Source organism: Mya arenaria, chromosome 14 (genome assembly GCF_026914265.1).
Source record: "Mya arenaria isolate MELC-2E11 chromosome 14, ASM2691426v1".
Classification (NCBI taxonomy): Eukaryota; Metazoa; Mollusca; class Bivalvia; order Myida; family Myidae; genus Mya; species Mya arenaria.
The window spans coordinates 42,635,999-42,780,177 of record NC_069135.1 but is presented as its reverse complement, the minus strand read 5'-3'; the positions used below and the strand labels follow the sequence as shown (position 1 = coordinate 42,780,177).

General features: G+C 35.5%; 4 protein-coding genes and 1 pseudogene across 10 annotated transcripts in view; 3 read left to right on the top strand and 2 right to left on the bottom strand.

The window, feature by feature from the left end:
• LOC128216154 (uncharacterized) overlaps positions 1–391 on the top strand; it is a 7,523-nt pseudogene extending 7,132 nt beyond the window's left edge.
• A 35,154-nt stretch (positions 392–35,545) lies between these two features.
• Positions 35,546–57,891, bottom strand: LOC128217740 (leukotriene A-4 hydrolase-like). Of its 2 annotated transcripts, XM_052925094.1 has the most exons (19): positions 57,773–57,807; positions 57,202–57,336; positions 55,756–55,816; positions 47,273–47,457; positions 46,338–46,474; positions 45,035–45,146; positions 43,868–43,936; positions 43,312–43,463; positions 42,434–42,506; positions 41,815–41,955; positions 41,447–41,541; positions 40,935–41,049; positions 40,498–40,642; positions 39,512–39,615; positions 38,519–38,595; positions 37,885–38,035; positions 37,497–37,579; positions 36,772–36,876; positions 35,546–36,113 (listed from the first exon to the last, which is right to left on the bottom strand). In XM_052925094.1, the coding sequence occupies exons 4-19, from the start codon at positions 47,432–47,434 to the stop codon at positions 35,993–35,995; spliced, it is 1,842 nt and encodes a 613-aa protein (XP_052781054.1). In that variant the 5' UTR covers positions 47,435–47,457; positions 55,756–55,816; positions 57,202–57,336; positions 57,773–57,807; the 3' UTR covers positions 35,546–35,992. The 2 variants fall into 2 exon arrangements, with proteins under 2 accessions (XP_052781054.1, XP_052781053.1); XM_052925093.1 differs by lacking the exon at positions 57,202–57,336 and having other exon boundaries at positions 57,773–57,891.
• A 9,471-nt stretch (positions 57,892–67,362) lies between these two features.
• On the top strand, positions 67,363–135,583 carry LOC128217035 (TPR repeat-containing protein DDB_G0287407-like). 3 transcript variants are annotated; one of them, XM_052923850.1, is made up of 19 exons: positions 67,363–67,417; positions 78,416–79,094; positions 79,854–80,075; positions 80,876–81,083; positions 81,942–82,162; positions 82,695–82,846; positions 83,259–83,703; positions 83,948–84,187; positions 85,025–85,229; positions 86,363–86,528; positions 86,994–87,200; positions 87,925–87,994; positions 88,673–88,806; positions 91,592–91,781; positions 121,098–121,248; positions 122,476–122,625; positions 122,910–123,016; positions 123,595–123,687; positions 131,207–135,583. In XM_052923850.1, the coding sequence occupies exons 2-19, from the start codon at positions 78,527–78,529 to the stop codon at positions 132,718–132,720; spliced, it is 5,043 nt and encodes a 1,680-aa protein (XP_052779810.1). In that variant the 5' UTR covers positions 67,363–67,417; positions 78,416–78,526; the 3' UTR covers positions 132,721–135,583. The 3 variants fall into 3 exon arrangements, with proteins under 3 accessions (XP_052779810.1, XP_052779811.1, XP_052779808.1); XM_052923851.1 differs by lacking the exon at positions 67,363–67,417 and adding an exon at positions 68,025–68,041; XM_052923848.1 differs by lacking the exon at positions 67,363–67,417 and adding an exon at positions 77,319–77,409.
• LOC128217036 (uncharacterized) lies at positions 92,296–98,890 on the bottom strand. The gene is made up of 2 exons (XM_052923852.1): positions 98,194–98,890; positions 92,296–96,676 (listed from the first exon to the last, which is right to left on the bottom strand). The coding sequence occupies exons 1-2, from the start codon at positions 98,523–98,525 to the stop codon at positions 95,356–95,358; spliced, it is 1,653 nt and encodes a 550-aa protein (XP_052779812.1). The 5' UTR covers positions 98,526–98,890; the 3' UTR covers positions 92,296–95,355.
• Positions 135,584–142,636: 7,053 nt separating the features above from the next.
• Positions 142,637–144,179, top strand: part of LOC128217851 (protein SSUH2 homolog) — an 11,446-nt gene continuing 9,903 nt past the window's right edge. The window contains exons 1-3 of one of the 4 annotated variants that reach the window (XM_052925268.1): positions 142,637–142,844; positions 142,977–143,019; positions 143,799–144,148. In XM_052925268.1, coding sequence (XP_052781228.1) covers positions 143,806–144,148 — 343 coding nt within the window. In that variant the 5' untranslated portion in view covers positions 142,637–142,844; positions 142,977–143,019; positions 143,799–143,805. Of the gene's footprint in view, positions 142,845–142,868; positions 143,020–143,090; positions 143,386–143,798; positions 144,149–144,179 lie in introns of those variants that run through there. The other 3 variants (XM_052925266.1, XM_052925267.1, XM_052925265.1) reach the window with 3 other exon arrangements.

The window sequence follows — 144,179 nt, the reverse complement described above, 5'->3', positions numbered from 1 at the left end:
AAAATAATGAAACTTGCAGATGTCATGATCTCAATTGTGTTTGGTACAAGGTTTGATCGTCATTATTTTTTCATTATCTGTCGGTGCAATTTCTTTAGATTTGTATGACATGGGATTACATCAACAGGATTATTTTAGAGTTTGATTTATTTTACAGAAAACAATAAAAAAATAAAGCAAAGATTGTTATATCATTTCTACCAATTGTTTTCAGGCAAGAGACCGAAGAAAGGGGAGGCAACTGCCAAGCAACGGCTCGGGAAGAAACTCAAGATTCACAAACTTGGCATGCACTAAACACTTATTGTTGTTCAAAACTTCCCATCGCGTCCTTGTTATGAATACCATAAATGCCATACATTTGTTCCTATCAACTGGAGATTGCCTTAAAAAAACAATGTTCAAGACTAGTCCTGAAATCAGCATTGAAAGCTTTTAACATCGACTATTGTACAGTTGGCAAGATTAGAGATTGGTTTTATTTGCTGCTACCTTTGCATCAATAACAGTACAAAGAACTTCAAAATATTTTAAATTACTTTATAAACAATTTTAAAAGGGTTCTAAACTCATTTACCCTGCTTTGGGAATGAATTTCTTATACTGAAATAGACCCCCAAGGATTGACAGTAAACAACCTGTTGCAACCCCTGAAGTTACTTATTGAGGATTTTATTAGCCTGTTGTTGTTTTTTAAGAAAAAATCAAGGTATTGTCATCGTATTTGGTGTTGTCATCATTGTTGGTGTTGTCATAATTGTAGTGCATACTTTTAACCTTGGTCATAGCTCAAAAACCTTGTAAGATATTCACCTGAAACTTGGTACACATGTTGCATAAGACATTACGCGAGTGTAAAGTGAGGCCTTAAGCTCTGGTTTTAATCATTGTTTTAGTAAGGTCCTTTTTTGACTAATAAATATCAAAATGACGGTCCCGCAATGAAGAGTTATTTGTTTTGATTCCCGTTTGTGTTTTCAACTAACATACAAGCTAAAGTTCTGTTCTTACAAATAAGCACACACAATATCAGAAATATGCCACTGTAGTAACAAGGGCAGTAAAGTCAGGTGCGTCCATGCTTCCCGGTTGATTGTTCTCAGTGGAAAACGTCCTCGATTCGGTGAGTATTACCACTGTTTTCTATATGTTTCAACGATAATTTTTAGAAACGAACTTGTGCACCGAATGAAGAGCAATTGCTCGTTTACGAAGACGCTTGTTTTAGTTCAAAATAATGTCTGTATTAAAATATCTCGTGAAAACAATGCACGTTCTTACTAGGCTTCCCGACTCACTCAATGCCTATTTTGCTTAAAAAAAAAACACTATTTAATACCGCTCTCTTGCGTACAAACCCCACCCGATGCTTTGTTCTGGGCAATAACAGTATTGCTATTGTTTTCCGAATGCAGACAGCCAATTTTGAAGTTAAATCGCCTCATTTACGAAAATGCTTGCTGGTTCATTCTGTACATTTTTAGAACCTAGGTTCATCCCAAATCTAGAAGATCTATGGCACACTGTATTTACCCGAATTACCAGTCGTTTTGTTTTAGTTTTTCACAAAAATTAATTATTTAATTAAATAAGAGGGTGTACAGATATATAATTTATATTTTCAGGTAATAAAAGATGAAACGAAAGAAGAGATCAAATCTGAATCGAAATAGACAAAAAACAAGACGCTTAAAGGTAGTCCATATAAACGACATAATTAATGTACTCTGGATACTTGATGATAAAATCAAAATAGAGGTTCTTTATAAATTAAAGGGACTACACCAGATTGGCACCAAAAAGTTTTTTTTCTGTAAAGAATTCAGGACAATTTTAAACAAATGTTTTACTCTTTCATATTATAATTGTAGAAAAAAATCGAGTTGGAGACCGGGTTGGAACTGGTTTCGCCAAAATTGCAGTCCATTGTCCAAGGCTTACCCTAAACGGTGGTGGTGTTAGTAGTTTGAACTATGTGGTACTTAAGTTAGTAAGCTTCAATGCATTGTACAAATCGATACAAAGTTTATGTCAGGTTTCGACAATTTTCTCTTTTTTTTATGTCGCTATTTCATTGTACGGAGACGAGTACAGTCCCAAATTGCTTTTGTAATAATGTAAGGTAAAATTGTGGATTATTTAGGAAATAGCAATGAAAAGGAACTAAGAGTTTACCTTAAAGAGTGTGCTATATGTTTACTTTGGCAATCCTGCAGGAAACAGTGAACAATTTAAGGTCTCAAATGTTGTAAGTTACACCTAAGTTGATAAAACTGTTTTATGTAAAGACATTTACGTGTAACCGCGTCTCGACTTACTATATAACTTCCAAAAATAATGACAGTTCTACTTTAAGTAGAGTGCCCTGTCAGTGTGTGTATACAACGTGATAAATAACGTCATAAACGCTACGTCCGAAAAAACAAATTTTGCTTCGAATAAAGACTTTAAACAAAGATAACCTTCCTATTTCTTCACCATTTTAAATGAAATAAAGCGCAGTCTACGCCGCTAACGGAGACCCGCCTTCGGTCGTTTACCAGTATTTGGTTGAGAGTTTATTCTTTTTAAACACGTCGACAAAACTTTTCACAATACGGCCGTCTGACGGAGCACTGTCAAAGCATTATTTTGGAAACAGGTTTGTCGGAGCGTTTGTTGAATATAATCACCTTAGCAAACTCCGGTTATACAAGGAAGGCGGAACTCCTTAGGTGGCATAGACTGCCCTGTGTTTCATTTAAAATGGTGTAGTGATTGCAAGGTCATCTTCGATTTACGTCTTCATTTAAAGCAAAATGTTGCCTTCCGACGTAGCATATATGACGTAATTTATCACGTGGTATACATACACTACCTGTACAAAATTACCCTTCTTAGACGTTGTATGGTACATACTACATATACATGACTTTTTAAAAAAATCGACGCATTTTATTAGTTATTTTAATGTTCCATAGATCTTCCAGATTTGGGATGAACCTAGGTTCTAAAAATGTACAGAATGAACCAGCAAGCATTTTCGTAAATGAGGCGATTTAACTCCAAAATTGGCTGTCTGCATTCGGAAAACAATAACAATACTGTTATTGCCCAGAACAAAGCATCGGATGGGGTTTGTACGCAAGAGAACGGTATTAAATAGTTGTTTTGAAGCAAAAAAATCCACTGAGTGAGTCGGGAAGCCTAGTAAGAACGAGCATTGTTTTCACGAGATATTTTAATACAGACATTATTTTGATCTAAAACAAGCGTCTTCGTAAACGAGCAATTGCTCTTCATTCGGTGCACAAGTTCGTGTCTAAAAATTATCGTTGAAACATACAGAAAACAGTGATAATACTCACCGAATCGAGGACGTTTTCCACTGAGAACAATCAACCGGGAAGCATGGACGCACCTGACATTACTGCCCTTGAATAATCTCACTTAACAACTCAGGTCTTTAATGAAATTGGGCACTATGATAGGCTGATGAAAAATAGAAATGAATTATTTTGTCTGCTTGTTGTACTTGTATATGTTTTGCAGTTTTTCTCCACAATATCTCTAGCAATATTCTGCCATGACAGTTATCGAAATTAGACTTTTGGATGAACAAGATCGATTTTTACATATAAAGTGCTTGGCATCCAAGTTTTTAACTATTCTTGCTATATAGAATCCAGAATTTGAGCAAGCCCCAAAAGCACTTGACCAGTGCAGGGCTTGCGGGCTTGTGCTAATTTCGACCACTGCCTTGATTGTTTGGGTAACACTTATTATTGTGACATCATCATTAAGTTAACATAGTTGCACATTTTTTTCCCAATCACAATCATAGAGTAATATAATCATGTAGGAAAATAAATATATTGATCTCAGAGACATTTGTATTTAAGCAGTAATCACTTATCTGTCAGCCGCTGAAATTTTTGGCCAGTAAAATCATTAAAAATAGTTTTTTTGACGCAAATATGTTGTATTTTGGTCTGACAGTCATAGACCATTATCAAAATACATTAAAACAAAATATATTAACATATTCACACAGAAATCACTTATATTAGTCGATATCACGCCTCAAACATAAATGAGGCAACGCCATTTGCTCCAGAACTATTGGGACACCAAATCTATATCATACCAAAATGGTGTCTATATTCTGATTCCTATGAATATTCCGATGAATAAATGAAACATTTAAACATGTAAACAGGTTGTCAACATGATATATATATATATATATATATATATATATATATATATATATATATATGTTTCGGGGCTAGTCGGAATTGACCCTAATTGGATATATGGGGCGCATGAAACCATTTTATATGGTGTCCTTTGCCCCGTAAATCCCATTTTGGGTCACCTACTAACCTCATAACTTATAATATTCCACAGAATATATTATGTTCAGGAAAATGTCATATTTTTACTGTCGAAAGAAAATCATGTTGCGAAATGGAATACACAATACATATTTCAGACTGAGGAGAAAAATTGTTGTTTCGAGGATTTGAAATAGGTATTGTCATTATTGGACTCTTTTTACATTACTGCACGTGAAGTAGTAAAATATGAATGAGTCTGTTTAATTAATATTTGTATAGTTTAACAAAAAAGAGTCTATGTTATAAACATGTAATAAAATGAGATCGTTTACCTGTATGCTACATAAATATACATATCAAGTTGTTAAGTGCTATTACAATAACAAGCCAATTAAAACTGCCAAAATTATAGTTATATATCCCTACTTACATATTATTCCTTTTTAAAATGAAAAAAATGTGTGTCTATAAAGATGAAAATTGTATATATATTTTTTGCTGAATGTTTCACTGTGATGTAATTACCATCCTGACATTTAATTGATATAGAGAAAAAAATGATCATCACCACCCTCAAAAATGACAGACTTTGTTGAACAAAAGAATGTATAGAATCAAAGTCCATGTGCATTCGTATGAGAAAGGTTATCATGTGACTTGAGTAGATCTCTCCATTGGTTTATTACTGATGTATATAAATATCCGGGTGGTTCAGCACCATGTCCATGATAGGAATGAAAGTAGTACAATGAAGCGAATATGTAAGCATTTAGAAAATGAAATATATTTTACAATTCCTGCTGTTGATGTAAAGAAGTAATGATATTATCTGTATTTCTGAAATGGTAAATGTTGTTCTTTTTGGAGAGGAACGAAAGTAGACAAAGTGTTTTGTAACATTGCAATCTACTGTTCGAATGTGTTTGAAGTCGATTAATGGGTTTAATTGATGCAATTTTTAAAACACTCTTTCAAAACACTCTTTAAATTTACATAATGAAGGGCCCATTTCATCAACACATACGATCACCTTTTTTTTCAAATTAATATTCACGAGTACAGTCAAAACCCGTTGGCTCGATATCCCATGGACCGGCCAAAATACTTCAAGGCTTGCAAATATTTAGTAGAACAAAATCGGTCCAATACATACAGTTTGTGCCAACGAGGAAATCAAAACCAAGGGATATTGAGCCAACGAATTTCGACTGTAGTTATGTTTTTATTTTGAAACAAATGGCTTCATGGGTCAGTGTTGGCAAATTATAGGCAGGTAAAACCCTTACTTTGAATAGGATGTTCTGAAAATAATTATTCTATGATATTTAGTTATGGATGAGATTTGCCCCAACAGTTACTTTGTGAGTAGTGTTCATTTAGTGTTATTTACATAATTTCGTTTCTGGATTGTTAAGGGTTTATTTAGTATTTCAATTTGATCTGTATGACATTTTTGTTTTACAACATTAAGTGTTTGTTTGTTTGTTTAAGGATGTTTCATGTATATACACCATGGTGCATACATGTATTTTTAATCATGTATTGTTTAATCTTAAAGTAATAATTGTACAAATTTCCATTGTTTTGTGTTTGTATATTTATGTATTTATTCTCATGCAAATTATTACATTAACATGTATGTAAATAGGCATGGATTCATGTTAGCTCATCTGATCATCAAGAAAAAATTATGAGGTATATATATATATGGTCATAGCCTTGGCGTCATGCAAAACCTTCAGCCCTAAAATGTTTAAAATATTCAAATGAAACTTGGTACACACGTTGTAGGAGACAATGCAAAGCCTATAGTTCTGGCTTAAATATTTGTTGTGTTATGCCCCTATTTTGACTGAAAATTAACAGATGAGTGTTAGAGATTTTTCTGCAGAGCTCTCTATTTGTATAAATATGTAAATAAGATCAGTATTTTAATCTTGACAAGAGCAAGTTTTAGTTTGATTCATTGTGCTGTTATTCATAAAGCAACCGAGTGATTTTGTTCAAAACTTTCAATCTCATTTGCCTAAACAATCCTAATTGTTCTATAAAAATTGATTTAATAAGGCTTTGTTTCATGCATCGTTTGTTTGTTTTTTTTCTTTCATTCAACAAAAAATTGCAATAGAGAATGAGATGAAGACAGCCTTTGGTCAGTCAGTCCATGTTCGCTTGTTTATCAAGGAATTCAATAACCAACTTGTGTTAGATTTAAGATTAGAATATGCTTTTGTTTTTATTTGACTACAGAGTTAATTGGCCAGTAGATTGAATGGAATCACTGTGGTCAGTGTAAGAGTAACATTTATATTGAATACTGGCCAGAGGTTCTAAACATACAATGTATTTTCATTGGTTTACAAATAAGAGGGGATTGGCATAATGCCATTTTTTTTTAAATAACTTGTGTTGCTTTATGAATACAGCGCCAGGTCTGATATGTGTCATAAATGTTCCTTCTAGTCTGTTAAGCATTATTGATTTGGCTGCTCGTTTTTAAAGTCAAATTTTACATCTATTTTTGGGCAAAATCGTCTCTTTTCTGTTCTAAGCTTGACTTTCAAGTATACAACAATGGAAAATGGCACTTTAAAGATGCTTTGTGAAACAAAAAAGTTTAAAGCTAATTCGCAAATATTTATTCGCCGTTGATTGCTGTTTATTTTTGTCAAATTCTCTCACATGTATTTTATTCTATAAACATTTTTTCCCACATGTCATGGCAGCTAAATGCATAAGTAAGTTATATGAATGTGTACTTAAGCATAATTGAGGCATATAAAAGACATAACCATTTTCATTGATGTATCTTTAACTGTTTTAGTCCCCACAATCTTTGTATATGAATTCATACATTTAGAATCATAACTTTGTACCTGAAAACGAATAAAACTACACAAAATCTGTTATTTTGTTTTTCAGTGTATTTTTTTCATATTTTCTTTGTAATAAATCCCAGATGTAAACTTTATTACATATAAATTGTAGGCATATGCGACATACATGTAATTCGAACCTGTTAAAATTACTTGTAGATTTCAATTATCTGCCAAGGATTAAAAATGGTGTGTGTCCGCACCCTGTTTTACTTTTGGCTTGGGTGTTGTGTGCAAACAATTAGTTTATTATCCAATCATGATGTAACTTGGTGACAGTGTTTGTGGGCATACTGTAAAGTAGGGCTGCCACGATACGCCAAGACCGTATCGCGGTATATCGCGATACAAAAGCAGCTTATCGCGATACGTACCGCGATATTTTTGTGTATTAATAATATTGTTTCGAATTGGAACATTTTTATTCAAAACAGCAAACTGCTTAAACAATTCATAGATATGATGATATCATATGTTGACTAGAACATATCTTACTAAAAACAAATGAACTAAACACAACAATAAAACCATTACGGAGTTCAAAACTTTTATATCATTTCAGTCTTTAACTTTGGACTAGAAACATATGTAAACAATTAACACTTAGACCACACAAAGTAATTAGACTGTCTCAAGTCCTTTGTTACTTAGTCACATTTCTGACAGTTTTTCTTACAAAAGAGTAACTTGTCTACAAGATCTGAAGCTAGGCAAGATCTCTGGGCGGTAACTATATCTCCCGCTGTGCTGAACACGCGTTCGGATGGTACTGATGTCGATGGGGTGCAAAGCCGAGCTTTAACTAGATTGGCAAGTAAAGGATAGTAGAAGCAATGCTCCTTCTACCAAACAAGAGGATCCATTTCAATGTTTATTGGTTGGACCATTTTGTATTCATCTTTATTATTATTTTTATTAGTCATGACGAAGTTGTTTATATTTCGCTCCTTGTCAGTGAATGTTTTAAAATTCAATCTCCAACGCATTGATCTCCCTTGATAAAAATCCAAAACCCGGGCTACTGTACAGTTTTTGGAAAAAAGCGGAACGCCATATCCAACAGAAAATGTTAAGTTTTATTTTGTAAACTGAATATTTTTTTTACTGTACTGCGGTTTTAAAAGTGAAACAGTGTCATTTCATTTATATTAAAATATGTGGTAAATTCACTGTGAAAGAAATGAAACATCTGTTATTATCTACATTCGGCTTATTGTTTATCATTACGTAACTATAATGAAACAAAATTATTAACTGTTACGTTAAATAACAATACAATAAACTGTAAGAAAACGCAAAATTGATCGGTAACAAATTTATCGGTACGGCGAACGGCGATCCGGAGACCCGGGTTTTAGTAATATTGCAAGCGCCTACATGACTGGAACAGGAAGTACTCGATTATTGAATCTGCACACGTCATTTTTTTAATAATCCAATATATGAAAAGACCGATAAGTTTTGAAAATTGAATTTTAATGGAAAAAAACCGGTACGCTAATGTTATACCGCGGTACGATTTTTTTTGCTTCGCACCGCGGTATACCGGTATATCGTGGCAGCCCTACTGTAAAGGTCACGTTTGATTGTGGGGTGAATATACCCAGAGTTATGCTCCTTTTACATCAAACAAGAGCCATCACAGAGATGGCGTGCCTGACTTTTCAGCCGCTTTTGTTTTTAAGGATTGTCAAGTTTTAGCAAAACATGCATTGATCACTGCAAAATTAGATTAAATGCAGAACCTTAATCAGAATTTCAAGTCAAAATAAGAAGAGGCAAAATTTGCATTATATGCAAGATAGTTACCATTCTTTATTGTTTTAAAAATTCAAGGCAATACATCATGTAGTTGCTGATCCAGAACAGCTTAGTCCAATAATAAAGGGCCATTATTTGCAAAATACAGTTATCTTACTTGGTTACTCAGAATGTCTTATAAATGACAATAAATGACATTTTTTGCATTATATGCATGATAGAGTTATTTAACTTGATTAATTAGGCTGGATAGTTGGGAACACCTGTCCAAAGTTTCAATGCAATACATGTTGTATTTGCTGAGATAGTGGCTTTAATGTGGTTACATTCAAAACCTTATCCAGAATTTCTATGCCAAATAATAAAGGGCCATTATTTGCATTTCATGCAAAATAGGGTTATCTCACTTGGTCATTTAGGTAGGTTGGATAGTTGAGGAGCATTGTATAAAGTCTTAATTGCAATTCATCAAGTAGTTGCCGAGAAATTAAACTTATTTTGCTTTCATGCAAAACCTTTACCAGTGAGTCAAAAGAATAAAGGCCCATAATTTACTTTATTTTCAAATTAGTGTTTTCTTACTTCATTAATTAATATTAAAGTTTGGATAGTTAGGAATACATATCTAAAGTTTCAATGCAATACCTTATGCACTTGCTGAGATAATGATTTAAAGGGGCTTACATGCAAAACCTTTACCAAGGTGTGACGCCGGCTCTAGGGTGAGTAGTATAGCTCTCTTTATTCTGCTCATAGTCAAAGCTAAAATTAGGTTTATGTCTTGTGCAGACTGTAAATTTCTTGACCCATGCATGCCTCTTCCTTTAGGCATCAAGTTGAATATTGTAGTTCATTTGGATTGAAGTTAAAAGAGACACAGTTATAAAGGCTCCTTTGAATTTTATTAATACATCTTACTTCCGACAGATCTATGTAATTCTATAAAATTTTCAAAGCCAATGTCTATCTACGTGAGAATAAAAAAAACCCAATTAGTATAAAAATGCTGAGTTTATGCTGAACACACATGCCAAGTTAAAGATTGATAAATTTAAAAATCTAAATGTACAATTAAAACAATACCTGAATAAACATGCATGAAACAATAGTCTCTCTGATTACAAACAGAACAAACCCGTTTAAAAATTCTTAACCTCATCACAGCGTTATTTGGGCAAATGCGAGCAAAAACGGAATTGTTTTTTTCTGCATACATGTATAATTCATCATGTAGTTAGTGCATTAGGTAGCTCTTCACAGTAAATATATTAAAACACATTGTAAAGAGTGCAATAGGTAGCTCTTCACAGTAAATATATTAAAACACATTGTAAAAAGTGCAATAGGTAGCTCTTCACAGTAAATATATTAAAACACATTGTAAACAATGCAAATGGATTAAAATGAACTACAGCTATCACTGGATGTGATAAATACCCCCACCATACCATATTTTTGTAATCATTTCATAGCCCCCACCACCAAGAGTAAGGGTATAAAAAAATAAACAAATATTGCTATAAGAATACAATTCGACAGTTGTTAACATACATGAGGAGATGACCATGTGATGGTTTGCTTTCATGCAAAAACAAGCACAAACAACTTCCATGAAGGACAGTTCTTCCACAGATTAGAACATACTAAATTAATAAGCACTGATTGCCATTTATATCCTGAGAATAACAATGTTTGAAAGAGACTGGCAAATTTCAATATATATATATATATATATATATATATATATATATATATATATATATATATATAAATAAATATATATGGATTATTAAGACTTGTTTTGGCGTGGTCAATACTAATTGTGGTGGGTGGAGACGTGGAACTCAATCCGGGTCCTACACCAGGGCCTGCCCCAGGGTCACAGCGGGCTACTCGACAGAGCACACTCTCGTTCGCATCCGAAGCCGGTAGCCAGGGTTATGACCTCTCGCCACCGAGGGGTCGGGGTAAGGAGCCAGCGCGCAAGGCCCGTCAGGCCAAGGCGGGAAGTGATAATGAGGATGTTATGTCTTTCCTACGTACCATGAAAACAGAGGTGAGAAGTGATTTGATGTCTATAAACAGTAAAATTGACGATATAAATAGCACAACCAGTAATTTACAGAAGGAAAATGAATTCTTGAAAACTTAAAATTTAGAAATGAAATCAATTCTAAAGAACTTGACAATAAAAGTGGATAATGTTGAAGGGGCCTCACGCAGGAATAATCTTCGTTTTATTGGTATCGACGGCGACATGAATGAAAATTGGGAAACGAGCGAAAGCAAAGTCAGAAACTTTATCAAAAATGATTTATCTTTGCCTGAACTTGAAAATGCTGAGACTGAAAGGGCTCATAGGGTGAAAGGGAAGGATAGAAATAAGTGCAATATTATTGTGAAGTTCGGCAAGTACAAGGACAAAGATACCATTTTGAACAAGGCCAGAACTTTACTCAACCGAGGCTCAGGATACGCTGTGCACGAGGACTTCACAGAACGTGTAATGCGCCATAGGCGAGAACTTTCAAAACGTTTGGTGGCAGAGCGTAATGATGGGAGGTTCGCAAGGCTTAGCTTCGATACACTGATCGTTGATGACAGCGTATATAAATATGACGAGGGAAGTAAACAAACAGTGCGCATCGGCGCTGCTCGTGGGCGGCCGGTAAACCGGGCTCCGGATACACGACCGATTACTATTACAGGCGACGAGCCACGATACCGGGATGGGAGGATGACGATGACTCATCGGATGAAACCCTTCTTGGTGCCGTCGGGGGTGGAGGAATCGACTAGGGACGCGGCCGAAGCCCAGAGACAACAAATGACGATAAAAGATTATCTATTTGTACATGGAATATATGTGGATTACATAAATACACCAATGACCATGAAATCCATAAATATTTACAAAGCTTCGACATTATTGGATTAGTTGAAACATGGAGTAATTTTAAAAGTGAATTTGATAATTTTTTGCACAATTATTGATGTACATCAATTATTGCCACTTTGACCATATCAGAACAAATCAATCTAATTGTTTTCGAAATAATGGGGGCGTTAATGTTTTTGTTAAATCGGGCTTAGTTGAAACGGGTCTTATTCATGTGAGTGAAGTTAGCAGCACAGCAGCATAGCAGCAAGCTGCTAGCAGCAACAGCAGCTAGCTGCTGTGCTGCTGGCAGCTAGCTGCTGCGTTTTTACTATGAAAATAATAATATATATTTACTATAATACAATAGTATATAATTGTTTTTTTATTTCAGCTGTTTATAGGAATACAAATAGGAGTAAGAAAAAAAAGATTTTACTGATTTAGCTTATTTGGTAAAATTTTGATTACGGCAGGTTTTTTTTTCATGAGCGGCCCACCAATGCAAACATTTGGTTGAGAAAGGCCATAAATAATAACAATGTTAATGAGGATATCATTGATTCGGCGTTACTTTTGGCTTTGTGAACTAGTGCATGTTAAGAAAGTATGCTCATATATTGACATGTATAGTTAACTAGCACATTCAAAAGGCAATGCCTGTTTTGCATTTAAAATAACCAAAACCAAACCAACTAGACATCTCTTATTTCTAATCAGGGATATGCATTGGTCTCCGAGTCACAACAATGATTCCATATTTCATTTTAATTTTAGCAGGGACCGACTACTCCCAAATTTGACATATACAGGAAAAGACCATTTGTAATGGAAACACTTAGAGAATTAACTAGGATCTTTGTATTTCTTCTATTAAATAATATTGGTACATTATATCAATAGCCGGACGTGACAATTAAACGTAAAAGGGGAATTAATAAAGAACCAACTTTTAACATCTTAATTTGACTTGAGTCATTTGAACGATAAAACTTTGTCTGCACTTAAAAAGCGACTCGCAGTTATGTCAGCTAATACCACAAGCTGGTCAAATGCACGTGCCGCTAAGACAGTGTGGCTCGGGCTCGGTGAAGCTGCACTACTCAACCGGAGGTACGGATAATATCCCCCCGGATGATTGCCCCCCAGACATTAGGCCCTAGGACCATAGCCCTCCCGGAAGATAGCCCCCCCCCCCCGTCTTAGTGAAAAACGGACGATATCCCCCCCCACCCAATATTAAAATGCATATTATAAACAGTTTATTTAAGCAAATTTGTATGATAATCTCAAAGCTCAATGACTCGAAATTGTGAGGACTATTTTTACAAGTCAAAATCGAACTTGTAACACTAATTCCCACAACATTGGTCACCCTTCATTGTACCCTTCAACACTACAATTCGGTTAGATGGTAATAGGGACATTTGCAAATGCACTGTTTGAACTGTAACTATAGGTTTTTTTCGCTGAACACTTGATTCACAAGTCTGTATAGAGAACCAGAAAAGGACCACTAAATGGCATTTTTGTTTTGTTTTATGAGTTTTATGAATATGCAAATTTAAAAGAGTGTATATATGTAAAGTCAGTTATATATATGCAGGGGGGGGGGGCTATTGTCTGGGGGGGCTATTGTCTGTGAGGGCTATCATCCGGGGGGATATGGTCCTAGGGGCTAATGTCTGGGGGGCAATCATCCGGGGGGATATCATCCTACACTCACTAAACCGAGGTGCGCGGTCGCATACGAGGATGAATCTTGCACCGTGTGACTTTGTATCTGCAAATGTCCTTCTTGAAAAAAGATCCTTTCTTGTTTTATTAAATAAGTACCCTACTGATTTAATTTATTCTTGTATAACCCTATTATAATTTTTAAACTTTTTCACGAAAACATATTAACTATATAATTGATAGGCAAAAATGATTAAATGCTTGAGACACAGTAATATTTCTTATCATCACAGTACAAAGTAAAATAATACCAACCATATTTACGAATAGCAATTCAAAAAGTCACACTATACAGAACCGATGAATAAACGCAAACACACTTACATGCACGCACGCACGCGCGCGCACAAGCACACACCCATAAGCATATACACGAACATATTAATACAAAGTCATAACGAAAGTTATCTTAACGGCCTTGTGCTGCTTAGCAGTTCTCCGATCTGGGAATCCAGCCGTGCGGTTATAAAGGTTTTATTATAGAATTGGACTTTTCATCTTTTGTTGTTGTTGCTTTCAAACGATAATAACCGTATTAATACAATGCCTTTGAATAAGAACAAGAGTGATGCTATATATAGTAGCCCACCAATATATTTTAACAAAGGATGCTTCACAATTTGGATATAACAATGGTGATCATGCATTTAAAATGGGTTTAAATATAAATGCTATATCACAGTTTAAAAGCTTATCAGTCATATTAATTTGGTTTATTCAATTAATTCATTTATAGCTGTGTATATTGTTTATATGTATTAGTAGGATAATCTACCCGAAAAGTGTCAACCTAAAAGGCCCGGAGCCAATTAACAAATACACAGGAAATGGCCCCTACTGTGACACCAGTGTAATATTGAGAAGATGCACGGCAGTGGATTATCATGGCAAATATTCCTTAAACTAGGCAGAAGTCAATACAATGAACACTCAAGGTCAATATAATTGTATTTTTTTCGGAACTATACGGGACAATATTGTGCGGGTGTTCTTTAAATTGACTTTGACACAATTAACTGTTTAACTTCTCTGACGGAGTTATTAAAAATAAATATTTAAAATATCAAAATCAAGTTCCATTTCTAGAAATACATATTTGATATTAAAAAGTAATTACGAGATAATCGCCAAATTATAACCAATCAAGCTTAGTTACTTATGAAAATCCCTTAAACAATAAAGGTGTTAATCATAAGTATTTCCCTCTCATTGTCCTCTCGAATGTCTTAAACGATTGAGCAGAATAACGTATATTTTTTTCGATAAAATGGCCGAGGAGCTCCGAATGTCTCTTGGCTATATTGGACTAACTTTAACGGATTGAAGATGTTACACTGCGGAAAATGGTTTAATATACGGGAATATACTGAAACCCGTACATCCAATTTGTACGGTAAGTGTACGGGATGCTGAGTATACGGGTGTGTTCGGATTCGTATATTCATAAAACTCGCACATCTTGAGTATACGGGATTCTATGTATGGGCGTGCACTAACCAGTACATCCGTGTTGTAACAAAAAACAATGAATTCTGTAGCCAATTTAGGTCTTTGGGGGTTTAATTTGATAGCACATATAATATGAAAGTCATTTATACCATTGACTTAAACATATCAAAGTTTCTTAAAAAAACAGGATGGTGTCAGTAAAAAATACCTTTTTAGAAAATTTAATGCTTTAATGGGTTTCGATAGCTTTTGATGAAATTTAAAAGAGGTCTAAATTATAAAAATAAATAATTCGGACAATACTGAGTTGATTGACTAACGACTAGTACTTATACTATTTTGATGGATGTACGGTACATCTCCGTATATCTTGAGTGTACGGGCATGAACGGTCTCCATACATGTTGAAAATACGGGAATTTATGCTATTCCGTACACTTTGAGAGTATGAGATTACACTATTCCCGTACACGATGAATATACGGGCTTGTACAAATCCCGCATTATATGAATGTTCGGAAATAAACCAGTTCCCGTGCACACTGAGTGTACGGAATAGTAACAATTCCTGTACATTACGGGTATACGGTAATGTACCCTTTCCCGTACACACATGTTATAAAGGTTTTGAATTTTGTTATAAAGTCAGGTAATTTGGTGTTATATTTGACAGCATACATGATATGAACAACATTTAAATCATACACTGGTATACATTGTTCCGTGTTACGCAGGGAAACCGCAATGTGTTAGTAAGGGTCCCGTTGTGTAAGAAATGTTATGCTTTTGGTGGGTTTTAACAACCTTTGATGAAATTAAGGCGACATGTTTATAATAATAAATAATAAAAATCGACAATGCTGGTAGGGTTGATGTACGACTGGTACTAACAAAATTTTGATGAATGTACGGTACCATACATCTCCGTTTATCTTGAGCGGATGGACATGTATGGTCTCCGTACATGTTGAGTGTACGGGAATTTATGCTCTTCCGTACACGTTGAGCGTACGGGTTTATACCATTCCTGTATACGAAAAATATACGGGCGTGTACATTTCCCGTATATTACAGATGTACGGACATATACAAGTTCCAAAAGTTACAGTTCCCGTACCCTATGGATATACGGAAATGCACTCTTTCCCGTACGCCCATGTTATAAAAAAGTTTTGAATTTTGTAATCAAGTAAGGTGGGTGGGTGGGTGTGTGTTTATCTGATTGGCTGGGTGGGTGGGTTGAGTGAGTGATTGAGTGAGTGATTGAGTGAGTGAGTGATTGAGTGAGTGAGTGAGTGAGTGAGTGAGTGAGTGAGTGAGTGAGTGAGTGAGTGAGTGAGTGAGTGAGTGAGTGAGTGAGTGAGTGAGTGAGTGAGTGAGTGAGTGAGTGAGTGAGTGAGTGAGTGAGTGAGTGAGTGAGTGAGTGAGTGAGTGAGTGAGTGAGTGAGTGAGTGAGTGAGTGAGTGAGTGAGTGAGTGAGTGAGTGAGTGAGTGAGTGAGTGAGTGAGTGAGTGAGTGAGTGAGTGAGTGAGTGAGTGAGTGAGTGAGTGAGTGAGTGAGTGAGTGAGTGAGTGAGTGAGTGAGTGAGTGAGTGAGTGAGTGAGTGAGTGAGTGAGTGAGTGAGTGAGTGAGTGAGTGAGTGAGTGAGTGAGTGAGTGAGTGAGTGAGTGAGTGAGTGAGTGAGTGAGTGAGTGAGTGAGTGAGTGAGTGAGTGAGTGAGTGAGTGAGTGAGTGAGTGAGTGAGTGAGTGAGTGAGTGAGTGAGTGAGTGAGTGAGTGAGTGAGTGAGTGAGTGAGTGAGTGAGTGAGTGAGTGAGTGAGTGAGTGAGTGAGTGAGTGAGTGAGTGAGTGAGTGAGTGAGTGAGTGAGTGAGTGAGTGAGTGAGTGAGTGAGTGAGTGAGTGAGTGAGTGAGTGAGTGAGTGAGTGAGTGAGTGAGTGAGTGAGTGAGTGAGTGAGTGAGTGAGTGAGTGAGTGAGTGAGTGAGTGAGTGAGTGAGTGAGTGAGTGAGTGAGTGAGTGAGTGAGTGAGTGAGTGAGTGAGTGAGTGAGTGAGTGAGTGAGTGAGTGAGAAAGAATTGATGTATGAATGAAGTAATGTATGAATGAAGTAATGTATGAATGAACAAATAATATATTCAAACAATATTATATAAATTGTAACACCTGCTTTGATGAATGCTGATAAAATAAAATCATATCTAAGATTAGAGACCGATTGCTATTTAAAAACAGATTATTGAAATCGAAATTAATTTCAAGTTTTCTAATTGGATGTTATTATTTTTAAGAAGCCAGATTTGTTTTTATCTTATATTTATCTTTATATTATATTTTTACCAACGCTCTATCGATTGAGCTCACTCAATACTGAAGGTGGTGGTGGTGTTAGTAGTTTATACTCCGGGTCCCGGCGTGAGCACATTTAAGGGACCCAGAGTGACAGTTCAACCACCGCACAACACTCCTGGGCAGAACCAGTACTAGGTGCCTTCACCTCTGCAAGGAACTTCTGTACATGCCAGGGGCAGTGGTACACTGCGAATGGTCGTAGAAAGGATTTCATAACAAATCACAACAGTAGTGACCTGGTCCGCCCGGGAATCGAACCAGGGTTGTCCGATTCAGAGTTTTACACTCTACCGATTGAGCTAACAGGGCGGACATACTCATTACTGTGTGGGTGTGTAAGCTTATTTATATTCGCACTCGAGCCTTGCCCATTCGGCGAGTGCTCCATTAAGATTGTTAGTCATTTTAGGTGTTTGGATCATTGTGCAAAGACAGAATGTAACCCTGAATGTTAGAGCTACACTGGTTCTTTAACGTGCACCAGTGTATAGCACTGTCACACGGGACCCCCATTTAACGTCCCTTCCGGAAGACGATTAGTTTTTGTTAGTGATGCGACGGGGGATCGAACCTGTGACGCCTGGATTGATAGTCAAGTGTGTTATTTCAAGACCACGGATCCGCCACACTCACTAGTGCAGATAGTCGGAGCACTGTGTGGGAATGGACACCGGATATAGCTCAAAAAGTGATAAGTAAACATACCAATATGCTGTTGTTTTTCTAGACCAGAGGTAAGATCTTGCTGTGTTAACGATTATCTACCGTATCCACAAATGAAACAAGTGTTTGAACTAATAGCTGAATGCTAAATTTGGCCTATGATGTGCTTTATAATGCTTAAAAATTAGCAGACCATGAAAAATGTTACTTTAAATCTGTGATGATCACCTCAAAACTCACAGAATTTCGACAAGTATTGTAATCTTAGGAAATATATCGAATAAATAAAGAAATCTGAATCGAATGATTTTACAAGCATAAGCTAAACTATGTTTATTGTAAAAACTGGCAATGTAACTTATAAACTGTTAAAGATATGCCCTTACAAATGTTCACGATACTGTACCGGGGATAGCCGTTTTGTGTGCTGGGGATAGTTTCAAAGTTGAGCAATGTGTACTGGGGATAGCATGTAAAAATGGACCAAGATGATCGTAACACAATAACAGTATATATACAATACACATAATATTTAATGGCTTCGATATTGCATTCGCCTTTTCTTTAGATTTTGGAGTGCTGGTCCTTGGTATGTCTCTTTGTACATTCATATGCCTTTTCAGGTTGCTTTTGTAGTCAGTTGAATAGGCACATATGCTGCACACAAACTTTTTTCCATTATCCTCAGTCACAGTTACCGCTGACAAATCCATGGATGCATCCGTCAAATCCATTTTTCAAATTATCTGCAAAAGTGAGAGTACAATGTAATGACAAATTATTGAATAAACTTAAGTTATCAATGAGTTTGGTACATGTCCTCCTAAATGAACGTATACATGTGTATGCATGCTGCTTATGTTTCAAGGTTGGTCACAATACTTGATGAAGTGAACGAGCTGAGACCATTTCCTGTTCTAAGTAATAGCAACATCGATCCAAGCTTAGAAACAGCTTCAAGTGAACAAAATTTGATCACAATATATTATTTATTATTGACGACTTTGTGTGCAAAAACGTTGCAAAAATAGCCGGGACTTTGACTTTCGGTCCAGCCAACCCCGGGTAAAATCCCCGCCCTGCGGGAACAAACTGATGGTTAAACCCTGGCCAAATGCCCCCGCACCCAGAGACTCTACATAATGCCCAATCTCCGCTATATTTGGCGCTATGACAAAACCACCGCGGTCACTCGGGGGCACATGGAAAGTAAAAACACGGCCCCTTTCCCCGGCTATCCCCGGTATACCCCAGGACCTGGGGACCGTGGTTACAATTGACTGGTGCCCGAAGTGTAATGTAAATATTTTTTTATAGTATACCGAACCTTTTATATTACCATTAAATACTTTTAAAGCGCTGTAGGTGTGTTTTATTAAACAAAGCTAATGAAGTTTCTTGCGACTTTTCTACGTCGTTGTGAAAATAGCAAGCCGCACTTACTAGTTGTATGACGTCACCGGTCAATATTATATTTATTATATGGACAGCTGATGATATAAAACTGAATTTTCATTAGAATGCAAAGACATACGGACCGATCATCTTTATTTATATATACAAACAAGGGACACATTTATGTAAGGTATACTATACATATAACAGTAACATTGTTGCTCTAATTTCTCGATATGGACAACATTGGACAATTTTCCCTGAGCTTGCATAGAGTTAAGAAGACGTAACCATCATCACAGTCTCGTTAATATAAATACATCGCAACTATCCTCAGTACAGTTAATAGCTATCCCCTGTGCAGTTATTTATTTGCTTCAGCTATCCCCGGTACATCTTCAGGTCATCAAAAAGGATGAATATCTCCATAACAACAAAACATATCGTATTGATATCATACACAATATTAGATGGTGTAATTATAATGAAATCGCTCGATTCAGTTTTCATTCTTATTTTCTATTTGTTGTTTTATGTTTGAAATCGTACCACATAACTGAACATTTGTGAGCGATCATGCAACATTCGGCGAGAATTTTGCTATTATACAAAAGAGGAGACACATTTCCATTATAGTCGTGTATTGCACAGGATTGATCTTCGAATTTGAAAAATATCACTACAAAATAAAATAATAATAACAGAAAACTTACCATGTGTCAGAATCAAATGCTTATTGATTGATCATTTTTCGAGCTATATCCGGTGTCCATTCCCACACAGTGCGGAGGTCGTTTGTTTATTTGAGTTTATCAAGGTCTGCCCGCACCCATTGGCTTGACCCCGCCGTGACGCCATCATGAGTTAAATTGTGTTTAAATGCCATAAGTGATATGAGATAGAATGACAGCAATTCGCAGTCAAATCCAGACTTTGGAAGACTTGAAGAAACAGAGTGAGATACAAGAGATCCAGGTGTGTTACCCTAGCTCTTTGCGAAGAGACCTCTTGGTTCTTTAACGTGCTCGGTGTAAAGCACCGATACACGGGATACAACTTTCCTGGGTAGAACCAGTACTGAGTACACCACTTTCCCAAGCACTACCTTTTAAATGCCAAGCGCCAGGCAAGGGAGCTACTTGTACCAGCTTTTAACGTCTTTCGGTATGACGCGGCCCGGGATCGAACCCACGACCTCCCGCTCCGTAGGCGGACCCTTAACCATGGCGGATAACAAAGGGCAACTGATAAGCCACGCCTTATTTGGACGCTGATTGGTCAGTCCGGTATTGGCCGGCTAATTTGACTGACAGCCCGCGTTATGTCAATTAGTGACATGATCATTTGCTTATAAAAACACATGGCCAGTGGGTCATAAAACTATGACCCACTGGCCATGTGTTTTCATAAGCAAATGGGTCATAAAACTACAGTCCGCCCGGTTAGCTCAGTCGGTAGAGCGTTGGACTGTTAATCGGACAACCCAGGTTCGATTCCCGGGCGGACCAGGTCACTTCTGTTGTGATTGGTTATGAAATCCTTTCTACGACCATTCGCACTGTACCACTGCTCCTGGCATGTACAGAAGTTGTCAGTTCCTTGCATAAGTGAAGGCACCTAGTACTGGTTCACCGCCCAGGATAGGTGTGCGGTGGTCGAACTGTCACTCTGGGACCCTTCAATGTGCTCACGCCGGGACCCGGAGTATAAACTACTAACACCACCACAGTCATAAAACTATACGAAATACAACTAAAACACACACATTCTAAATTTTATCAATTAATTCGACAGACTGTGGAAATTTTAATGACCGAATTATAAATCAATTGAAATAATGACATAAATAAATCTATAAAAAGGCAGCTTCCTTATCTCACTTATTCTTGTATTTAAACTACCTAATTTAAACAATTGTGACAACTGTTTTGAAGAATGATGATAAAATCCGCTCCGAGATCATATCTAAAATAAAAGGCTACTGTTTTAAAAGAAAAGAGACTGATTATTTATTTAAATCAAGAACAAAATTATTAATTCCAAGTTTGCATGTTATTGAAAGTTCTGAATTTAAACATATTGATCATCTCATAAACTGCATATTGAAACCGGCCGATATGGCCGAAATAGAATAGATAGAGCCCAACGTTATTGTACTATTTGTAACTCTAATGATTTAGAAGATGAATATCATTTAATCATAACATGTCCTGTATATAATGACTTCAGAAAAAATGATAAAAATATATTACATTAGAGACCCAGGTATGTACAAGTTTATCGAAACTATTGTTATTAAAAAACGTAAGCATACTAAGTAGCTTAAGTAAATTAATAAATCAAGCATTTATGTTAAGAAATTCCTTACTAAATAACATCGTTTAGATCTTTCAAGTATTATGTCATTTGTAAATAGCCTCCCATAATACTTCATTAGTTAATATAATATATATCTCAGTTTGCATTTGAAATGAATCTTTTTTCCATTTATTGAAACTTTTTTTGTTCTTTAATTTAACTTACTTATACTATTGTCTTTTATTTGTATATAGGCCATGAATCGTTGTGACCATATTGAATATTTATATGTGTGTTTATATTTTTTTATTTTTTTGGCAAGAAACCGTTAAATAACATGTTTACGACAAAAACATGTCTGGTCGTCCGTCCATCCTTAAGACCGCCCGCCCGCCCGTCCGACCGGACGCATGCCCGCCCGCCCGTCATTCAGTCCGTGCGTCCGTCCGTCCGTCCAATTTAAGAAGCAGCAAACCAGATTGTTTTTATTCCTAAATGTATTTAATACGGCTCTAATTGTAAGCTTACTTTTCTCATAATTTATTACCCATTACTAACTTTATTTTCATTGATAGCGGTTGACTCTAACCCACCCATTGGCATGAGGGAGTTGCAATAAAGATGCCCTATCTTTTAAGTTGCACTCTTACATGTTTGACAATTTTAACTTATTTAAGTCAGAATCAGAATCAGCTAAATTTGGCATCAATGTCTTCATTTCTGTCATTAAGATATCTCACAATAATGATCTCAACTATTTGGCAATCTGCCGAAAATTCTATTTTTCTTAAAGCGTTAGTATTATAGAAACGCTTTAAGAAAAATAGAAGAAAATTTATTTAAGGAAATATAACACACAATGTAACTAAATCATTATTATTAATATTATCATGATTATTTATTTTTTGTTATTATTATTATTATTATTATTATTATTATTATTATTATTATTATTATTATTGTTATTATTATTATTATTATTATTATTATTATTATTATTATTATTATTATTATTATTATTTTAACCAGACATAATAAAATATCTATGAAACATAGCAATGCGTATTTTAATTTGGTCGGGAAATTAGGTAAACTTCCGAACGATTTCCGTAACAGTTCGGAGATTTCAGTTGGTCCGCATTTGGTCCGGTCCGGCCACTCTTTTATACCTACCCATGTACGGGACCGTTCTTTCCCGTAAATTCAACCATTTTCCGCAGTGTTAGAACAAAATGCGGTACACATGTTGTGAATCATCATTCATGAAGTATGATAAGCCGTCTCATGCCACGCTTGCTTTCAGGTGTTCTAATTTTATTTGTGTTATGTTAGGCTCTTTTTCATTGGCTATAGGCAATCGCCAAGGTTTACCGACTGCAAGATAATCTATTAATAGAATACAGTGAAACGCCTCTGATTGGCTGAAATTGTCTCTGTCTGCTCTCCGAATCTTGGCGATTGAACCAGAGTATAGTCACATATCATCAACATTCTGGTGATCGAGAAAGGTTAACATGATGGGTTCTAAACTTATAATGTATGGCTTATAGAAAGCACATTTTTATATATAATCTGGTCATTTTATACTGTCAGTGAGTCCAAATTTAATTTTGAAACGAAACTGATCTCTGCATCTTTTAAGGATTTCAGAAAGTTGTTTTTTTGGACACTTAAAAGTTGCAAATATAATTTCGAAATTTGGATTCAAGGCTCTGTCCCCTCCACCCTATAAATAACAAACTAAGCACAACATTTACTTTTTATTATTATTGAAAGCAACTGTTTGCTTTTTTCATATTTTAAATATTGAAGAGAAAGAATGACACAGAAAAAAAACCCTCAATCAAATCTTACAAACCCTACCTACATATAGGCGCGACCCTACCGATTGGTTTAAAAAATATTAAAACAATTGTATTAATACTTGTGGTACATCTTCTTTGGGAATAAGAGTGCATCTTTTTTAATATGTAGTTTAAACATTTTTACGTTTTATACAGGAATTCTTTAACGCTATTCGCCAATGGAAAATAACGTTCTTATATCAATATTCTTAAATCAAGCCTTATAAAAAATGCTTGTTTTAACCCTAACCAAATCTTTGTTTTGCCTTATAGTTCTTAACACAAATAAATTATTATAACAGTACAACAATTTAAATAAAATATTAAATGAGTCGCTTTGCTTTATAAATCTTTAATTTACAGCAGCAAATTTCGATTTTCGAGCTCTATTTTCGCCTACTCAGGACAAAAGCTCCAACTATCGAAATAGCACACATTGTAGGGCTCGTGGCCTAGTTCATCCCTGCACTTTTCGTTATGGTCCCCTTACTCGAATTTTCGGGTCAGTGCGTCCCCAAAATGGCTTTTACAGCAGCAAATTTCGATTTTCGAGCTCTATTTTCGCCTACTCAGGACAAAAGCTCCAACTATCGAAATAGCACACATTGTAGGGCTCGTGGCCTAGTTCATCCCTGCACTTTTCGTTATGGTCCCCTTACTCGAATTTTCGGGTCAGTGCGTCCCCAAAATGGCTTTTACAGCAGCAAATTTCGATTTTCGAGCTCTATTTTCGCCTACTCAGGACAAAAGCTCCAACTATCGAAATAGCACACATTGTAGGGCTCGTGGCCTAGTTCATCCCTGCACTTTTCGTTATGGTCCCCTTACTCGAATTTTCGGGTCAGTGCGTCCCCAAAATGGCTTTTTACAGCAGCAAATTTCGATTTTCGAGCTCTATTTTCGCCTACTCAGGACAAAAGCTCCAACTATCGAAATAGCACACATTGTAGGCTCGTGGCCTAGTTCATCCCTGCACTTTTCGTTATGGTCCCCTTACTCGAATTTTCGGGTCAGTGCGTCCCCAAAATGGCTTTTACAGCAGCAAATTTCGATTTCGAGCTCTATTTTCGCCTACTCAGGACAAAAGCTCCAACTATCGAAATAGCACACATTGTAGGGCTCGTGGCCTAGTTCATCCTGCACTTTTCGTTATGGTCCCCTTACTCGAATTTTCGGGTCAGTGCGTCCCCAAAATGGCTTTTACAGCAGCAAATTTCGATTTTCGAGCTCTATTTTCGCCTACTCAGGACAAAAGCTCCAACTATCGAAATAGCACACATTGTAGGGCTCGTGGCTAGTTCATCCCTGCACTTTTCGTTATGGTCCCCTTACTCGAATTTTCGGGTCAGTGCGTCCCCAAAATGGCTTTACAGCAGCAATTTCGATTTTCGAGCTCTATTTTCGCCTACTCAGGACAAAAGCTCCAACTATCGAAATAGCACACATTGTAGGGCTCGTGGCCTAGTTCATCCCTGCACTTTTCGTTATGGTCCCCTTACTCGAATTTTCGGGTCAGTGCGTCCCCAAAATGGCTTTTACAGCAGCAAATTTTCGATTTTTCGAGCTCTATTTTCGCCTACTCAGGACAAAAGCTCCAACTATCGAAATAGCACACATTGTAGGGCTCGTGGCCTAGTTCATCCCTGCACTTTTCGTTATGGTCCCCTACTCGAATTTTCGGTCAGTGCGTCCCCAAAATGGCTTCTTACAGCAGCAATTTTCGATTCTTCGAAGCTCTATTTTCGCATCACTCGTGACAAAAGCTCCAACTATCGAACATAGCACACATTGTAGGGCTCGTGGCCTAGTTCATCCCTGCACTTTTCGTTATCGGTCCCCCTTACTCGAATTTTCGGGTCAGTGCGTCCCCAAAATGGCTTTTTACAGCAGCAAATTTCGATTTTCGAGCTCTATTTTCGCCTACTCAGGACAAAAGCTCCAACTACTCGAAATCAGCACACATTGTAGGGCTCGTGGCCTAGTTCATCCCTGCACTTTTCGTTATGGTCCCCTTACTCGAATTTTCGGGTCAGTTGCGTCCCCAAAATGGCTTTTACAGAACAGCAAATTTCGATTTTCGAGCTCTATTTTCGCCCTACTCAGGACAAAAGCTCCAACTATCGAAATAGCCACATTGTAGGGCTCGTGGCCTAGTTCATCCCTGCACTTTTCGTTATGGTCCCCTTACTCGAATTTTCGGGTCAGTGCGTCCCCAAAATGGCTTTTACAGCAGCAAATTTCGATTTTCGAGCTCTATTTTCGCCTACTCAGGACAAAAGCTCCAACTATCGAAATAGCACACATTGTAGGGCTCGTGGCCTAGTTCATCCCTGCACTTTTCGTTATGGTCCCCTTACTCGAATTTTCGGGTCAGTGCGTCCCCAAAATGGCTTTTACAGCAGCAAATTTCGATTTTCGAGCTCTATTTTCGCCTACTCAGGACAAAAGCTCCAACTATCGAAATAGCACACATTGTAGGGCTCGTGGCCTAGTTCATCCCTGCACTTTTCGTTATGGTCCCCTTACTCGAATTTTCGGGTCAGTGCGTCCCCAAAATGGCTTTTACAGCAGCAAATTTCGATTTTCGAGCTCTATTTTCGCCTACTCAGGACAAAAGCTCCAACTATCGAAATAGCACACATTGTAGGGCTCGTGGCCTAGTTCATCCCTGCACTTTTCGTTATGGTCCCCTTACTCGAATTTTCGGGTCAGTGCGTCCCCAAAATGGCTTTTACAGCAGCAAATTTCGATTTTCGAGCTCTATTTTCGCCTACTCAGGACAAAAGCTCCAACTATCGAAATAGCACACATTGTAGGGCTCGTGGCCTAGTTCATCCCTGCACTTTTCGTTATGGTCCCCTTACTCGAATTTTCGGGTCAGTGCGTCCCCAAAATGGCTTTTACAGCAGCAAATTTCGATTTTCGAGCTCTATTTTCGCCTACTCAGGACAAAAGCTCCAACTATCGAAATAGCACACATTGTAGGGCTCGTGGCCTAGTTCATCCCTGCACTTTTCGTTATGGTCCCCTTACTCGAATTTTCGGGTCAGTGCGTCCCCAAAATGGCTTTTACAGCAGCAAATTTCGATTTTCGAGCTCTATTTTCGCCTACTCAGGACAAAAGCTCCAACTATCGAAATAGCACACATTGTAGGGCTCGTGGCCTAGTTCATCCCTGCACTTTTCGTTATGGTCCCCTTACTCGAATTTTCGGGTCAGTGCGTCCCCAAAATGGCTTTTACAGCAGCAAATTTCGATTTTCGAGCTCTATTTTCGCCTACTCAGGACAAAAGCTCCAACTATCGAAATAGCACACATTGTAGGGCTCGTGGCCTAGTTCATCCCTGCACTTTTCGTTATGGTCCCCTTACTCGAATTTTCGGGTCAGTGCGTCCCCAAAATGGCTTTTACAGCAGCAAATTTCGATTTTCGAGCTCTATTTTCGCCTACTCAGGACAAAAGCTCCAACTATCGAAATAGCACACATTGTAGGGCTCGTGGCCTAGTTCATCCCTGCACTTTTCGTTATGGTCCCCTTACTCGAATTTTCGGGTCAGTGCGTCCCCAAAATGGCTTTTACAGCAGCAAATTTCGATTTTCGAGCTCTATTTTCGCCTACTCAGGACAAAAGCTCCAACTATCGAAATAGCACACATTGTAGGGCTCGTGGCCTAGTTCATCCCTGCACTTTTCGTTATGGTCCCCTTACTCGAATTTTCGGGTCAGTGCGTCCCCAAAATGGCTTTTACAGCAGCAAATTTCGATTTTCGAGCTCTATTTTCGCCTACTCAGGACAAAAGCTCCAACTATCGAAATAGCACACATTGTAGGGCTCGTGGCCTAGTTCATCCCTGCACTTTTCGTTATGGTCCCCTTACTCGAATTTTCGGGTCAGTGCGTCCCCAAAATGGCTTTTACAGCAGCAAATTTCGATTTTCGAGCTCTATTTTCGCCTACTCAGGACAAAAGCTCCAACTATCGAAATAGCACACATTGTAGGGCTCGTGGCCTAGTTCATCCCTGCACTTTTCGTTATGGTCCCCTTACTCGAATTTTCGGGTCAGTGCGTCCCCAAAATGGCTTTTACAGCAGCAAATTTCGATTTTCGAGCTCTATTTTCGCCTACTCAGGACAAAAGCTCCAACTATCGAAATAGCACACATTGTAGGGCTCGTGGCCTAGTTCATCCCTGCACTTTTCGTTATGGTCCCCTTACTCGAATTTTCGGGTCAGTGCGTCCCCAAAATGGCTTTTACAGCAGCAAATTTCGATTTTCGAGCTCTATTTTCGCCTACTCAGGACAAAAGCTCCAACTATCGAAATAGCACACATTGTAGGGCTCGTGGCCTAGTTCATCCCTGCACTTTTCGTTATGGTCCCCTTACTCGAATTTTCGGGTCAGTGCGTCCCCAAAATGGCTTTTACAGCAGCAAATTTCGATTTTCGAGCTCTATTTTCGCCTACTCAGGACAAAAGCTCCAACTATCGAAATAGCACACATTGTAGGGCTCGTGGCCTAGTTCATCCCTGCACTTTTCGTTATGGTCCCCTTACTCGAATTTTCGGGTCAGTGCGTCCCCAAAATGGCTTTTACAGCAGCAAATTTCGATTTTCGAGCTCTATTTTCGCCTACTCAGGACAAAAGCTCCAACTATCGAAATAGCACACATTGTAGGGCTCGTGGCCTAGTTCATCCCTGCACTTTTCGTTATGGTCCCCTTACTCGAATTTTCGGGTCAGTGCGTCCCCAAAATGGCTTTTACAGCAGCAAATTTCGATTTTCGAGCTCTATTTTCGCCTACTCAGGACAAAAGCTCCAACTATCGAAATAGCACACATTGTAGGGCTCGTGGCCTAGTTCATCCCTGCACTTTTCGTTATGGTCCCCTTACTCGAATTTTCGGGTCAGTGCGTCCCCAAAATGGCTTTTACAGCAGCAAATTTCGATTTTCGAGCTCTATTTTCGCCTACTCAGGACAAAAGCTCCAACTATCGAAATAGCACACATTGTAGGGCTCGTGGCCTAGTTCATCCCTGCACTTTTCGTTATGGTCCCCTTACTCGAATTTTCGGGTCAGTGCGTCCCCAAAATGGCTTTTACAGCAGCAAATTTCGATTTTCGAGCTCTATTTTCGCCTACTCAGGACAAAAGCTCCAACTATCGAAATAGCACACATTGTAGGGCTCGTGGCCTAGTTCATCCCTGCACTTTTCGTTATGGTCCCCTTACTCGAATTTTCGGGTCAGTGCGTCCCCAAAATGGCTTTTACAGCAGCAAATTTCGATTTTCGAGCTCTATTTTCGCCTACTCAGGACAAAAGCTCCAACTATCGAAATAGCACACATTGTAGGGCTCGTGGCCTAGTTCATCCCTGCACTTTTCGTTATGGTCCCCTTACTCGAATTTTCGGGTCAGTGCGTCCCCAAAATGGCTTTTACAGCAGCAAATTTCGATTTTCGAGCTCTATTTTCGCCTACTCAGGACAAAAGCTCCAACTATCGAAATAGCACACATTGTAGGGCTCGTGGCCTAGTTCATCCCTGCACTTTTCGTTATGGTCCCCTTACTCGAATTTTCGGGTCAGTGCGTCCCCAAAATGGCTTTTACAGCAGCAAATTTCGATTTTCGAGCTCTATTTTCGCCTACTCAGGACAAAAGCTCCAACTATCGAAATAGCACACATTGTAGGGCTCGTGGCCTAGTTCATCCCTGCACTTTTCGTTATGGTCCCCTTACTCGAAATTTTCGGGTCAGTGCGTCCCCAAAATGGCTTTTACAGCAGCAAATTTCGATTTTCGAGCTCTATTTTCGCCTACTCAGGACAAAAGCTCCAACTATCGAAATAGCACACATAGTAGGGCTCGTGGCCTAGTTCATCCCTGCACTTTTCGTTATGGTCCCCTTACTCGAATTTTCGGGTCAGTGCGTCCCCAAAATGGCTTTTACAGCAGCAAATTTCGATTTTCGAGCTCTATTTTCGCCTACTCAGGACAAAAGCTCCAACTATCGAAATAGCACACATTGTAGGGCTCGTGGCCTAGTTCATCCCTGCACTTTTCGTTATGGTCCCCTTACTCGAATTTTCGGGTCAGTGCGTCCCCAAAATGGCTTTTACAGCAGCAAATTTCGATTTTCGAGCTCTATTTTCGCCTACTCAGGACAAAAGCTCCAACTATCGAAATAGCACACATTGTAGGGCTCGTGGCCTAGTTCATCCCTGCACTTTTCGTTATGGTCCCCTTACTCGAATTTTCGGGTCAGTGCGTCCCCAAAATGGCTTTTACAGCAGCAAATTTCGATTTTCGAGCTCTATTTTCGCCTACTCAGGACAAAAGCTCCAACTATCGAAATAGCACACATTGTAGGGCTCGTGGCCTAGTTCATCCCTGCACTTTTCGTTATGGTCCCCTTACTCGAATTTTCGGGTCAGTGCGTCCCCAAAATGGCTTTTACAGCAGCAAATTTCGATTTTCGAGCTCTATTTTCGCCTACTCAGGACAAAAGCTCCAACTATCGAAATAGCACACATTGTAGGGCTCGTGGCCTAGTTCATCCCTGCACTTTTCGTTATGGTCCCCTTACTCGAATTTTCGGGTCAGTGCGTCCCCAAAATGGCTTTTACAGCAGCAAATTTCGATTTTCGAGCTCTATTTTCGCCTACTCAGGACAAAAGCTCCAACTATCGAAATAGCACACATTGTAGGGCTCGTGGCCTAGTTCATCCCTGCACTTTTCGTTATGGTCCCCTTACTCGAATTTTCGGGTCAGTGCGTCCCCAAAATGGCTTTTACAGCAGCAAATTTCGATTTTCGAGCTCTATTTTCGCCTACTCAGGACAAAAGCTCCAACTATCGAAATAGCACACATTGTAGGGCTCGTGGCCTAGTTCATCCCTGCACTTTTCGTTATGGTCCCCTTACTCGAATTTTCGGGTCAGTGCGTCCCCAAAATGGCTTTTACAGCAGCAAATTTCGATTTTCGAGCTCTATTTTCGCCTACTCAGGACAAAAGCTCCAACTATCGAAATAGCACACATTGTAGGGCTCGTGGCCTAGTTCATCCCTGCACTTTTCGTTATGGTCCCCTTACTCGAATTTTCGGGTCAGTGCGTCCCCAAAATGGCTTTTACAGCAGCAAATTTCGATTTTCGAGCTCTATTTTCGCCTACTCAGGACAAAAGCTCCAACTATCGAAATAGCACACATTGTAGGGCTCGTGGCCTAGTTCATCCCTGCACTTTTCGTTATGGTCCCCTTACTCGAATTTTCGGGTCAGTGCGTCCCCAAAATGGCTTTTACAGCAGCAAATTTCGATTTTCGAGCTCTATTTTCGCCTACTCAGGACAAAAGCTCCAACTATCGAAATAGCACACATTGTAGGGCTCGTGGCCTAGTTCATCCCTGCACTTTTCGTTATGGTCCCCTTACTCGAATTTTCGGGTCAGTGCGTCCCCAAAATGGCTTTTACAGCAGCAAATTTCGATTTTCGAGCTCTATTTTCGCCTACTCAGGACAAAAGCTCCAACTATCGAAATAGCACACATTGTAGGGCTCGTGGCCTAGTTCATCCCTGCACTTTTCGTTATGGTCCCCTTACTCGAATTTTCGGGTCAGTGCGTCCCCAAAATGGCTTTTACAGCAGCAAATTTCGATTTTCGAGCTCTATTTTCGCCTACTCAGGACAAAAGCTCCAACTATCGAAATAGCACACATTGTAGGGCTCGTGGCCTAGTTCATCCCTGCACTTTTCGTTATGGTCCCCTTACTCGAATTTTCGGGTCAGTGCGTCCCCAAAATGGCTTTTACAGCAGCAAATTTCGATTTTCGAGCTCTATTTTCGCCTACTCAGGACAAAAGCTCCAACTATCGAAATAGCACACATTGTAGGGCTCGTGGCCTAGTTCATCCCTGCACTTTTCGTTATGGTCCCCTTACTCGAATTTTCGGGTCAGTGCGTCCCCAAAATGGCTTTAACAGCAGCAAATTTCGATTTTCGAGCTCTATTTTCGCCTACTCAGGACAAAAGCTCCAACTATCGAAATAGCACACATTGTAGGGCTCGTGGCCTAGTTCATCCCTGCACTTTTCGTTATGGTCCCCTTACTCGAATTTTCGGGTCAGTGCGTCCCCAAAATGGCTTTTACAGCAGCAAATTTCGATTTTCGAGCTCTATTTTCGCCTACTCAGGACAAAAGCTCCAACTATCGAAATAGCACACATTGTAGGGCTCGTGGCCTAGTTCATCCCTGCACTTTTCGTCCGCATGGTATTTGAACATTTATCATACCTACTCGTAATGGTAGTCAAATCTTAGGCATTGTAGTTTCCTTACTATCAATAAAGATTACGTTTAGTTGGTATGGTGCCGTTGGTCCGAGAAATTGTTCTTTCGCAAGAAAATAACTGTGTTGGTGGACCGCTTATCAAAAAGACCCGAAGTAATCAAAAGTTTACCAAACATTAAGCTAAAACAGTAAAATCTCATTTTTTCTTACCACTATTTATATTCCTACAAACAGCTTGAAAGCATATAATGATTAACTAAAGTAGTATATAGTTCATATAAATCATTATATTCATATTTAAAAAATGTAGCAGCTAGCTGCCAGCAGCATATCAACTTGCTGCTGGCAGCTTGCTGCTATGCTGTTGTGCTGCTAACTTCACGCACATGTCTTATTCGTCAAATATGTAGTGATTTTGAAGACGGTGTAGTTCTTTATATTAAGTCAAGCATGTTTGATTTAATAAAAGACGTCATTCTCTACATTGTATATGTTTCGCCAGAAAGTTCACCTATATATGATAAAAATATCGAGTAAAATGGCATTGTATTGCTAGGAGATAGGTTAGAGTTAATCAAGAATCAATTTAATGATTAATACATTTATTTAGCGGGCGATTTTAACGCAAGAACTTAAGATCTACGGGACTACATTTCTTCAGATAACTTAGATAATGTGTATGGATATCATGTAGATTACGTTGGCGATACGTTTGAACAACCGCGAAATAATAAAGATCTTGGTCGAGTAAATAATTTTGGTAGGTCATTAATTGATTTATGTTGTATTCACAATATACATTTGATAAATGGTAGGTTACATGATGATACTTCAGGGGATATAACATGTTTAGCAAATGAAGGACAGAGTGTTGTAGACTATCAAATTGTTGCCTCAGAACTGTTTCCGTATATTTCATACTTTAGCGTCATGAATCGAGACGAATCGGACCACTTTCCCATCGTCTCTCATATAAGATACCGCGATGCACGAAGCGATGTCCCTTATCGGACTCAGATCAATAATGCCCAACAAACAAATATGATATACGATACTTATAAATGGCGACAAAATGTGTCGACTGAGTTTTTTAACTTATTTGGCATAAATCTTGAATTAAGCCTTGAACGTATTCAAACTGCTATTAACGAAAACGTCAACGAGGCGGTCGCGCTCATATTACATGTATATAAATCGTCTGCATATAATATGCGCTCAAATCAAGGATTTAAGGCTAGTATACAATCACAACCCGTTTGGTGGGATAACGGATGCGATGAATTGAAGCGCAACAAGTATTCACTATTACGTCGCTTTAGGTACACAAATAATGAGCAGGATTTTGCTACATATAAAGCAGTGCGTAACAGGTTTAAATCATTTTGTAGATCTAAACAAATTTCGCATCAAATTAACCGTAAAAATGTACTGTTACGAGCTAGCAACAATCCAAAACAGTTTTGGTCGTTATTGAAGTCTAGCGCACGCCAAACTAATCCAATTCCTTGTAATATTAAGAATGAAGAGTGGTTTAGGTATTTTAAAGACCTATTATTTAAAGATGGTCAGTTTAACTTGTTAAATATAAACACGGATAGTATATATAACCATGACATGGATTCAGTATTGAATTGTCCTATTACTTACGAAGAGGTGTTTCGGAGTATCGGTAAACTTAAAACGGACAAGGCATGTGGCGCTGATGGGATAGGGGCAGAGTTTTATAAGCACACGTGTGACCAAATAGCACCCATATTATTGATACTTTTTTAATAAAATTTTAGATACAGGGTCATTCCCAGATGCTTGGTGCAAAAGCATTTTAGTGCCTTTTTTCAAGTCAGGTTCGAGAAACGATCCATCTAATTATAGAGGCATTTCTCTCATCAATGTCATGTATAAAATATTTTCTGGTATAATAAATGACCGACTTACACGTTGGGCGGAGGAGTTCGACGTAATTGACGAGGCGCAGGCGGGTTTTCGCGCGGGTTATTCTACTATAGATAATATTTTCTGTTTGCAATCAATGATAACGAAATATACATCAAAGCCTGGGGGAGGTTTTACGTATTGTTTGTCGACTTTAAAAAGGCATTTGATTCGTTAGTTCATCAAAAACTGTTTACTAGTTTGATGAGTAAAGGCATTCGTGGAAAAATATTAAATGTTCTTGTATCAATGTATGCAAATTTGACCGCGCGCGTTAGAGTAGAAAAGAGAAATTTATCAGAAGCCTTTACTTGCAACATCGGTACCAGACAAGGAGATTTGAGTTCGCCGATAATTTTTAGTCTATATATAAACGACCTCTGTTCTTATTTAAGGGAAAATTTTAATAGAGGAATTTTCATAACAAATGATATTCCCGACATTATAAGTCTGCTATTCGCTGACGACGTAGCAAATTGCGCAGAAACCGCGATTAACTTACAATTGCAACTTAACCGTATATCGGAATATTGTGATAACGCTGAAATGACTGTTAACTTAAAGAAAACAAATATCATTGTATTTCGAAACGGCGGTTCGTTGAGAAATTATGAAACTTGGTTATACAAAGGTCAACATGTTAAGGCAACCTCTATGTATAAATATATGGGTCTACTTTTTACCCCCCCCCCCCCCCAACTTTCTTGGTCAGATGCAAAACACCAGTTAACATTGCAGGCCAGGAAAGCAGTTTTCGCTATCAAATCTTATGAAAGACCGTTTGGTCGTTTTAATAACAAGGAACTTTTTAAACTGTTGGTCCCCATTCTGACATATGGAACAGAAATCTGAGGTTGTAGTTACGCCCCTGAAATCGAACTAGCTCAAAGTTCGTTCTGTAAAAAAAATCTCGGTCTAAATATAAGTACTAATAATTGTATGGCACTAGGTGAATGTGGTCGTGCTCCACTTTGCGTGATATATTATTCAAAATGTATAAAATACTGGTGTAAAATTCTGCATATGCAAAACCATCGCTACCCTAAACATTGTTACGTGATATTACAACGTCAAGACGATATTGGAAGATTAAATTGGGTAACAAAAGTTAGAGAAATATTATTTCAGTATGGATTTGGCTACGTCTGGCTATGGCAAGACGTAGGCGACATTAATACTTTCAACGCGCAATTTAAACTTCGCTTAATCGACTGTATGACTCAGGAATGGCACGACAACGTTAATTCATCTTCAAGATGCGATCTCTATAAACATGTTAAATTCTTACTAAATCCGGAAAAATATCTTTCCATAAACTTGTCACATAAATTTGTCCGTGCGCTCGCGCGATTTAGGTGTTCAAGTCACCGGTTAAATATTGAAGTTGGCCGACATCTTAACATAGACAGAAACGACAGAATATGTGCGTCCTGCTTAATCAACGAGAACAGGCTTTTATTAGAAGATGAATTTCGTGTGTTTTTCATATGCCCAAGGTTCTCTACTTTAAGAAATCAGTTTTTATTTAGCTGGTACACGGGTCGATCTGACCTACATGCCTTTTACAGACTCCTAAAGTCAGATAATAGTTTTGTTATTCGACAAGTGGCAATATTTATTTTTTACTTGTTAAAAATAGCAGATTGAAGTTTGTAAACAATTTGTATTAAGCAATGACACCACTGTATTGTAATTAATGATGTATATATTATAGTATGTATTTTGGGCCGGAGGCCTTTATGTACTGAATAAAGTTGAGTTGAGTTGAGTATAAATATATGCACAGCTTTCCTCTCATTTATTTGTACAATTCCAAGTCTCTCCCTAGCTTTGAATTTGGCCATTGTGACAGTGTGCATCTCATTTCTATGAACTATGTTGTTATTTTATGTACAAGAATAAGGAATTTCGTCTAAGCAGCTATATCATTTTTTTTATTATTATGCCAAGGAGAGTCTAGCAAAATGTCTTAACACCCATAGTTTCCATTTTCTTTGTTTCTCTGTGATATTCAGCATCTTGTTTCTATGAGCGAGGAAGTTTTAAGTGTAAATGGTCCAGCAGCTTCATTTATATTCATTTATACTATTCCTAAAGGACTGACAAAGAATTCACATTTTCACATCTACCTGTAGTTTTTCATACCTGAATTTCATTGATTGTTCAATTCTAACACTCTGTTTTTTTTCTTAAAACTATTTCCTCCTCTATTTCTTTACATCTAAGATCTTCTCCAATTTAGCCACTGTAATGTTGTGCATCTCGTTTCTATGAGCTAGGAAGTTGTCTTTTGCTCTCTGTCTGCTGGCCGACCATTTATACAGGTCCCTGAAGTTAAAACAAGTCTTAGTGCTTTCACAATGAAGGAGCAAACAATGGGTAATAATACCTTATACCAAAAAACAATCGCATAATTCTTGTATTTTTTTAAATTGTTTTCACAAACTCGAAAATATGAAAAATTAAACAAAATTATATTAAGCGTAGTGGCTTGAGAGAAATTGTCGAAGAATGAAGCAAAAGTATATTGGCAAAATAACACCACAGCCAGAATGAATATTGCACAGTATACAGAGACGATAATTGTTGTTGGTTTCAATTGAAGATCGTAATATATTTTTCCCCGATAGCCACTAGTAAAATATTTACTATTGTGTTCACGAGTTGAAATATTGTGCTATGTTGCGATAAAACAAACAATTTTTCTTTTTACTATATGCCTTAAAAGGATCTTAACTGACAGTCAGTTGATGTTTTTTAGAAATTCAAGCCAAATTGTATGCAAACAACATAACTTCAAAAATGAGGTCTTCAGTCTGAGTCCAAGTCCTGTATGTGCCATTCAATTTGGAATTGAGAGTGGGCTAAAGTTTCAAAACAGTGATAAATATCATAATGTTATTTCATTAATTAAAACAGTGAAAAATCATTTTATTTCACTGATTATAAAATCTCTATAAACCACTGGAAAAGTCCCAAACTTTACCTGTACACTGGCTGGACGAATTTCATCCTTCCCTGATCAGAAACAAACTGGAGAGCCTCATCAATGATTGGTTCATGATGTGCTTGTATACAGAGTCGCAGCCATCTGAAAGCCGAGAGAAGTCTTAATTTTGAAAATACAAAATTGAATAATTATTTGTTCTGATGTCCTCATTAAAGATGGTATCATAATGTGCCTAAGTACACAATCTTAGCCATCAGCAGTCAATTGTGTCAACCTGGTTTATTCTTTGGCTTGGTTAAAGTAAGCCATGTGTTTTTGATTGGTCAATTTTTATCCAAGAATGACTGTTGACCAATCAAATTGCCTGTATGTGCTAACTAGCCAAACTGTGACATGTGGATATCTGACCCAGATGTATATAATATGCTGCAGCAACAAGTATTTTCATAATTGCAATGGACAGACAAATAAAACAAATATATCACATGTCGAGTTGCTGCTTGCTTTGCTTAACTTTCTGTAGATCAATTTTGTTGACAGAAGATACATTTACTTTTGGAAAACAAAGATTGATTCTATTAGCTCAGCCATTTACAGCATTTGTATACATGTAGACCACAAAAATGAATATGCTAGCTAACTACACATTGCTACCCTAGTGCAATAATGCAATTACTGCATATAGAAACATAATACATATATATATATGGGTTTTTGCTTTGACAACTTCAAAGTTTGCTGTTTTGCCTCCACAAATGTACCTGAATTTTATTTCTGCATTTGTGACGGTGTTCAATTTGTAAACCTCTCCCATGTGTTTCACCTTAGCACATGATATGGGATCCTGCAAAACAATTAAAACATCATTGAATCATTGAACTGCATTGTGCTCCAATGATTAGTATTAAAATGTTTTTTTAAAAAGAAATAGCCAATTAATAAGATAATAAAGAAAAGCAGTTCAAAATGTTTTGTTACCTGCACATATGTAGAACATGTATCCGCAAAACATTTTATCAAAACTATGGTTTAAATATAGACTAACTTTGTCACACAATAATCCCATCAAAAAGATAATAAACAAGTGAATTGAAAGGGGAAAAATCTGAGATTTGGGGGGGGGGGTACAAAAGAAGTGTTTGTAAATACATGATCAGCAAATCCCGACAGAAACTGTTCAATCTGCATAGGCTGAAAGTCCTCAATATCAGAGAGAGTGAACTGTGTCAGCTGGTCATCCGACACACCCAGCCAGCGATTGCGTAATTCCTCACAATTCTCAACCAGGCTTGTGTCATACCTGCAAAAATAACAAGTCTATTGCGCGATTTCAGGATACATGTACCCACAAATATCTTAAAAACGTAGTGGCAAACTATAACGCTTTAAATGACCTGACAATTAATACTCTTAAAATTTTTTCTGGTATTTGCATATTGTCTTTTGAACATGAAATGAAACTACAGCACCCTAAGCCGTTGGCAATAAGTGCCTGTTTATTTTTTTTTAAATAAAGGCATAACTAACAATCATCAAGACCAGAGGTATATACCTTGCTACGCATGTGTACTGTACCTGACAACATGAGCACTAACTTTCATTAATATCTTAAACGGTTTTTTAGAATCATGACAAAGGTTTAAAGTGTGTATAAAGCCCTGCCGCCAACATCAACAACACCAGGTTATGACAATACCTCAAGGTGTTCGAAAAACAGACAAGCTAAAATGTATTTTTAAAAGAAATGACCAATTGATAAGATATACCAAGAATATATACATACACAGGTTTTTGTGGAGGTATTCCAGGTTCATACATCCAGCCCTGCCAGTCCACTGTAGCTAGTTTTCCAGCATCTTCCTACAATGAAAGGGTATGTTGATTTCTTGTAATAACAATTTAATTTATGCATGCATATTATATGTGTACAGGTAGATCAGGGGACTGTAGTTATAAGATACTAAGTACTTTAAACCCATCACAGGAAGGCAATTTTAAATTGGACCGTTACCCTTAAGAAGTTTGTTAAAATCTATAGAAGTAAAATATGTACGGGAACCATCTTTATTTTGGCCTCCTAGGGTGCATTGTAAGTTTTAAAGGAATAGCCCTGGAAGAAAATTGCATTACTTTTGACAACGATTATTTCAAATCTGCTTAGTTTTCATCAAATTTATTAATATGCATTTATTATTTAAAGACATTTTTCTTGTGTATTTTCATATGTTTGTTGTACAAACAGAACAGAATCCTTTCATGACACACTGCATGCTTTCTGTTTTGGATGATATCCTAAACTTTTTGAAGGCCTGAATTACAAAATGAATGGTTGCAATGGTTGTCCAGTTAGCACACTTGTTAGCGCGCTCGCTTCTCACCAAGGCGACCTGGGTTTGATACCCGGCCTGAGCGCATGTGAGTTTGGTTAGTGATCACCAAGCTGGACAATCAGGTTTGCTCCAGGTGCTCTGGTTTCCCGCACAACACAAGACCACACTTTCACGTTACTTCATGCCATCGAGAGTGACTAAGTGTAAGTTGGCATAACTTTTTTCACAATCGTTGTAAAATATATTAAACTGCAAAATACCAACACTTGTCAGCTTTTTTCAGTCAATAAGGAGCACAACTTGACAATTACTTAAACCAAAGGTATGTGCCTTGCTTTACATGTGTGAACTGTGAATGTGTACAAAGTTTCATTTGAATATCTTTAAAAAAAAAATACTGAGCTATAATATTTTACCAAAAAAATAATTTTGTTCCTTTTGCATACCTCTGAGTCGAAATATTCAAGAAGGAAGGCCTTCCAGTCTGCAGTGTTGACAGACTTTCCCTTGAACTTGTCAATATATGCCCTCAGGTATTTCTCAAAAACCTCTGAAAAGAAAAATTACATCAGCATTTTATTAATACATGTACACAAATCAATCTCCTACTCAGTGATCTCCCTTGATGTGTCGAGATCTTTGCTACAATGTATACGAAAAACAGCTGAATTTCAGATATTCCCTTCTTAAAGAAATTCATTCTGTTTAGACTTTAAATTTCATATTATAAGTTAAAGCTGCACTCTCACAGATGGCCCATTTTGACAAAATTGGAATGAGCCAATTTTGGAGTAAATGTCTGAGAACCAGTGATATGTTCACATAGAACCAAAATGCAGTTTTTCATATTAACCTTCAAAATTGGTGTTTTATGCCACAAAACTTCAATTTTCGAACATAGATATTAAAAATGCGACCTGTTGTTTCGTCACCAGTCTTAAATCACTGGTTTCCAGATATTCATGCAAAGATTGCTCACATAGAATCAAAATGCAGTTTTTCATATTAACCTTCATAATTGGTGTTTTATGCCGAAAAACTTATCTTACTTAAAGCGTTAAAAACACTTTATGCCACAAAACTTCAATTTTCGAACATAGGTATTAAAAATGCGACCTGTTGTTTTGTCACCAGTCTTAAATCACTGGTTTCCAGATATTCATGCAAAGATTGGTTCATTCGAAGACAAAAAATAAGAAAAAGTTGTCAAAACAGTCAATCTGTGAGAGTGCAGCTTTAAAATGTTATTGAAACAAAAAAGGATTTTCAAGATAATGAACATGGTCACATGATTTTTACCATTACCACATGATATGCTTGATGACAGTATTCATTGTACAGCAAAGGGGGGGGGGGTAAATGCTGTGTGGAGTCATTTGAACTGTTTGTTTTTTTCTTTAAATAACAATACATGTAAGTAGAACATAAATACCAGGGCCTCCAAGCAGCTGTTCCAAATAGAAAAGGAAGGCCTGTCCCTTCTCATACGGAACAGACGAGAACGCTTCATCTGGATCCACTCCTAGCATGTCCGGCACGAGGCACGTGAAGTTGTTCTCCGCACCTAACTGCTTTATCTAGAAAACATAAAATTGTGGGAGGTTTTTGTGTGTTCTAACCGTCTGATTGCACAAGCCATACTACACAGCCTCATCCTGATCTGCTCATAACTGTTACATATATTTAGCTTGTTTACAAAATATTATTAAAATATAACAAAGTTGATATCTCCATAAATAGACTTTTTAATAACTCTTAATAGGAGACTGGCAAGTATCATTCATTTACCAACGGTCTAGTTTTGTTCTTAATCAGGCATAAATATAAATTTGTAACACTAAAATGAATCATTATAGTTAATACACTTACAGTTTCTGTGAGTATTCTCCAGCCCCTACTGGCTAGGAACTGTCTGTAGACCTCACTGTCCTTTAGTCGACTCACAATCTTCCTCTCCACAAATACCGTAAAACCCTCGTTCAACCTTCGAACAGACAGCAAACATTTTTTCAAAAAGAATTTTCTTACCTCTACTAGCTAGGAACTGACTGTAGACTTCACAGGCTTTATTTTTCTATACAAACACAGTGAAACTCTCAATCAACCTTACAACAGAGGGCAAACATAATTTAATACTTAAAATTGGATTAAACAGTTGTGAAATATAAGCCAGTACCTTAATAACCCACTACAAAAAACACACACACACACACAAAAAAAAATATCACAAGCAAATGGCTAAGCTCATAATTTTTTTTATAGTTGTTTGAACTTAAATTAAACTGAATTAATTGAAATTGCTAAACAATGAAGTTCTTGCAGGCTATCAATGAGAAATATTGAACTGCTTCTATAGCTGATAGTAGTGAAAATGAGCTTACCAGAAGTCTGACCATGATGCATTGGTAACGAGATTGCCGGTCCAGCTATGTGCGATCTCGTGAGCCACCACATCAGCTAGCGAACGATCACCAGCCTGAAAAGGCCTTATGTCACCATATTAAGCTTTCATCAACAGCGAGATATGATCAAAGAATGAGGAATGGTTATTTTAATATTCAACTAGATAGATGCTACACAAAAAGATATTCATCCAATTCTTTTTAAAATCTCGAATCAATGTACCAGCTGTATTAGAATTGCAGACAAAAGTTTTCAATCCAACAAGGAATAGGTAGATCAGTATAGACCTATCAAGCCCGAGACCGCCTAAAATATTGTGTGACCAAAACTATTTTTAAATTCTTACCAGCAGTGTTGGCGTTACAAAAGTGAGGCAGGGGTTTTCCATCCCACCATAGGGGAAAGAAGGGGGCAGTAATAGCAGGTCGTAATGACCCCACACATACGGCCCCAACAAGCTCTCCGCTGCTTGTAACATGCTCTCTGTCTGAAATGCAGTACAGTATTTAGCTTTAACCGTTAATAAATTTACTATTGCGTACATTTGTCCATATCCATTTAACATTTCATTACTTCACTCTTATTATGATTTTAATATAACCTGGTTATATTAAAAATCCAAATATCTTGATATCAGATAAACACACACACACACACACAGATTCCAATTTTTTATATAAATTTTGATGATCTAAAAAAATAATTATTGTGTGTGTGTGTGTGTTTTATCTGATATGAAGATATTTGGATTTTTAAGCTGCAAAACATGAACATTTGGAAACCAATGGTTAACTATTATTCATAAATATTTTTAAAAAATATTTGTTGATGATAAATCTATTTTTAGGTGTAAACTTACTCATTTACCATTTTTAACAGCCTGAAGTACACTTACATGAAATTGTTCAATATTTTTCAAAAAAGTGCTGGAGAACCTCAAGTTTAATTTTCTTGGCCTAAAATACCTCTGCAAATTCATAAGCAGCAGCTTCTATAAATTCAGGCTCCGCCCAGACTTTACTGCGAGGACCAATTTCTCTGAAAAACAAACACATTCATTTACATATAAGGGAATAAATAGAGGATGAGAGTGGTCTAATGGTAAAGGTGTCTGTCTCTCACACAATACAACGTCTCCAGGCCTCTAAAAAGTACACCAGTACTGGGTGCCATTTCACTCATCTCTCAGGATTTTGGACGCGACTTCAAAAATCTTAAATTCATAGGAACATCACAGTTTGCAACATGTTAAGTGATTTTGATTCCTCGGGTGTGATTCAACTTAAAAGCTACTTAAAGTTCAGTTGTTGTAACTAAATACAAATATAACATAAATATAACACGGTTTTCACCAAGATTATTTCTCGGTATGACTTCAATTATTATTAATAAATTATTATCTAAAATAAACGGGTACACACTATTGCAGCTAAACCCCTTGATGAAATCTTAAACATCGGTCTTTTTTGGCAATGTTAGTCAAAAACCTTAAATGTCAGTGAAAGTAAAAAAAAATGTATATATATCGTTGTTGCTTCTCCCCAAATGTAAGTATTCTCAATTTTGTGAGAAAACCTGAACACATTTTTATAATGTTAAGTTTATAATTCACACTGTTTGTCACAAAGGTGAATCAATTTCAGCCTTTTCTCTATTAAGTAACCACTTAATCCATAATTTGAGACAATACTTACCGGTATAAAAGAAACAAAACATATTATGTTCAAGTGTTTACAGTGAGAAAGACTTAAATATTTTGACAATGTTATTTTTCACATTAACTCAAGGCAACCTAGAAGATTTACTTTCATTTGTTAATAGTCTATCTATCTTTACTCCCTACTTGGACACAATATCTCCAACCACAATGGCAATGCCGTAGCTCGGCATTGGGTGGTTCTGGCGGAAGCTGTGCACCATCTGTCCATCCTCAGTCTTTTCCGATCCCTCCAACAACGCACTCATCAGGACCTTCACAACCGACGGAGCTTTAATCTGAAAAACAAACATTAAATAGTAAGATATTCTAAAATTGTGTTGGTCTTTCTTTTCTCAGCGATAATCAGAACAGAACATTTAGTTTGACTTAAGCATCAAAAGGTTGTTACAACATCGTACAGAATTGTTTTGTGTCTCCATAGCCTCTTAAAGTTTACTAAATCTTGCAATAAATGTTTAACACTAAAAGTGGATTAAAGTAAAAATTTTACTTAAATATGTTTTAGAACCTTAAACTGTTAAGTACACAAATTAATGATTTCAAACAGTAATTTAATATTTTGTTACTGAATTAACAGATTGTTAAACTTGCATTTGTTGTTTCATTAGGAAACAATTGAGAATGTTGTCTAATATTTAAGCAAGAATACAAGTATGTGCATTTTGCAGGTAGAACTTACCTTAGCCGTGTATGGGGCTTTGACAGAGGGCGTATCTTGGCATGGAACCATACTTCTGCAGTGAATAGCCTGAAAGTAAACGAATGATCAGAGCAACAATTAAACTCAGATCTACTAAAATTAAATCATTTCAATTAAATCTAGATGTGATTCGCCAAAAATAGAGATCTAAAAAAAATGGCTTTTTAGTTGTTTTTGAATGCTTGACTTTGAAAAACTGTATATTTCTTTTCTTCTAATATGACGACTAGTCTTTTGAACATTTAGAGTTCTAATAGGGTTTTAAATGATCCATTTTCTGAGCACAAACTTAAAAGCCTTTTAAACTTTAAACACAAACCCTATTTCACATTATCAAAAGAGATTATAAGCATCTTCTATGGTAGATGCTTTTTCTCCCACCTCAGTTAAACAAAATTAAAAATGATTTTTTTTTCTGGAACTCTTTTGTGCTTAGTGAAAGTAATTTTGTATGAATATGCGATAATTTGTGGTTGTCAAGGATATGTGTGCAGTGATTCAGATTATGTTAATAGTAAAATCGGTCTTAAATAGTTCTAAGGAGAGTGAAGCATTATTTCTTGAAAGACGCGTGAAAACTGTTTTATGGTGACATTTGAAGCGAGAAATAATTAAGTAGCATTCTAATGATTGCCACAAGACAAGGTATCCATGATGCTACAGACGACAGTCTTCAACAAGGAAGGTAATTACAATGTGGTGACCATTAAAAAGGAGTTCCATACAGGCCTTTTATCTTCACCCGTGGGCAAGATAAGAATTTCTAGCATGGTTAAATTATTGGATCTTCTTATCTGAGGTGGGAGGAAAACTTTCCTTTTTCACATCACCAGTTTAGAGATGAGTTACTGGAGCAAAAAGCACTCAAGATATTTTTCAGTAAAAACAACCATTAACAATTAAGCATAACACAATCCTTACCTCACATCCATGTAGTCTTTTTAACTAAAACTCAAAATAGCAGAACTCACACTCATGAAGTCCATCCACTCATGAACTCATGAACTTCATCTCCAACAAAGCTTAAACCCTACCTCACACTCATAAAGTCCATTCACTCATGAACTCATGAACTGCAACTCCAACAAAGCTTAAACCCTACCTCACACTCATAAAGTCAATCAAATTAAACATAACAAATCCTACCTCACATTGGCTAAAGAGAAATGGCTGCCTCTTCCCCGCTGTCTGTTCAGGTCTCAGCCACTGAAGGGCGGAGCATTCCCGAGATGTCTCATAGGTTATCTCTATGGTGTGCCTGCAAAAGAATAGGCACTCAGCCACTGTTAAGGCATAAGATTCAGATTCACCTAGTCCTTTGTAAAAGAAAAACTTGATTCTATATTGTTTAACACGCAAGGAGTTAAAATGTCATTGCTTATTTCAATATTGTGCTCAAATTGGACTAACGCGACATCACTTAATCAAATATATATGACCTACCAAATATCAGCTATTCTTTTTTACAAACGTATGTTGTCGGTTACATTTGTTTTAAGAACAAACACTTTGTTGCAGAGCATACTGCTAATTTTTAATCATAATATGCTTCTGTTATGCTTTATAAACACAGTAGGGCAAGAGAGCAAATTACCAAGAAGCAGTAGCGTGCTTCATAAAACATGCTAGCGTGCCCTACTGCTTTCATAAAGCAAAAACACAAGAAAAAAAGTGTTCAATCCTTAAATAATGATAATGGTCGTAAAGAGAAGATCTGCAGTGTGTTCAGTAAGGTGAGCATCGAGCATTTACAAAATGCTAGCAAACGTTTTGAATTCCTGTTGCAAAGCAGCGCATACACTGCAAGCGGGGAACCAAACAGCAAACATAAACATGTCTACTGAACGCAAGGTTGTTCAAACCTTATGAAAGGTTGACAGTACATGCGTATTTCTTCATCTGTTAGCAACTTATTTGAAGGGATTAATTAATCAGAATATATAACCCTCACACTAATGCCTCTAAAGTAAGAAGTTTTCATTTCCATTGTTAAGTTATAAAATTGTGTTTTCTCAAGTTCTGAATATACAACAGGATATTACTAATGAAATGGACACAAAAATGAAGCAATCTACTGTATAGATTGGCAGGGACGGAGTTAGCAAAATGTTTAGGAGAAATATTTTTGGGGGGGCCAAAACTGGTAGCGTTTATAACAAAAATCAGGAATTTGGAACGAATTCCAGCTGGAAATTGTAAAAAGTCTGCATGATTAAAAAAAAAATACCTTGAAAAAGGGTCAGAAAACAAAATGTCTGACCGGTAGTATACCTAGAAAACTTGTCAATTCTTTGGTTGAGCCAAAGACAGCCAACATGACTAATGATTAGTCAAAACTTAACCATTTATTATCCTTCACCAATCAAATCATTTAAGTGAAAAAACTAGCCTAAAGATAACCTGTGGACAACTCATCAAACTTTTATATGATTGGCTGCTGAAGACCTACTCTGGTTTCCTGTTGGTCAATCTAATGGTCAATTTAGAACCAAAGACGGCTACTTTTTCTGCGAGGGTGTATTGGATCTTTTCTGCACTTTCCAGATCAACCACTGACGTCACTGTTATGCCACGTGTATCTAATACCTGTATGGCAAAAAATAATGCAATGTTAATTTTTAAGAAAAACAAAAAGCTGAGTTTCAATAAAGCAATGTTTTGCAATTGACCATTGTATTGTTAGTTTGTAGTAGTGGAATGCTAAGTCTGAACTAGTTATCACATTTGGCTTTTGGATGAACAATACCAGGTCTTTTAATCTGACACTTGTTCTAGGAATTAAAGTCTTTGACAAGCCCTTCTACATAGTATCAAGAATTTGCGCAAGCCTGGAAAGCATGTTACCAGTATAGGGCTTGTGCTAATTTCGACCACTGTAAAACCCATTTTTGAATTAATAAAATAAGGCCAATACCAAATAATAGCTAGATTTTTTTTTTAAAGAGGGCGGGTGGAAACATTTTATTTCTTATCTTTCTTAGATGACTGTTTTACCATTAACTGTGTTTATGCTCTTTCTTATTGCATTACGGACCATATACATGTGTTTCTAGCCGAAACACAAACATTTGCGTAACATTTTTTTTTAAATGTGATTGTTATATCAACACGGCTGGTATGAATAAACGCCGTTCCCAGACAGTACAGGTCGATACACAAGTATAGACCCAATTCCAACATTTTTATATGAGTCAATAAAATTTAAGGAGCAGAGGAAGGGATGAAAATCTAGCAATAAATTTATAGTCGCCTAACAAATGTGTCTTTAAGAGTTTCAAATTAATAAAATGTAAAAGCGCATCAAATAAGACCATAACACTACAGAAAACTGCCCGTGTAATGCTCTATGCACAAGCTAAAACACAATCTAAAAACCATATTTACCACAAACTCGGCCTCAGGCTTAACCCTCTTCAGCTTGAGCTGGACCGATCCTGACAGAGTGTGCTTCGCAAAACAGACAGTGAGATCTAGATGTATGTGTTCCACTAGCACATCTTCAGGATTGGAAAAAGAGGACGGATCCGTCTGACTTAGGGCAGACATTGTGGGAATGTTACACAGGTTTTCTGAAATATATAAATTTATATATATATATATATATATATAGAGAGAGAGAGAGAAATTTTCGTCTAAAGGTACATTAAAACTTTTAAACATCGAAGGGCCCTGGGACTCTGAGAAAAGAATTTAGCATTATTTTTGCTAAATATGTGAAGTTTTTATGTTGACAAAAGCAAAGCAATACAAAAACTTTTAATGCAAGTTGATTTAATATACATTTTGTACCAAAATAAAGATTACAATATAACTCATACCTCATGAAAATAAGTCTGCAATTTTTTAGTTTTCTACACATTAAAATTAAATAATAAAAAAACACACAGTGAACTGGTGAATTTCTGAAGTAGTTTCATTTGTAGGGTGTCATAATTCGAGTGATTATGGTGTGGTTTTAAACATCACCTCCGATAGCAGGTGGTTATGATCACTGGTAATTGATCATATTTCGTATCTCAATCTGGTTTAGTGAATTGGATGTGGTAAGCATTATATTTTCTATAACTAAGCAAATGTAATTGAACAAGAATTCTTCCCCGTTTAATAATTTTAATATTTTTTCTGTATTTGAAAGACCTTACTGTACTGTATCTAAAGATCTAAGTTAGTTGATAGAAATAATAAAATAATTATTTTAATGACACCTTCAACCTCACCCAAAATTGTTTCGAACATTTTCCTAAATTTTTCGTATGCTGTTCATTGATTATACAGTATATTTCTATAAGAATATGATTAAGATCATTTTCAATCATAGTTCATTTTCATTTTAACTGCCACATTAAAATGTCTTTCGGTTGATGACGGGAGACACTGACATATTGGATAAATTCCATTTGACGAATGAATAAGTACATATTTTCTTTAAAATGTCTTTTTGTTTGTGTGTGTAAATTATATATGAATGTTATCAGGTCCACAGTTACCTTTGTTTGGACTGCAGTTTCAGCCAGTCGAACTATTTGATTCGAGCAATTTGGCCCCTAGGGTAATCTTTTGGTCTGAATGTTAAAAAAGATGTGTTCTTGGAAGTACTCTATACTGAATTTTAATGTAAAAACAATTGTCTATATATAAGGCGTATTTCGGTAACTTTCTTGCGTTTTACGGTAATTATCTTCGGGTCATTATCTTCGTCTTTCGGTAATTTAGCGTAATTCGGTAAGTCCACTATCCGGGTTGACCAGTTCACAGACGTACAGTACCAAATGTGTAGATAAAGGTTTGATCAGCAGCAGCCAAAATAAAATAAACGAAAATTCAGTTGTTCAAATAAAAGCAATACAAATTCATTTAAACTGCCTATAATGTATCTTAATATTTTAGCACTCAATGTTTTTGCAAACCGCGACAAGAGAGGCACTTTGTCAATCGGAACTCCTCGTTGTTTGTTTGTTTATTTGAGTTTATCAAGGTCTGCCCGCGCTCATTGGCTGCATTATGGCTTTATCAAGGTCTGCCCGCGCCCATTGGCTGCATTATGGCTTGACCCCGCCGTGACGCCATCACGACTTAAATTGTGTTTAAATGCCATAAGTGACATGAGATAGAAGTGAGAGCAATTCGCAGTCAAATCCAGACATTGGAAGACTTGAAGAAACAGAGTGAGATACAAGAGATCCGGGTGCGATATCCTATAGCTCTTTGCGAAGAGACCTTTTGGTTCTTTAACGTGCTCGGTGTAAAGCACCGATACACCGGATACAACTTTCCTGGGCTGAACCAGTACTGAGTACACCAATTTTCCAAGCTCTACCCTTTAAATGCCGAGCGCCAGGCAAGGGAGCTACTTGTACCAGCTTTCAAAGTATTTTGGTATGACGCGGTCCGGGATCGAACCCACGACCTACCGCTCCACAGGCGGACGCCTTAACCACAAGGCCACCTCGGCTAGTATCAATATATATCTTTCTCCCACCTCAGATAAATAGATCCAATAATTTAACCATGCTAGATATTCTTATTATATCCAACGCTCGGGTCGGAATGAACCTATCTTACACTCTTGGCCATGGAAGATACTTATATTCCGACCCGAGCGTAGAGCGTTTTGCGGAAACGAGGTTTACCGAGTTTCCGCACAACACCCTGCGCGAGGGTCGGGATGAACCTATCTTATACGAGCGGCTATGGTAGATGCTCTTTCTCCCACCTCAGTTAAACAAAATTAAGTAAAAATGTATTTTTTGCTGGAACTCTTTTTGCTTAGTGAAAATAATTGCGTATGGATATGCGATAGCACGTGGTTGTCATGGATATACGCGCAGTGATCCAGTTAATGTTAATAGTCAAATCGGTCTTTTTAAATAGTTCTAAGGAGAATGAAGCATTATTTCTTGAATGGTGCTACTGTTTTATGGTGACATTTGAAGCGAGAAATAATTAATTAGCGTTCTAAATATTACTATAAGACAAGATTTCCTTGATGCTACTGACGACAGTCTTCAACAAGGGAGGTAATTACAATGTGGTAACAGGAGTTCCATACGGGCATTTTATCTTCGCCCGTAGGCAAGATAAGAATATCTAGCATGGTTAAATTATTGGATCTCACGCATTTTCAATAAGTAAGTGCGCTTCATATATATTAAAAACACATACAAACATGTCTGTAAATTGCTGTTTTATTGGCAAAACATGAATCTATCAACTTTTAACTACACAAATTCAAAACCTTTCGAACATCAAACAAATAAAACTTTTTTATGTGTGATGGAAATATACAACCCCAAAACATTTTCCCATAGGAAATGTCCGTTACATTGAGATAACACTTTAGTTAGCATACATTATTTCAATATGTGCAATACACGACAACTTCTTTCTTATTCGGTTTCATTAACAAGATCTAATTTCTCTTAAAAACACAATGTGAACTATATTTTCTATAACCTTTCAATACTTAATCATATAAAAATGTATAGTTCAGATTATAAACAAATAAAATACTGACACATGTTATCATGTTTCGACACAAGGTAATTGTAACGAACATTTCAAAGCAACTGAAGTATGTACCTAAGACAGATATAGATGTACAAACATGTAACAGATCTTAAACGTGGTATCGTTTGTGTATATAATTGTTATCGATAGATAAACAGAGTCTTTTGAAACATTATCATGCCAACTTGATGAAAAAAACTGCAAAATTTTGATGACAATGAGATTTATGTGACATTCGTGATAAGAATGACACAAGTTCTACCAAGTCCAGCCTCATGTTCACATAACTGTGTAGAAACTTACACACACTGGTCATAGAACTTAAGTGTAAGTTTGTAGCATACATGTTTTAAAAAACTCTAACTCAAATCATATCATAAAAATTATCAAAATATTGAAATGTACGTTACCAACTAGTTTGTATCAAATAAAATGTTCATTGTTATTCTGCTATCACTTATATGATCACTTATTATTGATACTAAGTTTCTAGAGCCACCGAAATATGGCAAATACAGTCATAGTGTGTATTTCTTTTGGAGATAATTAATAACACAACTTGTGCAATTCAGTTGTAACGAACACGTCAAATACAACCATGCCATTTAACGTTGGTTAAACAATTCTTCTACCAGCTTGGTATCGGTTGGGTCTAACACCAGCATGCGTTTCGATTTGCCATATGGCAAAGGGGCTGATACTTTGCAAAGGATATCACTGTTTTCCACCCATATAACGTCTGGTTTTGCTGGCCATTGGTAAGACTTTTTCTTCTTTTCCAGGAAGGATACTTCTACAGTTTTGTCGTCCGCGTCAACATACTTTACTTTACCAATGTACCAATTCTCGAGATAAACAGCAGCTATATAGTCATTTTCTTTTATTTGTGGTACTTTTCTAGCTGTGCTGGAACTAGGAACTGGTACACTGTTATCAGACTCTTGGGTGCTTGATATAGGAATTAAAGAGGCAGTGTTGTCTTCTTTAATCTTGTCGGATGGTGAGGGTTTTGACACTTAAGACACGAGTTTAGGTTTCAGTTCAATGCTTTCATTTCTCCACGTGTTACATGTGGATCTAGCCGAGATGATGCACACGTCGCAATAACAGCTAGTGTTACGTACAGTAACAATATACTGGCTCTTTCCTTTGACTGCGTGAAGCTGCATTGTTCCAGTGATAGGCTTTAGCTGAAGTTTAGCTATCACAATAGCTTTCTCTTGACAACATTCAGTTGATACGAATATAAACTGTACTTTTTTCATGGTGCAATGAGTAGACTGTGTCCACGCGTAAAAGTCCGATGGATCTTGTATGGCAACCTTTCCAGTTTTTACAGCACCATCGGCCCCAAGTCCATCACAGGGACCTTTACCGTGTCCGGCTTCCCAATAATTCCATGTTGCTTCTATCCCATAGATAGTGTTGTGGCTGGCTATACTGTGGAAGATCACTTGGTATCTGTATTGGGAAGTCGGACTGTCCGTCCAGTAGTGGATGCATTTGGTTGCAGGATTAATCAGTTTTACTTCCGGTATCAGTTTATCAATGAAAGTTAACACTGTTCCAGCGTTATGTCCCATTTCATCTGATACAACAACTATACTCTTGTGAAATATTTCATCGGAGCCTGTTGACTTGAAATAAATCACTATAGGATGTAGAGTGACACTGGTTTGATTCCAGTATGCTGACTGGATTTCCTGGACAGACTTGCATGAGTAATTCTCGCTAAAATCCATATGCACAATACAATGATTCTCGGGTAAATTTTCCTTCAATCGTTGCATTTCTTTGTACTGCGTCTTAATTCTCGTGACATGTTCATCAAAGTCATCAGCCTGTGATGTGACGTGCTTGACAAACTCTGCCTTTGTCATCTCGGAGTCTACTTTTTTCATTACGGATTTCTTCTGTCCTTTAACTTCGGTCTGTACACGTTTCCATTGGCCAACAACAATTGTCTCTGATGTTATATTGTTCTCAATATCCTTAACTATTTCAACTTTTCGTTCAAACATCTTTTCCCCATTCACTGGCGTGTCTATATTTTGTCTTTTAGCTGCCTTTAGTGTCATCGACATGTTCTGGTGTCTGGTACACAAGCAGGTGTCCCTTGTGATTAAGGACGTCAGAAGAATGTACTGTGGGCGGATTCTGCAGAAAGATGTGAACGACAATTTGATACCTGGGTTTTCACTGAGAAACTTTTGATACAACGATGAGAGGTAATCAGTGAGAACTCACTTTTGGGTTTTCAATCCATCTTCAGATTTCACGCAGTCTGCTTTGCCGGGCATATTCCGAGAATTATCATCTCGTTGAAGGAACTCTATCACTTTTTTCTTTGGTTTGCTACATCTCTATAACGGCCGATCTTCTCAATTTCAACGCTTTTCGAATTGACCTTCGCCATCGTATTTCTACTCATGCCGGTTTTCGCACCAAATCTACTTAGTACCCTGTACGTTCTCATAACCTTACCAGCTACCAGGTTTTGTAGAATTTTCTTGGTCTTGACTGGTGCTTTTCGGGCTGATAAACTGATCTCATCGCAGATGGCATTCGCAAAAACGAGCTCTTTTTGCACTCTGGTACCTTGTTCAGGGGTAAGTTTCAAATGTTGCACTAGTCTCGCAGCTTTTGATCTTGGAGTACTAGGACTTGAACATGCTTTCCGCTTTGTCCTTTGCATTGTACGCAGTGTGCTGCGATACTTGCGTTTCAAATTTTCATAATTCTCTTTCAATGCCTTCATATCTGTTTTGGCTTTCTTCAGCTTCGACATTCGCATTCTTGGGCCATTTGCTCTTTGTGGAAAGTTCATTCTAACCTGTAACAATCTGTTACGTTCATCTGAAGGGACTCTCATAACCACTAGTGCTTGGAGGCTCTATTTCATTTCCAACTGGATTTTGGGCATTTCTTAACAGTGCTTCTGCTTCTTTTTTGTTGTGGCGATATTGTTTCAAATAATCTCTGTTTTTCTTGTTACGCTGCTCTCTTTTCCCCTTTGAAAGCTCACTATTTGAAACATAGGTTCGTTTCCGCCTCTCTCGTTCTTTTGTCAGATATTGTTCGTTATTCTTTTCCTTTAACCGCTGTCGATACGCCTTTTGAATTTCAGCTCTGGACTTGACCATTTCTGAAAAGATAAATGGGGTCGCACCAATAAAATTACGAAGTTAAAACTCTGAAATGTTCGTTACTCCGGGATGACTTGTTCGTTACTTTTGTTAAGGCATGCTATTCAGGGAATTAATACATCTGCATGTGCGTATATCAGTCAATTTCAAGACATTTAATATATTTCAATAAGACTGTAATACTTTAAGGGACATATTGATCGCTAGTTCAAGAAAAAATCCGTACATAATATATGCACTAAACATATATTGCATTTTATAAACACTGGTGCTCTGAAAACAGTAGCTCGATAATATTGGGTTTTTACATCGAATCAAATAAATTAAATTTAGATACACAATGTATTCTTGAATGTTCATCCGTATAATTAATTTGTTTTATTGTAGTAAAACTACTTCTTATAACTCTAAGAAAAGGCGGTTTTATGGTGAAATGTTCGTTACCGTTTCGTAACGAACATGTCACATCAATATCATCCCCATGCATCATGCACATTTATATAGCAGCAAAAATATTGATATCATATGGTTTATGGAGTTATTATCGATCAGCGATATAACAGTATATCTAACACAAATATTGGATACTATAAGTGACTTACCTCTGTTTCTGTGGAATATGAAAAATTCTTTCAAAACAAGTCAGGCTCATGTTAAATCGCCATTTTGTTACGTCATATCGTCAAACTGAATGACGTAATTTAATTGTTTTGATAGATACTGTACAGTAGCATCCATTTGCGAAAGTTATGAGTACTCGGTAACGGAGTGGTAACGAATCTGTCAGTAACGGAATCTTCCAATTTCATTGTTTTTTGGAGATGTTTCGCATAAAAACATATGTTGCACAAATGTTGTTGTGTCTTTGTAGTTATTAATAAAAATTATATGTATTTTGCATTGATAATGTTATAAAACATGCGTATGTGTTCTTAATATAAATAATGCAGGTAACGAACATGTCGTTTTGAAGTCGTTCGACCATGATAAGTTTTTTCTATTACATTTTCTATTATACATTTACTAAAAACAAATACCATGTTAAGCTTAATTTATTAAGCTTTGATAGTAGTTATATGAAAATGCTTTAATATCAATTATAATCAATAGGTTAGTATCGTGTAGCTATTTCTATGAGCGGTAACGAACATGTTTTTTAAATATTTGAATATTTGTTTTTATGAAAACAGTTTTGTTATGAACAGATATATAGAATAAATTTGGTCAAATCCACGCGTTACGTTTTCTGCTTTACATTGGTACAATTAAAGAGTTAAATGTGTGTACTGGTGGTACCATAGATAAAACAAAACAAAACTGTTATATGTTGAGTATTGTGGTTTGGCGACAGTAACGAACATGTCAAAATTGTAACATTGAGCTGATATTTTTAAATATAGACTAGATATTTAAACTTGGTGGTCTGAATAGACCATGGGCCGTAGTGCATTTTGGCAGTTTAAGTTTGTACGCAGGGTACAAAACGTCTCTGGTAAATTTGAGGCGCCACTAATTGCACTTACTTATTGAAATTGCGTGTCTACTTATATGAGGTGGGAAAAAAGAATATCTAGCATGGTTAAATTATTGGATCTACTTATCTGAGGTGGGAGAATGAACCTATCTTACACTCTCGGCCATGGAAGATACTTATAATCTCGAAGCTTGCCGGAGATGGCCGAGTTGTTACGATTGGCACTTTGTCTTTGACTTGGTCTGGATTATCTACCCATTATACTGGTTACTGGCACGGTCGCTGATAACAATGGAGCCAGAAATATGCGCACCAAACCTCGCGACATAATCATCAAGTTTGTTAGTTACAGGGCCCGCAAAAAGTTGTACACATGCAAATCAAAACTGAAAAATACTGGTTATAATGGTGTTTACCTTAATAACACGATCTATTAATTAGAAATCACTTTTCTCGTAACACATTATTCTTATTCTTATGTGTATAAACATTACATAACTTCATGAAATGTTACATTTGGTTTCATAGTTTATTTGACAACGTTATCATTTTTGCTTCTCATGTGACGTTTTGGGAAAGGGTCGTAACTGATGTTGGAAAAACTTGTGGCCAAATCCCTTGGCATGTCATTTATATGAACGTAAGCTTTGATAATTGCACTGTTTCTGTTTCTTTGTTGTTATTTTCATCATACATTGTGTAAATGTATCGTCATGCAATAAAATATGTTTAAACGTTACCTTAATGAAGATCTCACTAAACCCAGAAGTCAGCTTTACTAACAGTCTCGAGTGTTTATCTCTGAAAAAGAAATCGATAGCACATGGACTTTTGATGGCACTATAATCATCAAAAGACGCTTTAACTATTACCACCGAATCGAATCCGAACGTGACTTAATAGCATTTAAACAAGAAGAGGGTATCCGTAGCTAACTATTGTTCCGCAGTGTAGTGCGAAACTGTTAAACTGGTCTATACTGGTTTATCGACCAGGTCAGGCGTTCCATGATGTTATGATATTAATTGCTTTACTGACTTGTTTTGATTTAGAATACCAGTTAGAGAGCATTTCTAATCTAGTTTTTTGACATGTTATATATTATATTATATATGACTACAACATACATACTTCACCGACATTTCTTGTCATATTTAATTACTTTTTATGTTTAATTACAGAGTGCAAATTTATCTGTTCAAATGTTATAATACAGTAGTTGTGTTATTGTGTCGGGAGTTTAATTACGTTATTTTATTTTTGTGAACACTTTTTTCTGCCTCTCTGTTACATGTGAGTAAGTTAATTGTTATAACACAGTATGACTTAGGCGTTTATTACCTAATTAAATGTATGTGTTTTTGTATGTTAAATCTCTTGTTCATTGTAATTTTATTCATCTCAGATATAAGCATAGTTTGTTTAACATATTTTAAATATATCAAATATCTTCAATACGTTTACTGCATATGACACATTGCCCGTATAATGAAAGTTAAAACCAAGATAATTAAAGTTATCCACTATATTCACCAATTCATTGTTGGTGTAGAATTGTACGTTTCTAGCTCGCTTCCGTTTTTTTTTCCAAAACCACAAATCTTACTTTTATTAACATTTATTTTTAAACACCATTTAACAGAATAATGGCTAAAAGCATCCAGCAGTGCTTGCAAACTTGCTGGAACAAATATAACTCCATTGAAAAACCAGTACAGGCAAACGAGATCGTACATCACCCTTACGAGTCAAAGCATGGCCGTGAACACTCCGGCGATTCAGAACCCAATAGTGATCACGCAGATATGTCGGACCTGGTGGAACTAAGTAACTTCAGAAATGAAGACTTTGTAAAAATTAGGTACCTCATCCAAAAAACATTTTCAGGAACAAATGCCTGTTATGGTTAAAACCATACATACGTAGATGGTGTACTGCAGTGTATTAACGCTAAAGTTAGTGCACTCGCAAATCTCATCGCTCAAATCCAGAGTCTGCGAACTAGAAACCAAACTTCTTAACGCTGATTCAAGGCAGGATCGCCTTGAACAATATAGCCGACGAAACTGCCTACGATTGATTGGGGTTATTGAGGACGACGGCGAAAGTTAAGACAAACTAGTGATAGAAATCTCAAGTGCTAATGAAATTGGTCTGTCCTTGGATAAAATTGATCGCTGCCGTACCTAGGCTTGTCAGACCTCCTTAAAAAGCGGCGGAGTTCAGTGATGTTGTTACTGGCACTGTCGCTGACAACAATGGAGCCAGAAATATGCGCACCAAACCTCACGGCATAATCATCAAGTTTGTTAGTGACAGGGCTGGCAACAAGATGTACACATGCAAATCAAATCTGAAACATTGGTTAAAATGGTGTTTACCTTAATTACACGATCTATTAATTAGAAATCATTTTTCTCATAGTTATAGAACACATTATTCTCATTCCTATGTGTATGAACATTACATAAATCCATGAAATGTTACATTTGGTTTCATAGTTTAGGTGACAACGTAATCAATTTGCTTCTTGTGTGACGTTTTGGGAAAGGGCCGTAACTGATGTTGCCGGAAAAACTCGTGGCCCAATCCATTTACATGTCATTTATATGAACGTAAGCTTAATTTGTTATATTACACTGTTTTTTGTTGTTGTTGTTATCTTCATCATATCTGTTTCTTTGTTGTTATCTTCAGCATATACGTACTGTGTAAATGTATCGTCATGCAATAAAATATGTTTAAACTAAACTTTACCTTAAAGAAGATCTCACTAAACTCAGAAGTCAGCTTTACTACCAGTCTCCAGTCTTATCTCAGAAGAAACAAATCGATAGCACATAGACTTCCGATGGCCCTCTACTCATCAAACGTCGCTCCAATCACTACCACCGAATCGAATCCGAACGTGGCTTAAATAGTATTTAAACAAGAAGATGATATCCTTAGCTAACCTTTGTTCCTCAGTGTAGTGCGAAACTGTTAAACTGGTCTATACTGGTTTATCGATCAGGTCGAGTGTTATCTGTTAGTCTAGCATAGTTTGCTTTACTGCCTTGTAATTATTCATGATACCAGTAAGAGAGCATTTCTAATCTAGTTTTTTTGTCATGTTATATATTATATTATATCATATTATATTATATGCTTACAACATACCTACTACAGACATGTATTCAATTACTTTTTTAATAACAGAGAGCAACTTTATCTGTTTGAATGCTATTATACAGTATTTATGTTATATTGTCGGGGTTTAACCATATAATTTTACTTTTTCCCTTTTTTTCTGCCTCACTGTTACATTATATTAAGTTAATTTTTCTCATACAGTTCAACTTAAAATCCAGACGTTTATAATGCCTATCTAAATGTGTGTGCTTTTATGGTTAAATCTCTTGTTCATTGTAATTCTATACATCTCAGATATAAAGCATAGTTTGTTTTACATTTGTTAAATATATCAAATACCTTCAATATTTATAGGTTACCAATGTTAATACGTATTACTATATATTTACGACTACAGCAATATAAATCACAGACTAACTAACTATATATCAATTACGAGTACATAGTAGAAACGATAAAGCATACTTGTTTTACTTATGGTGAAATATATTATGTACCTACAATATTTACACGCTACCGATGTTAACACATAATATACAGCTTCAGTAATACATTCCATAGACTTAATTACTAACTAGCAAATATATATTAACTATGTTTATCTGTTAGAATGACTTGCATTACATTTTTGGGTCTCAGGTATATACTTATACTCTGTAAACACATTTTTCTGCCTTTCTGTAATAAGTTTATAAGTACATTGTCGTTAGTCAGTGTAACTAAAGTTCAGGCATATGATGAATGTTTAACTTAAAACTGAAGTCATTGAACTATATGCATTTTACTTTTCACATCATAGTTTGTATACACTACTAAAACCTTGTCTTAAGCTACGTACAGATGGTAGTGTTCAATTTCCCTTGTATCGACATACTTCAGATTGTAGTGATAATGTAATAGCTCACATATATATATATATATATATATATAATATTATGTTTAAACATAAACAACGTTTAATGACACAGGGTAAATGCCAAAGACATAAAACACAAAAAAGACATAAGACACATGGAACAACAGCACAAAACTCCACAAACAACACAGTGCATAATTATATACTATATAAAAAACTAGGTAATTTTATCAAGGAATGTAAGGTAATGTAACTGCCATAGAACGGTCAGTAAAATATAAATTTACTGGGGTTTGAAACCAGTTTACGTGCACAAACCTCACTTTTATCCCAACAATCCTGAATAAAGAAAAAAGTAAAAGGTAAATCTTATCTAAGTATGCATTAACTTGTACCTATTTGTAGATCATACTCTATTTTTAGATATATGTTCATCAATTATCATTCTTCATTATGTCTCATTGCATATTCTATGTCCTTGACGGTTTTCATTATAAGCTTATCAGCAATTACTCTCTATTTCTCTATCCCTTTCACGGGCGACATTTCCTTATTGGGCTCCTCCCTCACTCAGGCTTATATAATTGTTATGTTGTCAATTCCATTCGTGTGTATTCTTCTCTCATGTGAAAGACTCGCACCATTGGCCTCCTCCGGGAATCCCCACCTTCCTATTGTCGCAACGAATCTTTTCAATGTGTTTTTCATGGACTAAAGTTTAGAATGAATGTGTAATTAGGTGTGAAAGCTGAAACTAACGTATTTACCATTCATACCATTTAATTTTAAAACATTAACTTCCAAGAATTTGGAACTTTTATCAATGTATATGTTTTATTCGCTGATGATATTGTATTATTTACCATCGATTCATCAAGTTTGGTTTAAACATACGGTCGAACCTGATTGGCTCGAGCTCCCAGAGACAGGCGAAAATACATCGAGCCCCGAAAAATTCAGCCAAGCAGGAATGCTTACCTTTAGTATAAAGAAATCGGTCCTTTACATCCAGATCGAGACATTCGGAGGCATTCGAGACAAGCGAGCCAACGGGGTTCGACTGTATTTTATTTTCATACAACATACGTATGCAATAGCAAACAAAATAATCAATATGAAGATCGTGCTGGAAGAAAATAAACAACTTATGCGAGTCCTTTCGAATGGTTGATGAATTGTGAAATGTGGGCATATCACGGCTTTTCAGATAATACAATTTTACACATGTCAATTTTTATATGTGGTTATGTAAAACTAAAAAAAGTTAAATCATAAAATATGATGTTTCAGAGGAAACATAATTATATAGAAATATAAAAACGAAATCTTTTGACTGTTACGTAAAAGAATGGATAACTGCATGAAGTATAGTGTATGAGAATAGAGTGAATAGTTTGAGAGCAAAAGAAAGCATGAGAGTAGGAGGATTGGGCGACTAGAACCTTTTTGTTTTCCTTATAAATAGTTATAACCAATAGTTATTAGAGCTGCCGACGGTATGTGGTACTAGGTCACAGAGATACTCTGGTGCGAGATGATTTTTCATCTTGAAGAATATAATTAGTTTGTTCTTATTTCTTTCCCCTGGTCGATTGATTCAAAGAACGTATCGCGAGAAGAAAAGTTGGTTAATCGTCGAGTTGCCTCAGGTAAAACCTGATTGTAGGGAACTCAGAATATTATTACGAATGTAGTTATAAGAATGTTTGAAAAAAACTCTTTCAAACACTTTGCTGGCGGTACTTATGAGTGATATATACGATTAAAGTTGTTAACTAAGGATGGGTCACATGATTTGAAGATGTTAAGTGAGCCTCTTTCCAAATCGACGGAAATATACCTTTGATAGGTATAGATTAGATAATGGTTCAGATATTTCATTTGAAAGTTCCCGTAGAATTCGATTGTTTATGCCATCTGGACCACAGGCTTTGCCTATCGGTAAACACTTTAGTATAAAGGAGACTTCGATATGTGAAACAATTAAAGAGCTGAAATCTGCATATTCAGCGGGCATATAACATCATTTACTGGAGAAGAAGATTCATCGATTAGTGTTTGGTCTCGAAAATAGTTGTTTAAAAGATCGGTTTTCGCCTTTGTATCATCTATTACCGATGAGTCTGATTTTAATGGGGGTATTGATAAAACTCTTTAGACAGGACCACCATTTTTTTGAAGAATTATTTTGAGTTTTAATTTTGTCGGCTAAGGAAATACTATATTTGTGCTTTGCAGATTTGATTAGATTGGTCATTTCATTCTTGATTGTTCTGAACATGTTACAAAGGTGTTCTGAGTTTGAACGTTTTGCCTTACGATACGCTCGTTAACGCCTGCGAATTTGAAGTCGAATAATTTATCAAACCAGGGGGATTTCGCGATCCCTAATAAGCATACGTCTGTTAAGTTACTGCATATTTTCGAGTTTGCTATTTTCTCTGATATTATGTTTGCAGTGTAGGTTTCAACGTCGGCGTCTCGAACAGATAACCATGCAGCTTTAATTAGCAGCCGTACGGCGATGTTTCTTAAAATCTCCCTTTTCGAATAGCCATGTACGTGTCGATAGAATGAGGCATGTTTTGTTTTGTTTTTAAATTGAGGGCACCATAAATAGGACATTGATACCTCACATTTTGATCGAGAAATGGCGACTCCACTTGTATGAATCATAGTTTCTTTAGAAGTAAAGGTAAGGTCAATAATAGACTCAGTTCATTCGGTGAAATTAGTAGGGAAATTGATTAATTGTGACAGAGAGAACTATTCGCAAATATTTCGAATTTTTGACGCAGACGACTGAGTGCGAGCATTTAGATCAAAATCGCCTGTGTAAATAGTGAATATTCTACTCCAGTGTCAACTGCCAGGTGAATTGGGTCTAGCATAGATGAGTGTTGAGCTGCTGTTATATGTGTGGGTTTATAAAATGTCCCAAAGAGAAGAGTTTGTTGGCTATTGTGAGTTTAACACATGTACACTCAACCCCAATGATCTCCAGATCGGAACGTCTGTTGTGTAAAATATTGTTACAAATAAAGCAACACGTACTACCATGATTATAAACACCCTGTCTTTCCGTTCTGGTTCCGTGTAGGGTTCCAGAAAAAAAAACTTTATTCAGCCACGTTTCAGAAAATGCAAGGATATTGAAATAGTTTAGTTCTGCGCAAAGAAGATTGACCTTTGTGCGTTATAGTGAACAAAAGATATGCAGCCAGACAAGTTCAGAGAAGAAGATGTCGATATGGTGGAAAATCTTGACGTGAGTCTTGAGTTTGGACCAGTATTTGGGTGTATATCACCTGCAGCCAATAGCAGCATGTCTACGTGATGTATGCTATGATGAGGCTTGGTTTTGTAACATCCATATATGATGACGCACTCCCTTTTAAAATAAAGCAAAAACAACAAAAGCTCATGTGAGCTTTTTAACGGACTATGTTTTAATATACAGTTTATAGTTTAACAATTTAATAAATTTAATTGTAAAAGGTAAAGATGTATCTTCTATATAAATATAAAATAATGTTATATGCACCCCAATCCTGTCACCTGTGCGTCCTCGGGGAATCCCCGTCCTTTTGTTGTAGATATGAATCGTTTTTATAGTTGCAATTTATTGATAATATGGTGACGTAGCCATATAGTACAAAACAACGCAGCCTCCCCCTGTTTTGGGGAGGAGGTATTTGGCATATCACTAGTAGACACCGTTGGTGTGATTTGCGTGTGGCACGGGCAGGCACTGCAATACCATTCTCCTGAGAGAATGCGACAAGAAGGATTATGAGCATTCTGCTTCTGCTTAGGTACGGTGCAGGGCCTGTTACGGCGTAGCGCACCGGGAGGGGGGGGGGGGCGTTTAGTCAAAATGGGGGGGGGGGCGGCCCTAAAGCCATCCACTGTCTGCGTGGACTATACTATTATCCAGACGGTTCCAATCCTGACACGTTTTGACAAAGAATGAATGTTTTAACTGCTCAGTTTTACACTGTTGAATTATAAATCCTCTGTCATGGCTGATCACTTGTTTGTCAATAATATTTGTTGTCATACAGTCTTGAAATTTAGTTGCTTTAACTTGCCTCCTTTGCCTAGCTGGCTGTAGGAACTCTGTAGGTGGTAGTGCTGGCACCAAACCCTCGGCCACCTTATAGAAGAAGATCAGCCTGCTACCCGTTCGTCGATCTTTTAGAGTATGGAGTTTCAAAAATTCTAGCATGTTTGATACACATCCTTCTTCTCTGGACTTGTAGCCCCCAGTTATAAAACGGGCTGCCTGGCGCTGAACTTTTTCTAGTTTTAAAATGTCCTGTTTTAGGTATGGGTCCCAAATAATCGCACCATAATCAAGTATAGACCTAACTAGTGCCAGATATGCTGATTTTCTCAAGTTTCTTCTTAGGAGTGCCATAGTTGAGTTTGCTTTTTTGGTTATCTTAGTAATATGGGTTGACCATGTCAAGTTCTCGGAGATTGTTAAACCAAGGTACGGATTTTCAGTAACTTGTTGTAATACATGTCCACAGATAGTGTAAAAATGTTGGGTTTTGTTGTTGACACTCATAATGTAGCACTTTTTAGCATTAAATTTCATTCCCCATTTATCAGCCCACCTTTCAAGTTCTCGGAGATCATTCTGAAGTGTGTCGTAGTCGTTCTGATTTCTAATTTTCCGATATAGCAGGCAGTCATCTGCAAAGAGGCGTACTTGTGACTTTACTGATAGGGGCAGGTCGTTTATATTGCATAGAAAAAGAAGTGGACCCAGTACAGTTCCTTGGGGTATACCGGAGTCCACTATGGCTTTCTGGGAGCATTCACCCTCTACAACAACCTGCATGTGTCTCTTAGTCAGGAAGAATTTTAACCAATTAAAGATGGGTCCTTTGACACCGAAGCTTTCTAGTTTGCAGAGTAGTTCTTGGTGCGGGACTGTATAGAACGCCTTAGAAAAATCAAGTATGATGACATCTGTCTGGTGACCTTCGTCATTGAAAGTAAGGAGGTCTTTCAGGGTTACTAAGAGTTGCGTTTCGCATGAATATCCTGAGCGGAAACCATGATTCAAGTTTGTTAAATTCTTATTCCTTTCCAAATGGTTCAGCAGGTGTTTGCAGATGATATGTTCAAGTGTCTTACATAATATTGACGTGAGGGACACAGGCCTGCATGCAGTTCTCAGAAAGACGTTTCCCTTCTTGTACACAGGTGATATGTTCGCATTTACCCAGTCGAATGGTAGCACGCCGCTGTTTGCCGACAGTTGAAAGATTGAACATATACCAGGGGCAAGCTGGCTTGCACAATTCTTAAAGTACGACGTTTGAGATTTTATCTGGACCCATATCTTTAGATGTGTTCAGTTTGGAGAGCAGTTCTCGACTCCAGGAGTAGTAATGTATAATGATGGGAGGTCATACTTGTATTGTTTTTCAAACACCGGTAGTGATCTATGTGTGTTTCTGGTGAATACTGAGCTGAATTGTTCTAGTAGGATCTGTGCCTTGCCTGTACCTTCGTTCACTAGAACTCCTTTTTGTTTCAGCGGTGCTGTGTCAATATTGTCCTGGCGTTTAGATTTTATATATCTCCAAAATGGTTTGCTGTTGTTGTTTTTCAGGCCTTCATGAATTGTCTTATTTATGTAATTGATTTCCGGCTTTTTAATTCCTTTTTACACATTTTCCGATAACACTTAAATTCAGTCCATTGCTTGGTCTTCTTTGCATGATTATAGGTCTAGTTTTCCTCCTCGTCATTTTCTTTAGAACCAGGGTACAGTGTTTCGTTTACGGAACATCTTTGATGGAATGTTTGTGTCCATTATAGACTGTATCCCAGCAGGCACAACAACGTTGAAGCAACGTTGAAACAACAGTCATCCTTCAACGTTGAGAAAAGGTTGAAATATGGTTGTATTTGAAAGTTGTATTGACGTTGTGATTTCAACGTTGAAACAACGTTGCGGTTTAAACGTTGAAACAACGTTGAAATGAGGTTGAAACAACGTTGAAATTAGGTTGAACCAGAGTTGCAGTTTCAACATTGAATAGACGTTGCAGTTAAACCGCTGAAGGGTTAAGGTAAGGTGAAAACTATAAAGAACACAGTTTTCTTTGGACTACATTTATACAGTATGTACATGTTAATGGTAAAAACTGCCCAAACTGGTATCAACAATGCGATGCGCCACCTTTTCTTCGTCCATGCTGAAATGTAAAAGATTAAAACAATAAATGTAAATAAACCATCCTTTATAAACATAAATAGATGCAAGAAGAGTATTGTTAATAACAATGCAAGATCACCGCTTGATGTGAACATTTTTTACCATAATTTGAACAATGGAAATCGTATCCGAAATCCCGTCGTATCCGAAATGCATGATTTTCAACAACTAATTTCAAAAACATATTTTTTTGTCATTTTGTAAATAAATACCAAACGTACTTACTCGAATGGAGCCGACTGTCACTTCCTACACGAAGTTAGCTTGAACTAATGGAATTTACGATAATTTTAAAGCTCTGGTGTTATTGGTGATCTGCACAATCGATATTTTTTAAAAACTGACCGGAACTACGCAATACGCTAGGGGCGCACTCGTTTTCGAACTTTCCAATCGGGGTAACTCTGTATTGCGGTAGATGGCCATACAGCCTAAAAAAGGAAGTCTACTCGTCAAGCATGAATGGCTCTCTATAAAAATTGAATGTGGAAATATTAATATAATCGGAACAGGATATCGATCTATGAATGTCATGACAACATCAATATGACAACCATTTTTCAACCATCCTCAATGTTGAGGTATCGACCTTATTTCAACGTCGTTTCAACGTCGAAATGTCGACAATTTTTCAACGTTGAAGCTTCAACGTTGTTTCAACGTTGAAATATTGTTGATCGACGTTGTGACCAATATTCAACTATATTTCAACGTTGAAACAACGTTGTGTGCCTGCTGGGATACCAGTTTTAAGCCTTTCCCACATCTTCTCAACATTTGGTTCGCTCATATTAACCAAGTCATCAGATAGTTTTTCGAGGTTTTTCAATGTTATAGAAAGGTTTGATATCTGAGTCTGTGACTACCATCGCGTGGGCACTAATTCCAGGAATACTTATCGAAGACTTCGTTAAGGATGGGTTGTTTGTGAATACTAAGTCTAATATATTATCTTCTCTTGTAGGTTGAATATGTACCTGCGTGAGATTATGTTCGATAGACATGTCGATGAGTTTCTATTGGACATGGCGATCACTAGCGTTAAGTTTAACTGACATATTTTCCCAATCAATATCCGGGCAGTTGAATGCTAGTACAATGTTTTTACTTTTCTTGTTATCATAGAGTTTTTTCAGTGACATATCAAGATTGTTAAGGTCGTTCAAGTTTCTATTAGCATGTAAAACGAACATAGGAATAGGTCTTTCTCATTCTTCATTTTAATTTTAGTCCACTCAATTTCACAATCAGTTACAAGGTTAGTTTGTTCAACTGCTATCAAGTCTTTTCTCACACCTGTAAACACTCCGCCTCCGCGAGTCAATCTATCGATCCTATGAAAAGTAAAGTTATCAGGGGAGATTTCACTTGACTTGATGGCCCCCTTAGATGGTTCCTTACCAGGTTTGATACCTTTTAACCAAGATTCAGTCCCGCAGATGATATCGGGCTTTACATAGTCCAGGGCAGCTATAAATTCCTGTTTATTTTCTTCCTTGCATTCAACACGTGGATGTATTTTTCATAAAAAAATGGCATACAGATGCTCAATATGGTAGGCATCGCCGTATGTGCTGTATTTACTTTTCGATTTCTGAGATATTCAGACCACGCATTTATGGAAGAAAATTGTCTTTCAAATACTTAATTGTTATCAAATTCTATATATATCTTAATTTCTGGTATCCATACACATAATTACAATCATGTATACATGTACTTGACGTCTTCGAAAGAGGTATATTTTACATATGACACAGCCATAATTGACAAGTCAGTTTGGCATTTATACAGTATGACGTGAATAAGAAACTAGTAAATATCAGGTTTTAAAAAAGTCCAGGCCGTTTCGGAAACAAGATCTTAACTGTGCCCCACAAACTATTAGAACAACAGATTTTGTGACACATTTCCTTGTCATATCATATCCTTTGTAACCAAAACATACAATTATTTAACTATATCCTATAACATTTAAAAACGATTACCTCTTACGCGAACATGTTAACAAAAACATTAAAACAACAAAATTGGAAGGGGAGGTTAGCTGTATTTCGTTTGAATTTGCCCTGTGTGCGATTAAGAATTGTTGTGTGCTACTTTGCTAAAATCACAAGAACAATTTATTACTTTGCACGGAAGTTTACAAGTTTACATGGAGATGAATTTCAGGCAGGTAAGTTCTTAGTAAATTGTCCAATTGATTGTGAAAAACATAATTACATCTTCTTTGCGTTTTTATATGTATATATTGGCTTGTGTTTGTCGAAAATAGTTTCATAACATGCTCATGTTGCCATTATTTGCCTACTGTCAATGTTGACCACATTGTCAATCAACTTTACATAAATAACAAGAGGGGAAAACGTTATGAGTGTATTACAGCTGAGGATAACCCAGGTCCTCATGTTCAGCATGCCGGCACCACAACTGCAGCGCTGCAGAATAATATAATCTTTTACAGCTCATACAAGCGATTGTCTAAAATAATAGACACGTTTTACGGGATTCTTCCAATCCCTAACGTCTAAACAGGTGGCAGATTTCACAAAAAAGGCAATTATTTGGCCCATTTGCTTTCATTTATTGTTATTGCCTGTCAACGTCATATATACAGCAATTGCCTTTCCCAACCCAATAAGAACACCTAATAGAAGTGATTTGTATTAAAATAATGAAAATATTGTGTTAAATAAGGTAAAAAAATGTAAAAATATGCCGATATTTAGGACAAAAAAGACAGAAAATCTTCCCGGTACCAATATACCACTTTTTTGAGGATGCTTTTCAGTAACATCTGGTAAGTATTTTATTCTTGTCTGTTGAATAATGTTTGCAAGAAATGTTAATTAAAACAATAATATATCTAAAATGATTGCATTTCGTTCGTAATATACTTAAATTTTCGGTAATTGGGCATGGTGATAACGTTACGGTAATCTGTCCTCGAATTGTTGTGTAACATTAGCAGACATGATCCACTGCTAACTGTTTTAAGCCTAAACACACATTTATTAAATCACTGAAAACAAAGACTACGTGTCGGATAAAAACAGTATTGCATGTAACAAGAAATTGGTCATTCCCGATCATAAAGTTTTTTAGGTCTAAAAATGTGTTAATGTTACACAAAAAGCGATTCTGTCCCATTTAAGCATGACGTGAATAATTTTCACCGACTGAGGGTTAACATCCGGGTAGCGATTACTTTTATATTGGACTGGTTCACAGTTGACATTGAAATGATAAAAATAGTGGTGAATACCGTTGATAAAGACTTAATCCAAGTTTGGCTCATTCTGTCCTTCGATGTAACATTAACATTATGTCACGCTAGCATTAAGACAAGCGCTTAATAAAGCAAGAAAATCGTTGAAATTTGATGACTTTCCCAGAGTCAATTATTCGAACATAACAATGTCGTCTGTAAACTATCGTTTGTAAGTATTCATTCGTTAGGTACGTAGTTTATATTGAATTCATACCGCTTTTGTGTTTGATATCGTTATTTATTGGACAGAATTAAGAATGCAAACGTTATAAAATGGACAGAAATATAGATGATAACGTGACAAATGGACATAACTGCAAATGTTACATTGGACAGAAACCTTCTTTTTTTATAAAACACATATTTATGTTTTGTTTTTTGTCATCCATTGTATGCTTTTGATACAAGCTTAACTGTTTAATACTTAATCTGAATTTGATTAAGTAAACTGAATGCTTATGTTATAATTGGGACAGAAGTATGTTTGCTAATGTGACAAAAGGACTTTTCCCCTAATGTTACATAGGACAGAAGCAGAGTTTGACATCACCAAGAGAGAATGCTTGAGATGAAAGTCAATATTTGTATGCTCATTTTGTGATTCATTGTGTTTCTTATTTGACAAATCTTATTTTTGACACAAACTTGTGTTATATATTGTATCTTTACCTTATTTTAGTCACCTGAATGCTAGTGTTACATTTTGGACAGAACAATGTGTGCTATTGGACAATAGGACATCTCCCCTGGTGTTACTTTTGGATTCCTGTTTGCCCCCCCCCCCCCCCCCCCCCCCCAGAGTATATAAAAGTTTAAGAACATTGTTTCTGTGCTTCTAAAACTGTTCAATCTAGTGACTGTTTTTATTCAATTTCAAACCGTCCCAGATTAAATTAACTGAATGCCAGTGATAACGATAAATTAGTTAAAGGCCTAGTTTAGGTCCATTTTCATAATAAAACATTGAAAACTGCACAGCAGGTCTTATCAGATTGGAGATCTGATAAGACTTTTTCTATTTTCCCTGAACCCCACCCCTGGACCTAGGGTGTGTGGTTACAATTGACTGGTGCATTATGACCAGTGGTATTGTGGCGCAAGTTGACGAACTAAATGTTGTTCCATGTGGAAGGAGTCTGATGAATAGATTTACAGATAATAAATTGACGTTGTATTCTTGTAGTATTTCAAACAAAACTGTTTTTTGAATGTAGCAAAACAATAAGAAGTGTTAGTAAAAGTAGTATCTAAAATGATCTGTTGCTAAAAATTTAAAATGTTTGAATTTATGGCATTTACGTTCGAGTGTTTTGTTTTAGTTTGTAAGATTGTGAAGACAGCTCTGTGAATTTAATCTCTCAAATCTGCTCCCTTGGTAGAAAACATTACGTATTGTGTTAGTTTTGTGAGGCAATGAGAAAGTACCCCTGGTGGGGATCAAACCAAACCCACGACTTCTTGTGTTAGAGGCAGACATATATAACTTAGAACACTCTCATATCTCAACAGAAAGTATGTAATAATTTTATTATCTCTTTCTGAACCATACCCTTGAAGACAAGAAGATGATGTGTAAATCGTCTGAATTGTTTGACTGTTGTAATTTACTTACATTGAACATTATTTTATAAGAATTGTCCTTTGCTGTGTCGGGTTGGATTATATGCAAGGTTACTGCGGGTGGGGTGGTTCTTGTTACAGTTTTTAAAGTTCTGGATGTTTGTTTGCCTTTTTTATGATAAGATCTTTTGATCAGTGTTCATGTCACTCTGTAGGCATATACAGTTCGGGTTAAAGATTTCTGATCAATCTCTAATGACACTGTGTATATGTACACAACCTCTGTAAATGGATCTTAATCTAATGCACCAGTCAATTGTAACCACGCCCCCCCCCCCCCCCCCCCCCAGGTCCGGGGAATAGCGGGGACTTTGACTTTCGGTTCAGCAAACCCCGGGTAAAATCCCCGCCCTGCGGGAACGAACTGATGGTAAAACCCCGGCCAAATGCCCCCCGCACCCCAGAGACTCTATATAAGTCAATATTTCCGCTATCTTGGCACTAAGACAAGACCACCGCACTCACACGGCCATGTGGGGCCACCTGGAAAGTAAAAACACAGCCCTTTTCCCCGGCTATCCCCAGTATACCCCCGGACCTGGGGGGCCGTGGTTACAATTGATTGGTGCATAATTGCCTAATTGTCTTATCAGATCTCTGATCTGAGTATCCTGCTGCGCAGTATGGGATATTTTAAGATAGAAATGGACCCTTAATGGCCCTGAGCCGATAAACCTACCGGTAAACACAGGAAATTGGCCCCTACTGTCAAACCAGTGTGATAAGAAGGAGATGCACAGCAGGGGATTATCATGCCAAATATTCCTTAAATTAGGCCTTAAAAGGGGGGAGGGTCACTTTTAAAAGGCTTAAACTAGGGCTTTAAGACACACAACAGTCTGATCTTTAGTTCTATTGTTGGTTTTTCGTATTGGAAGTTATTCTTTCCAGATTGGTATATTTATTTACGAGATTGTTTAATCAAACTGCTGCGGGAACAGTGTTTCCAGGTTTCGTCATTCAGTCTGACACCATATAAACTTAGGTCAGCAGTGTATTTATAAATCAGCATGAACAAAACTAGTAGGAACTATATATGAGAAGCAATAGAATTATATTGTAACAACAGGTTATTAAAATCTCAAATGAGTAAAACATTATAACAACATTTAAACTAAATGTAGAGTCAAAGAAACTATTTTCAACTGTAGAAGCTCATAAAATGTATACGTCTGTCACACTGCAACTTCGTCAAATCTTGTATGATTATTATGATTTTTTTGTGATTATCAATTGACTGTGTTTATCAATCATTTATATAGTTTGTTTTATACTGTATCAAGCTCAAACAGTCTGTGATAGGTTTGTATTTTATTTTGTTGTGAAACATTCTGTCCAACTGCTAATGTGACATACTGCTAATGTTACTCATTCTGTCTTGTGGTAACACTAGCACATACTCGCAATTAGCAATTTATAATATATATGTTTAATATCAAAGGTAATGATAATTGCACCATACTAGAGACATTTATATTACCACAACAAAACATTTATGTTTATAGCTTATCTGATCTGATATAAAAAGAAAACCTATGTTTGCAGAAAACATTTTCTGTCTTGTTGTTCAATTAGGGTTTGTTTCAATAAATTTATTTGAGAAAAACGAAACAATCTTTATTTTTTGTCTGTACAATCTGTTTTATAGATAAATAAACCATTTAGTGCAAGACAAAATACTTCTTTGGATCAAAATATTAAAAAAAAACAAGTTTTTACCGGCAATATTGTAACACTAGCACAAATGGTATGGTGATACAAAATTCTTTTTTTTTATAAAAATGCATAAATAAATCATTGCGAATGTTCTAAAATATGATAGATAAGAAATTGCTGTAAAAGATTATGTTGAAATCACAAATCTGCAATAAATTTTAAAAATCAATATTCGCCGGGAACTTTTTGGTCACCAAAACGTGAAATCTGCCAGGTGCAAAATCTTTTTTTTTTTAAAAATATTGAAATTGTGTTTAGTGAAGTATTTAATGTTTGAAATGGATAATAAAGGTTTATATTCATATTTTACCATGTAAGTGCAAAGTTATTTTGCACAAAACAAGCATTAAATGCATTAAAACACATGATTTACCTTTCCAATAAAACGAAATTTGACTGACACAGACAACAATTATACCAAGTGGAACAACTCGACCCTTATCGTAATAACTCAGCCACCTCCGACATGCTTCCAGATAGTCTTCGTAAAAACAGTCGTAACAACTCGGCCATGGCCGAAGTGTTCTGATTGTTGTAAAACTCACAGTGAACTGCAGCCTTGCAGGTGCTCCTCATGTATGTATCGTTATGTTTTGACGGAATGAAATGAAGAAAACCCCATCAAACTCATAATTATTCGGGATAATTATTTTTTGTGTATGGAACTAATATAAAATCAGTCTTACCGAAATTGTAAAAAATCTGCCTGTCCAACAGACAGGCACTTCGTAAGTTTTTGCCTGTCCAAAAAAAATTTGCCCGTCCAAATAGATATGTCATTTCATTGTCTGAAATGGCCGACTTTTGGCGATTTTATGTGACAGCAATATGCGTATGGGATCGACTAACTACCGCAAAGGCAAATAATCAGCAAAAGTTTTTATAGACATTTCGCCTCCAGGTACCTTTTCGCTATTTAGTCGTATCAAAATATGTTGGTCATTCGGACCGTCACTTTCGGAAGACCTGCCGGATCCGTACAAAATTTGCCGGACATGTCCGGTGGACAGGCACATTTCGGGAAGACTGTAAAATAATATCTGGTAATATTTCTTGTTTTTAAGATATTTAATAGACGTAATATACCTGGAATCCCGATTGGAATAACTACCAAACATTTGGTACAAAACAATTTGTACGTGAAGGATTTGCCATATCAAAAATCTTTAAAAAAAAATCTGTCAACGTACAATTATTTGGACTAATACAAGTGATACCCATTGCCTGCTCAAATCTGAACACTTTTGAAATGGTTTATATTATCTTTCCAAGTTTTTGTTGTAGTTAGTTAAAACTGTGTATGAAACATCTTTGGTTAATGTGTCAACATCTGTGAAAGTATTGGTTGACACTTTGGAGTACTAAGATGATTTTCTCTAAATTGATATACCTTACTAAAAATGTCCTAAATTTTGAATCAGATTTAGAAACAGATGAGACAGAAACAGTGCAATGTAATACAGTTTATGTTCATATAAGAAGACACGCAAAGGGATAATTGGGCAGCAAGTTTTTCCAACATCGTGAAAAACATAATATTTGACGGGGTAGTGGTGTGCTCCTTGTTCTCACTGTTGAGTGTTATAGAAACGATTACTGTATTTTATGTAGTGGTGTACTTCCAAAACTGATGAACTTGAGCAAAACATTTGAAACTTTTGAATTAAGATTAATTACAAATGTATATAACACAAAAGGGCACATTGCATCTAAATTCTACCTAAGATGAAGAATTGATGAATAAGTTTTGAATATAACATATACAACAATGATCAGACTATCCATATGGGTGTCTAAATGTGTGTAAATTCAGTCACGGTAGGATTGGTGGGCTTAGTTCCTGAAAAACAGTTTGTATTTTATGGTTGAGACCTCTTGGTAGATAGTCAAGTGAAGAGAAAGAGATATACATATGTACCTGAAGTGAGTGGTAAACAAATATAGAAAAGGGCTCAGCCCTCTCCCCCCCCCCTCTAAAGTGTCTAAAGTGTTTTTTATCCATCTGTGATGTACATGGCAAATACAGTATTTTCTCAAAACAAATTGAGGATTCAAGTGGTAGATTAATTTAGTAAATTTTAGAATCGGAAAACTTCGAAGATACATGTGTCATAAGCTGATAAGATTCAATGCGCTGTACACAAGGATATCAATTTTATGTAACATTTTTCATTTTAATTTGCAGTTGTATCATCTGGTGTTTAGTTCCTTTAAATACCTTATTGTGTAACTGTTGTTTAATCATCTGACAATACTTCAATTGCATTAATAATGATAATGTCTGTCACAGTCATTCAACTTATTTCCTGTTTGCTATTTGTATTTAACTTGTTCATTTCCTCTTTTATTGAAAAATTTACTGTGTAAATAATTCTGATTCAATTGTGTTATTCTGAATAAAACGTGTCAATTACAAAGTTATAATTAAAAACTTATTACTGATTGCAAATAAACTTTCATGATTTTCAAGTCAAGTCAAGCCAAAGCTTTTATTCTCTCATAGACATACCATAGTGTATGGCAAATGAGGTATATACAATATACATAACTTGCATGGCAGCAGATAAACATGATTAGATTAAGAATGTGATACCCACCAGAGTATCAGAGAGTCTAAATTTAAATTTAAATCTAGCTTACTAGTATATATATATATATATATATATATATATAGGCATCCTGTAATTTCTTGTTCTAAATTTGATATTAAAATGAAAATAATTGTTTGACTGGCAGTTCACTGAGATGTTTTTAATGCCATTTTTTTTATTCTTCAGAATATACTTTTACTTGCAATTTCTGTATTCAAGACCCAATCATAAAATATTTTTTTTAGCTTTTGCTTAACAGTGGTTTTTAACTACTTGGGATGTATTACCTCTTGACAAAGTCATAAGTTATTCAGACCACATTTGATAAGGATTGATTTTATAAAGTAGATTCAAGGATATTTTTTCTTAAAAATGATATCATCTAATGGCAATGCTTTAATATTACTCTATATATCAGAGATGAGAGTTTTTCATGTGTGTGATCATTTAGAAAAAGTATCCCCCAAAAGGCATACTTTTTACTTCTATATCAATCAATAAAGTTTCATTCCTGTCATGCTGGATTAAAGCATGTTTAAAGCATTGATTAATTGTGTCTTTAACTCCGCCCCAATTCACCAATTGTATTTCATCTGAAGTGCTACATTTATAGCCTGTTTATTGACTTCACACATCAAAGATACCATTACTGCTGCCATCGGTGATCTGGCGTTAACTTTTACGTATCACGTGAAACTGACTGCAAAAGTCAGGTGGGCTCAAAACCTACAAAGCATTCAAACATATACACAGTACTTTGGTTTTACTTCAACCAACCAATAAGATCATAGCATTAAATTGCAAGAACATTATCACAGGTGCCAACAAAATTATTTGAAGAGTTGAAACAGACTGTTTGAAGCTGCCGTCACATGAGGTGGTACAATTGAGTGATTGTCTCTTTGGTGCAAAATAGCATTGCTATTGTGTTCTATTTTTCCGATTTTGCTTAATGCTAAGTTAATTTTCAAACATTAAGTACGGCATTGTGTCACCAACTGGTTCATCTGATAACATAACATCAGTTACATGAATGATTACCTTTGTATAATCTCTTTAATGGAATCGTATTCAGAACTTAAAAAAGTGAATTCAAAGGGAAATTAAGGTAAGACATTAAAAAATATATAGTTTTCTAACTTTAAGTCTTTATCATTGTTATCAACATTATTTTTACTTTACCTCTAAAAGCTGCACTCTCACTGATCGATTGTTTCCTTAATTTTTTATTTTTTGTCTTGGAATGAGTCAATTTCTGCGTAAATGTCTGGAAACCAGTTTAACTAGACTGCTGACAAAAGAGCAGATTGCAGTTTTCATATTTACGTTTGTAAATTGATGTTTAATGGCTTAAAGTGTTACCAATGCCTGTTATTTCACTGAATTAAAGACACTGATGCCAAATTAGCTGATTCTGAGACGTATTCTTAAAAAAGGTCAAAACTGTCAATTTATGAGAGTGCAGCTTTAATGGTCTGGCAGAATAGATGTTTTAAAAAACAGATAAACCAATAGTGTTAAGTTGTATATGTACAAAGTAACCCAATAATGAGGGTTTGTTACTTTCATCTGTTATATTTCTTTCTATTGAAGTATTCAAGGTTTGTCAATATTAAGGGTTAAGCTAAATATTTCTCCAAGTTGAAGTAAGTTTTCAATGTAATGATTTCAATCCTCTTTGGGCTACAGTGTAAATATATTTAAAGATATTTCATGATTACATTGACCTGCTGTTCAATACATTCTATTCAGCATCTGAAGGGTATTACTTTCAGTCTGAGACAGAATGTAAACGATTTAAATTCTTTGAAAAATAGAAATGAATTGTTACCTATGTGCCACAGTCAAAGATTTTTTTCTGTTTGATCTTAAGCTTTTTTTGTAGTCAATTTACAAATATACAGTCAAAACCCATTGGCTCGATATTCGAGGGACCAGACAAAATACTTTGAAAAAATATTGAGCCAAGCCAAAATGCTTACTAAATGTGTATTTTTCTTCGATTTGTTTAATACATTAAATAAAGTCATCTTTGTTAGTTTCCTAATTCATCTCCGCTTGAGAAGAGTATTTATTGGTTCCTTTATCCGCATTGCACTTTTCGCAGCATTACATTATAAAACAATATCATTTAGATTTTTTCTGATTTATTTACGCAATAAATAGAATTATAAACACATATAATTAAAGATTACTCAATTACTCAAATAGTCTTTTAACCAATTATTTGTGGACTTTTATCATTTTTTCATAGATTTTTTTATTTTGATGTACAACTTTGGGAAAAAAACTTACTTTGGTGTAAATATGCTTTGAAATGTGCCATTTACAATATTTAATCAAACATCTGTTCGTATGAGTATGAATTCAAATTGTTATACTGGGTTTTGATCAAGAGACCATTTCAGCAACAACTATTTTGACAAAATAGAAGATGGCCGCTAAACCAGCGAGAATCACTTTAACTGCTATGCAGTGATCTCCTTTCTAGAGCGTAGTGCTTTATAATGCAAGGGGAAGTTGGTGCTCTTTGGTCTTTAATCGATTAAGTTCTGCTTGTATTATCAAGCCTGTTGTGTATGTAAATTACATGCATGTTTGCATTTTAATGTGCCAGTAGTCTTTAACAATCTCCATTACACTTCATTGAGTGAAACCAAGGTGTACATTACATTTTACAATATTACATAAGGGCGTACAATACACTTTAAATAAAAAAAATATCTGTAGTTCTGAAACAAAGACGAATATCAGCTATAAAAATACCTGAAATAAACCTGACAATATGAAGAAATATTATATTATAAATACAGTACTTTTTTGTCTCATAAATCATAGTGAAGTGGATAAATACAGATTCATGAATACTGCTATATATTATTTAGTGTTTAAGTGTTCTTATGGTGTATTTGAGATGTTGAACATATTGTATTTATTTAAAGAAAAAAATCTACAGTTGCTAAGCATTTTGTATGTATGTGATTAAGATTAGAATCTTCTATCTAATTTCAATTTATAGCGTATCCTTTAGAAATTTCAATGACAAGGTTTTTATCTGATCGATGTTTTATGGAGTTGAGTTAAAAATCTTCAATTGTGATGTTTATAAAATTCGATACAAAAACGGATTGAAAACATTCTTTTCATTTTATTGTTTGGAAACTCTCTACAAAAGTTTTGTTTTTCATTCTGTTTCAAGATTATTTAATCCATGTTTCAATCGTTAAAACGTTATCAAATGTTTGCATCTAAATTTCTAAAAATCAAAATGAAATTAATAAGAATATTTCTTTAATTAATATGAGTTGTTTTTTTTTCCTGGCTTAGGTGTATTTATAAGGGGAATGAAAGTTCATGTGTGAAAATCATTAATGTTGGGAAATTAATTTCATGATTTGAAAGAAATTTTCATAGAAAAAAACATTGATAGACTTAAAGCCTATTACATGTGTATATTATAAGTACAAAAAACAAAGAACATTTGATTGCATTCAATTTTCATTGTAGGTTGCCTTTGTTTCTGGACTTACATTATTGACAAACTCCGTATGTAGATAATTGTCTGACAGATATTTCCTCTTTGAAGTGCTTGTTCTGCACAATCGCCATTGATCTTATTATTTTGCTTCCTTCATTAATTGTGAACTTCTTGCGGATTTTTCTGTTTCCATGTAGGGCTTTTTTTTTTCAGCCATAAAATATGAAGTAATCTGTGTACTTTTTTGTTCTTATTAAGTTAAAGAAGTAATACACTTTGTATGATCAGGAAATATTTTTTAATACTTAAGTAGATCTAGTTTCAGACATCACGAACACTTTAACTCTGAAAGTGAAATTCATTTTTTTTTATCCTCATATAACATTTCCAGCAATTCTATTTGTTTCAAAATATATATAAAAAATGTACGATATGTTTGTTGGTACAATGACCCGACACTTTTTTAATCTTAATCATGTATAGTTTATATCATTTCAGAATCAGGCTATCTAGATAGGAATCTTGCAGTGATAAAGCTGTTCCCATGATGGTGTTGCACACCATCGACTTGTTGCAAGTTTTGACAAGACCGGTTCTCCGTAAATAAAAATGGTCCAGATGGGATACAGTAGCGACGAAGAAGATGCAGTGTTTGAGCCAGTCAAGCAGAAGTATACGCTGCGTAAACCAGTCACTCCATACATCTGTTCCACACCATGTGACTTTGAGGAAGAGAGAACATTTCTTACGGAAAAAATAGTTCCACAACTTGAAGACCTCTGTCATCAACGAGGAACACGATTTAATCCTTACGATATTCAGTGGAAACCAGATAGCTTTCAAACGGAGAGTGGGCACCTACTGCGAGTGAATTTAGACTTCATTGTAAAATGTTCACCATATTTTCTATGCCTACTTGGGGAAACGTATGGACCGCATCGTATTCCAGACATCGGGAAGTTGCCGGAAAGTCTTCACGCAATGACAGAGGATACGCCATGGCTGGATCGGAATTATCTAACAGCTGCTGCGGCTGGTTATAAGTGGATTATGAAAGAGGTTCACCAGAACTGCAGCATTCCAGAGTTGGAGATTATCCAAGCAGTGTTTCTGGGTGACAGTCATCGTTGCCATTTTTACTACAGACAACCTGAACACCTCGATAATAAAATGGATGGTACAAATTTATATGATACAAAATTTACTTAAATTTGAAGTATTTATGCACCAGTCACTTGTAACCACGGTCCAGCCAATCCCGAGTAAAATCCTCTCCCTTCGGGGACAATCTGCTAGTAAAATTCCAGCCAATTGCCCCCGCACCCCGGGATATCTAGGTAAGGCCCATTCCCCCTTATTTGCGCTAAAACTAATCACCGCATTCACTTGATACTGCAGGGGCACCTGGAAGGTTAAAACATGGCCCATTTCCCTGCTTACCCTGGTATACTCCTGGATCGGGGGGGGGGGGGGGGGGGGGGGGGGGCATGGTTACAATTGACTTGTGCATTACTTACATGTAGCCATTTTTATAAAAGTCTAGTATTATATATGTATCATAGAATTAATTACATTACAATATCTGCTTAAATAACATAGTTTTTAAATAAATAATTATGTTGATAGCATAGTGATATAATCGATCATTGCAAGATACAGAGTTATAAAAGCATTGTATAACGGGAAACAATGTATCAAAGGACAAACTCCATTTTAACTTGACCCACACTGTTTTTGTGTTTTCTTAACTGCAGACTGTAATATTTAAACAATGTGTATTTTTCTGCATTTTAGTTATAGAATATAGGCAATGATAAACTATTAAGGATGTGTATTAGTTGTCTTCAAAAGATTGTTTTTTTCCTATGGCCATCATGTTCATTTAATTCTATTTTTTTCTGTAAACCTTAATCTTCTTTTAAACTTGTTCCAACAGGTGCCTCAGAAGAAGAAAAGGCTCGCTTGACTTCCATCCATAAGCCAGACAGTGAGTACGCGGACCTGAATATCCGAGACCTTAAACAGAGGATCGTCAATAAGGGTCTACCAGTGAAGTATTTCCGCACCTGTGCCGAGCTCGGAAATCACGTGCTTGCAGACTGGAGGGAGATCATTGATGAGTTGTATCCTCCGTTGCTTGATGGTCCAAGTCTGTTAGGTATATGGACAAGATTTATTGTAAACACTTTAATTGGACACGGTTAAGTTTTAGGGTCATACATTTTAATTTTAATTCTAATGTGAACATAATGCATGTTACATGCGATTGTCCATCTGGACTGAACTTTGTCCAGGCTGTATCTTGACCATGCATTATAAGATTTTCAAAAAATTGCCATGAAGGTTCACTATGATGAGGTGGCATGTCTCGTACAAGACTCAGGTCTGTACCTCAAATGTCAAGGTCAAAGGTTGAAATGATCCTTGTTTGAGCTGTATCTTAACCATGAATTATGGGATTTTCAAAAAACTTGCCATGACGGTTCATCACGATGTTGTAGCATGTATAAATGATCCTGGAATCGGCCGTATGTTGACCATGCATTATAGGATTTATTGTATATGTTGTATGTTTATTGTGTTGCAATACATGCAAAACATGCAAAAATTAGACCACTTCAAAAATTCATGATTTTACAGCATTTGAAAATATGCAATATATTATTTCCTGCAGTCCAAAAAATTGCATCTCAAAAATTGATGACTTTACAGTGTAAGAAAATTGGTATTATGGAACTATTATACTTATATATTCATACTCACAAACAAGCTAAATTATGTTAGTGATGCAATATGTGTCTTTGTTTATTGACAGTAAAAAAATAACCACTGTATTCCTTAAAAAATCAAGTGTGTTTAAAAAGAGAATGTTTTCTCATGTCATTTATGTTAACCTGTGGCCCTGGTTTTCACAGATTTTGTCACATAGCTTTACCTTCTTTCCAAATTATTTTCCAGACCAGGAAGACTACAGAGAATGGTTGAGTCATGAGGTTTTCTCTGAGAGTCGACGTCACGTTTACCTTAACCACGCGGAGTTACGCAACTTGAAAATGGAGCTCACTACATTCTGTGAGAGTGTTTTGGACGAGTCTGGCTTGGAATTTGAAGACGAACTAAGCCAGCGGTTTACCAGTAACTCTGCTTCAAGTGCTCTCAGAAAACAGTAAGTTTAACGTATCATTAAATGATCAGGTTTTCCTGTGCTGATAGAGCCCAGAAATGTTTTTAAATGAATACCAGGTAAAACAAATAGTTTTTTAATCAAATCTTTTATTTTTTGTCAAATTTCAGCTTAACCACAAAATTGAAGTTCTTATTGTAAGATTAGCATAACTTCATACAACAATAAAAGGAATGAATGTGTTGCGCTGAGCCCTCGATTAATGTATATATCAATATGCATGCTAAATGTTTTACAATATTTTTGGCATTGTTATTGTTCGTGAATATTTGAAAGAAAAATCATACTAAAATCAGAATTCTCGAAAGGTTTTGAATGAACAGTCTCAAATAGTTAGATAACCAACCAGCTTTTGTTTTGTTTTCTTAAAATTGATTCAATTTTCCAAATTCGAACTGGCCGTTTTGTAAATTGAACAATACGTTTGGACTATCTGCTGTTGTTTTTTTTAAAAACAACATTTTTCTGTGTTTGAAGTTTAAGTGCTTCAGCTTAAGCACCCTTGTCATATCATGTCATTTCTAAAAAAACACATTAGGTACAAAAAATGTAATAGCATCTTGGACTAAAATGGAATATCTAGTTATCTACTGTATATGAAATGATATGATAGTCAATTAATGGTATTATATTTAGTACTTTTATCAAATTTATACATTTAGATATATAGATTATGTTTTACTCCTTTTTTATATAGTTTGATGAAAATCAATTATTGGTGATCCATAAATCATATATCTCCTCTGTAAGGTGCCAATTGACAGTAATTTGATTATATTTGATGATCTCGCTATCACTAATGGATAGTTTAATTATACAAATTGATTCTGTCTGTTACAGCCAAGACATTGTCGTAAAGCACAAATCAGTACTGGTTGTGAAGTCAGACCGAGGCATGGGCAAATCATCTCTGGTTGCCAACTGGGTTCGACAGTTTTCGTCAGAGAATCGTGATGTCAAGGTTATCAGCCATTTTATTGGAAGTAGCGGCAAGAGTCGTGATGTGATGACGTTCCTAAGACGATGTGTGTTGGAACTGCGTGAGGAATATATGCCTGATGGTAAGAGTGTGAATTTAATGCCTTTTGTCCAATCATCACCAATTTTCGTCAGAATGTGTATGGGCATTATAGCTTGAACAAGTTCTTGTCTGATCAATTTCTGTAGATACCTTTGTCCAATTATCACCAAATTTGGTCAGACTGTGTATAGGTCGGATATATTGGTGAGGTTCGATAAATAGCCATTTCACCTCAGTTAGTCTAGAGTTATGACATTTGAATTGTCAAGAACTGTCTTTACAAAAATTGTTGTCCTAAAATAAGAACGGGCACATTTTATGACAGTTGGCGCTCTTGTTGAATAATGAGAGTATCGGATGTCATAGATATATTAATTTAATATTTTGTTGAATGCATTTATTTGCTACTTACGATATGCTGAATAATTGTTTGACAGACTTTTCTTCATACATCAAAAAAGCAACGTTTATACATACAAAATAATTTGCAAGGTTTTGAAATTCACAATGTGATGACATCCCAGATATTGACAAAATATCACCCAATACAGAACCTGTTTGTTTTTTCATAGAGTGCAGCAGTGTGTCCAACCTAGAGCTTGTTAGTCAGAATTTCAAGGAGCTGTGTGGGAGTTTCCAGGCGTCCCTAACCCTCGGGCCATGTGTACTGCTACTTGATGGTGTGGATGAGCTAGGGGCCACACTTGACCTCTCCCCTCAACAGGTACTACAAGTTGTTTATTACTGCTTGGAATATGTTATTTTGTATGAGTTTCCAGGCTTGACCATTTCCTTTGTCTGGTATTACAGGTGGTGTATTACTGTTATTGTTTCATATTGTAGAGGTATGACTAACTTTCAGGGGTTTTGTATGGTCTGCAGAAGATAACTGAAACAGGGATTGCTTAGTCTGTTGGCGGCGTCACATTTCCTTCAATAACTTTTTAATAACTAGAGTCTTCAAACTTAGTCGGCGCATTGGTCATGGTCAGAAGATCTCCTCTATTGATTTTGATCATGCTGATCTTTACTAGAAAAATGATGAGCACTTCCAGCAGGAGACACATCTGATTTCGTGGAATTCTTAATTGAAATAGTTTTTGTTATGTCTACATTTCTTCGCATGTCTCTTCCAGATAAAGTCATTTTCATGGATCCCACTACCATTACCGCCCCAATGCAGAATTGTGATCACAACCCTTGTGTCTGACCTGAGCTGTACGAATCTCAGAAAACGTCCGGACGCTTCATTTCTCACGCTGTCAAATCTCAACACAACAAAAGTCAAAGCCGAGCTTTTAGAAGACCACATGCAAATGCATTATGAACATCTGAAAAGATTCCAGCTTCAAACGCTATTTGAATCAAAGATGTCAGGGCGTCCATTGTTTTTGACGATTCTTGGTAACGAGATGTGTTCACATGGTGTGTACACAGAACTTGATGCATATACGGAGACAATACGAGAAATGTGTACATCTATACGTGACTTATATGTGCGATGTTTTAAGCGCTGGTCACGAGACCACAGTTGGACATATGAGGTGTTGTCAGCTGAGCAGACGGAAAGTGAAGAAGCAGGTATAAATGTTTGAAATATATCTTAAACAATGATAGCTATTGAATATCAGCCTAACATCCGATATAGCCAAAATTGAATTTTAGATGAGTTTTAAGAAACTGTCTTAATCATGGTGCATGAAATTAAAATGTTACTGTCTCTTAGTGTAACATAATTTATGTCTGCTTTTGGTTATTCTTATTTATTTATTTATCAGTTAAATCATGTTTATCAGAATCAAAAGACAGTACTTTCTATTTCCAGATTATATTGGTTGGGTGCCAGATGTGTTACGTCTGCTAGCAGTGTCAAGGTCAGGACTCACAGCCAATGAAATTTTAGATGTTCTGGTTGCTATGGGATACCAGGAGAATGTCAAGGTCACGCAATTTGATTGGCTAGTTTTTCTGAAGTGCATCGGGGAAAACATAACGGAGAGTCCATATGGAGTTTTCAACTTTGCACATCAACACATGAGAGAGGTGGTGGAATATGTGCTTCTAAGTAAGTATCTCGGTATCTTTGCGGACGGCTTTGGTTAAACTATATATACAACTCAAAATCTTCTTAATCTACAACTAACATGTCTTCATAAAGGCTTACATATTTAAAGATTTGATTTTTAGTTTAAACATTACAAATTTTACAACAATTTAGAACAATTGAGATAAGTATTATGATGACTTATACTAAGCACGATGTTTGTCTGAGAGGGTGGACTTGTGTTGTAGGGGAAATCGGACTAACTAGAGAAAACCAACTTGATCTAGTGACTAACAAAACTCACATGTGCCAGGGCTTGGAATCAAACCCAGGATGCCTTGTTGTAAAGCAAGTGCACTTACCACTGTGATAACCCGACAAAAAATTATTAAAATTATATTTGATGGTGATACATCAGTTATTTGTCCAACAGGTTTCCTTCATTTTCAATTACCTAAATGACTGTCTGGTTTATGTCTTTTATTGATATATTTTATTATTTGTTAAGTTTTATAGTATTAAAAGTATAAACCAGTATATTGTATTTCAGGTGATTGTTAGCAATTATTGATAACATGTAGAATATTACTCATCATATATGATAATGAAGTACCATATCAATAATTCCATTAGGACTTTTGCATGTTGAACTATTTTATCTTGAGAGTTTTATAAATGATCACTGTCAAATTACAAACAATAACAAAATGAGTTCGGAGATTTTTTTTTCGTGTTTCTTATTACATAACATAAAAGATAGTATTAAAAATTGGTTGTATGGGACTAACATACAAAGTCATACAGTGATAAAATAGTCTTAAAAATTATGTATGTAGCATCCTATTTGATGTCTTGCAGGAACGGTAAAGCCCTCCACTGCAGAGCTGATTACTCTGTCGGATGTTGATCAAGTCTGGAAGAAACAGAAGCAGGAGTTCCACGGTCATCTGGCCCAATATTTCCGCACACTTCCACATAGCCAGCGACGAGCTGAAGAGTTACCATGGCAACTATTGATGGCGGGGGACTTTGAGGGGTTGAAAGAGGAATTGACCAATCCTGAGTAAGTATTTATAATAATTTATACTGATTTGTTTAGCTCAATTGAGAATACAGATGCGGAAAGCTGATATAAAAAGGCAACAGCCTAGAGGCTGTTTCATCAAGAACCTTTGGAGCAATTCTGTACTAAGGAAGATGTTCTTCAGAGCTGTTCTACTGTTGAAAATCTCTCGGAAAGAAGATTAAGGAATAAGCCTGGCCTTCTTGATAAAACAGCCTCGTGAATCCTTGATAGAAACCAGTTTGGTAAGGAGCTGAGGTCAAACTTAATTTTAAGAGTTAGGATGAGAATAATATTGAAAACTGCCCCTGGGCTAGTATTCAATATTGATCTTATCCTTATTCTTAAATATGACTCATTTATTCCATTCAGCCTATTTGTCAGCTAAATATACAGGCCAATCAAAACACAGTTTCTAATCTTAATTTTAATTTCAATATACATTGTAAGTTGCTTATTGAATAAAGCCCCTGGTATCCATTTGGTGAGGCCAATACAACACAAATGTGGAAGGGCTCAAACTCACAACCTCTTGGGTGGGACACCTTTACCACTAGACCGCTCTCACTGTCTACTAAATAAGTTTTTTAAGGGAGCATGTTTATTCATGATATTTTGTTATAGTAGCTCATACAAAGGTACCATTGCTGTTAGTGTACTGTCTTGATGCAACAGGGACTGCTGTTTTCCTGTTTAGGATGTACTTTGTGTTTCTGAAGAATCCCTCTACCAGACTACATGTAGCCCTGGTTTAGTCAGCGTGGGCAGGATTAGCATTGTTGTGCAAAAGTTTAAACACTGGCCATAACTGAAACAAAGTTCTTTAAGGGTATTCAACTGAAACTTGGTACACATGTTTCCATAGACAATACATATGCATATAACAACTCTGATTTTATAATTATTGTATAGTTGTATCCCTTGTTTAACTTATAATAGAAAACAAGTGTTATGTACATGTTTAAGAATTTTCCATTAACGGATTATTTATTTCTGTAAAAAAACATATGGAAAAAAAGCTCAACGCAATAAATTCTGCTTAAACTTACAGTTCTTAAAATAAATCTTAGCTATAATAGAAACTTGAGCCAGTTATTTGATATAATATTAAATAAAATTATCACCATTTTCAGGATGTTTGAAAAACTCTTTGATGCAGAGGGGAAAAATCCATCCAACCATTACGACCTGAGTAGAAACTGGTTCTACCTCGAGAAGGCGGGCCACATTGCTGCAGACGCTTATAAGCATCTCCTGACACAGATTGGCCTGCTAGACAAGCAGCTAGATGACATAGAGGTTTGTAGATTTTGTTGAATCAAGAAATCACACTTTGGTTGTGGTTGATGTTTCAAAATAGTTTTCGACCAATTTAATCTTGCATTTTTTAGGAAAAAAAAGTCATTGTACAAAACAATTCACTCTGTTACTTAAGAATTTTAAACAAGTTGTAACTTTTAACAGCTCTTGAAAAACCGGACAACCATTAGAATCCACTAGCGGGACTCTTATTTAAAAGCCCTAGGATACATATAGCATGTTAACCTAATTACCATCCTGATCATGTAACCCAGCTCTGAATTATGCTCCTATGCATATATCATTTAAATGTATTAAAACTTTAATGGTTTATTTCTTAACAGTTCTTCTGAAGGTTCAGCCTGTAGGAAAAGCCAACTCCAGCACACTGTGTTGATAATCTATGGCCAGCCCCAGCCCTGAGAGTTATGACTATGCAACACCACCTAGAATAATATTTTGCAGGTTGAGTCAATAGGATATGCAAGCTCCAGCACCTCTGGTGACGAGTTCATGGCCAGCCCCACCCCTGAGAGTCATGACCGTTTGACCCCACCCCAAATCATGCTGTACAAGACCCCCTCCCCCGGGATGCCTTCAATATACACCACCCCGGCATCAGACACACATAAACTGTCAGTGATTGATGAAGCCAGTGATGTGATGTCCAGGGTAAGAAATATCAAATTTTACTGTGGATAGTACACAGTAATATGTCCTCAGAACATGATTAAAGTCATTGTTTTTTTACTAGTGATGTTCCAAAGATTGATCATAATCAAAAAGTGATTGGTTGGGCTTAAAATCGGCAACAATCAATTGTATTTGGTCATAATCGATCATTGATTTATCTGGCAAGTTGTTTTTCTTCTTTACTCTTGTTATTTGCGTTTGGTTAATTTCTGACAAATTTCTCCTTTGAGGTCATTATACATTTGGAAGTGTTCAGTTGTTATCGTTAACAAAATGGTCGAAAGCACATACAACACTAAATAACTTCAGACATACACATAACATAAGCTTAGTTAAGGATGAAGTGTTATTGTACAAGATTAAAACCTACAATTAAGGTATTGTCACAAGCTGATTGTACTGTCAATAATCAGTTACTTGAGTCAAACCGATTATCGATAGTTAAACTGAAACTGATTCCCAACACTACTGTGTTTACTACTTGCATAGATGGAAGTAATGGATTTGAAATAAAGAATTATTTGTTTCAGTTTTTATATTTTTGCAGTGTTCTTAATATAGTATGAAGAGACTTTTTTAACCTGTGTATTATCTATTCCAGGATAATTATTATTATTTACAGTGTTTCTAGTAAAACTTCAATTATGATTTATAATTATAATGTAAAATGTGTTACCTTTTGCTAAATTTGCCTTTTTTACAGCAAGATGACCGGAGTGATGCAGGAAGTGTTGCGGACCCTGTCTTCCTCACCCAAGACCAGCCTGAGCCAGGTAAGGTGTTGAACTGACTCAACATGGCAAGTTGTTACCTTCTTTCAAACCAAGGTTGAGGTACCCATATGTCCAAGTAATAGACTATACCAGTATTAAACCATACAACTTGTTATATATGCATGTATTGTGTATAGAAACATGTGTACCAAGTTTCATTTGAAGATCTTTAACTTTGTTTGAGTTATGGCCAATGTTAAAACTTTTGCACAACAAAGCCGATGCTACCAATGCTGACAACACGAAGGCATTTTCAAAACCCAGACATTTACATCTGGAAAACAGACAATCTTAAATGTCTGTTAGATTTAATAGATGTAATGGTTATCCTTATAGTCTTCATAGATGCATCAGGTATTGTGTCTAGACTGTCATTCTGTCCTGTTTTAGAGAATTTTGAAAAAATGTTCACCATATTGAGAAGAATTGTTAGGTAAAAAAGCTGGGGCAACCTTTCAATAGTCAGGTATTGAAAAAAGATATGGATTGCCATGAAACATGAGTCGGAAGTCTTAATTTGGATGTTAAAAATTTCTGACAATCGGATAAAGATCAACTGAATTTTGGATCTTACGAAATTTTGTCATACGCCCATTGATAAGATGTCCCACAATTTATGAAATAAGATTTTTTTTTTTGTAATTTTTTACTATTCTTTAAAATTCTGTTCTCTTGCAGAAGAGGTTCACTATGACTTGAGCCCTGCAGAGATTGTCACACTGGGATGGCATATTTCACAGTTTATGTTTGAGCTGGGCCACAAACAGACAGGGGAGGCTATTCTCATGGCCCTCAATGCAAGAATGATGAAGGTAGGTGGAGTTAACATCCTTACTATGTTAAATTTAATTTTGATTTTAAATTTGACAAGGTAGGTAATATTGTAGACTTTGTGTTGTTATTGACATCAACATTTTACTAAACTGTACCCTATTTATGTTCTTTCTGTATGTAGTGAAGTGATGTGAAACCTTTAAAAAAGAATTAGCTTAAACCGATATAGCCTTTAAAAGACTTAAAATTAAAAGTCAAATATGTGTAACCCCCAAGATCAAATAAGACATAGAATGATGTTCATCCTAAGTCTATGTTGTTGTTTGTTACATTTGTGTAATATGTACTACAAATGTTTGATGTGTTTATGATTTATTGAATTATATTTTTCTATCATTCTTTTAGAGTTTTGACTGCAATACACAGGTTCAGTTCATTTACTTATTTTTTACATATTAAAGAAGTAGAGAAAGGATATTAGATTTGCACATCTGTTTTTTGAGAAAGGAAAGCTGAGGTATTGTCAAAGCATTTGTGTAGTTGTTTGCGCAATTATCGTTAGCCTGTAAGAACTTCCACCAATAAGTCAAAATCTGTTCAAGGTATTTATATATAACTTAGTACACCTGCTGTCAGGTACAATAAGCCCATATATATAACAAGACCCATAACTCTGGCTCTCAAAGTTGCTGAGTCATGGTCCTTGTTTGACTGGGTGAAAAAAAGAGATGAGCATTAGCCATTGCTCCACATAGCTCTTGTTTTTGATAACATTTGCATGATTTCTATCTTTACAGTTCAATAATTACATGATAAAATACAGTCTGTGTAGTGATCTCCTTAACTTGAAGTTAAATTCTTTTTGCTGAGTCTTATTTCTCATTTAAGACCATTATCTTTACTGTAGTGCTTTGCTGGTGTTCTTGAAATAATTTCTTTGTAGTATAACAATAAAGGAGAACCGTAGGTTACCCTATAGGAGGTGTTAAGTTTTGGCTGCAAGTTTCCTTTTTTTTCTTCAAATTTTGAAGAATGGCATTTTTTATATTTGTTTTTAAGTAATTTTATGCTTAAGTTATGTTTATCATAAGCTTGAAATATTTGTTTCTATACATGTTAACTTCTCCTTAGAATTTATATAAAGAGGAACAAGCTATAACATGCTAGAGTCGGGCATCATGAGAGAACAATTCCATAACAAGAGGGGGTAACTGCCATATAACTTACCATATAATGCGACTACAATTTCATTTGGATGGCATTACAAATGTTGTAGGGAAATATATCAACAAACCATGTTTTGTAGGCTGAATTTTTTTTTTTTTTAGCTTGACCTTTTGAAGAATAAGGAGAGCTATACTATTCATGTTAGTGTCGGCTTTCACACTTTGGTCAAGGTTTTGCATGTAAGCATGTATTAGTCATAATCTCAGCAAATACTCATGTATTGCACTGAAACTTCAGTATTTCCAACTATCAAGCCTTCTTAATTATTAAAGTTAGATAACGCTAAATCGAAAATAATGTAAATTATGGACCTTTGTTATTCAACTTAGAAATTATGGTTAAGGTAACAATTTGTAAGCACACATAAGTGAAAATCTCAGCAACTTCTTGATGTATTGCATTAAGACTTAATTAAATAACCAAGTTAGAAAACTCTATTTTGCATAAAAATGCAATGATGGCCCTTTATTATTCGACTTAAAAATTCTGGTTAAGGTTTTGCATGTAACCACATTTAAGTCAATATTTCAGCAAACGTATCATGCATTTTAACTTTAGACATGTTTTCCCAAAAAACTCTACATCATGTCCTTCACAAGTTATTCATTTGAAACTATATTTCTACTTGAGTTCACAATGACCTTGACATTTGACCTACTTACCAACAAGTCAATATGGGTCATCAAATGTCCATGACTTATCCTTTGGCCAAGTTTGATGACTCTACAGCAAGTCTTTCACAAATTATTGACAGAAAATAAAAGTGTGACAACAAGATGTGACAAAGTGATCACCTTCAGCCATGCTTAGCAGGTGACACGTACTGGTACAACAATATTGAACAGTATCTAACTTGGTTAGAATGCACATGAACAATATCTACTTGCAAAATAATAGAAATGCTTCTACTGAACTGATAAATTCTGTATTGATTCTAACCTCAATGTTGTTGTTTTTTGCTTAAGTTAAAACGGGAATCTGTGAAGCACTGAAGTTATTTTCACCAACTGGAAATCCTTTTCTCCCACCTCAGATAAGTAGATCCAATAATTTAACCATGCTAGAATTCTTATCTTGCCCACGGGCGAAGATAAAATGCCCGTATGGAACTCTTTTTTTAATGGTCACCGCATTGTTATTACCTCCCTTGTTGAAGATATGTCGTCTGTAGCATCATGGAAACCTTGTCTTGTGGCAATATTTAGAATGCTAATTTATTATTTCTCGCTTCAAATTATTTCTCGCTTCAAATATCACCAAAAAGTTTTCACACACTTTTCAATAAATAATGCTTCACTCTCCTTAGAACTAATTAAATACCGATTTGACAGTTAACATAATCTGAATCACTGCGCGCATATCCATGACAACAACGTATATCCATACGCAATAATTTCCACTAAGCACAAAAGAGTTCCAACAAAAAAAATTTTTTTACTTAATTTTGTTTAACTGAGGTTGGAGAAAAATCATTTACCATAGCCGTCCGTGTAAGATAGATTCATCCCGACCCTCACATAGGTTTTTGCGGAGTTGAACCTATCTTTCACCCTCAGCCATGAAAGATACATATAATCTAAATTAACCTAATTTCAGGCATACCCGTTGACAGAAAGTGACCAATTAGTGCATGCCAAGGTCCAGGAGGCACTGGGGCAGCTATTTTTAGACCAGGGTGACCTTGAAACTGCGGAGAGATGGTACAAAAAAGCCCTGCGCACCATCATGGATATGTTCGAAGCAGAAGACAATGAGGAAATTGCCCATGAAATACAGGCACTGAAATGTGAGTACTATTTGCAATTGGTTCAGTCTCTCCCTTTTTTTCAATTGAAGAATAGAGCGAAATTGCCATAGGATCTTGAATGGCCATAATATCATAACTAGAGTCCTACTTCCTGTCCTCAAGTCTTTTTTCTTATTCTGGGAGTTAGATGAAATGCGGACAGATATTGACAAGATGGATGGCAATCAGATTTGAGCTAGCGAGTAATATGATTGCACCTGTAAGCGGGTGGTACAGACAAAATGCAATTTTGTTGTCTAAATACCACCCACAGCATATGGTTCTTTTTCTTTAAATTCCCTGGGTCAGAGAAATCATAAATCCTTAAAAAATTATCAAGTCTCGTCTTATTTTCTTTGCGGAATCTACTTTGGGGAATCACGCACTGTTCAGTGTTTCCTATATGCTGGCTGAAAATCACCCATTGGGCCAATCAAGGCATTAATTTATCAATTTAACCAAAAATGGTTTAATGTTTTGATAAAAAATCTTATGACCAATAACTCTAGCTAACTCACAGTCAAATTTATTTTCACATTCAATCATTGACAACTTAACACACACTGAAGAAATTGTTTAAAATCATGTGCAGATGTGTTGGTCATGCACTTCTATACTGTCAAATACCCATATTATTATGTATTGTCACTTACACAAAAAGTATCATACAGTAATTTACATATAAAGTTGCATACAGTCACTTACATATAAACTCACATACAGTCATTTACATATAAAGTCACATAAAGTCACTTGCATGTAAAGTTGCATACAATCACTAACATAATTATAAAGCCACATAAAGTCACTAACATATAAAGGCGCATACAGTCACTTAAATATTAAGTCACATGAAGTCACTTGCATATAAAGTCAAAAACAGTCATTTACATAATTATAAAGTCACATACAGTCATGCACATGCAACAGTTATGAAAAAGCCATATGAAGCCGCATAAAGTCACACTGCAGCAAGAAGAAACATAATACACCTTATACAATGAAGTATCCATGATAACAAAAAGCAGGTACTTGCCACACATAATCAAAAAAAGACACAAATAAAGTCACATTCATTCACTTACATATAAAGTCATATACAGTCACTTGGACTCACTGTTACACAGTTTTGCACTTGTTTACTAAGTAATACTTACTTGTAATAAGCAGAAACAGAATACAGTTCAGAAGTGGTCGTGATAACACACATGTCATACCATGTAAACAGCATTCTATTTTCAGTCACATGTCACTATGACATCATACTTTCAGCTTACATCATATTTTATATAAGCCCAAATTTCTACTTGGTGCGGTTCACATCTAGAATCATATTATAAACAGAAATACATGGTATTATATACATTGTAGGAACATAATTTCATACATTTTGTAAAGCTTACGTCAAAGAAAAAATCTATGATACCTTTATTTTTATCTATTCACTTTAAGACTAACTGCACATTTTTTTTTGTTTCAAAGCATTCTATGTTTAGCGGAATGTCGTCGAAACCATTAAAATAGAATAATTGAATTGTGGCCCAAGTATGAGTTCTTACTAGTTCGGCTATTTCTGCACTGTTCTTCTGTAGCCCGGCGTTTTATTAAGCAGAATATTATTAATTTTAGATTGCTTTATATATATCAGATTAGTGTGGGTCAAATTAATGGAGGCTCTCGAAGAAAGGTAACATAATGATATTCACTCTAGAGTTAAGTCCAAGAATTTCCAGAAATGGAGTGACCCTTAACATTCTTATTTTTATGGTCTGTTTTTTAATTACTTTATGAGATAAGAACAAAAAGTGATTGTCTTAATGTCAATCTAGTTGAAGCTACGTGTGTTGCTAATGCTTTAAAAACTATGATTTGTCTGCTATACTACAAGAAAGTATTCTATGACAATTCCACGAAGTATTTACATTAAAGATTAACGGCATTAAAACTGTAAAAAGCACAATTATTTTCTCATTCTCAAAACAGGCAATTTTTGATGATCTAAAAATAGTTTATTCATACATTAAGTTACCACATGTTTGTCCTCAACGTGGGCAAACATTTATTTATAATAAGCTGTGCATTTCGAAAGAATTTATGGTCGATGTTGTTTGTAGAATTGAATTATCAAACAAAAAGTGTATGTCCATAAAAGGAAATGATATAATCATATTTTTTATTATAATTTCCTTTTGTATGATATAAAAGCACCAAAAAATCTTAAGGAGCCATTAACACAGGGCTTGAATCATTCATGGGGATGGGTATTACAGTAGTATAAATGATTTTTAATTCAACAAATTGACACCTGACATAAAATATATATACACATGTCTGTTTCCTCGCCCATTGTGGGACCTGGCGCTCTTGCCCCTCGGCCACAAACCAGTCACTTTTTCAATTAATACGGACATTGAGTTGATCCTCCTGTGCCCTTCTTCCATCGAATAGTCATTGTTCGAATGAAATACACAACACTTACATACTTGCTAGCAGCTTGTCTTTCAGTGCATTCGCGCTTTGATTTTCTCACTGGTTCACTAAGTCTTCATTTATGTTCCCTACTTTTGATTTTCAAATTCTTTGCCATTATTGCAGTGCAGCACACTACAGCTCCTGTATATTACCATGTCAATCATACTCTGATAGTAGAATTGCCTTTATCTACACTGCCTGTTCAATTGGCTTAATTTGTTCATGAATACTTTCCTTTGAGTGTTCAATATAATAATGATTTCAAACCATCTTCTTCAGTATGTTTCCTTCACAAGAAGATTGGTGTTATGCCACCTTGTCCTTTATTCTATTTTAATTAGCTTTACACTTATTCACAAAGAAAGTCCAGGTTTTTGCTCAGCGTTCCAGGTGTCAGCGTTATTGTTGTCTTAAATGATTGTGACAATGTTTAAAACCATCTGGTCCCATTTCTGGAAACTTCTTAAGCTTAACAGTCTTCAGTAGCTTATTTCAAATAGTCAAATTCCATTCTTGAATTTGATTTTGATGAATGAAAAGTGGTTTATTGTGATTATACTGATAATTATTATTAATTAAAGTCTAACTGCTATAAAGAAACTCTTAAAGAAGTAAATAATTACACATATTATAAAAGAAAAGTAGTGAGACTTGATTTTGATAAATGATTTTTTTTTATTGTGATTATCATGATAATTGTTCCTTCTTGAAGTCTAAAAACTATTTAAAAAAACTCTTAAAGAAGTACATATAACAACAATTATATATGAAAAATAGTGAGATTAGCTAAATCTTGTGCAAAAAGACTTAAATGGAACTGGGGCCTGACTGTTCAAAACCATAACCAATGACCATGAATCTTCACACACATGTTCAATATGATTGTACACACATGTGTAGCTTAAAGTCCATGTTCTCCTGTTACACTTTTTTTTTAAATAGCACACATTGATATTTGGCCTGCTTCCTTGTTGTCTGTTGTTTTATTTCAGAAATTGCATGGTATATTTCTGTCGTTGTCTTTCAGTTTCTATGGTTATGTTCAAAGTGTAGAAAAATACAGCTATTATTTTAAAATTTTCAGTTATCAAGCTTTATTTGTTTACTCCAATTCAAACACTGATATTTCATTTCTTGCTTCTCCAACAATGAGATTGTTTGTTTGTCTTCTAAACCATACTGCTGTAGGGAAGATAAGTCCATCTGTCTCTGTGACCAGTGTGGCCAGTTTGTGTTTGCCCTCCTTGTCCACCTGGGTCACCGTGTCAGATCTATAAGAGCAGACAAACACATGTCCTCTGTCACTCACACACACTGACGTAGGCCAGTTAAAGTCGGGGTGATGAAGAGTTGACAGAATGTTCCCACTTGTGTCAATGGTGATCAGCTTGTGGTTAACTTGATCAGGTATGTAGATGATGGTGCCATCCCTGCTCACTGTGAATCTGCCCACTGTGACTCCAGCACTATTGTCTTCGTATACCTTTTTTACCAGCTGACCTGACATTGTGTACTGGTAAATTGCTGTCCTGGATCCTATATAGAGGTTACCATTGTGGTGGGAAATACCAAGACAAGTATGTGGAAATGTTAGCTTCCTTGTTACACTCAGTGTACTACCTGTCACTGTGATGAAGTGCACACCATTGTAACCTAGAGTTACAGCAGCTTCATTTCCTGTAATGTGACAGATATGTGTTGGTGCATCAGGGAGGTTATATGTTGATGTCATCTGGTACTGGGAGTCCAGCAGCTTTACCTTGTGGTTTCTGAGGTCTGTGATGAGGGTCTCTCCTCCAGGTAGTTCACATATACCATTTATCATGCACTCTGTTTTATCACTTCTCACAGTAACTTTGTACGGTGATTTGTTTTTCACCTTAAACACAAAGTTTTGATAAAAAATGTCCCCAGGTGTGTTTAGTCCAGAGAGGAATTTCTCAATCGTGGGATCAGCCTGGAATGTGAGGATCATGTCAGGCTTGACTGACAGATCCTGTAGCAGACTCTCTGCTTCACTCATATTGTCCATGCATTTCTTGTATGCTATATAGGAGCTGTTGTTATCTTGCTTGGATTGAATTGTTTCTAAGAAATATTTAATTTTGTCATGAAGCTGAGTGCATTTGTCAATGTCTTCCTGCAGTAAATCATCTGCCTCATGGAGCTGGTCTTGTAATATGTCATTTGTCTTCTTCTCTATTTCATCAAACTTGTCATTCACTTTCTTCCTCAGTGTCTTGATTTCAGCAAGTATTTTATTTCTGTTTTCTTTGATGGATTTTTTGTTGTTTTCTCTTTTGTCTGTCAGTGTTTGAAGTTTTGTTGTTGTCAATCTTACATTGGTGGGGAATTGCTTGAATTCTGGTGTAGTTTTAACTGTTGCAGCTAGATTTGGGATGTGTGCGATGCTGTGACACATTCTGAAAGAATTTATTTACGAGTTGATATTGTTTACTTATATTAAATGAAACTAAATGAGCATTATACTACTGAAAGTTATGTAAGAAATAATTTACTAGCCTACTATACAAACAAGAGGTACATTAAAGAATGCGAAAAAAATGTCTCTTAAAAGTATCTGTCCCAGTACATCTTAATGATATGTTGAATAATTGATAGAAAAAACATTAAAGTGCTTCTATAGCTATGATAGAGTCTCAGATAATGTTTGATAAAACCTGAGGTTCACACAATCCTTTATTAATCAGTAATGTATGGGAAAAAGCAACAAAATCCTTAACTAGACCACTTACTCACTTTATAATATGCTAATGAGGAAGATAAGTTGGGGGGTTGTCATAGCGTATTGCAAACAGTATTTATTTATTTTTCATAAAATAGGGCAGTTGACTCGTTCCTGACTCTTTTAAAATTTCACATTAAGAAAATTAAGCTCCTTTTGCTAAATTACTCTGCAGGTGTTTTCAAATGACAAATTATCTATGTTGTTTGGTGAAAAATCTTTATCTGTCAATACTAATTGTCTTATTACCTCCCCTTTCTTCAAATGAATATAATTTGGCTTTCACTTGAAATACATTTTGAAAACAGCAGTGGAAGTATGATTATTCTGTTTAAAAAAATGTTTTAACAAATTACCTCTTTGTTAAAAAATGAAAATTATAATTGCAGTTGAAACTCGTAATGACAAGTTAGTCAGGACCAAGGATTAAAAAGTCCAGACAATGAACATTCAACACATCCGGCACCATTGGGTCACCAGACCCGCCCAATCTTAAGCCCCTGGACTTTCGTCTCTGATGGGGAGCCGGAGTCCAACTGGCTTCCCGCTCATCAGAGGCAGACCGTTTCTCCCCTCGCTTCTCAATATCCATCACCTCGTTCTCCTCCTCACTCTGTCCGCTCTCCTTCTCACAGTCCTGCGTCTTCTGACAGACTTGCGAAGGGACCGCCGACAACAAAGTATTTTGAAGTTTCGTTTGTTTCGAGAGATGTTATTGATAAGCTGCTTAATCTACTCCCAAACTAACATATAGAGGGAAGTGTTTTTCAGTTATAAAGCTTGTGTTTATTGTTCTTGGATAAAACATGAAGATTTTATTGATTTGATAACAATCCCAAACAAGCACAGAAAGAATAACTTGTCAAATGTCAAATGTTAGTTCCACTGCTCTGGTCGACCAATTCAGAGAAGGACCCGGTATAAAATCCTATTTAGGGGATATCTGTATCGGCCATAACAAGGAAGTAAAGGTTCAAACGAAAACTGTCATCCAAATCTTACAACGAGAAGTACCAAGCCATCATTAATCTAGACTTTACTTCTGTTTTTTTGCAGGTTCTATCAAACTGTTAAATTAATCAAAAAGGTTAAGAGAAGTCATTTGGATTTATATGTGTTTCGATAAGTTTACCTCTCAGTTTATAAGTTGTATAAAAACAAATGTATTAAAGTGGTTGTTCTTTTTAGACTAACCTGTGAGTGAGAGAGACACAAATGTGGCAACAAAGCTCATCATGGTCCTCACAGAGCAGTTCAAGCTTCTTGTCACCATGTTTGTCACATGCCTCTATGGGGCTCAGTCCTGCATACCCCATCCACTTGCTCACATCTTGTCTTCCAAGCACTGTATGTGTCCTAAACAGTTTGTTGTGTAGATTCACACAGTTGTTGCAGTAATATTTCTTACACTCGTCACAGAAGAACTGTGCCTCATTATTTAACCCATCATCTTTACATGGAGAGCAGGCAAAGTCATGAATCAAATCAGAAGTTTGATAAACAGAGGAACCAAAGTTTGAAGCCATATTATTGTGATTAATTGCACTCAAATTACTGAAGAAGACTAATGAGCTCAATCATTTCATGTGCTGAAAGGTTCAATTGATGAGTAGTTCAATGGGGTGATTTAATTCATCATCTTTTCACCAAGTCAGCAGGCGGAGTCACGCAGAGAGTCAGACACTTGTTTAAAAGATGATTCTAATTAGGTTACAAAGAACCCATATTTTCCTTTTGAAATAAAACTGTATAAGGTCCTTTTGATCTGTTTTAATAGTTCATTATTGTCTTCTTATCCATATCTTCACATTTTAATCCATTTGTGTACTGGTAAGGTCTAAAACATATCTTAAGTCATTTGGATGAATATTTGGAATGAGGAAGTAAAGTCCTGTTGTTTACCCATGTTTATTCGCTTATGGCTGACGTTGTCAGGAGAGCTGAATAGGTCTATTCATGTCCACAGTCAATTCAAGCATTGAATACATTCTTTGTATCATATTTCTACATACATGTATATGCACATTCTAATTCGTATTGTTTTCATTATGAAGTACTTTATTAAGAGTTGTATTTTAAGGTAACTATTATGTAAATATTCTCTTTGCAGTGAATCTCAGTTTATAACTATAAAATTAAGGAAAAGTGAAAAAATCTCTTTGTTTTTGGTCTTAATTAAATTAAAATAATGTAAATAGAAAGAAAATACATTTTTTTTATGTTTAATATTAATAGGCGTGATATTACACTCAGATTACAGAATAGTAACTTCAGAAAAAAAGTCTATATTTGATAAACAGTCTGTCTGTTCCTGTCTGACTATCTAAACTTAACCATGATTATAAAGACATATGTCATTCTAAAAACCAGGCCCCAATTTCTCGAAACTTCTTAAGTCCCTTATAACAGGATTAAGCTAATCTCACTATTTTTGTTGTTATATAAAATGTGTTATATTTACTTCTTCAAGATTTTTTAAAAATTATGTAGGAATAATCTGTATGATTATCAGAATAAACCATTTTTCATTTATCAAAATCCATTTTCAGTATGTATTTTGGCTAATTGAAATAAGAGACTTAAGCCTGTTAAGCTTAAGAAGTTTCGAGAAATTGGGGCCAGGTTTTAACTTTGTAAAAAATATAGAAAATGTGCCTGTCAAAAGCAATAAAGAGAAAGTAAACAAAAATATAAAAAAATAATCAAGGGCAATAATTTGTATTTAGGATTAATATAGATTAATGTAGCGTAATTGTGTGATGACTACTGTTTTAAGTATGAAGGCCATTGAATGAACAGTATTTGAGGTCTGTTAAAACCCATGGTGGCCCAAAACCTTTTTCTGTCAATCAAGGGCCATTATTTGTATTTAGAGTAATATGGAGTTATGTAAGGCCAAATTTTTTTTTAAATCTTAAGATTTACAAGAGTGCCTACCTAAATTTTGGAAACCCCAAATAAAAGTAAAATTTCGTAGTTTTTTTGGGATTTTTTATTGGTCTTTTCACAATAATACCATGTAAATCAGTCAAAAATACGCAGGAAACAGAACAGGTACCCCTAACCGTAACAATGTCCTGTCAAAGTGCACTTTCATTTAATTAGTCAATGTCAAAACCCATTATTTCTCACAGTTACATATTGAAAGTGAAAAGTGAAAAAGCACAAGGTATCCTGTTACGTTTGTAGTTGTTAATATGTATAATACTGAATTTGAATTTAAATCGTTATAAAAACTGAAACAGAAGTGTTTATTTCTGATATGACAAAATGATATGATATCATATGAAAAATCGGAACATTAGATAATATTTGGCAGTCAGTGCAAAAAGGTAAACTGATCAGTTGCTCATGTGTCAAAGGGCATCCCTATACTTATGATGCAAATCATAACTAGGTAATCAGTTACTGCTTTGAGGGACTGTACACCAGATGGGCACCAAAAAAAGTTTTTTTTCTGCAACGAATCTCAGGATAATTATCTAATAGAATGTGTTACGCTCTGTTATCATAATTGTAAAAAAAAGTACCAAAATAAAAAAAAAATTGTGTTGGGGACCGGATTCGAACACAAGTCGCCAAAATTGCAGTCAAGCGTCGTATCCACTGAGCTACGACAGCTTACTCTATTTGGGTGACATAATTAAGCTATGAACCTACCTCGGTAATATCACAAGATAACACCGACTAGCCAATCACGCATAAGGAATTACTTCTACCTGGTAGACATACCCAGAAATCTTTTTTAATGGAAAAATACGAAATAACTGCTAAACTTAAATAAATTGTAAACTATGTGGTACTTCAGTTAGTAAGTTTCAATGCATTGTACACATCGATGCCAAGTTAATGTCAGTTTTCGACAATTTTTTTTTTTTCGCTATTTTATCATACGGAATGCATCCCCTTTAAAGCCAAAAATGCATTTATAGATTAGTGGTTACACGAATCTTATCTAGTTAACATGTAACTTATTAAGTGGAATTCCCAAATCATAATTAGTTAATCTGTTAATGTTGTACAGCTAATAAGGGGTAAAAGGTGGCAGTTCTAGGCACTTTCACATTTTTTTTTGTCTTATGATATTTATCTTAACGAAAATGTTTCATGAATATTAACTAGATAGCTAGATATATAGTTATTGCGAAAATAAGTGGTAAACAATTCACGTTAACAGGTTATCTTACAGCAGTTACATGTTATATATTTCATTGGTGATGTACAGTACATGTAGTTTACATATTTTAACCATTGCTGCGTCCATATGCCCAGCCAACATTTGAAGTGAGTAGGTCATTTTGTCCATCAGGGCTAGGACTTTATTTAGTAATGTTTTCTATATGAAAACCACATTAAATGGTCACAGTGCTATTTGTTAAAGATGGAAAACAACAATTAACATCCTTTCTGTGTCTGAAACTTTGTTGGATTACTTCACTATCGTTAGGAGCTAGATGCTTATATTGTGGGCAACAGGTCAGAAACAGGCCATTTCTTAATAACACTGATATATTTCATAACTTTATGGGTTGATCACATATGCATAAATTCAGGGCCATCATGGCCCTCTTGTTACTTATAGTGCTCTGTTGGGGATAGAAACTGTAGACTCCCCAGTTTGCAGTCATGTGTCTCTACACTAATGGTGGATACTCCACTACAAATATTTGACTAGTTTGGTTCCTTTGCTATTTAAGGGCTCCTCAAATTGAGGATTGAAACTTGTATGAAAATGTTCCGAATATCAACTAGCCTAAATCTGTCAAGGTTCTATGGGTATCAAAGCTGCGATGGTATTCGACTGGAATCGTCATTTAACTATTGTTTTAATTGCACCTTCAAGTTGATAAAACATTAGATAAATCACACACCAATTTGCATCAAATGACACGCAAGCTCAATGGGCTCATGTTGTGGGGAATCTTCGGTATCCTAAAGAAACTTGCTTTTCTAGTTTTGGTGACCACTAACCAAACTCACATGTGCCAGGGTTGGGAATCAAACATCAGATCCTTTGCTCAGAATTAAGCAAGTTTGCTAACAAATAAAGAATTTGTTATGCTCTTGTTATGTCATGAGAAAATGTGAAAAAAGTAACATATTCCAATAAGTCGGCTGGTACAGTCCCTTATTTACCACCTCTTAAATGTTGTAATAATAGGGGAATACCAAATAATGTTTAAGATTTTTTGCATGATACACAAAACGGAAAAAAAACACCATACAGCTAGGTTTTTCAGGACTCTGGCTATAATTTATTGTAACACATAGTAAAATTCATGTTCTCATACAATCATTGACAATCAAATACACTCTGAAGTAATTACAATCAAATACACTTATTATTACAGATATACCACTTACATGTAAAGTACATAGAGTACAATGGACATATGAAGTCAAAAAAGTCACTTACATATAAAGACACATACATTCAGTTACATTTAAAGTCACATTTGGTATTTTATATATGAAGTCACATACAGTACATTGCTACATAAAGTCACTTACATATAAAATAACAATCAGTCACAAAAATATAAAGTCACAAACATTCACTGATACATAAAGACACACACAGTCATGCACATTTAAAGTCACAAATCGTCACTTACGTATAAAGACACACACAGTCATGCACATTTAAAGTCACAAATCGTCACTTACGTATAAAGACTCACACAGTCATGCACATTTAAAGTCACAAATCGTCACTTACGTATAAAGACACACACAGTCATGCACATTTAAAGTCACAAATTGTCACTTAGGTATAAAGACACACACAGTCATGCACATTTAAAGTCACAAATTGTCACTTACGTATAAAGACACACACAGTCATGCACATTTAAAGTCACAAATTGTCACTTACGTATAAAGACACACACAGTCATGCACATTTAAAGTCACAAATCGTCACTTAACATATAAAGACACAAACAGACATGCAAATAGAAAGTCACAAAGCGCCACTTACATATAAAGACACAAACAGACATGCAAATAGAAAGTCTCAAAGCCTCACTTACATATAATGACACACACAGTCATGCACATTTAAAGTCACAAAGTGTCACTTACATTTGAAGTCACATACAGTCATTTATACACACTGTTACATTATCACAGACTGTTTACACACAGCTACAAGCAGAAACGGAATACAATGCAGAAGTGGTCATGATAACACACATGTCATACAATGTAAACAGCATTCTATTTGCAGTCACATGTCATTATTACATCATACTTTCAGCTTTCACTATGTAAGCCCCAATTTCTACTTGGTGCGGTTCACATAGAATCATATTATAAACAGAAATACATGGTATTATATACATTGTAGGAACATAATTTCATACATTTTGTAAAGCTGAGTCAAAGAAAACTTCTATGATACCTTTATTTTTGTCTATTCACTCTAAGACTAACTGCACATATTTTTTTTTCAATGCCTTCTATGTTTAGCGGAATGTCGCCAAAACCATTAAAATAGATTAATTGAATTGTGGCCAGAGTATGCGTTCTTACTAGTTAGGCTATTTTTGCACTGTTCTTCTGTAGCCTGGCGTTTTATTAAGCAGAATATTATTATTTTTAGATCACTACATATTTATCAGATTAGTGTGGGTCAAATTAATGGAGGCTCTGGAAGAAAGGTAACATAATAATAATCAGTCGAGCGTTAAGTAAAAAAATTCCAAAAATGATCATTACCAACCGCCAGTATCTTATCTCCTTATTGACAGCTCTGCAGGGTTTCTTACACAATCTGGCGTGACCCTTAACATTATTATTTTTATGGTCTATTTTTTATATTACTTGATGAAATAAGAAACAAAAAATGATTGTCCGAATGTCAATCTAGTTGTATCTATTGCGTTGCTAATGCATCAAAAACTATGATTTGTCTGCTATACATCAATAAAGTATTCTATGACAATTCCACAAAGGTATTTACATTAAACATAAATGACATACATTTAGCATTAAAACTGTAAAAAGCATAATTATTTTTTTCATTCTAAAAACAGACAATTTCTGTATTTAAAAATAATTTATTCATACATTAACTGACCACATGTCCTTCCTCAATGCGGGCAAACATTAAACTAATAAGCTGTGCATTTTGAAGTAATTTATGGTTGATGTTGTTTGTAGATTTAAATTATTGAACAAAAAGTGTATGTTCATAAAAGGAAATGATATATATTATGTATGATACTTTCCTATTGTATGATATGTAATCAAACCTAAAAAAATGATTAACAGGGCTATAATTGTAACCTTATAATCATGTGGATAAGAATTACAGCGATATATTAAGTGACTTTTACATTAACAATATGACGCCATAAAATAGATATAGATATGTCTATTTTAGGTATGTCTATTTCCTTGCCCATTTGTGGGCACAAGCGCTCTTGGCCCTCTGCCACACACAAGACACTTTTTAATTTATGAAAACATGAAGACATTGAGTTGATCCTCGAGGTGTGCCCTTCACCCATTGAATGTCCATTGTTTGAATAAAATTCACAACATTCACATTCTTGCCATTAGAGAGTCTTTCAATGAATTCGCGCTTTGATTTTCTCAGGTTCACTAAGTCTTCATTTACGTTCCCTACTCTTGATTTTCAACTCTTCGCCATTTTTGCAGTGCAGCACACTACAGCTCCTGTATATTGCCATGTCAATCATACTCTGATAGTAGAATTGCCTTTATCTACACTGCCTGTTCAATTGGCTTTATTTGTTCATGAATACTTTCCTTTGAGTGTTCAATATACAGTGAATCTGCATTCCCTCAAACAAGCGGTCGTTCGAGAACCGGCGTTCCCTCGAGGTCGGAGCTTGGTCCCGAACTTTTTTCCTTCTATTTTCATATAAAACATGCCCACGCTGCATCGAAACCTAATTATGTCGAGCAGTCGAGCAATATCCTCGGTCCCAAGTACTCAAATCGTGCACAAAACCTTATGGCTCCCTCGAGGACATAATTTCACACTTTTTCCCGAACGCGTGTTCCAAAATAAACAAACAAATGCTAGGTGTTAAAATTTTTGCAAGTTGTAAAAATTGCAATGACAGTTGAAAGGCAATTTTGATAAGGTGTGAAAAACCGTTTTTCACTGCTAACACATGACCGATATTAGTTGATATGGCCATTTGAGATGATAATTATGAAAAGTTTATGACGAGAAGTTAACGCTTTAGATGTGGTCAGAAGGTTCTTTGAATTCACTGCCGATGCTGACTGTGATTTTTAGACGCGCTGTACGCTGTCACGTCACATTACGATTGAACAGTTTCGCGAAACCGACAAGATGCGCCAATCAACAATCCTTGATTTTGCGAAACTTAAATCTGACTAATGCCACGATATGTACTGTCATTCAAATGTTGCTTGTTATGAAAATGTGCTTTTTTGTTAAAAAAAAACATTTCTATTTATTCATTTATTGTTTTTTCTTTTACAATTAGTTTACGTCAACTTTTGAGCATATTAGCGATTTCCACAAAGCAACACATAATCGGTGTCTTAGTAAACAGTCTGTTTGACGACTTTAAACTTAAAATGCACTGAAAGATATTTTATATCAAACTGGAAAATTGAAAATTGGGTCGTTCGAAACATCGGTTCCCTCGAGGTTTTGGTTCGGTCCCTGGCGACCTCGAGCGATCGCAGTTTTACTGTAATAATGATTTCAAACCATCTTCTTCAGTATGTTTCCTTCACAAGAAGATTGTTGTTATGCCACCTTGTCCTTTATTCTATTTTAATTAGCTTTACACTTCTGAGCCTTCTAGGTGTCAGTAGTTTTGTTGTCTTTGTTGATGTGACAATGTTTAAAACCTTCTGGCCCTGTTTTTTGAAACTTCTTAAGCTTAACAGTCTACAGAAGCTACTTCAAATACTCAATATCCATACTTAAATTTGTTTTTAATCAATGAAAAACGGTTTATTGTGATTATACTGATAATTATTCCTATTTGAAGATTAGTAGATATAGCACAAATTATCCAAGAATAATAGTGAAATTAGCTTAATCCTGTTCAAAGGGACTTAAATGGGGCCTGACTGTTTTCAAAACCACAACCAACTACTATGAATCTTCATACACATGTTCATAGCAAGTCCATGTACTCTGGCTACACTGTTTAAAATTGGCTCACACTGACATTTGGCTTGCTTCCTTGTTTACTTATCTATCGTTGTTACACATTTTAATTTAAGAAATTGGTATATTTCTGTTGTTTTAATTCAATGCTTATGTGCAAAGTGTAGAAAAATACTGCTATGATTTTAATACTTTTAGTTATCAAGCTCTATTTGTTTACTCCAAGTCAAACACTGATATTTCCTTTCCTGCTCCTCCACCAATGAGACTGTTTGTTTGTCTTCTAAACCACACTGCATTAGGGCAGTCAAGTCCATCTTCCTCTGTAAACAGTGTGGCCAGTTTGTGTTTGCCCTCCTTGTCCACCTGGGTCACTGTGTCGGAAGCTTGTGAGCAGACAAACACATGTCCTCTATCACTGACACACACTGAAGTAGGCCAGTCAAAGTCTAGATCCTGAAGAGTTGACAGAATGTTCCCACTTGTGTCAATGGTGATCAGCTTGTTGTGATATGGATCAGGTATGTAGATGTTGGTGCCATCTCTGCTCACTGTGAATTTGCCCACTGCGACTCTGGCACTATTGTCTTCGTATATCGCTTTCACCAGCTGGCCTAACATTGTGTACTGGTAAATTGCTTTGCTGGATCCTATATAGAGGTTACCATTGTGGTGAGAGATACCATAACAATAATGTGGAAATGTTAGCTTCCTTGTTACACTCAGTGTACAACCTGTCATTGTGATGAAGAGCACACTTTTGTCACCTAGAGTTACAGCAGCTTCATTTGCTGCAATGTGACATATATGTCTTGGTTTATCAGGCAGGTTACATGTTGCTGTCACTTGGTACTTGGAGTCCAGCAGCTTTACTTTCTGGTTGTTGTAGTCTGTGATGAGGATCTCTCCTCCAGGTAGCTCACATATACCAGTTATCATGCACTCTCTTTTATCACTTTTCACAGTAACTTTGTACTGTGATTTGTTTTTCACCTTAAACACAAAGTTTTGATCAAAAATTTCCCCAGGTGTGTTTAGTCCAGAGAGGAATTTCTCAATCCTGGGATCAGCCTGGAATGTGAGAATCATGTCAGGCTTGACTGACAGATCCTGTAGCAGACTCTCTGCTTCACTCATCTTGTCCTTGCATTTCTTGTATGCTATATAGGAGCTGTTGTTATCTTGCTTGGATTGGATTGTTTCTAAGAAATATTTAATTTTGTCATAAAGCTGAGTGCATTTGTCAATGTCTTCCTGCAGTAAATCATCTGCCTCATGGAGCTGGTCTTGTAATATGTCATTTGTCTTCTTCTCTATTTCATCAAACTTGTCATTCACTTTCTTCCTCAGTGTCTTGATTTCAGCAAGTATTTTATTTCTGTTTTCTTTGATGGATTTTTTGTTGTTCTCTCTTTTGTCTGTCAGTGTTTGAAGTTTTGTTGTTGTCAGTCTTACATTGGTGGGGAATTGCTTGAATTCTGGTGTAGTTTTAACTGTTGCAGCTAGATTTGGGATGTGTGCGATGCTGTGACACATTCTGAAAGAATTTATTTACGAGTTGATATTGTTTACTTATATTAAATGAAACTAAATGAGCATTATATTACTGAAAGTTATGTAAGAAATAATTTTATAGCCTACTATACAAACAAGAGGTACATTAAAGAATGCGAAAAAAATGTCTCTTAAAAGTATCTGTCCCAGTACATCTTAATAATATGTTGAATAATTGATAGAAAAAACATTAAAGTGCTACTATAGCTATGATAGAGTCTCAGAAAATCCTTAACTTGACCAGTCTGACTCACTTTATAATATGCTAATGAGGAAGATAAGTTGGGGGGGGGGGGGGTCATAGAGTTTTGCAAACGTTTTTTTTTTCTTTCATAAAATAGGGCAGTTGACTCATTCCTGACTATTTTGGAGGTTTTAGACTGAAGAAATACTGAACATTTTCAAATAAAATTTCACATGAAGAAAATTAAGCTCCTGTTGCTAAATTACTCTGATGCAAGTGTTTTCAAATGACAAATTATCTATGTTGTTTGGTGAAAAATCTTTATCTGTCAATACTAATTGTCTTATTACCTCCCTTTTCTTCAAATGAATATAATTTGGCTTTCACTTGAAATACATTATGAAAACAGCAGTGGAAGTATGATTATTCTGTTTAAAAAAATATTTAAACAAATTACCTCTAAGTTAAAAAATGAAAATTATTAGTACAGTCGAAACTCAAGTTTGTCGGGACCTAGGAAAAAAGACGAGATAACAAATATTCAACACATCCGAATTACAAAAAATATTACCAATCCCAACACATTTGAGTCTGATTTATGTCTGGTGTTTACATCTGCAATTGAACGGTTTTGCTATAATTACCGTCGTGAAAACAGCAAACATATTATTGAAAAATAAAATTAATTATTTGCCTCAAATTTATTTAATTCATGATTATGGATTACATACACAGATATAAAACAATCACATACATTTATACATGGTAAAAAAATGGGATTTTTTGCACCACATGCTTTTTATGCCCTCAAAGGTGGGCATATTAAAATCGCACTGCCCGTCCTTCTGTCCGTCCATCAGTCCGTCCGTCCCTCCGTCCGTCCGTCCGTCCGTCCGTGTGTCCGGCTCAATAACACGTGTCCGGGCTATAATGTTCTCTTGTATGGACAGATTTTAAAATAACTTGCCACATGTGTTTGACATACCAAGACAACTTGTTTTTTGCAAGACCCGTGTCCCTACCTCGAAGGTCAAGGTCACATTTAGGTGTTTGTTCACAATGGAATGCTGCATATAAGTACATAAAGTATAGGTTGTCGTGTCCGATTGTAACTTTCCCCTGTATGGACATATTTTAAAATAACTTGCCACATGTGTTTGATATACCAAAAGACGTGTTGCATGCATGACCCGTGTCCCTACCTCTAAGGTCAAGGTCACACTTAGGTGTTTATCACAATGGATTGCTGCATTTAAGGACACAGAGTAAAAGTTGTAGTGTCTGGGCTGTATCTTTCTTTTGAATGTACAGTTTTTAAAATAACTTGCCAAACGTGTTCGACATACCAAGACAACGTGTCGTGTGCAAGACCCGTGTCCCTACCTCTGAGGTCAAGGTCACACTTAGGTGTTTATTCACAATAGAATGCTGCATATAAGGACATAGAGTATAGGTTGTCGTGTCCGGGCTGTAACTTTCTTTTGTATGGACAGATTTTAAAATAAATTGCCAAATGTGTTCGACATACCAAGACAACTTGTGGTGTGCAAGACCATGTCCCTACCTCTAAGGTCAAGGTCACACTAAGGTGTTTATTCACAATGGAATGCTGCATATAAGGACATAGAGTATAGGTTGTCGTGTCGGGGCTGTAACTTTCTCTTGGACATATTTTAAAATAACTTGCCAAATGTGTTTGACATACCAAGACAATGTGTTGCGTGCAAGACTAGCTGTGTCCCTACCTCTAAGGTCAAGGTCACACTTAGGTGTTTGTTCACAATGGAATGCTGCATATCCTTTCCGCTACCATAGCCGCCTAATGCAGACCCTAAATTCGGGTGTCCCCATTACCTCTATCATTCACTGGCGAACTACCACAGCAGTGTAAACCGTACTAAAATATTCGGCTTCTGATTACCGCTATCGTACAGCGTGGGAATACCGCTTATTTTTATAATCTTGTACATGTTTTGCTAAAAGCAGAGACTTAAATCTCCCGATTAAAATGCGTTAGCAATTAGGTAAAATGTTTATCAATTTTGAAACAGTACAAATTTATAACACAATTAAAGAAATTAATTACAAACATTATATAGTACATAAAATTATATAACATAACACCCTTATAAATCAAGTTTGCATTTCACGAATTAGTGACATATACATTATCCCTAATAAGGTAATGTTCTAGTGAAAATGTACATTTTTCCTTTTACTTAAACCCTTTAAAAGACACATTAATACAATAAAATGCATTTTATTTGTTTTATTATGTAACGGCAATTAAAATATTCACTTATTAATAAATATGACATATTGGCATAACTACGCTCTGGTTGACTTCGGAAAAATACAAAACTCTCATTAATACACTACGGATATGATGAATTTTGAACAAATGTAGGAATAAACGTAGACGTGTGTTGTAGTAATTTGATTGAAGACAATCATCAGTAGGTAAACGCACATGCAAAACAGCGCAACGGTAATCCTGTGATATGTAGGTTGTGGTAATTTTCATCTTCGGTATTGGCTACTTTTTTAATGTTTATAAAACTACTATAGGCGAGTTTTGTAGATAGGAATTACTTCTTTGAACAATTTGTTAAGTACATAAAGGATAATATTATGCATTAATACACTCTGGTAGTTCTAGCACAAACATTTCAGGTATATGTATTTCAAAATTGCCGGAGACGTTTAATGTTATGATCAATCTTTGAATTATACCACGTGTGCATGCATAGATACACTATGGCAGTTTTAACTTTTGTAGTAACTCGATATTTATGTCTGTTGTTTTCCTCATAAATACGCTACGGCTTGTATTTGATATTTCTAAAACAGCAATTCTGTACTACAGTACTTAGTAGAAAAAGGTTTTCCAAAATATTTCAAAAGTACAATGCTTAAAAAGATGTTTGTAAGGCAACGTTGCGAAATGTTGTTATTATTTCAATCATATCAGGCATGTGTGTGCTTGAATTGGAGTAAATTGAAAAAATCCACATAAACACTCTCTGGAATGCCATGTGTGACTAAACTATGTATGTATAAATACGCTATTTTAGCCGTGCTTAATTTTAATGCAGACATCACATTATCACAGTTTTCCAGGCAAGGGTCATTCTATGTAAAATTCAGTAATAAAACAAAAAGTGAAACTTATGATTTAAGAAGTGGTGTAACAATGTTTGTGTCTCTAGTTCATTGTTGTTTGGGTCCTTGACGTGTACCCCTTAACAGAGCCTATTTTTTACTGTTCAACTAATGGGCTTGTCGCAGTAGTTTTCATTATATTATACATATTTTTGTTTATTTTAGTATTTACACATGCACAGAGCGATTAAAAAGCAATATGTTTTTTATCAAATAAATCAGAAAGGAATTAAAATAACAATTCTCTATCATGATATTTTACACACATGTTCATTCATTTCCTATATAAATGTATACTTATAGGACTAAAATCCAAATACGATTCATAATTCATTTATATATCAAGGTTATAAAATGTATAGATCATTTATTTACATCATAGGAACTTGAGGAAAACATAGGGATAAAATCAAACATGACGAAAATCAATAATGATAATAATTTTTCTCCTATCAACAAAGAACACATGTACATAATTATATAATAGAAAAACATAGACCAAAACATAAATCAAAATATTTGACTGTAACTATTATATTGCTAAAAATATCGCAAGATTTGTCACGGGAAACAACACCAGTATAATCACAGCATGCGATTAACGAAACGGCAACAGAGTCTAGTGGAGTTTCTGGTGCAATGCAATAGCATCGGTCTGTAGAAAAAAATCACATATTGATGAATATTTGTTATAAAGACACATTGTTAGCAACAATTGCATTGTATATATGTGTACTTTCGAAAAATATGTCCTCATTTTAAGCATGAAATGTTTAATTCTGTAAAAAACATTAAAACAAACATTATTCGTCCCTTCAGGAACAAAAGGTGAACACCTGAACAACATTTTGTTATGATTATTTCATCAATACTATATTGAATATTTATTTTAATACATGATCAAAACAATCATCTAAACGGCGCTTTCTTGTACTAGACTCTGAAATTCAAGATGTGCCATTAAACAGTAGAAATAATTTAATGTATGCATTTTCATGAACTTCAGAGGCCGTTCATTGTTTCGATTTAAGGGTCATTTCAAAATGCAATTATATAAAAAACATATATTATTGAAAATGTTTTACATACATGAGTTGTTGTTTTCCGTTCCTCTGTGTTTCTAGAGCCATAGTCTTGTTGGACTTGACATCCATTCGGCCTTTGCTAGAGGTAATGCCACGATACGAAATAAAAGATTCCCTTAAACATTTCATTTGAGTTTTATTTTATAAACATTAGAATTATACTTGTGCAAGCTGACACTGCACTGCACATCGCCAAAGAGGTCAGGTTAAAAAATGTCACTTGTTTCTTTGGATTTCCTTATACGTGTGCTATTCCCGCCGATAAGTTGTTCTGCAACCTAAAAACAGAAACATAAAACATTAAACAGCGGATTGGTTTTAAAAGATGTTGTTCATGTTTCATTTTGGTGGTACATGCAACGATCAATATGTTATTAAACCTGATTATGGTTACTATTTAACATTCTACAGCATGTTTGTAATATACTGTAAAAAAGTATTACCATTCTCTCAAACAGCTTATAGGTAGCCGGAGGGTTGACGCTTTATACATGATGAATCACAAGCCGGATGTCCACGGCAAACCACACACATTAGGTCCACAAATAAGCACTTTGTGTTGGTACACTGTAAATGTTGACTGTCTACAACACCCATGCCCTTTTTGAATTAAAATTTAACTTTGATGCATGTTTTTTTCCCACTTTCCTTTTGTATTTACTTCTTCGGTCAAAACCTTGTTCTGTCGGCTATTTATTATAGTATAGGATTGAAACATGTCATCGGGTTGCACACATGTTTTGATGATTCCCATGCAGTGGACATAAGCTTCCGGTCCGAAATATTTCATGCCATGTGTTCCCCTCTGCTGAGCATCCTAACTTTGCCATCTCTTTTCGTGGACTGATTTTGCGATTGACCAATTGATATGTTCTTCCGGTGTTTAATGCGTGACACGACTGTATAGATTTTTTTTCCAAACGCCAGAGGAACTGATGTTTTAAACTTGTCGGCAAATACAACATGATCATCCTGTGATGTTTTCTCTTCAGTTCTCTACAACTGTTTGAGTCAACCTTACTTTTATCTTTCGACTTAAGTACGCCTGGTAATTCCTGAGGTACCCCATGACACACGGAGCACCAACGATTCTTGAATGGTGACCGTGACATTTGATCATTGCTTCATCAACAGATATGTATTGATGCACGTTGTATTAAGTCATGCTCCTTTCCCATACAACTTTCATAACAGGGGTCACTGTGGTTCCAATGTAACCTTGATGCGACCTTGTGATATTTGTCCTGTTGGTTTATTGTCTATTGCAGTGGTTTTCATGGCAACTGTGACAGCTATTTTTTAATGGATGTTCTGTTGATATATTGATATATTTGCAGTCACTATTGGTTTCCATGATAACTTTATAGCGATCACGTAATAGATGTCAGGTTGGATTTATAAGAAAGTTATAGCATATATTTCAACAGTATTAAAAGGAAGCGTAACTAGTGTTAAATGACCTTCAAAGGCAACGTCGCCTTTGAAATGGGTTGTGTTATGTTGATTACGTATTATGTTTATACAGGAAATACCGTTGCGTAGTTTTGCATACTTCTAGATTCAAGAACGCTACCAAAGTGGACTTAAGTGACTGATTTAGTAACATGAAATGTCTACCTTATCGAAGTTAACACACAGTCCATAAAACAAATATCACAGTAATACCACTGCGCAGTTTTGCTCATTTCTTCAATTTAACAGTGATACCACAGCGTACAGCGTTTGGTTGTCCGGTTAGCGCAGTGGTTAGCGCACTCGCTTCTCACCTAGGCGACCCGGGTTCGATTCCCGGCTTGGGCGCATGTGAGTTTGGTTTGTGGTCACCAAGCCGGACAAGTGGGTTTCCTCCGGGTTCTCCGGTTTCCCCCACAACACAAGACCACACTCTCGCGTAATATCGTGCCAACGAGAGTGATTAATATAATGTTGTAATAACTTGTTTCACAATCGTTGTAAAATAAATATGTTTAAACTAAACCACAGCGTACTTCTGATACAAGAGGAAAAGCTTAAGCTTGCTGTTTTATTAAAGCAAATTTACAAAAGCCAGAGGCGAATAATGTTGAATGGCGATTTTTATAGAAATACCGTTGCTTATTTTTGCATGGTTATTATATTTGAAAGAAATACCGCAGTGTAGTAACTGTTTCTAAGACAAAGTACCATAGCGTATTAATGCTGTTTAAAAAATTCACAATCCTTCTTATTTCAATGAAAAACGTACCACAAATTTGTGGAAAATGTGCATTTTGCGGCTGTGGAACTGGACGTACCTACTTTTTCGGTACGTTTCAGTCGTCTACAGTATTCCTACAGTAAAACAGTAGCGGTAACCAGCACCCTTGAAAAATTGGTCTGCATTAGGCGGCTACGGTAGCGCGTCGATGTAATGTAGCGGTATTCGAAAGGATATAAGGACATAGAGTATAGGTTGTCGTGTCCGGGCTGTAACTTTCTCTTGTATGGACATATTTTAAAATAACTTGCCACATGACTGTGTTCTTCATACCAAGACAATGTGTCGCGTGCAAGAAGTGTGTCCCTACCTCCAAGGTTAAGATCACACTTAGTGTTTATTCACAATGGCATGCTGCATATTAGGACACAAAAGTAAAAGTTTGACACAACTGGAAAATCGAGGTAATATCTCAGATGTTGACATAGCGAGTTTGGACTGTATATGAAGCAATATAGTATTTATAGCATTAAGAAAGTCACATGATCATATATCGTAGTGAAATTGTGCATGCTTAATCTAGACTTTACTTTACTGTTTTTTTACAGGTTCTATCAAACTGTTAAATTAATCAAAAAAGTTTAGAGAAGTCATTTGGATTTATATGTGTTTCGATAAGTTTACCTCTCAGTTTATAAGTTGTATAAAAACAAATGTATTAAAGTGGTTGTTCATTTTAGACTAACCTGTGAGTGAGAGATACACACATGTGGCAACAGAGCTCATCATGGTCCTCACAGAACAGTTCAAGCTTCTTGTCACCATGTTTGTCACATGCCTCTATGGGGCTGAGTCCTGCATACCCCACCCACTTGCTCACATCTTGTCTTCCAAGCACTAAATGTGTCCTAAACAGTTTGTTGTGTAGATTCACACAGTTGTTGCAGTAATATTTCTTGCATTCATCACAGAAGAACTGTGCCTCATTATTTAATCCATCATCTTTACATGGAGAGCAGGCAAAGTCATGAATCAAATCAGAAGTTTGATAAAAAGAGGAACCAAAGTTTGAAGCCATATTATTTTAATTAATTGCACTCAACTTGCTGAAGAAGACTACTACACAAATGAGCTCTTTATAAAGATGTCATGGGAGTTTGCTGTAAAGTTCATAACACTGATTAGGTAAAGAATCCAAAGTCTAAAATAGCAATAAAATGTATTTGATAATCAGTTTAGGTCATTAAGTCATATCATACTTATACAGTCCTATATTCAGTCCTTCTCAATCAGTGTCTCATGATATGATTATCTTTGAAGAAGAGGGGGTATATTGCTTTGCACATGGCGACTGGTCTGTCGGTAGACCAAAGCTTGTCCGAGTGATAACTCGAAAATTCCTGGACGTACGATCATCAAACTTGACACTTGGACTGTTGTTGGCTTTTCACATGAAACTTGGTACACATGTTGCCAGAGGCAATACTTACATGTATTGCATTGACACTTCATGGCTCTCAGGTATTCTTGTGTATTCTATGCATGGTTTTTCTACCAATGTATACTGACATTATATTTTCACTTGAATAAATAAAGTGGGCAAACAAATAATAAAATTTTAAATTTAGCTGATACCACAAAAAAGGGGAACAACGATATTAAGCAGCTCCTAGAATAGAGCTTTCAGGAACTCATACCAAAGCTGGAGCAACTTAGGGGGTGCTGGTCAAATATTTAGTTCAATAAACTTTGAATCTAAATAAATACACATGACATTCATCCGTCATTAGATAAAACTTTATGCACTTGAACTAGATATACATGTAACATTTACCAATATCCAACCATATCTTTACACATGTCCAACGTTTTCAAGGTCATCTGTAAAAATCTTTTTATCTGTTCATTTCCAAAAAGTGAGAAATGATTTATCTCAAAAATAAATTGCATATTGTTCTTAAGACTGAATTTTGCCAATTTAGATATTGGGTATATGAGTCATTATATATTTTGGCAACAATTTGATAAAATTAAAATTGAAAAATAAACATCATCTTTTCATAGCAACCATTAATAAATATGAAAAGTGAATTGTTTTTCACTATTTAAATCATAAGATATATGGATTTTAATTATAAGGATCCTTATATTTATCCAAATGAACTTCACTTTTTGAAAACATACAATTTATAGCACCAACTTGTTAAAAATGATAAAAATTGCGGGTTATTTTGTACAAAAATAAATAAAAATCATGAATAGGGACACCCTAGCATGTCAGAATCACTATTTGTAATTCAAAATATTGTATACAAACAACTTACATCAATACCATTTTGTCCCTGTTACTGTAGGGACACTTGTGTTACACGAAAGACAATTATATGTTATAGGAGTGACATTTCAAGGCAATATTTTTATCTTTAACTGTTTTTATTAAACATATGATTAAGAACTAATACTCTCGAAACTAGGAATGTATTTAATACTAAGACTACTTAAACTTTACTAGGTAACAAACACATTTTAACATTGTAAGGTAATAAAAGTGTGAACACGTTACATGATGGACGGTTATTGTTACAGTAAAGACACTAAAGTTAACATGTAACATGTTGACATTATTGTCTAACTCATTGTATTAAAATAACGGAAATAATTACATAATGATGAATAGAAATTTAAACACTAAAACCCTTTAACTAAACTGATATGCGAATGCGTTTACATTATAAGCAAATCTCAGTTTCAGTAGTGACAAATAAATTGACAAAAGTGAATATTTACACTTTATGGGCACCGTCTCCTACACAATTTGTCATTCATGTCTAATTTTATGAAACTAAAAATAACAAATGACTGCATAATGATAAATGGAATATAACAGTTTAAAGATCTTGGTTTATTGTTTTTCGAATGAGTTGTTAGCCTATCTGAGTTACAGTAGTGACAAAGAAATCGACAAGCTGGTAATTAACACATAACTGACAACTTGGCCAGTTTTTCAACTTCCGCTTTTTAAACATTTAGGAACGTAATCTCCTCACACCGACGAAAGTACGGGAAGTTTACGTATGTTCATTTTTAGCAGAAGTTGAAAAACTGGCCACACTTTTCACATATATATCGAACAGTATCATAAATTTTATAATAACTGAGTTTGAAATGTTTCAGCCCATGAATGTATCCCTTAACACTGTCGATTGGTGTAATGGCACGGCTCCATAGTTACCCATACATCCAAACCAAATTGTTTCATTTATTTTAAAGTAAATGCCTTTGACATGCTTTGGACAGGAATGATTCCCATAACACTGTCGATTGTATACCAATCTTGATCTTATTTACTCTTGGTCAAGTGATAATGTTCGCCTTTTTACTCCCAGTTTGTTTCATACAGCTAACACGAATTTTTGTTCCTTGAGCGTCCACTAAAATACATTGATAAGGTATTTTATTGTAAAGACTCATTACATATTTTCCTATGCACATCATAGGGTTGCTGATGTCAAAAGGTTCAATTGTATCATTGTCACACTATGTCTTGGTAGTCTCATGGATACCATCTTTCGGAGGTAACTCATTTGGAACATTATCGAGACAATCTCATTGGAAACAGTGTTGTTGGCGTTTTCAATTGGAGCACTTTGACTGATTACTTTTATAGGATAAGTCTCATTTTTGCATTCTTTCAGAGCTCTCTTTTTGTATTTCTATTTGAACTGTCTCATTTGTGCTTTCTATCATATCTGTTTCTTCTGTGTTCAGGACCGTCTCATTAGTGCTTTTCAACGATCCAGTCTCATTTGTGCTTTCTATTGTATCTGTTTCTTCTATGTTCAGGACCGTCTCATTTGTGCTTTTCAACGATCCAGTCTCATTTGTGCTTTCTTTTATAATAGTATCACTCGTGCCATCTAGTTTCGTTTCGTCTATCTTTATAGTATCATGTGTTTGTTTGTCCGGAACAGTTCCATTGATGTTTTTTACGGAACAATCTACTTTGTTCTTTCTATTGGAGATTGTATTTATGCTCTCTATCGAAACAGTTTCATTCAGGGTTTCCAGTATTACTGTCTCAATGATGCCATCTATTGGAACAGTGACATCTGTTACTTCTATTTGAACAGTTGCATTGTCACAATCTGGTGTAATATAAGGATTGGACGACTCTTCTTGACCAATTGATACATTTATTGTATCATAATTGTTTCAGTGCTATGTTTTGATGTGAACAATTAATGTTTCTGTCAATGGCATATCCACCATCCGTATCCTTGTGAACATACATTGTTACGCATTTGTCATTTTGATCTAGCTTCATATCATAATGATCGAAATTTCTACATCTTCATTTTTGATTCCCTTTTCACAAACATCAACATTGAGTTCAGACTCATTCAAATGTAGTTGCTTTGAATGACATTCAAACCCGTTTTTGCCATTGTAGCGTGCGTGGCCAAAGACGCAACAGATCCCTTCAGGTAAATGCATGCTCAACCCTGAAGGAGTCGACTGGTCTTATAATGCAGTATATTCTCCATCCACACGGAGACCTGAATATGCCAATTTGCATACAACCAACCAAGTACACCAACATACTATATTATACTTACTTCCGCCTACATAGAACGTTACATTACTTCTGCCTCCGAAAAGACTCGTCTCGAGTATTGGCCTGGGAAATTCGTGGGTAAGGCAACTCCGGTCCGGTAGTTATCTTCATCCCACCGCTGCCACCAATTGTATCATGCGAGGCCAACAAAGCAATAGACGCAACAGATCCCTTCAGAGAAAAGCATGCTCAACCCTGAAGGGGTCGACTGGTCTTTTTATACAGCTCTTCTTATGTTCAATCCCGTCAATCAAAACCATACCATCCAGGTATTTGATTTAATTTCTAACAAGTTCAGCTATTATTTGTACTCTTATTTCTTCTACGTTATCGGTTTCACCAAATGCAAGAACACTTCTGCAGGATGGAAGGCAATTTCCGTCCGTATCAACTATACATGGGCATAGTTTTGTGACAACATATGTAATGCGTTGTATAATATAAGGGTCTTAGTACTCGTGTTGATGGACGTTTTATTTCAATACAATATACTCTAGCTGAATAAAAAAAATACCATTTGATGGTGATAAATAAAATGAAGCATATGTAGTCATTAATGTTTAAACTCATGTAACATGTGTTCCCTCATGTAACAGTAAAACACAAAACAGCATTTCCAGCTTGAACATGGCTAACATGTTGAGGATTTCTAATAAAGATATACTATTATAATGTATAGGATACAACTAAATAATTAAAAGTTAAATTTTCCATGTTATCACATTTACAATTATCAAAATAGTCGTTGAAAATATTTCCTTTAACAAAAGTTGGTCTCTCCTGTAACACATTTTCCATAAATTATCATGTGCAATGACAAAATGTATATTATAATTAAAAACTGTTTTCCCGACAAGATGACATTTAAACCGTTTAGCATTTAACTTTAAAATCATAATCACATTGTTTAAAGCTACTTATATGACATACTATTGAGGTTTTGTCTCTACTGTCACAAAAACGGTCTCTCGTGTAACATAATAATTAGATCTACGAAACAAGAAACCGAAATGTTAGCATTTTCATCTTACAATGAGTTATTATTTTATACATTGATGTTCTGACTATATTATGTGATAATTTATTACACTATTAATGAATACAACTATATTTTCGTAATTTTTATGTATTGAGTGTCTCTCTTGTAACACTTTGCATCTCTACTGTAACAAAAATGCCCGTTACATGAGTGAATGTTACATGAGTGAATTATTCGCTTGTTTTTATCAAAATAAAATTAATACCTTCTACCTACGATATAAGCAACACATATTCTTTGAATCTTCATTACATACAGATGTAATATCACATAAACTATACTCATACTCAAATCAATGGAAGAAATATACAGTGTTACATTAGAGACAGACATACAAATTACGCATCTACTCAACGTCCTTTAAGATATCAATTACTCCACTGTACTTCTAAAATGATCGGCCATTTGTCAAATAATGTTTTGGGAAAGATGACTCCTCAAATGGAGGTTGATAAACCACTTAAGTCATGAACGGATCAGTTATTATTTTGAACAAATCTCTTGTTGTTACATGAGAGACTTAAACGTTGGGTACAGATTTTGGAAATATTTGTTTTGATGAAAGGATTGAATAATTGTATCTTTTTATGCATTAGTATTTCAGTCAAACATAGAATAAAGTTGGCAGGGTAATTTTGTTTACATAACTCTTGGCAGTTAAAAATTACATAACCATAAATACACAAAATATGACCTGGAGACAGTCAAATTGTGTCATGTTTACATGTTCTAACATGTAAAAATTATGTTTCTATCTGTTTAATATATCAAATGATCTGCTTCCAATGTGCAACACACCATAAAGTTTCATATAAAATCAAATGTTAAAGCTTAATAAGAAGAGTGCTTGAACGCAACCCGTGGGACAGCAAATGTTGCCAAAATATATAATGACTCATATAGTCACACTGGTGTTCTTATATATGGTCACTATCTGCCGCAGTATGTGCATAAATAGCTAGCATAGACTGAACATTCAACGGTCAAGGCATTCTTGCCTACAGCTCTTGTATAACAAAAAATCAATCCCTTATAGCATATAGTTTTATTTAGCAGGTTCTTTTATGAATGGGAATGAGATATAGATCCTCAAGGAATACTAACATGACTTACATATTGACTTGATAAATGGTTTAATTTTGTTTTGTGGTTTCAGGCACAGTCATTGATGCCATTGGCCATCTGCGTGTGGAAGAGGGAATGTTAGAGGATGGAGATGACCTTTTACAAGAAGCCCTTGACCTTTCTGAGGTCATACGCAGTCTACCTGCACAGACCAAGGTCTTGTACCACATAGGAAACCTCAGGTAAGCAGTATTGTTATGGAGATGACCTTTTTCAAGAAGCCCTTGACCTTTCTGAGGTCATACAGTCTTCCTGCACAGACAAATGTCTTGTACCACATAGGAAACCTCAGGTAAGCAGTGTTGTTATGGAAATGACCTTTTACAAGAAGCCCTTGACCTTTCTGAGGTCATACGCAGTTTTCCTGCATCCACCAAGGTCTTGTACCTCATAGGAAACCTTAGGTAAGCAGTGTTGTTATGGAGATGACCGTTTACAGGAAGGGTTTGACCTTTCTGAGGTCATAACCAGTCTTCCTGCATAGACAAAGGTCTTGTACCACATAGGAAACCTCAGATAAGCAGTGTTGTCATGGAGATGACCTTTTACAGGAAGGGTTTGACCTTTCTGAGGCCATATCCAGTCTTCCTGCAAAGACCAAAGTCTTGTTCCACAAAGGAAACCTAAGGTAAGCAGTTTAGTTATGGAGGTGACCTTTTACAAGAAGCCCTTGACCTTTACAAGGTCATATGCATTCTTCCTGCACAGGCATAGGATTTTTTAACCCATAGGGAATTTCAGGGTAGTAGTATTGTGATAAAGGTGGCATTTTACAAGTAGCTCTTGACGCCTCGGAGGTCATATGCAGTCTTCTTGCACAGATGAAGGTCTAGTTCTACATAGGAAACTTCAGGTAAGCAGTTTAGTTATGGAGGTGGCCTTTTTAAAAGCTGTTGACCTTTCCGAGGCCATTACCAGTCTTCCTGCACAGACCAAAATCTTGTACCACATAGGAAACCTCAGGTAAGCTGTTTAGTTATGGAGGTGGCCTTTTAAAAAAGCCCTTGCCCTTTGCAAGGTCATACATGGTCTTCCTGCACAGACCATGGTCTTGTACCAAATTGGACATTTTGGGTAAGCAGTGTTGTTATGGTGATGTTGGAAGCTATTGACCTTGCTTTAAAGGTCACAAACAATCTCCTTGCAGAGGTCAAGGTATTGTATAACATAAGAAATCCCATACTGGCAATGTTGTTATGACAGAATATGATCTTTAAGAAGAAGCCAGTGACTTTAATGCAAACAATTAATGCAGTTATTTTTTAGATTGTCTTCTTCATTTTCAATACTTCATTATAAATAGAATTAAGTGAGCAATTGCTTTTAAAATGACAACTGGAGAGGAAATGCATAAAAACGGATGGTACTGAATGGCATGCAACCCAAATCCTCTTCTTTCTTCTTTGCAGGAGGAAGCAGTTTGATTTTCTCATGGCAGAAACGAACCTACGCAAGTGCCTGTTGCTACGGCAACGCTGGTATGGCCGCTCCCATCCCCTGGTGGCAGACGTCCTCTTCTTTCTCGGCAAACTCATGTCAGATGAGAACAATGATAAAGGGTGAGAGAGTTTATATTCTGTGTTTTTTTTGGTGTTTAACAGTTAAGAGCTGTGAGTTTCATCTTCTTGATTTTATTTTTTCATTTGTTTGAGATTTTCTTTTGAAAAGATTTAATGGCCGATTTGAATATTCCTTTTCACAATTTATTTGGGTGAAATGACTTTTTGCAGTACAAGTTTGATAGGAAAAGTTTAAAGTAATTACATCGTTAACAGGTATTTTTATTTTACAAATTTTACAAATACCATCTTTCGGCCTTACAGTTCTTTTGTTGTTGCTACAGGTATGACAGATCTTCCGCAGGAAATGCGTTTCGACGATGCCTTGAGGTACGAGAAGCACATCTTGATAAAGATGACCTACTTGTTGCAGAAGTCCTCCTGGAACTTGGTAAGGAGGCTTTAACTTAAGTTGTTTTGATGTAGTGTGTGTTGTTTTGTTTCAAAAGAAAAAAAGTTGAGGTTATAATTTTTTTATTTTATTATCATAACTTCAATTACAACAGTTCACATTTGTTAAACCTTGGCAATTAATGAAATTTGTTTTAATATATTCGCATGAAACTTAATATGCATGTTGCCAGTGCCATACAATGAAGTACACATGTGTAACAAGCTCCATAACTAGAGTTATATACCTGGGCCAACAAGCATGGTTAACCTGGGTGTTTTTATTTTTCAATGAGATGGTATTGATGTTAAGATGGCATTGGGGTCACCGTTGGTTTTGTTGAAAGTCGAAAACCGTATTTTGACCAAATCTATAAAAAATTCTTGATGGGAATTGACTTCATCAGTTAATAAAAAAATCATATTATGTGCTGTTATAAAATCCCACATTCATTTATGTTTTTTCTTGCTTAAAATTTTATAGCGTTATAGTTCAAGCCTGCCTTTTAGTCACTACTATTAATTTTTGTTCATATTCAATTGAAATTTGTTGAATATTTTATTTTATCTCTTATTCAGGAAAACTGTTGAAGTTTGAAACCAGCTACTCTGGAAGAGTCGAGTGTCAGAGCGTATTGTCACGAGCCCTTGATATTCGTATTGCCAAGTTAGGTGTGTATAGTGTTGTTTTATTAGCTCATTTGTTTGTTTTTAAAAATTAAATATTTGTTGTGTTGTCATAACCTTGGTGTTGTTGTTGGTGTTGTGCACATCATTTTGCAAAACCTTAATCATATCTTAAAAAACATTCGAAATATTCATATGAAACTTTGTACACCATAGACAATACAGTCTTGTTAAACAAGGCACATAACCCAAGCTTTTATTGTTATCGAGTTATGCCCCTTTTTCAAATGAAAAAAACAACAGATAAGCGTTGTTGTACACTCCTTGGCGCTCTTTTTTGTTTTGTTGTATACAAGTTTCATGTAGCTTGATTCTGACGACAGCTGACAGCTTATATAATCATGCTGTTTCTGGTTAGAAAGCAGTACTTTCTTTTTGTCAATTTTGAAATGCCATGAGAAAGTTCCATTGGTAGTGTTCAAACCCACAATCCCTTGGGTGTGAGGCAAACCATATACCATTTAATCATTTTATTTTTGTTTGGAATTTTTTACTCATTCTTAGCAATTTAATTTAAAACTTCAATTTATTGATAAATCAAAATTTAGGTTATTCATGACTAAACTTAAAGGTGCTCAGGTAAGCCCCCCAAAAAGGTATACATGAGGGTTTTAGCATAAGAGTTTAAACTAGTACATGAAGTTTGGACTGAAGGTGATGAATATTTATCATGTCAAATATTAATCATATCAAACTGATTTATGAACAACTTGATTATATAGATAATAAAAATACAATGTCACTGAAAATGTTTGAACTAGATAACCAAAAAAAATGAGCTCATAATTTTAATCTAATTCTCTGGAGTTTTATCTTCAATTATTAGTGACATCTAAGGCAAAAGCAGATACTAGTCTAATTTTTTGGTTGCAGTTTTAGACCATGTTTGGCTGAGGCTGACCTTTTGGTATTGAAATACAAGAAATTAAATAAAATGGGCAGTCAGTGTTCTAACACAGACAGCTAGGGAAAATGTTCATTTCCATTTATAACTACAACAATTTAGTGTTCAAAATCATATTTTCTCAAATGTGATGGCAGCATTTTTCAAATTTCACTTACATTTTTATTGGTAAATCAGTTATCAGTCGATATCATGCAATCAGTCGGTATCATGCAATCAGTAGATAAAGAATCATTTCAAACACTGTGCGGTGCTTGATCATTTTTAATTAGATAAATGCATATTGATAAATACTGGTACTAGCCTGTACTAATATGATTTACAGTGCAATTTAGTCCTTTATATGATGGCTTTACTTATGTGGTCACTTTAAACAATAATGAGGGAGCCATTATCATTTGAGGGAAGAATAAAAGATAAAGAATGCTGTTTTATTACGGGTAGTTTATTTTAATTCATTGATATCCCAGTTTTTGTAGCAGAAATAGAATTGAGCTTGAAGGCCCCGGCCCTATAAGTTTGAATAATATGTTTAAAAAGAATACAAGCTGTAAGGTTTCTGTAGGTATGCATCAACAAGACTTTGAAAATGTTATATCCAAGAGAAATATCTGGTTAATTATATTTAAGAATAATTTTTTATTTTGAGATCATTTCCTAAAGGGAAAGTACTTGAATTGGGGAATTTATCTCCCATAACACACAGCTTTCAAGTAGGTTATTGTGTGTGGTGAAAACAGATTCCTGTCACATTATTGACTCATTTTTCGCCTCAGAGCACTCAATGACAATTACTTTGTAACTGTAACTTTTCATATTTAGAAAATTTGACTTCGGTTTAAGAACATGATTGTGGGATCAGACTTATGGAGACCTCTTTAAGAAAATGTTTAGGTATTTTACTTAAAATGCACCCCTTCAAAGAAGTCGAGTTATTATTGCTTTGCACATGTCTGTCTGTTTGTCGTTCAGTATGTCACCTGACTCTTGCTTATTACTGACATGTTTCAAAAAGGAATGAAGCAGTAATTGTCACTCTAATTAATGCTGAAAGGGTATTAGCCGGTTTTTACCCTTATCAATGGTTTAATGTGTTGAATGCCATATATCCATTTTATTAAATGCATACTAACAACCCTTTAAAGATCTTAGTGGTAGAGATAATATTTTGTCTACAGACCCAGCCTGTTTAATTACCGATTCACCTGATTTAAATGACGGCTGACTGCTGATTAACCAAAATAAATTTTAAGAAGATTTGAAAAATACTGCCATCCCATGGATAGAATAAATAACTTGAATATTAAAATGTTTTGGTTATAAAACAAAGAATTATTTTGTTCCCAAGAGGTCAATACCTGAAATCCCATATTGATAATGAACAATGGAAGTTTTCAATTGCAATTTTATTGTCAAATATATGATAAGTTCTGTCAATAATGTGATTTATATGATCAACTTTATCACCTTTAAAGCCTCACAGCTACTATTTATTGTTTGTAGTTTAAAGGCGCATTATTAACATTTTAATTTAAAAAATATTAGTAACATTTTATTTAAAAAAATCAATTTTCGATGCTTTGTGGGTAAATGAGCCTTGCTGTCTCTCTGTAACAAGTTTCACTTTATCTGGATATTAAATAGAAAAAAAATGGTTGAACCTGAATTAAGTTGATTCTAATTGACATATCGTGACTAAACTTTGTATTTAGGAAGAGTTTATGGAGACCTTTTATTGGATTGCATTTGAGGCCCCTAGGGTTAAGGTCACTGTCACTGTTATAGAAAAACGGTTGAGACTGAATCTCACAGTGAAAACTGAAGTTCACTGTCAATCGTTGAAAACCTGGTATCGTTGAATTTCTTTTTGGACGGTGCCCGCTCAGGGCAGCGTTCATAGTAGGGGCAATCGGCTGAAAAGTTACAAACCGATTTACCGGCTGTCTCGGTCGAAGAAAGAGTGCGGTTTTTCAATGCTTAAAACACCAGTAATATTCAATAGCTTACAAGAACATTAATAATTATGCAATAAATCTAATCTATAATTCTAAAGCACAAAGGATATGTTTAAAATACATTACTTAAGAATGCATGATTTATTTTATCTTGTTTGTTTATGATATTTTAACCAAACTGACAAGAGCAAAGAATCCATCTTTACAGGTACTGACTTGGTTGATGCAAATAAGATAAATTAATTTAATTGCAAAACATGTTTAACTCATTTTAATGATTAAAACAAAATGAAAGCATATGATTTAGGTAAAGATTAAAAATATTACTGATTATTTGGCACTTTTTTTCCTGGGGAATTTATCTCCACGCAAATATTAGTTTAAAAAAAAAATGTTAATATTTTTATATCTGTATCTTTTTTAATCATAAGTTTTTGTTATAATCCTTAAAGTCAAATGAGTTTAACATGATAATGCATTAAAATAAAAATTGGCGTCAACCTGCATTGTGCGCCTTTAAAATGTCCATTGGTGACTTTGTGTGGGTAAAGAACTAGTCCGTTTGTTGCAGTATTTTTATTGGACTGCCCTATTCAAAGTTAAGATTTATACAGATTATTTGACAAGATTTTATTTGATTGTTCGTTGAGATATGCTGTCCATAAATATTAATAAATTTGATTATAAAATTGTTCAGCTATACTGTTCATCTTAAGAAGGGAAACCAAACCAAAAAATGGGATGATGCTTCCATGAAGTAATTTTTCAAAATTCGTTGTTTTCTATTCTTTATTCCTCAGGCCTAAGATATTAACGTGTAAGAGACAGTTGAATTCAATAGTTTTTTTTTCTGTATCTGATGAATCAAAGTATACATAGCTTTCACTTAAGATAAAAAAAAATCCATGATCATAATTTCGGCACAAGTTGTGAGGCCCTGATTGAATGTATTCATAGATAAACTAGTTTGGAATTCATTGGCGGTAAGCTGTGCTTTATGAAAAGGTATCTGTATAAATCAGCTATGAGGGCCTCACATATTTGAATCAGTGATCTTGAATTTTTAATACAGCTAATACATCAGACTTTTGTCCGCAGTTTGAAACTTTTGCCCAAATATTGTTGTTGTTGTTGTTGTTGTCATCATCGTCATTGTTGTTTAGAACAAACCACTTAAACCAACCCCTTAAATATCAAGTTCAAAAATGTAGACATTGATTGTTATAACTGGTATTCAATTGTTGATAATGTTAATATTTTGGACCGTATTATTTTTTCAAGTGTGTACCTTCATTTTACTTCCATAACACCCCGATATGTTTTTCGTTATTATATTCAAATTATGAAATCCTGTTACTCCATTTTGATAAATTTGAACAATTGTAGCATTTGAAGTCTCATAATTAAAATTCTCAATATTGAATTGTGTACTTAATAAATGTATTTATTTGTAAGCTAGTGTTACTTAATGTGCATGTTAGTGAAAAACGAAAAATCCCCGCATCCAATTATAAAAGTTTATTGATCATGGATTTACAAACAATGATGTCATACATTTTTGTTTTGAACAGTATACCAGCCAGGAGAGAAAACAGTAGCCACTTTTATATGAAATACACTGGATTTTAATCGTTGTTATGAACATAAGCCTCTTATACATTAAATATTTTAAAGTATACTTCAAAGAGAATGGTGCAAATTAATGGGATTATGTTTAATGAATAAAAGTTTACCTTGGTCATATACAACTCCAATTTGTAAGATTGATTCAGACTGGCGAAGGTTTTTCTTATTATAATGGCTGACAATAAATTAATGATTTAAAATGGTATATTTAGTTCAATTGGAAGAGAAATATTTCGTGTAACAAATTCAATGTCCAAGGTCTATGATTGCGGAAGTGACTAAAATTTTTGTTTGCTGAAAAATAAATGTTTGAATTTCGGCTCAATTTCAATTTTAACGTGCTGGAAACAATATTAAATTTGATCAAGTGTTTTTTGATTTGACGGTGTATTATTTTGGATACAGTGCCTACATTCATTAAACAAAGATGTGAGATTAGGGGCAGAAAAAAAGAAATCAACAATATGTAAATGCTAAATTTATTTAAGGAACCTACAAACTCCAATATTCCATTCATGGATTTGATGGAATTATGAAATCATAAAATCGCTGAGATAAACCGTTGTATTGAATCAATATTGATATCTTTGTTATTAATAGTATACAAAGTGGCGTGGGGTTTGATGGATTTCACAGGGTTACAAATGATAAATGATTACAATATTAATAATTTAATATCCCGGTTGGCACGACCTTAAGACAAAGTGCATGTATCCAATTATTGCTTGTATAAAGAACTATCAGAGATTTGATTTGTTCCATATCAAAATTTAACGACACTAGACTGATTGATTTTTGATAGGTTCATTGGGGAATTTTAAATTTGAATTGTTTTGAAAATATTTAAAGATGATGTTACCAATTTATGCAATATGTCAATTAATTTATCCAGTGTTAATACCTTAAATTTGAATTAATGTCTTTAAGTAGAAAAAGTGTTCAATGTTTGAAGCTTATAAAAGCACACTCAAAATTAAGTAACAAAAAATTGTTTTGGAAAATGACAAATATCATTGTCTGTGTGAGGGAAATTTAAATGGGCACATTTAGAACTTTAAATACATATTTCAATGAATTAAATAGAGTCCAAAACTGTCGCATTGTGTCAGTTGTTTGTGACTGAAAGAGATACAGGGAGTTGTTTTCTTAGCGCCTACCTTTTTCTGTGAGCGGAATTAAATGGAATTGAATCAAAGATGACACTGTTTTCTATAGAGTCGGAAAGATTATGGCTGGAGATGCATTGTGATAAGTCTGTCACAGATTAATGGAAATATAAACACTTCTATTGATTCAACTGCTGGCTTTAGTTGATAAATTGTATCAAAATTTCATGAGTGAATTTGCTGATTTTAGTTCTGTGGAATCATTATTTTATGTGGACAACAAAGAATGAAGCTAATTTTATGTAGCATTATGTAACCTCTATGTGAATTAATAACGAAATTTGTGAAAACAATTATGTATACTGCAATATATACAGTGTTAACTGGAATACCTTCTGAAAAGCTGAAAATTAAAGGTACTGTATTGCGTGTCATTTTGCCTTTAAATTTTAATTTAAGTGTAATTAACATTTTTTGTGAAGATTGCATAGCATTGCATTAAATTAATTCAAAAGCTTTATAATTAAGTCACTGGTTGTATTACAATTTACAATGAAAATAGGTAAATATTATCTGGTAATCATATTGCAAAATGAGAAAATTATAGCACTATTTTCAATAGATAATAATTATAACCTTTATATAAGTAAACCTTAAGTGGTAAACGAGGATCGCATATTAACTAACAAAAGTTCAGCGTATTTAATCATCAAAGGGCTGTAACTCTGTGAAAATAAATTCATTTTAAAAATGTTGGATTTAAATCTTACAACACTTAATTAAAGGCCATGTAAACTGAAGCTTAGTATTCAGGTGGTTTCAATAAAGATATTTACCCGGTAGTACAGAACCAAAAATAAATACATGACTATTCATAGAGCTCACTCTCTGATATTTTTAGGAATATCGATGTTAAGTTCCAACCAGAATTGTGCTAATGAGCATAAATAATCATTTATGACATTAGCGTTACAATTCCAGAAGGGACCAAGCCTCATTAAACTGGAGAAGTTTTCATACCTCTTACCTGAGCATTTAAACCCCACAAATTATGATATTTAGTGCTATTTAACCTTAAGATTCAATTGAAAGATGAAATCAGTGCAGTGCTGATATTATCCTTTTGCACTATAAGGGTTATGCTATGAGTAAATAATAAAGAAACATGCATAGACATGCCATATCCCCCGGCAGGGGATAAAATTCCCGAGAATTTTGATCCCTCCCCAGTTCGCTGGTGGGGGATAAAAAATAAAAATTGTTAAAGACATTTACAACAGGCAATAATGACAAAGTATAACCACTGTGAGTGAAACTAAATGTAAACAATCAACTCCAGAAGGGAGGAAATGACTTCATAAATTACAAAGTATATTTTTAAATTGTTTTATTTAGAGAAGTATGTAGCAATTACCTTAGTAATGCACCTAACAATGTTATGCCTCATACCCATGATGGGCGGGAATTGGGCCATACCCAGGGGATTTAGACAGGCGGTAAATTTTGTTGTCATAGAATCCCACACTTGGAGCAGGGAACTTGGTAAAAATACCTGGGGTTGAAAATTCTTTGGAAAACATTCAGGTTTAATTTCTGGGTGGCGGTCTTATCGGCTTGTCAAAGCCTGGCCTGTCAGGAATCACTCACTTCCTAAAGTCTCCTTTAAACCTGCTGTCCCCTGGTTGGCAAAACATTGAAAGGAACATAATTCAAATGACAATCGTTAAAGTAATCAAAGATTGAGTGCACTTTCAGAAAGTTTTTAGTGACTACCAACTTTATGATGTAGTGTAAAATTGGATTTCATTTCAAAGTATTAGGTCTATTTTCAGGTGGCTTACATACATGGCCCTTACCAAAATCTCATGTGAAATACTGATATTTCCATTATATATTCTGTTTTGTATATTCAGGAGGTGACCACATTGAGACGAGAGCAGTTAGATCGTATCTCAACAACTTAGAGGTCTCATTGAAGACTGCCAAGAACGATGTCCGATCCTCAGAACGGCCTTATAGTTCCCTCACATGGAGAAGTCATGACCTCGCAAATATCGAAAGAAAATCTCATCTGCAGTCTGCGAAATCCAGTAGCTTTGGCCAGCTTTCCCGCCCAGGAAGTACATTGTCTAAAGCTGGCAGTCACATGTCAAGGTCGTACAGTCAGAACATGTCACGGCCAGTTAGCGGCCATTTTGATGTCACCGGGGCTCCTATGAGTCAGAGAACTAGCTTAGCTTCATTTTTGCCAGCTTCTGAGAGAATTATGCTGGAAACAAGCAAACCAAGACTTCTCCATCGAGAAAGTGTAGACAGGAAGTTGAAACAGAAACTGGAAGTGATGTCACCACAATATTCTCCTCATGAAGAGCAGATAAGTGATTCTGAGAACAAGAAGCATATTCATGTTGACATGGAAGCAGTGAGTGAAAGAAATGGCCATGCTGTAGATTCTGGCACACTTCTTGACAGTTATGGAAATGAGGGTGAGAAAACTAGTGTGAAATTCCGATCATCCCCTCTGTCACCCCACTCTCAAGAAAACAGACTCGGTGCTGAAACTCCCCCACAGAGACTATTCAGACGATTTGGGAGCCCACAGAATGCCTCTGGAGATGCTATGGTTGTGAGAAGTGGGGAGGTTGCACTACGAACATCAGAGAACAGTTTCATACCAAGGAGGGAAACCTCCCACAAGCATAAGAGACCTGTTGGAAGTGCTAGAAGTGTTGGTAGTTCATTGTATACAAGTTATTCTGGAACCTCCATCACTAGCCACAAATCAAACTGTGATATACCCCGGGGGCCATTTAGCATACATTTGAGTAATTCACGGACCACAACCATGGGTCCTCATAGCTCTGTGACAAGTTTACTCGGTGACACTGGACCAAGAGATATTTCAAAAGGAATTCATCACAAGTCTGCTTGGTATCATGTTCCAGGACGTTATACTACACCAGACTTGAAACATGCTCCAAAACGTTCGCAAAAACGTTCAGAAGCTAAAGATCTTGAGAAGACAATTGCACCCACTGCCCCTAATCCTTATACAACCTTTATGAAGAGTGACTATAGAAAGAACAATCCCAATATGCTCTACAAAGGTTACCCGGAATGGAACGGACACACCTGTACAAAGGGAAAAACTAATACACCTTATCCAAGGCATGACAAGAAGCAGTACACAATCTGCGAGCAGTGTCGACACGATGCAGAAGAAATCTTGGCTGAAAGAGAAGAAGAACTTATGAGAATGGTGGAATGTGGAACTGAAGTAGAGATGGGCCTGGCCCCAACAGTAAATGGGTTAACAGCCCCTGATAGGCCCCGCCAGATGGGATACGTGCTGGAAGAGCCCATTATTCCGGAAGACTATGGACATCCACCAACTGTTACATTTAAGGACACTGTTGTCTTCAATTGAAACATTTAAAAATTATTGTTTAACTATACTAAAACTGCTGTGATATTTATGAAGGGTTTCTGGAACGGTTATATAAGCTTAAAAATAGCCTATTGTTCTAGATGTCAATGATTATTCACTATCTAATTCACCAACTTTACATTTAAGGATACTTAAAATTATTGTAATTGTATTATTTACAATTTGCTGTGATATGAAAGTTTTTTGGCTCGTTTTGAGCTATATAGTGCAGAATGATAGCCGACAAATCTATGATATATATAGAAGTTTTGGTACATTTACCTTCTTTTTGTTGTTGATGGAAACGAGATCTTTATAAGTCATAAGAACTTCACATTATTATTTTTCACAGTAAGTTAGATACATGCACAAATATATATATACTGCAGGGAGTTTATCACATTCATTATTAAGATATTATGATCATGAAATAAAAAAATATATCGTAGTAAATTTCTAATTTTATTTACACGATTTAAATATGCATTGGAAATGTTTACCAAAATTAAAATTAACAACCTCAACACATGACAAATGAAAATCAGTTTTATTATCAATCAATTTGTAGAAGAAATTATTGGAATTTTACTTTAAGCTGTTGCCTTGGGTGATCTTATGTAGAATGCCCATCATGAAAACCATTTAGATCTGAGATCATCCAATTCTGAGAATTCATACAGGAAGAAGATTAATCTCTTTCACTCATTACATCTTAGGCTAACAATTGCATCCATATGCTAACAATACAAGAGAAATTTCATCTAAATCAAGTTAAATATATACATTCTAAACCAGTTGGCTCGATATCGCTTACCTCATTGAATTGAACTAGTTGTAAAGGACCGATTTATTTTTACTCTATGTATGCATTCCTACTTGGCTTACTATTCGCGACGCTCAAAGTATTTTGGCCGGTCCCTCGGATATCGAGCCAATGGGTTTTTGACTGTATTCGTTTATATAATTATGATAATCACATTTATAATTAAGTAAATCACTAGTTGTGCGTTTAGATAGAATTTGGTTCATTTGTCAACTGTGTTCCTGTCTCGATAGATTGTGTCAGATCTGATGTATTTTGTTCAAACATTGTGTTGTTATTTATTTATTTGTTTACATTTGCAAATGATGGTAACTTAATGATTTGTTGTATTTTCATGAGGCTAGAGAAAGAATATCTTTTAGATTCCCTTCCATTTTTTGTTTTTAGAAATTGGCATGTTAAGAAATTTTGTTTTCTTATATTTTTTTAATATAAGCTTTGTAAAACATTTAAAAAAATGAAACATTTTCCAAAATTTTAAACATATTCTTATTAAAGCTAGCTAAAGAAATTTAGGCGGGCTTTTGGAAAAGGGTATGCTGGGACTAAAATCTAAATATTGGTTCTCACTTGCCTGAGTTAATATTAAATATGTGTGACCTATTGAATAAGAATTCTAAGGAGTGAAATGAGAAAACAGTGAATGATGTGAAAATCATTCCTATACTTGAACCACAACAAATTTAATTCAAGCTTTATTTCAACTTATATATAACGATAAAAAATATTATCATCTGTATGCATTTACCAAAATAAATGGTTAACAGTAAATGTGATGCAGGTAGGATAACCATTTCTTATAGTTAATTCATATTAATAACTGTTTAAGTGTTTGAAATTATATTTTGTCTACTGACCCAGCCTCTTTTTAAATTTACTGATTCACCTTATTAAAATCATGCCATGACTGATGAATTATCAAAATTAAAGACTGTCAGCCTTTAACAATACTGCCTTCCCATTAAACAAAATTTAACTTTGAACACTGAAGACAGTTATAGAGTCCATTTTCACAATTATAGATACATGAAGTCTTGTACTCCATAATCATGTATTTATTTAGTGCACTCATTGAAATGGCATGATCCCTTGTAATCTACTTATGCTGAACAGACTGTGGTCAAATATAAAGCTTATGAAGTCTCCGAAGTCATGTGCATGTAGTCAGTATTTCATTCCTCATAATAGTTAAGAAGCCAAGAATAAGTCAGACATGCTTGAAATTTACTTGATCTGTATGTAACTCATAATCATAATCTCAAGAGCTTATCTTAATCAGTATCATAAGTTTTACATTTGTTTTAACATGTGCTAATAGTTGCTTAAAGTAAATGGATTTTATATTTCCATAAAAAAACTTATTGTTATGTTATTGACACCTTAACATTTTTTTATCAAAAGTTTTTAAGCTATATAAGTGGATTATGTGTTTGTTAAAGATAATATGTATATATTATGAGGTTAATTTAAGCTGCAGCTTTATTAGCCAAACATCTATGTTATTTCTTTGGGTTTTATGTAAGTTATGTATCTCAGATTTTTTTCAGCTTTAGAAACTAAAAAATGTGTGTATATTTTTTTCAAATATGAAACAACTCAAAATATCTGAAGTTCAAATTGTGTTGCAAAATAAGTCTTTCTGACGCATTTAGATAAAGTGTAAGTTTGAAATAAAAATCATTATTAATTGATATTGTCTTTATTGATAATTTGAAACATAAACTAAATTGGACTAGACAAGGCAAAAAAAATGAGCACTATTGATTTTAAGGTTAAAGATCAAGGTCACAAGAATCTAAAAATCTGTTTCCAACCCAAAACTGAAGAACACAAAAACTGCCAAACCTTTAACGCTATTGCTTATTTGTACAAACTAGCATAACACCTCCTGACTATGTGATATTCTTTTTCTGTTACTCAGCATTAGAAGTGCACTGTATACATTAGAGATATTTTAGAATATTATATATCTTATCTTGTGATTGTTATTGGATATTCCTCAGTTATACTGTATTCTTAGCAATAAAATTAATGTATGCATCTTTTTGTGTGTTGCCTTCTGTTTTCCTTTATCTTTTCATTTCCAGAAAAGTATTTGTATTTGGACAAATTTGGATGATGCAAAAAGGCTTTGGTCAGATGCCGGTGTAAACGAAACTGCAGATCAGAAAAGCTTTTGTCATACTGTTTTATTTGATCCAGCTAATAGTCAAAACTGTTGATCCGAAAAACTGTCATCATGCTACAATTCACACTGGTGACTGGTGTTATTCAAAAAGCAATGACAAAAGCCTTTAATCTTGCTGTTGTATTAAATCGAATCATTGAACAAAACTGATGACGCAGAAAAGCCTTTAATCATGCTGTTGAATTTAGACAAATCATTGGTGGTGTTGTATTTGTAGGAGAATCATTGAACAAAACAGAACAGAAGGAAAGTTTATTTTGACCTAGACTACGTAGCCTCTCTTCATACAAACTATCACATAAAAATATTATTTGGTCGGTCATGTCGGTTGTTGGTTAACAAAATTACTAGCACAAAATAGTTCGGTTATGATGTTGAATTGGTTCAAAAGTTGTACAAAGCGGTTAACGTAGAAAATTGGTTGCATGTTTTACGCCTTTAAGAATAGATTCACCAACAATTAGAGTGTCATGAGCGGGCGTTCTAATTGAAGGCGACACATTTTGCAGATGCGCAGTTGTTGTCTTCTGGGTAGAGTACTGTGTTTTGACAACCTAAACTGCAAGACTGACTTTTCGATTTCGTAGTGGAACATATCTCCGTTTTGAATGGTTCTCTATTAGAATATTATTTTCTTTTTCATAAAACTATCATCATCATTTGTACGCTGCAACGCAAAGTTGCACATACCATTCAGCACTTGAAACGAGTTATTGCTTAGTTTCCTCTCAAGTACGTTCAGCATATTTGGTAGAACCTTATAGATAAAATGTAATCTTCTACCCTGTTGTATCATAAACACTACTCAAACACTACAACAGACAATGAGTTAAATTGCATTACTTCCCTTTAATCATAAACACTAGCATGTCACACCCAACCCAAGGAATACAACATGCCATGGTGTCAAAAGTGGTTGAAATCTAGAGTTGACACATGGATATTATAGATATTATTATTCAATAGTGCCATGTAATTAGATTTTATATTGAATTTAATTGACATTGTACTCAGATAAAAAAAATGCAAATCCAAGGACAACACCCGCGCGAACTGCGATGGCAGAGATCTAGCACAATTAAAAAGTTTCCAGGCAGACTTTATTTTCAATGGACCACTCCAAGACCAGATGGAACAGATCGGGTGTAACTATCCACTGCTTTGGACTGGGGACAAAGATCGTCAAGAAATCTGCTCAAGAAAGACAGTTTATTCCGTGGGATGCGGAACATGAAAATGCCTTGCGAAAGATTAAGACTGTTATCACACAACAGCCTGGTGAAGTACTAGCATATTTTGATCCGAATGTAGACGTAACACGCAAGCCAACATGGTATTGGCTGTGTTCTGTTAGAAAATGACGAGCCTGTAAGTTTCGCCTCGAAATCACTGAATAATGCAGAGAGATCTTATGCACAAAAGAACTTTACGCTGTCTTTTTTGGACTGAAAAAGTTTCATCAAATGACCTATATGGACGACGCGTGATATTTTAGAGTGACCACAAGCCACATGTCAGATTTTCACGTAAATGCATGCACGAAGACCTCCTCGTCTACAAAGAATTCTACTACAGTTATAAAGCTATGATTATTGAGAAATTGTCTAAGTATCTGGAAAATCTATTCCAATAGCCGACACGCTTAGCCACAACTACTTGTTTGACAAATACCCAGAATTATGCGAAAGGTTAGATGAACATGTAATGCACCAGTCAGTTGTAACCACTGCCCCCCCCCCCTCCCCAGGTCCGGGGGTATACCGGGGATAGCCGGGGAAATGGGCCGTGTTTTTACCTTTCAGGTGGCCCCACAGTGCCGGGTGAATGCGGTGGTTTTGTCTTCGCGCAAAATATTGCGGGGAATGGGCCTTACCTAGACTCCATGGGGTGCGGGGGCATTTGGCGGGGATTTGACCATCAGTTCGTCTCCGCAGGGCGGAGATTTTATCCGGGGTTGGCTGGACCGAAAGTCAAAGTCCCCGCTATTCCCCGGACCTGGGGGGCGTGGTTACAATTGACTGGTGCATAAATACAGTCATGGCTAGTATTCCGATAAGTGATAAAAATGAACATGATCAAATCAGAAACAGAAATGCAAACCCTGAGAAGCACAACTCTATTTGATTGGCCTGAAAAGCGTGTTGAATGTCCAACACACATACTTTCTTACTGGAATACCGGGGATGAAATTACGGTCAATAATGACGTGCTGCTCGAAAGCAACAAAGTCATTATACACATCAAACATGTAGACACACGATGTTATTTAAGATTCATGAGTTACATTTGGATGTAGAAAAATGCACTCAAAGAGCCCTTGAAATAATGTTTTGGCCTAAAATGGTAAAAGGCATTAAGAACAATGTTCTCAGTTGCCCAATATGTCTTGAGAATAGAAATGCTAACGCAAAAGAGCATGTACATGTATACTTTCAAACTCTGTTTCAGATCGACCTTTGGGGGAAGTCCTTGCCACTGACATTTTTCACTGGAATGACGAAGACTACATTGTTGTAGTAGACTTATATTCAAGATTCTTTGAAGTTGGACGACTACCGAATCTTAGGTCAAATACTATCATACACAAGATGAAAGGATTCTTTGTAACACATGGTATCCCTTGTAAACTCATATCTGATAATGCCGGATCATACGCTAGTGAAGAGTTAGAACAACTTGCAAAAATGTGTGATTTTGAGCACACAACATCTTCACCATGGTACTCACAAGCAATGCCGTAGCTGAACGATTCATTCAGAATATCAATCGCATGGTCACAAAAGCCAAAATGGAGGAAAAAGATCAATACATAGCCATATTTGAGGGCTACAACTCACCAATCTATTGTTGTAGTAGCCCTCCCGAACTATTTATGTCTCGCCAACTATGGTCAATATAACCACTGACATCAGATCACATACAGCCCAAAAATCAAAGCAAAAATACAGAACACTCAGAATATGTTAAACTCGTAAATATGATAGGTATACAAAATCTATTAAAATACCATCCAAAGTGAAGCTATATACCATAGACAAGGCAAGAAATGGGTACCAGCTATTGTAAGGAAAATAGTTGATGGTAGGTCGTAATTTGTTGGGACTGCCGAAAGAGGTTCGCATCGAAGAAATTGAGGACGCTTGCTTAAGTCTAATGGTTTATACGTCCGTGGACATACTGTTAGAAAAGCCAGGTACATCAATAAAAGTTCTTGGCATACCGGGAGGGAAATTTAGGGTCCCAACGGGGCACATTTTTGTACAACAGTACTGTACGTGTTGTAAAGTGTGATTTAGTTTTAACGACAAAAAATGATCGGTGTGTGCAATGCCACAGAGTAAGAGAAGTGCTGAGGAATAGGGAATATCGACGGAAAGAAGCTGAATCTTCAATAAGGATATCATTCACACATTCTAACTATAAACACTCAAATATGGACAAAACACAGTTGATCCTGAAAATTAATGATCAAAAGAATGAAATAAACTCCATCCAGCCAGAAGAAGTTATGAAGACAGCTAACAACAAAAATCCAGGTCGAGGGACATGCCTGAAGTGATGTTGAGTCATGTCAACTTGGTGATCTGATGGCAACATGCAATACAAAAGTAAAATCAGCATACTTAGATGAAAATTCATCTCGGAGGTTATCCTGGGAACAACAGTTGAAGGAATCAATGGTTTATAGGTCTATGGTCTAAAATGGCATTTGATCGTTTGCAGTTTTAATTTAAGATCATTATGCATGAAATTAAATATCTGTTCAAACAAATGTATTTCTCTTCGTTTTTTTCCAAAAAAATTAAACAGTCGTGTAGGTATCGTTTCCATGGCTCTTTTATTCGTTTCGAAACTGATTCTTTCGTGTCCTGTTCAATTTAATGATATAATTTTTACGGAGTTACGGGTGACCAGAGTGGCGTATATAGAAGCGACTTAGTACAGAAGTCCGTTCTTTTGTTGAAGTACTGTGTGTTTTAAATGAAAAGTTATTGTTTTCTAGAATTGTGTAGAATTGTTCTCAATCCTTTATAATGAAGGCTTTATTTGTCCAATCCCTCCAATATCAACGATATACCTTCAAGACCATTGTCATGTGATACACAGTGTATAAACAAACTACACCAAAGGTCGTCATTTGTGTAAACTCTGATGTGAACTTATGAAAATATTTATAATCACGAACATAACTATGCACGCATAAAAAGAAGAGGTTTTAATCAAATAATCAAAGATAACGACTGGTGTCACATTTCGAGTCCGAAATCTTGAACCGGCACAATGTCAACTTTCGAGATTTGTTCAACTGTGTAATGAAATATGATGAATAGTGTTGCAGTTGTTGGTACAGTTAATAAAAACCTCTTACGAAACATTTAATATCCGTTCGCATGAATGGTAATACTGCATTTGTTGGAACAATTGAACTTAACCTCTTTACGAAAGAATATCTGTGTTCATTATTGGTCAAGATGCCTTTAATTACACATTAATTGTAAACAGCTCCACACGACCCGTCTTACGGAGCAATATTCTTGGCTAGTACGCTTAATTATGTTGCATTTGTTGTAACTGTTGAACTTCACCTGGAAGGCAGCAAATAACCCTGGGCATGATTTATTATGTTGCATTTGATTATACAGTTGAACAAAACCTGGTACGCAGAAATAGCCGTGCGAATGATTACTTATGTTGCATTTGATTATACAGTTGAACAAAACCTGGTACGCAGAAATAGCCGTGCGAATGATTACTTATGTTGCATTTGATTATACAGTTGAACAAAACCTGGTACGCAGAAATAGCCGTGCGAATGATTACTTATGTTGCATTTGATTATACAGTTTAACAAACCCGGCTGGACTTCATTGTAACTGCAAAATATCAACTCCAGGTTGCATTCTATGAACACGTTTATATTTGGCTTCAACACTAGAAATGAGGATTTAGCAGTCCAGACGTTGCGTCAATCTATCTATGCAATATTTTTTTTTTTAAAAACGGAGCTGCAACCTATCATTTTCTTTTCGTTCTCATATCTTTTAAAATCATTGAAATATTCGTTCACAAATGAATGTACCTGTTGTGTTTAAACAAAACGTAAGTGTGTTATGCGTTTTTCCTGAACAATTCCCTCGATCATTTACCGCTAAATACGAACCAAAATTATTACATAGAGCCTGTAACCTACCATTCGGATTTCGTACATTTTGGAAACGCTGCAGATTGAAATGTTCTCGAAAATAGTAAAAGTTTCAAGAAAACCATGGATATGCTTATGAACACTAGACAGATGGGGATATGATAGATGTGTTCTGTTCAAAAATCACGAAACTTTTATATCTATACGTATTACTTTGATTTCCGTCTCAAATCGAGACTTCTGGTGACGCCATTTTAAGCTGGAACCAACCATTTGGTCCCTGTGGGTACGTAGAAATAGCACAAGACATGATTAGTTATGTTGCAGCTGGTTATACAGGACAGTCGAACAAACCCTCCTCATTTATGCTTTATTTGTTGCAAGCATTTCAGCTATGTGTCACATAATTTAAAACTCTAAGGTATTGGTCAGTAAGAATTAATTTAGTGTGTAGACTCTAATGTGTTGTTCAGTATAATATTTTTAGGGTGTAGTAATGGTCAGTATGACATAGTTTAGTGTGTAGTCTCTAAAATATTGGTCAGTATGACATAACTTAGTGTGCAGTCTCTAAAGTATTGGTCAGTATGCGTTAATTGAGAATGTAGTCTCTAAAGTATTGCTCAGTATGAATTAATTGAGTGTGTAGCCTCTAAAGAATTGGTCAGTATAACATAATTTAGTGTGTAGTCCCAGTTTAAGTATTGTTCAGTAGACATAACTTAGTGTGTAGTCTCTTAAGTATTGGTCAGTAGACATAATTTAGTGTGTAGTCTCTAAAGTATTGAGCAGTATGACTTGATTAAGTGTGTAGTCTCTCAAGTATTGGTCAGGTAAGTATGACATAATTTAGTGTGTAGTCTCTAAAGTATTGGTCAGGTAAGTATGACATAATTTAGAGTGTAGTCTCTAAAGTATTGGTCAGGTTAGTATGACATAATTTAGTGTGTAGTCTCTAAAGTATTGGTCAGGTAAGTATGACATAATTTAGTGTGTAGTCTCTAAAGTATTGGTCAGGTAAGTATGACATAATTTGGTGTGTAGTCTCTAAAGTATTGGTCAGGTAAGTATGACATAATTTAGTGTGTAGTCTCTAAAGTATTGGTCAGGTTAGTATGACATAATTTAGTGTGTAGTCTCTAAAGTATTGGTCAGGTAAGTATGACGTAATTTAGTGTGTAGTCTCTCAAGTATTGGTCAGGTAAGTATGACATAATTTAGTGTGTAGTCTCTAAAGTATTGGTCAGAATGAATTTATTTAGTGTGTTATTCTTAAATATTGAACAGTTTTACTTTAAATGTCGTGCATGTGTAAACTCTATGATTTGTGTCAGTATGACTTAAAGGCGCACACTATAGGTTGATCCCAAGATTACAAGTTGTTGTTTTTTAAACTTAATGCATTATAGTGTTTAACTCATTTGACGTAAATAACCAAGACAAAAAATGCAAACGAGTAAGTTGGTGATGAAGTTATTAATTTACTGAAAACCCAATTTATAAAGGCTCATATTTTTAGTTGTACCTAATTCTACGTTTTCAACCTGAATTGTGCGCCTTGTACTGTGTGTGTACACTCTTCTAAGATCTTGGCCGGTATGACTTTATTTATTTGTGTACAGATAATGGTCAAAAGTGATATAATTGTATATGAAAACTTGAAAATATTGGTCGGCAAACAGAAATCATTAAATTTACCCAACGCGATGGTTTGACTAGAAATAACATCATATCATCTTGCTCCCAGACGCTAGATAAGCTTGCCATTGATCAGCATTGGTTCAGTTTCTGGATAAATTTTAATATAATGCATCGTTAATGTTAAGGCGAAAACCACTTGTTAAGGAAAGTGCTTTTAATGTCATCGCAACTGTAGCTCAAAATAGCTTTTCATGAGTACACTTAAGGTAGTATATCGCCAGCATTCTCGGATTTCAAAACCGGCATTTTTCTGTTGAGCAATAAAACAGGTATGTAAAGACGTGTCTTTTAATTTTGTTACTATTTATATCGATGAGTTTAAAAACATTCGCGAAATGCTTAACTATATAGAAATATGCACATATAGTGAAGTCTACCATAACACTCCATTTGATATACAGGTCGAAACTGATTGGTGATAATTTTGTTGATTTCTACTGACAGGTAGGCGATTTCATTGTAAAGCTACTTTCGGTTTAGTACATAGGATAGTAACTAGTATCACTTCGTTTGTTTGGTTTATATTTTATTCATGAAAACCAATTTACTCATGTGATACTGATTCACATCATATTCATTTAACTATATATGTAGATGTGTATTTCAGTCATTCATGCAAATCTTGCAAACATTGCGAAATATTTAAATTGAACTTTAACCGGAAGATAATTATGTACTATAAAGATACAGTATAATCAACTACATGGTTATCTTAGCCTGTTCATTTGTATCTTGTGATAAAAGTTTTATTAACTAATTCGAAAAGCTAACATTATAAATGGATGAGAAGAAGCCTTTGTTAGGAGCGAAGTAAGTTGACGATTAAGAATTTACTTGACTTTACGATCATATGCTGTATTGTACATGTACTGTGGTAAACATAAGTTTATAGGATCGCATTTACTTCCTCATTCGTTATTGTTTATAAAACACACAAAAAAAACTCGATATTATGCATAAGATTTGATTTGGTTTCTATTTGATTTGATCTTATTCCAAACCATGATTTGGACTCTAACTGCATTGTTTAGTTGTTTTTTTCCCTTTTATAAGCGTTGTTTATACCGTGATCAAATTTGATATCACACACGGTAATAATATAGTATGCAAAATTAATGACATTGTTTAAAATATGAAATACCATATTTTAGGGGAAACTACTTAAATATACATACAATAAGCCAATAGTTTCAGTTAGTATACATTTCAAACCCGCTTTGCAGCGCCGGGATGAGTCAAGGCTTTGTAGTGAATCCCCCTTCCCAGCAGTATCCCGGGGGTACACCACAGGCCCAGTACCCTCGGGAGGCGCCCTTGGGGGCATATTCGGGAGGGCCTCCTCCACAGGGCGGCTATCCGGGTGGACCACCGCCACAGGGTGGTTATCCTGGTGGACCTCCGGCCCAGGGCGGTTATCCTGGTGGACATCCGGCCCAGGGCGGTTATCCGGGTGGGCCGCCTCCGCAAACTGGATATCCGGGTGGTCCCCCTCAACAGGGTGGTTATCCAGGTGGAGGCCCCCCTCAAGGTGGCTACCCACCCCATGGAGGTGCCGGGCAGCCTCCACAACAAGGTAAGCAATACTTTGGTGCACTTTGACGTTT

Bases quoted from the DNA above. Each gene is read 5' to 3' on its own strand.
- LOC128217740 (XM_052925093.1), bottom strand. From the start codon at position 47,434: ATGTCTGCCCTAAGTCAGACGGATCCGTCCTCTTTTTCCAATCCTGAA. The intron at 41,542-41,814 runs GTAAGAATTTAA...AGGCCTTTTCAG, and splicing joins TTGTAACGCCAACACTGCTG to GCTGGTGATCGTTCGCTAGC. The intron at 38,036-38,518 runs GTATGTATATAT...TTATTTTTGCAG, and splicing joins ATACCTCCACAAAAACCTGT to GTATGACACAAGCCTGGTTG.
- LOC128217035 (XM_052923850.1), top strand. From the start codon at position 78,527: ATGGTCCAGATGGGATACAGTAGCGACGAAGAAGATGCAGTGTTTGAG. The intron at 81,084-81,941 runs GTAAGTTTAACG...TGTCTGTTACAG, and splicing joins TCAAGTGCTCTCAGAAAACA to CCAAGACATTGTCGTAAAGC. The intron at 87,201-87,924 runs GTAAGAAATATC...CCTTTTTTACAG, and splicing joins CCAGTGATGTGATGTCCAGG to CAAGATGACCGGAGTGATGC.
- LOC128217036 (XM_052923852.1), bottom strand. From the start codon at position 98,525: ATGGCTTCAAACTTTGGTTCCTCTGTTTATCAAACTTCTGATTTGATT. The intron at 96,677-98,193 runs GTTAGTCTAAAA...AAATTCTTTCAG, and splicing joins TGTGTCTCTCTCACTCACAG to AATGTGTCACAGCATCGCAC.